The sequence below is a fragment of the Lethenteron reissneri genome, chromosome 26 (genome assembly GCF_015708825.2).
Source record: "Lethenteron reissneri isolate LAM-NWPU_2019-01 chromosome 26, ASM1570882v1, whole genome shotgun sequence".
Taxonomy (NCBI): Eukaryota; Metazoa; Chordata; class Hyperoartia; order Petromyzontiformes; family Petromyzontidae; genus Lethenteron; species Lethenteron reissneri.
Window position 1 is genome coordinate 8,306,749 of NC_083804.1, and position 131,833 is coordinate 8,438,581.

Genomic DNA, 131,833 nt, shown 5'->3' on the forward strand with positions numbered 1-131,833 from the left:
GTCGGCTTGGGGTATGGCTCGTACTATTTTTTTTTTGGTTTATTCGTTAGGGCTACGGCGAATACTTGCGGCTGGTTTGTACTCGCCGGTCAGGATTTAGGTGCTGCAGTTCGATTGGATTAAGTGCGGTTAGGGTTTTGGAATTAGTGAGAGGCCTGGTGCTGTATTGGCAGCTCGCCGTCGAGTGCGATGGGGTTTGAGCTCCTCAAGCTACGGTGCTCGGGGGCCGGTTGGGCTCGTCGCTTAAGGACTGACGGGCAAGGATGTGGCGAGTACTCGCACCCGATTGGCTCCCGCGTTGCGCACCCCAAAACTGCCCCTCCGCTCCCTCCTCTCCCTCCCCGGCGTGGCCTCGCCCGCCCGCCCCTCCGCTCGGCGAGCCGCGGTCACACCGTGGTCTCGTACTCGGCCAGCTCGTAGGCCGCGGCGTCGCCCTGGTAGCGCACGGCCACCACGCCCGGCGTGGCCCTCTCCAGCACGCGGATGCTGCGCCGCAGCCGGCGGTCCACGACGTGCGCGTCCCACGCCGGGTAGCGCCGCCGCGGCATGTCGATTCGGATCACCGGGCCGCTCCGGGAGGGCCCGCGGCCCCCGCCGTGCCCGGCCCGGCGCGAGGGCGTGTGGGGGCTCCCGCTGCCGCTGACGCCGCTGACGCTGACGCCGCCGCCGGCGCCCATGCCGACGCCGACGCCGCTCGCGCCGTGCAGCACCGGCCAGTAGGCGGAGGGCGGGCGAGACGCGGCGCGCACCTGGAAGATGGGGCCGGCGCTGCCGCACGTGTCCAGCAGCACCAGCAGCGTCTGCTCCGGCGCGGGACCCGACGCCGTCATCGTCGCTCCCGCCGCCCCGCCGGCCGGACCGGCGGGGCCGACGGCGGGCGGGGCACAGCCCGCCCGCGTCAGCACGGGCGTCGTGGTGGCGCCCGTGCCGGCTCGGGCCGACGCGTTGGACTGGGGAGTCTGCGGCGCGGCACGGGGGTTGGGCGCCCCCACGGCCGAGCCGTTCGCCGGTGCCGGCGAAGCGGACGACCCCGTCCGCGCCCCGGCACTGCCGCCGCTGTTGCAGCAGCACAAGCAGCAGTCGGTGCGCGCGGGTTCCCCGACGCCGCCGCCGCCGCCGTCGGCCGCCGCGGTGGCGCACTTCCCCTTCTCGCCGGCGTCACCGGCGCGCCCGGCGGCGCACGGCCGGCTCGGGTGGAGGCAGCCGTAGTAGGCGAGCATGCAGCCGAGGCCCGCGGCGAAGGAGCCGAAGACGATGGCGAGCGCCGGCGCGGCGTAGGCGTCGGTGAGCCGCCGGTCGCGGTAGAACCACCAGAGCAGCGCGAGCGCGGCGTTCTCGGCGAGCGCGAGCAGCGTGAAACGCGGCCAGGCGGCAGCGCGACGGGCCGCCCTTGACGCTGACCCAGCAGAAGGTGCCGGCGACGCCGGCGACGAGGTCGCAGAGGATCTCCTCCCACTTGGAGGCGCAGAACTCGGTGCCGGCGTGCACCACCCAGAAGGTGACGAGGCACCAGTGGAGGACGAGGAACACGCCGAAGTAGAGCTGGAACACGGAGGCGAAGAGCGCGAAGGCGAGGGCGCGCGACGCCGCCGTCAGCAGGTGCCAGAGCGCCACGGCGGCGGCGGCGCGGTAGCCCAGCGGGCGCTTGTCGTCGCGCGAGTCGCGCAGCGTCTTGTGGTAGGCGGCGACGCTCCACGCCAGTGAGGCCAGCGAGGAGCACACGCACACCCCTGCCGCGCCGGGGGAGGGGCGGGGGTCGGAAGGTTGGGGGCGAGGGTTCAACAGGGGAGGCCAGTTCACCACGGATGCTCAGTTCCCCATGGAAGTCCAGTTCAGCATGGAAGTCCAAGTTACCATGCAAGTACAGTTCACCATGGAAGTCTAGTTCACCATGGAAGTCCAAGTTACCATGCGAGTACAGTTCACCATGGAAGTCCAATTTACCAATTTACCATAGAAGTACAGTTCACCATGGAAGTCCAATTTACCATGGAAGTCCAGTTCACCATGGAAGTCCAATTTACCATGCAAGTACAGTTCACCATGGAAGTCCAATTTACCATAGAAGCCCAGTTCACCATGGAAGTCCAATTTACCATGCAAGTACAGTTCACCATGGAAGTCCAATTTACCATGGAAGTACAGTTTACCATAGAAGTCCAAACCTGTGAGCCGCGTGCAGCTCTTGGAGGACTGCTTCGTGACGTTGTCGATGGAGGACTCACCGCCGTCACGTGTTCACCACCACCACAACCACAATACATTGCGGCCCTTGAAATTGACTGTCCCCACCTTCGCCTTAGTGTGGTGGCCAATCATACACGAGTGTCCACCCCCCCCTACAGAACGAGTGCCCACCCCCCCATACACATATGGACGGCCCTGGCGGACTGTAGCGGTGCGTCTGGATGAGTGGGGTGCAGGGAGGGTGCGGGCTGGCGCGTCGGTGGTAATTATAGCGCGGACGTGTCAATTGGAATGATTTCGCTCGAGCGGCCAATTTGAAGGGGGGCCCCCGGCTAGCAGCGAGCCCCCCCCCCCCCCACCACCCAGCCACCCGCGGAGCGTCTCTGAGCCCCGACGCAGCCAGCGAGCGCCACGCTTTCTGCACAGGAGGCGTCCGTCTTTACCAGAGACACCACCACAATACCACCACCACCACCAGCACCACCAGAGGCACTACCACAATCCCACCACCAGCACCACCAGAGGCACCACCACAATCCCGCCACCACCACCAGCACCACCAGAGGCACCACCACAATCCCACCACCACCAGAGGCACCACAATAATCCTCACCTCACATCGTCTTTCACTCACCTCACCACCACTCACCTCAACTCACCACCACTCAACTCACCGCCACCGCAGAACCACTCACCTCACCGTCGCCTCACCACACCACCACTCACATCGCCTCCTCACTCACCACACGACCACTCACCACACGACTGATCACTCCACTCACCTCAACAATCCCTTACAACACCGCCACTCACCACACCGCCATTCACCTCGCAACTCTCCGCACAACCACTCACCGCACCACGGCTCACTCTCACCTCGTCGCTCCGCTCACCAGGGTCCACCTCGCCACTGACTGCACCACCCCTCAGCACAACGCCACTCACAACCACTCACGTCACTCACCTCACCACCACTCACCCCACCAGCAAAATCGCCTCACACAACCGCCCACCTCGCCATCCACCGCGCCACCACTCATTCCCCCGCCACTCACCACTCACCGAACCCACCTCCCCACTCACCTTCCCACCTCACCGCACCACCGCTCACTTCCCCACTCACCGCACCAACTCCCCGCTCACCGCACTACCGCTCACCAATCCCACTCACCTCCCCGCTCACCGCACCACCTCCGCACCTTCCCACTCAGCGCACCCACCTCTCCACTCACCTTCCCACCTCACCGCACGACCGCTCACCTCCCCGCTCACCGCACCAGCTCCGCACTCAACTCCCCGCTCACCGCACCACGGCTCACCTCCCCACTCACCTCCCCGCTCACCGCACCAGCTCCGCACTCAACTCCCCGCTCACCGCACCACCTCCCCACTCAACTCCCTGCTCACCGCACTACCGCTCACCAATCTCACTCAACTCCCAGCTCACCGCACCACGGCTCACCTCCCCGCTCACCTCCCCACTCACCTCCCCGCTCAGCGCACCGCCGCTCACGGAGGGCGATCGCGAGCCGTCGACGACATGGACGACTCACCGGGCACGAGGGTGGCGCGGCTGCGCTGCACCATGACGCACAGCTGCAGCACCAGCTGCGGCGCGCTCTGCAGGAATGCGAGCAGCAGGCGCAGCATGCTGGCGTCCGCGCTCGCGTACAGCAGCGCCCAGCGCAGGCGGCGGCGGCACGGGGCCTCCCCGCGGCTCCGCACGCCCAGGTAGGCGACGCTCACGTACCTGGCGAGGCGGCGGGGGGTGGTGAGACAAAGGCGAAACTAAAAATCCACCAACACCACCACAGCACCACCTGTACCAGTACTGTGTAGCATGTAACAGGCTGTGGGGGGCCCAAGTGCTGTTCGCGAGGAGCAACTTGTGAAGGCCGGCACGGAACGCGAGCCTGGGATAAGGTGGCCGACGCGTACCACGCCCCCCGGCCGTGTTGGTCTCCCCTTAGGCGATCGTTTTTACGCATCGCACCAGGTACTCATTTGAGGCCGAGTCGACCTAAGGGAGGCTCAAATGTAAGAAGCTGGTGCGGTGGTGTAAACTTCGCCGCGAGGGAGGCAAAGGCGCGCGCGCGCACGTGCACACGAATGGATACTGGTGCTCGCAGTGAACCCACGCGCGTCGTACCTGAGGGTGCGAACCGGGTGGCCGTGTTCGGGGTGTCTTCAAATTGATTTGTGCCCGGATCTTGGCAGTGGCACGCAAGTACAAATAACAACAAACAACAACACTCAGCACATTGTGCTATGAAGAAGGGCCATTGCCCGAAACATCGCGTGTTATGTTTCTTCTTAAGGCCGGCGTGGTGCTGACCACCCACCCCCTCGTGCGCCGTGCCGGCCTTCATAGAGTGCTCGCTAACAGCACTTGCCCCAACAGCCTGTTCAGGCTATACGGGGAATCTTTGTCTTAAGGCCACTCACGCGTGCAGTGTTATTGACGAACGCGCCGAGGATTTGTGGACCAAGATCCCGTGGTGGTGGTGGTGGTGAAGAGGCGGATCTAGAACATTCCCAGTCGCGAAATGTCAAGCGTTTTTAAAGATAGGGGCCCCGACATTAATCACGATAACATTAAAACATGTAACGTATTATGGCTGGTAAATATCAATAAAATATTAACGCTGGTAAATATGTAGTGACATAAGAAGGGAGGGGCTGCTGTAGGCTCTGGGTTCCCAGGTGGGTCCAGACGCGTAAGCCTCTGGGCGCCAGGCACTGGGTTCCCAGGGGGTCCAGACGCTTTTAAGCCTTTGGGCGCCAGGCGTTGGGTTCCCAGGCGCTTAAGCCTTTTTGGCGCCGCCAACGGGGGGGGGGGGGGGGCTGTGTGTGCTCTGTGGGATGTCTGGTGGCGCACACGGCCCCACCCCTCGTCGGACCAGGCATAAAAGGAGAGCTCCCTGGACGATCGGGGCCCAGTTGTAACTCAAGACCCAAGACCCACGACCAGCCATCTGAAGACCCTGGGATGCTGTGAGAGCCAGCGCTGGGACTCTGGAACTCCCGACTCTACGACCTTGTGAGGGCGAGCGTAGCCAGAGTAGAGTATCTAGAGTATCTAGGCTGTGTAGCTAGGCTGTGTACCTAGGCTGTAACAGAGTATCAGGACTGTTGGAGTGTTGTATTGTAATAAAGAAGTTACATCTACAAGTGTCTCGCTCGTGAGTGTTGTCAATGTGTGTGCGAAACTTTGCTTGTGATTGTTAACAATGTATGGTTTATATTGAGCTTTGTTCGTGATTGTTAATGTATAGCTTGTGCTGTCATTGTTAACTATGTATATACTGTATGGGGCATTTATCTTGAGATGGTGACATGCTGCCAAGGATTTGGAATTGTCATGCTGGCTCTCAAATATCTTGGGGTGCAGATCCTGACCAGGATGGCCCAGCGGGTGTTGCGTGTCTAACACGAGAGTTGTGGTCCCGTCATGCTATGGCTGACGGCTTGACCTGACAGCCCGGAGATAGAGACACTCCGTGGCATGTCTAGCCTAGTGGGCTGTGTGCTCACATGGCTTGGAGAGTGTGGTCCCGTCATGCTATGGCTGACGGCTTGACCTGACAGCCCGGAGATTGAAACACTCCGTGGCATGTCTGGCCTAGTGGGCTGTACGCTCACAGGGCTCGGAGAGTGTGGTCCCGTCATGGAATAGCTGACGGCTTGACCTGACGGCCCGGAGATTGAAACACTCCGAGGCGCGTTGAAACAGTGGGCTGGAGATTCGTGGTGTTCAGGTGTAGTTGTCCCGTTACGTTGGGACTGTATCCCTCAGTTGTTAGGGTGCATGTTGTGCAGGGAGTGAACAATGGGTCGTCTCAGATCGGTCGGTACAGCTATATGCTGCGATGCGAGTCTTGGAGAGAGGTTGGGTCTCAGATCGGTCGGTACAGCTATATGCTGCGATGCGAGTCTTGGAGAGAGGTTGGGTCTCAGATCGGTCGGTACAGCTATATACTGCGATGCGAGTCTTGGAGAGAGGTTGGGTCTCAGATCGGTCGGTACAGCTATATGCTGCGATGCGAGTCTTGGAGAGAGATTGGGTCTCAGATCGGTCAGGTACAGCTATATGCTGCGATGCGAGTCTTGGAGAGAGGTTGGGTCTCAGATCGGTCGGTACAGCTATATACTGCGATGCGAGTCTTGGAGAGAGGTTGGGTCTCAGATCGGTCGGTACAGCTATATGCTGCGATGCGAGTCTTGGAGAGAGACTGGGTTGAAGTCCCCCCCGATATGGCCGACGTGCGCAGGATTTAGGATGGAGACGCCACGTTGGAAACGCGGGGGGTGCAAACGGTTGACATGCAATGTCGGTGGTGGTCTTCATTGAAGGCTGCTGGGACGCAAGCACGGGATGCCTTGGAGATGCGGTTCGCGCGTGCGGCCACCATTTATGGACAGGAGCAGGCAGATTTATTTTGGTTGTGTCATGTAAATTTTATATATTTAAAAATGTAGATACTGGAGCAGCCCTGAAGTGCGACTTCTTTGCCCAGTACATGGGTCGGCCCTGAAGTACGACTTCTCGACCCGGGACGTAGACAGACGTCCGGATAAGTGTGTGTAGAGGGATGCTCGACATGTTGGTCTTCGCCTTCTCTCCACCTGACGGATGGGAGGCTGGCAGAGTGGTGTGGATCCCTGCCATCTATGCGGTGGTTGTGTGATTTCGGTTCGATTACCGGTGTTGGTTGTGCATCCAACGCGTCGGAATCTGTATATTTGTTGTTAATTCCCCGTTTTCTATGCGGATCCCGAGGAGGGCTAGGTGTGCCGCGGGTCGTTTGTTCACGTGTCATTGCTTCACCTTTTTGTTGATTGATGCTTGTATATAGTGTAGAGTTGTACAGGTTGGTTATGGTTTTTATGGTTGCTTTCTTGTTCTCTTTTCTTTTCCTGTTGAGGCTCGCATATTTTTTTCTCTCTCTCCCTTTCGTTAATTTAAACTTTCTAATTATTGACAGCCGGGACGGCTGGAGGCTACGTAGAGGGGGGTAATGTAGTGACATAAGAAGGGAGGGGCTGCTGTAGGCTCTGGGTTCCCAGGTGGGTCCAGACGCGTAAGCCTCTGGGCGCCAGGCACTGGGTTCCCAGGGGGTCCAGACGCTTTTAAGCCTTTGGGCGCCAGGCGTTGGGTTCCCAGGCGCTTAAGCCTTTTTGGCGCCGCCAACGGGGGGGGGGGGGGGGGGCTGTGTGTGCTCTGTGGGATGTCTGGTGGCGCACACGGCCCCACCCCTCGTCGGACCAGGCATAAAAGGAGAGCTCCCTGGACGATCGGGGCCCAGTTGTAACTCAAGACCCAAGACCCACGACCAGCCATCTGAAGACCCTGGGATGCTGTGAGAGCCAGCGCTGGGACTCTGGAACTCCCGACTCTACGACCTTGTGAGGGCGAGCGTAGCCAGAGTAGAGTATCTAGAGTATCTAGGCTGTGTAGCTAGGCTGTGTACCTAGGCTGTAACAGAGTATCAGGACTGTTGGAGTGTTGTATTGTAATAAAGAAGTTACATCTACAAGTGTCTCCGGAACCCGTTACAAATATAAATGTTTGCGATCTCCAGTGGGGGAGGGAGTCGAGGGGCGGGGGTCGATGGGGGGGGGTGTCACCCAGTGCCGCATTAAGCCAGTGCGGGGCCTGTAGCATATATTATAAAGGAGCCCTAAATAAAAAAACACACTTAAATATGCAAACACAAGTTTGTCACTTGTATAGTTAAGTCATTGTATTTTTGCATTTGCTATACAGCCAGATAATATGATAAATCGCTAACCTTAAACACCCAGTCGTTCGTAAAAGTCGAAGGCAGTATAGTACTATAGTAATAGAGCAAGTGCAGAATCACTGAACCGGAATTGATAGCTTGAACGCATTTAACGCGGGGCCCTTAAAAGTGCGGGGCCCGTAGCTACATATGTAGCTACTTGTGCTACTGGGATAATCCGACACAGGTGTCAGGCCCCATCATACCCCGAGATCTGGTGGTATTACGTTCAACTACATCACCGTGTTCTGATGGTCCTAGGCTGCCTGGGAAGATTTCCCATCTTGGTTTGGTCGACGGTTGAAATGGAGGGGGACTCGAGGAACGCCGCACGCCGCCGTCCGTTGGAATGACGCTCACGGTTCAAGTGGCCCCTCAGTGGACGGTTCAAGTGGCCCCCCAGTGGACGGTTCAAGTGGCCCCCCAGTGGACGGTTCAAGTGGCCCCCAGTGGACGGTGCAAGTGCCTCCCCCCCCAGTGGCAGGCACCGAGTGAACACACGACCTTGGGGCCCAACCTTTGGCTGGTACGTTGGGCCCAGAGTTCCGCGTTTACTCGGCAGGAGCTGTCGCAGCCTCGGAAGCGACTGGAGCGCGTCTTCTGAATGCGGCTCACAAAACGAGGTTTCAAAATCGAATTCCGAGCCCCACTGGTGGACCCCCCTTTGTCGGGAGAGCTTTTTGTTGTTGTTGCGAAAACATCCGTGTCACGATCCTCAATTTATACGCAACCTTAGCCAATCAGCAAGAGGCGAGTTCGGTGCATCGTCGCCAGATGGCAGAGAAAACTGACAACTCCAAAAGAAAAGTCAAATCCTAGAGATTCACCTCAATCTAAGATATTGTTTCAATAGTAATTGTTTGACAAGTTGTTCGCAGCGTCCGACAAGACCCCTCCCCCCTCCCCCCGCTGTAATCAATGCGAAATTACGATCGGCATCAATTAAATCCATCATTGGCAGAAGTTTCGCGCTTGTGCAGACGCCGGCAATTAACGTGAAGGGCCCCGCGGATATTCCTGCGGACGGCTCGTAAATTAAACGACTGTCAAGACCGCGTCGCTTGGCACGGGCCCGCTAATGAGATGATTGTCGCGATGTCATCGCTAATACCCAGCCAGCCCCCCACCCCCCCAACCGCCTCCTCGTTGGTTACCCGGCTCACGCTCGCAGGGGGGGGGGGGGTCGAGAGGGTGCGTGTGTGTGTGGGGGGGGGGGGTCGAGAGGGTGCGTGTGTGTGTGGGGGGGGGGGGGTCGAGAGGGTGCGTGTGCGTGGGGGGGGTCGAGAGGGTGCGTGTGTGGGGGGGGGGGGGTGTAAGCATCGCCACTAGGGAGACAAAGGCGGCAGGGCGTACTGCTGCCCACCGACCCCCTCGTGGTGCCGTGCAGGCCTTCACGAGTGCTACTCGCTCACAGCACTTGCCCATACAGTCCGTCGAGGCTACACGGGGGGGGGGATCTTCGTCTTTGTTTTGGTGGGGGGGGGGGGCTGTAGCGCAGTGGTTCGCGCGCTGCGTAACGGACCCGGCGACCCGAGTTCGATTCTCACGCTCACGGCCAATACAAGCGGCGGAAATATGCAACCGGCCCTGTGCCTCACCGAGCACCCGGGGCGATGTGCACACATCAGCACTAGAGGGAGACAAAGGCGGCCGCGCGTAGTTATTGACCACCCACCGACTCGAGTGCCGTGCCGGCCTTCATCGGTGATGCTCGCCAACAGCACTTGCCCCAACAGCCTGCTAAAGGCTTTACGGGGGGATCTGTAACTTTGTCTTTGTAGGGGGGCGGATGGGTATCGCTGCCCCCCCCCCTCCCTACTTGGCAAACTGGGGGACAGTGGTGGGGGCAGGGGTGGGAGAACAAGAAGCTGAAGGGAGCTCTTCTTACTACACTGAAAATCGCTGTGGACGAGGGTTAGGAACCAATTGACTTCATTTTAACAGCAAAATTAATTTACGCTTCCCCCCCACCCCACCCCACCACTCTCTCCTCTCTCTCCCTCCCTCCCTCTCTCCATTAAACGAGTAAAGAAAAAGCGCGGCGTGCGCATGGAGTCGTCGTGTGACGCCTCCCGGCAGGCGTTTGTCCTCGGCGCTGATTCCCGTAAACGAGAGCGACGGTCACGTGGCAAAAGAGCGATCCGGCGCGGCCGCGATGAGACCCACGGGGTCCCCGACAGAGAAACAAACCCCACACCACAACCCCCCCCCCCCCCCCCCCCAGCAAATTCAACTTCACACGAAAACTTGCTGTTGTCGCGGACCGGGGCCGGCAACCAAAATAAGAGAAATCCCATCGACATTTCACCGTACCGCAATAATGCCACGTCTCACGAAAGCAGTCCTTCAAGAGCCCGTTCCGGTTCCTGAAGTTTTTTTCCCTCCCCCCCCCAAACCCCCCCCCCCCCATTGGTGTCGCATCATCTCCTCCAGAGCTGCACGTGCGTCGCGCTGCGTTCCGTCGTCTCGTCGACGTCCCTCGTGTCACGACGCCACCTCGTCGGCGCTCTCCCGGGGACGCGACGTTTTTCCGTCGCCGATTAAAATACCTCCGCGGGAGAGCGCCGCGTGCTAGAATCCACGCGTCAGCGCAATTTGATTGTCTTTTCGTTTGCTCGTCCAGATGGAACCTCGACGCGCGATATGCTCAACCTGCGTAGCGCACCGCCGCGGGCCGCTCGCTCGCTCGCTCGCTCTCGACGAGAGTAGACGGATTAGAAAGCTGCGAGGAGGAACCACAGAAAGAAGCGGGAGGAGGGGGAAAAAAAGCGTCCAACGGCCACGCGGCGAGCCGGCGCCAACAATTGCCCAAGCTCTGCGATCCTCATTGCGTCGACGTAAATTAATGAGCCAATCAATGAGTGTCGATTTAATGAAGAGTCGCCCCCGCGCGTGCCGCACGGGCCAAACGACCGCGTGCAGAAGGGAGCAACAGAACGCGATCCCATTACAGGGGAGCCGGTCGCGGTGCTCCTCCACTCCACGTGGCCTCATTATTTCGCAGAAACCAAACCCCGAAAAAGCCCGCGACCTGCATTTACCTCCAGCGGAACGGCACAGGCCCGGTGAAGCAAATGTCTCACGCCCCGTTAATGAGCCACGGCTCCCGCTAGGACACGGGTGACACGCGGGGTCCTGTGACGTCACACTTCAGAGCACACATCGGTCTTGTTGTTCATATTGTTGTTGTTGTGATTACAGAGGCTCGGAGAGACAGGCTAAGGCACGCTTTACGATCGCGATCCCGACCCTGACGCCTGCTGTATATTTGGAGTTTGCGTGTTCTCTCTCTCTCTTTCCGCGTGGTCGCGTGGATTTTCCTCCGGGTCGTCTGGTTATTTCTCTCCACATTTAGAATCAACATCACGCGTTTAGAGTAGTTGGCTGCTGCTATACACTCCCACGTGATGATACGCCACTTGGTTGAGCTATCATTTGTGGACAGGTCGATTCTTTCAACAAAGATCAATCGCTCATTGGGCCTTACCTGGTAAAAAAAAAAAACCGGAGGACCAGGAGGAAAGTCCACGCGACTACAGGAGAACATGCAAACTCCAAATATACAGCAGGCGTCGTCGGGGTTGAGGTCGAACCCTACGACCTCCTGTCTACCAGGCGAGGCAGTTAACATCTCGCCATTGCGGCGCACCTGACGACGCATCGGTTCGCCGATTTGCGACGTAACTCTTTGACGCTTCACGATCAATTCTGCACGGAATTGTTCATGCGTGAGAGTGCATTGCTTACGACGTACGGGGCACTCGCTTGTATGCCGAGTGTTGTTGTTTTTTTTAATCGACGGATAACGACGCAGGTTTAAAAAAAAACACTGTACGAACGAGACGTCAAAAAAGTTGATGAAGGGAAATGCGATTTTTATTTTAGTTAACTTTTAAAGTCACGGGGCAGAGTCAAATCGAATGTCATGTTCTTGTTTTGCGTGCGGTCATCGGTCACCGGCCCGAGACCATCAAACTGACGGCGCTGCACAAACCCCGGTTTATCACGGGCAGCTGAAACCTGGACCCCTGAACCCTGGTCTAGGTGGCTCCAACCCCAGCGCTGTGACCTCTGAACCCACGCAGCCATCTCGCCTTGACGAGGTGACCCTCAGCACTTCCTGTCTGAAACCATCGGACGGTGGTGGAAACTCCGTATTATTGTGGTGGCAGTCACCCACAACACCACTATTGCACTCGAACAAAACTGGACTCGTGGCACGATACCAATACCGGCGGACTTGATCATGATAAGCATTGCGTCTAATCACCTGAGAATGGCTCACCGAGTCTGAGGACTCTTTTAAAGAGGGTCACGCTACGTTGGAATGCTTCGCCAATTTCCAGGAGTCACGAGACGTTGACATTCTGGGGGAGGAAACCCCGAGGACCTGGAGAAAACCCCGCCTCACATAGCGTAGGGGAGGGGAGGGAGGAAAAGGGCCGTGAAAACTCAAATCTCCACAGAGACGGATTCAATAACCCATCGATGTTCCGTCGTCTCCTGGCCCACCCCGCCGCAAATTTTTATTCTCCACCTTTGCTGACCGCATAATTCCAGAAAAAATGGGGAGAGGATTTTGTCGTGGGAGCCTTTGCTTCAATGCGGCTCCCGTTTGGCTCTGCCTTTGCTGCATGAAATCCCTGGTCAATTTATATAAAAAATGTATTTTGCCTTGGAACATTTCTCTTTCTTTACGAACTCTCAAACGCATCCTCCTGCCTCCCTCCCTCCTCCTCCTCCTCGTCCCCAGCGGGACCGCACCGTCACCGCAAAACGAGACGGATGGATTCCCGTGCTCCTCTTTCAATGTAAACACCCCGAGCGCGGGAGAATTGGGACAGAACGAATCGCCGTGCTGACACGGCGATGCGAGCGGTCGCGCGGTGCACACTCGCCAGGGGGAGCGGACGATCTGGCTGCCCCTCTCGCCTCTCTGTGTTTGTGTGTGTTTGTGTGTGTCCGCGTGTCCATCTGTCCGTCTGTTCGGGCGTCTGTGTGTCCATGTGACTGTGTGTCCATTTGTCTGTGTGACGGTGCGGTCCCGCTGGGGACGAGGAGGAGAGGCAGGGAGGCAGGAGGATGCGTTTGAGAGTTCGTAAAGAAAATGTTCCAAGGCAAAACACATTTGTCTGTGTGTCCGTGTGTCTGTCTGTCCATTTGTCCGTGTATCTGTGTGTCTGTCCGTGTGTTCTGTGTGTCTGTCCGTGTGTTCTGTATGTCTGTTCGTGTGTCTATCTATCCGTGTGTCTGTCCATCTCTACGTGTATCTATCTATCTGTCCGTGTTTCCTGTGTATCCAGACAGGTTCATTATCTCTCTCGGTAAAAATGAGTACCACTGTGTGGGGACGTCTGCAGTGCTCGTCCTCTTGAAAAACAACATTCTGATCCTCGTCATAGAAATGTGGAATTTCCATCACAGGCTGAGGACCAACAGTAAAGATTTGTGGAATTTCCGTGACAGGCTGAGGATCAACAGTAAAGATTTTGCTGTGTTCCACGATCATTTAAATATGAACAAACTGAGTTTGCGAAACTTTGTGTGCGTGTGATGCAGTCTATTCATAGTCTCAAGCCGCACCTTACCATAATAATAAAAAGTGTGCCGTTCCTGGCCCTTCCCCCCCCCCTCAACCATTATATATACGGAGTAGTATCTCTTGTAATCTCTCATTTACTTGATACAGCTGTCGGGCTGTGACGGTTCCACCTGAAGACGGAAGCTTGTGTTGCCTCCGAAACGTCATGATTTTTATTTTATTTTAATTTAAATTTTAATTTTTTACCTACGTGACTTTACCGAAAAAACCTAAGAATATGAATCTTTGCAGTCACGAAAGCTTCAAATCTAGAATAAATAGAACCGGTAACCAGCAGTGGAATTATTTCTGCTTTCTATCAGCTTTAGCATCACACTCCATGGGGGGCTGTGTGTGGGGGGGGGGGGGAACCACGTGGTTCACCAATGATGGGCGGTGGTGACGACGCGCGCCCTCCACGTAACCCGGCACCGTGCAGGCAGCAGCGAGGGCTGGTGCATCACCGCAACAGACGTCACGAGAAGCCAGCACGGCGAGTGGACTCATCGCCGCCTGTTTCCATCTGTGCGGGGATAGAGCGTTGTTTTTCGCCGGTTTTTCCGCCGACTTATAATAAACGACTCGTGAATTCTGCTGCAAAAAAATAATAAACGCCACATGTGGCCGGATCCTTCCTGGAGAACAAAAAAGAAACCCCCAACAAAACCAGTCCCGCAAAGCAAGTGCGGGACTTTCGGCTGACTCCTTGTCCCTCTCCTTGCATGAGTGAACTCGATTGGCCATCGCGGCACGCGGTCATTTTTCATTCGGGGCAACCCCGCGCCCCCCCCCCCCCCCCCCCAAAAAAGTTAATTATTGTCCGACGTTTCTCGTCGTAGGCGACGCGAAGTGATGTCTGCGGGCCTTGCCCAATCTGAGCATCTCGAAGCCCTTCGAGAACATCGCAAAGAAATTGCCACCAGCCGCTCGCTCGCTCGCTCGCAAGGCCACAGTCGCATCCATTATGCGCCGCATATGATGATTAGATACGCACTGGGTTTATTAAATTGCTTACACTCCATTGATCGGCGAGGATTACAGAACAATTGGTCGTTAATAAAGCATCGGTTTGAAGGGGTCGCGCTGCGGGGTGGGGACGAGGGTGGGCGCTCGCGACAGGGCGAACGACTCCCGAATCCTAATGAATGAAATCCATTCCCCTCCTCCTCCTCCTACTTCCTCCCCTGGGATGCTGCTGCTGCTACTGCTGCCCGTGGACGTAGCGGTTCCCTACGAACTAGACTTGGCGAGACGGCGCTCGGGGATTTCGATTGGATCTCCCGGTGCGGCAGGTCAACCGGAACATGGGGCAAGTTTCTTAAATCAACTTCGCCCATCCCGCCCGCCCGCCCGCCACCCCACCACAGCACCGCTACGCTTCCCCCTCCATCCCTCCTGCCGCCGCCTCTGTCCACCCGGCAGAATGAGCGTGCCCACCACAGTCTCTGTCGGAAGGTTGTCGCGTGTGATGGGGTACAGTGTGGGTACTCCAACCTTTCTTCTGGTCAGCGTGGTGGAAGAGGAGGCCAAATACTCCCCCCCCCCTCTACCTCTAGAGGAAGCCCCTTCCCGAGTGGTAGCTCTTCTGCCAGCAGGGACACGAACGAGCAATTGCAGGGCTGCCCCTTTTGCCACATTCAGCAAGGGATAATCAGCAGCCCCATCATCATCAGCGTCATCGGTCACGGTCAGTCAATCCACTGCTGGATGAATACCTCCCCAAGCCACCGCCTACGATCTCGCCATGCAACATATCCACCCGGCTCCTGGACACGTGCCGATTCCATCGCTCCGTCTCCCCAGGGTGGACGGCGCCGGGAACGTGTTGCATCCCCTGACCGCCGGTACCATTGGTTTCAAATGCAGCTGCGGTGCAGCGGACAAGGCGTCGTTGGTTCTACAGTTTCGCTGTCGGCATTACTGGACATGTGTGCGAAAAAAAAATCTTTATAGCTCATCGGAATTCTCCGGTATTAATACATATTCTGAAAGTGCATTACTCGCGAGGGGAGTTGATCGTGACCCCTTCACGAACCCCCCCCCCCGCTCCATTGACCGGCGCGGTGAAGTATGGTTAATCGAACCCTCACGACGGGCTCACCTGAAACACGGGCCCACAATTATCAGCAGCAATTCTGGATCTGGCTGCCCAACGGGGCCCTGATCCTGCGGTGGAAATTCCACAGTGCTATGACGGGACACCAGGCATGCTATACATTTGACAATCGCCGTTTTACAATGTGAGTGCGAGCGCATGTGATGGTGCTGATTTTTTTCACATATGGTCCAGTCTAGCGAGTCTTTATTTAATTAGTGTGAATTACATTTCCCGCAACTGTTAAACGTTTTAATTGCCTTCGCTTATAATGAAGCGCTTTGTTCGTAACAGTTTGCAACATCGCTGTTTTTTTTCTCTCACGCGCACTGACCCGTTGTACCTGTAAACAGCTATATATACACACATTAAATAAAGCCACAAACGTTGAGAATAACGGCGCCTCTTAGAGTCACACGGGAAATTCCTCGCTCGAGTCTCAAGGCTCCTTTTCAGGAGGTTCGCGCGACATCGGAGGATGTTTGGCGAGAGAATGAAACGCGGCACGCGCGATGATATTGATGGGCAAACTCGAGCAGCAAAATCATCGCAATTCCAGTGGCGCTCGGTTGACATTCGAAGTGAGGACCGCGACCCTCAAAGGAATCGCGGAGCCCCCCCGCCCCCGCCCCTTACCCCGCCCCTCCACCCGCCCCCCCCCCCCCCCCCCGTGATAGGTGGATCAAATAAATCACTCGAGACGCCGATGTACGGCAGCGAAGAGCAGTTTGGCGAATGCTGTAGGCAAGAAGAGGTCACGTGTTTGACGCGAGGGGTCCCTTCGCTGACGACGGCATGAAAGGAAATTGTAGAATTCCCGGAAAAAAGAAATAATTTTTACCCTTCCAATTCTGCGAATTCACACCACTATAGATTATTATTACTACTACCACGACATGGGCCGCAAGGGTAACACAATCGTTGATTCGTGACTCGATCCCCGCGAAGAATGATAACGATTCATGGAATCGTGAAAGAGATGGCTTTTTTTTATTGCTGCTTAATTTGCCAAATTACACGAAAATGTTTTACCCGCAAGCGATTTACTCCGTTGGAGTACTGCATACGCAACGGTCATCGCCCACGACTGAAATAGCTTTCGGCAGGACCCTCGTGAAAAGGCAGCCACGGGACTCTGTGAAGTTTTCCTGAGTAAACACGCAAAACAATAACGATGATAAATCATACCGAAGATTCCATCATCATCATCATTATTATTATTATTCGAGGACAATCGGCGGTCACACTTGCAATCATGGTCATCGTCGTCGTCACGATTGTCATCATCAACAGAGAGGTGCGTTTCCCACGACGCTCGCTCACGCACCGTAGCTGCGTTGTGCGCTTCACGGGGTTCACGCGGGCCGCGTCTGAGACGCTGAGCCCCGCACTGCTCACAGATTACGGAGCGTCCGGTTTCTCCCCCCCCCACCCACTACCACCCCCCTCCACATTTTGAATGAACGTTGCGTTTTGGAATTATTTGGCTGCGATACATTTGCACGTGACGATAAGCCGCTTCGTTTGAGCTATCATTTGTGGGCAGGTCGCTTCTCAAAAAAAGAAGTTAATAGCTCAGTGGCATTTACCTGGGAAAAAAAAAATTGTTTAGTTTTATTCGCATGTTTTTTTTTAGTGATTTGCTTACCTCTCTTATACTTGGCGCTGCTATCGTGCTGTTGTATCGTTTGTTGTCGTAACGTTATCACCCGCCCCTTGCTGGACATCTGTGAGAAAACGCTTTATAGCTCATCGGATTCCTCCAGTGTGAATAAACATTCCGATTCCGATTTCCGACTTTGAAGAGGCGCCGGTGATTAAACCGGGTTCAAGAACTCAGCGGTCACCCGTGACTGCCACAAAACCCTCCATCGTGGATAGTTTTGAAACGTCACCTTAAATTGGTAAAAACAAATTCCAGGTCTGACAATGAATCGATTTGTTGTTGTTGTTGTTGTTCCTGTTTGAGTGACGTCTGTGTCTCTAGCACCTGGGCGTGTTGAAGGAGCGTGCCTCGAGCATGCGCTCGAGGCTGTACGGAGGTTTTCCGCAAAGAGGCATTACAGCTCATTAAGCGGCGCTGCGCAGCATCGTGCGCGCAATAAAGAAATGCAACGTCATTTATCTCCGTCTCTTTAACGCGGAAAGTAAAACAAAAATCGAAGCATTAAAAAAATAAATCCCATTGTGCAAGCGGCCGACCCGACTCGTGTTACCCATCAAGCGGCGGTTTTTTTTGTTGTTTAAACAAAGCGAACTCTGGACCAGTTTCGGCCTTTCTCCATCTCATCGGCAGCGCGAGCGAGCGACGCTTCTCCGATGAAGTGCGTCTGCTGTATGCGACACCTCCCCCGTGGTCATCGCGCAGTCACGAGACGGTGAACTCCTCGCTGCGAACGCAGATGTCTTCATATCTCGTGAGATACGGTGAACAATAAAACAACAACATGACGATCTCTTTTTTTTGTTGTTGCCACAGTCGGAATTACATTTTACGAGAGATAAAATAAAGCGAATATACTTAACATTTTATTACTTAAAAAAAATAACAACAAACCGAATTTTTTAAAACGACAAACGGTGGCACGTCGCACGCGACCGCTTTTTTTGAGCTGCCATCAGCGACGGCGACGAGCGGGTGGCAAAGTATTTCGGAGCGAAATGTTTTGTTCAAACAAAGGTCACGGCGACCTCGAACAAACCCGGATTATTTTTTTGTCGTCAGCCGTGGGATTACATCAACTGCTACGACTACAACGACAAAGACTCCTCCTACTACTACTACTACTCATGATGATGATGAACACTCCAGAGCACGATGTTAGTCGCGAGGCGTGACCACGTTACAAAAATGCAGCGACGAGGCTAGCTGGAGGCTAACGGGGGGGGGGGGGGGGGGGGGGGGAGTGGTCATTAAAGACAAATAATGTAGCTTATCTCACCCGTTCCAAACAAAAAAAACATGTCGACTGCCCCTCTCGTGAGCTCGCGCGAACTGTTAACTTCGTCGCAAATTAACGGAAACGCGCTCGAGTGATTGTCTCTGGGGTTTTATTTTTATTTTTTTACATGCATATAATATTTTTTTTACATGTATATATAATAATAAGATTTTTTTTACATCTATATAATAAAAAAAAAATTGGAGAGTCTCCTAAATTGAAAGTCGCTCGTTTAAGCCGGCGGGATGGCATTGTATTTCTTCAGATTGTCCACAGGCAATTTGGCTTAGCGGATGCCTCCTGGATCGGCTTAGCTGGAGGAAGGAGGAACGATGGAAGACCGTAAGAGCGGGGGGGGGGGGATATGGCAGGCGGAGAAGTAGCGGAGGGGGTGGGTGGGGGGCACTTTAGAATATTGCCCAAGATGCCGCCTGATTCTATTGCGCGCGCGCGCGGGCGTTAATTAAATCGTCGTGACGCCGACTGACAGAGTTTGCCGTAGGAGAGCGGTCACGTGGGCTCGACGGACGCGAGCCCGGCAGATTCACGTGGGCGGCGACGTGGCCGAGCGGTGGCAGCCAGCGCGGTAGGTTCGCGGTTATAACCCCCGCGACCGCCCCGGTCAATGCTGCGGGTTACATTGACCGTCAAATACTCGGCGCCGCCTGCTTCGAAGCGCACGTTAAAGAACCCCCCCCCTCCACCCGGGACGTAATTGGAGGAGAAAGTGGGCCATTGCGTGCCGATGTCGTGGTCCAGATTTTGTCAAGTAGTCGTAATAACAACAGAAATTCGCCAAAAATTACTCAACCGCGAAATCACGTACAGCGATCGTGGCCTCCCGACTTCACAACGACTGCGGGCGATGTGTGAAACGTATCGCGCCTTCGTGGCAGCCTGCACCATGAGAATAGCGCGTGTACCAGACGGACAAGGGGCTTAATTTGATGTTTTTACAGGGAACGGTGAAACAGACTCTGCTGCGCATCGCGCGATCGCGTTGACGCCAACATTGCGATTAGAATGATGTGTTTTTTTCTAACGAATGTTATCCCAAAAAGTGCTGTCGGCACCGCGTTACGAGATGAAGAAGCGTCCTTTCTCAACTCTGGCAGTGATCAACGCATCAGCCTGCGTTAGAGAACGGCCCGCGGAAATAGACACCACGGAACTAATTCGTATTCATCATGGGGCCTCCCTGGCCAGTATTACAATATAAGAATATGTTTTGCCCTTTCTGATGTTTAAACACCCAACAGAAAGCTTTTGGTAAAACAGGTGTTAAGATTTCGATTTAAAGCTTTCGTGACTGCAGGGATTCATCTTCTTGGTTCTTTCGGTAAAGTCACGTAGAATGGAAATAATACAATAATAAAACATAATAAAATAATTCTCACGACGTTTCGGCCACAACGCAAACAGCCGTGCTCAGGTGGAGAACAGGTCTGTCGAGAAGACAGAGGACGGCTGCTTGCGTTGTGGCCGAAACGTCGTGAGAATTATTTTATTATGTTTTATTTTTATTATTTTATTATTTCCATTCTACGTGACTTTACCGAAAGAACCAAGAAGAGGTGTTAAGATGTTAAAACATCTTTTGGTGTTTCAACATCTTAGCACCTGTGTTATCGCCAGAAAGGTTAAAACCTATTATTATTATTATTCTAATTCGTATTGGCACGCGTCTCGCTGCAGGCGATGTCCGCCAAATTCCTCGCCGTGCGAGCACCGCCTCTCCGCAGCAGGGTTCGCGGGAAAATGCAGCAGTACCCCCCCCCCCCGCTCCCCCGCCTGGGTCGCCTCTCGACGGGACCTAAAAACTAACTCCTCGATACCCTTTTCCGCAGGGCCGCTTCCGAACGCAGGGTGATGCGCTGCGCCACTCCTGGCTCCCGATGAAAGTGGGCCTCTCCCTTGGTCAGCAGTCTGTCCGATGCCTGTCTCGCTCCTCCTCCCTCCTCCCTCTCCGGCTCAATTAATCGCCACTTTTTCATTAGCGGACTTCTATTAGCGCCGACCCGTACGGCGGTCCCGGGATGGGCCGCCGTGCTGGTGAGAGCTCGCGGCGCAAAAACCTCGCCGCTCATTGGCACTCCGCGCACGTCCTGCGGCTCTCTCTCTCTCTACCTCTCTCTCAGTGCGTTATTTTAATTTTAGATAATTTTCGAAGTCTACTTTTAGGGGGGGGGGGAGGAATAGGAGGAGGCGGGGGGGGGAGAGACATCTCTGCAATTATCGTACTGTGACCTTCAAAAAAAATAAATCACCAACCGCCATCAACAGCGGCTGTGAAATTTCCTGACAACTCAAATAATATTCATAGCCACTTCCTCGGTATCTCTCATCCATCAGCGCCGCGTCTCGCCGTGCTTCCACAACGTCCACAAGTGACTGCGGTGAGGTGGGGGGGGGTAGTGAGTGGGGGGCTCCACCATCATCATTCCGCCCGTCAATGCCACTCTCGCGCTCACTCGTCCGCCTTCTCATTCCTCCTCCTCGGCTCTCTCTCTCACTCTCTCCAGCTCCTCTCTCGATCACGAGTTACCAGTTCTACTCCCCCCCCCCACCGCCCCCCCCCCTCTCTCTCGAGCCCCCCCCCCCCTCTCTCTCAATCCAGATCCCCCTTTTCTCTCTCTCTCTCTTCAGCTCCACCCTCTCTCTCCCTCCCTGACCAGCTCCCCTATCTCTCTCACTAGCTCCACCCCCACACTCACAAACTCCCCCACCTATCTCTCTACAGCTCCACCCCCACTCTCACCAGCTCTCACTCCCTTTGTCTCTCCAGCTCCACCCCCACTCTCTCTCACCAGCTCTCTCTCCAGCTCCACCCCCACTCTCACCAGCTCTCTCCCCACTCTCTCCAGCTCCACCCCCACTCTCTCTCTTTTTTTACGATCAAAGGAAACAAGAAGATGTTCGGTGTAGTCGTCACTTTGCTTCGTTCATCATTTCGGTTTTTTTTAATTCTTTGCTTTATGTGCCCCCCCCCCCTTTTTAATGAAATATTTCACGAAACATTTCACGCTCTGCTCTCCTCCTTCTTGCCTCTTCCCTCTCTCTCTACCCCCTCTCTCTACCCCCCCTCTCTCTCTCTCTACCCCCTCTCTCTCTACTCTATGTATATGTTCTCCCTGTTTCTATGTCTTTTTTTAACTACGACAAGTGCTGCATCTGCACCCAGCCCTTCTCGCAGTCCTACGGCCTCCGACGGGTAGCTCATATCTGCATGTAGAGCTTTCCGTCATCTGCCACCGAGCACACGGCCTCCTCCAGCGCCCACTGCTCCTTGAAGGCCGGCACGGCGTGGGTCAGCCGCGCCACATGGCGGAACTCCAGCCCACACACCCTGGCTCCGACCAGAGCACAGAAGATGCCCAGGCTGCTGGCCGGACGTTTCCCCTCCACGGCCACCTTCCTCGCCCTGTGTATGGCGAGCTTGGCATAGCCGACAAGCACGTTGACCAGCCCCTAAAGATGTTGGGATCCGTCGCCCTTCGGGTATCCAAAGATGAGGACCGTCGGGGAGAAGTGGAGGCTGAACCTTAGGAGGATGTTTCTCAGGACTTTGAACAGCGAGTCCAGGCTCTTGCACTCCACGTATTGGTGCGCCACCGTCTCCACTTTACCGCAGAACCGGCACTCCGGGGACGTATCGGTACACCAGCTTTCTCCCTTCTCTCTCCAGCTCCAACCCCACTCTCACCAGCTCTCGCCTCTCCCTCCCTCCCTCTCTCACCAGCACTTCCCTCTCTCACCAGCTCACCCGGCAAAGCAATGCCCGGGCAAGGAAGCTCCATACTCCCCAAGTTGTGACGAGTCATCGTATCGATCCAAACCAGACGAGTCTCCCGGCTCACACGAGTGCGGGGCAGTGCTCTTCATTGGCTGGCAACCACGAGCCAGCAACGGAAATTCCACGTTCCTATTACGGGAAAATTTACGTATAATATCTATCAATTAGACATCCCACGAAGTGTAAGTCACGTATCAACTAAAGGGGAATGATTATGATTTGGTGGTGGTGGATGATGATAGTTATTGGGTTGCTGATGATAATGATAATTAATGGTGGTTGCATGATGATGACGATGTGTGGCTGCTGCTGCTGACGATCATCACATGATGATTGTATAACTGTGATCCCTATACCTGTGCCTAACCACACGCGCGACAACAACAATAACAACAACAAAGAACACACTTCTTTGTAATTTCAAACTTCGCTCCGGTGAAATCGTGCCCTGGCAGCGCTCCAAGCCGTTGGGGGATTAGGCCAGAAATCCAAGAGACAGAGTGAGAGAGAGAGAGAGGGGGGAAATAGAGAGAGACGGAGAGAGAAGGGAGGAAATACCTGCAAGATTTCAAGGAATTGTGAGTCGATGGGAGTCTGTGAGATTGAAACTGGCATCGTCCCAATCCACACACCGCGCGCACAACCTCCGATGGGCATGAATCCGTATAATAATAAGTACGATCATCTTCACCTCGTTGCTATTATTATAGTTTAAAATCTAGACTGAAAGCTCATTTCTTTAGAACTGCATTTTTGTGTTTAGTTTGATGTCCTTCCCCCGCTTCCAGCACTTCCGATTAGCACAGTTGGCTACGTACGGTGCGAAAGAAGTTCAACATACATACGACATACATGCCCCCCCCCCTCCCCACTCACGCCCCCCCCCCACAACTGCCCCCCCCCCCCGGAGCGACAGAGTTCACAGAGAGCGAGGCCACCAGGAGATCACCACCCGGCCCCACGTTTTGCTCACGGACGCGCCTCTCGCGGTGGTGTGGCGGGGAGAATGCTCTTGAGAATAGATTGGCCACTCCGTTTGAAGGGGGGGAGGGAGGGTTGGGGGTGGTGGAGGAGGAGGGAGAGGTTGGGGGTGGAGGGGGGGTGATGGAGGAGGGGGGGGGCGCCGTGGGGCTCAGACGGCGGCACCGATGAGGGGAGGGGGGGGGTAACCGGGGGCTTTCACCTCGGCCGTGTTGAGTGCAGTCACTGAGCACGCAGGGCGTGGGGGTGTGGGAGGGGGTAAGGGGGGTGTGGGGGGGTGTGGGGGGTAAGGGGGGCGTGGGGGTGTGGGGGGGTAAGGGGGGTGTGGGTGGGGGTGTGGGGGTGTGGGGGGTCTCCAGGTCACGGGTCGGCAACCTACGGCTCATAAAAAAAAACTGCCTTCGTGTCGTCACTTATTAAGGAACCACCGTCTTCGATTAATCGAGGGCATTGCGGATTTTGAAATATTGAGGGGTTTTATTTTTTTTGCTTTGGACCATTTTCGAAAACCAAAAAACATGATTTACTTGTTACTTTGGTTGCCCCCCCCCCCCGCTCCAGACACTCGGGTTCCTCCCCGCGACGCGGCAGCAGCAGCAGCTCCCGATCCGGTCCCGCATCGACTTCAAGATCGCACCCACAAATCATCTTCAAGATCCTCCATCAACTCGATCCCGCCTACCTCTCACCACAACCTCCACAGCTCCCCTCATCTGCTTTTTTTACGATCATTGGAAACAAGAAGATGCTCGGTGTATTCGGCACTTTGCTTCGTTCATCATTTCGTAATTTTTTTTTTAAACTTAGCTTTATGTAAAACCCCCACCTCTCGCTCACTCTCTCGCTCACTCTCTCGGTCACTCTCTCGCTCACTCTCTCGCTCACTCTCTCGGTCACTCTCTCGGTCACTCTCTCGGTCACTCACTCTCTCGCTCACTCTCTCGGTCACTCTCTCGCTCACTCTCTCGCTCGCTCACTCTCTCGCTCACTCTCTCTCCCTCTCACTCTTCGATTAGCACGGTTGGCTGCGCACGGCGCGAAAGAAGTTCAACACACATTGCGTGCAGACGCCGTGTGATTGCTGCACGGTACGCGCACGCTGTGGCACTGAGAGCGAAAGTCGCCAGAGAGACAAACCACCCCGAGTCCATCACCCACGCGCGTGTTCTCGCGTCGTGCGCATTCATCCGCTCGGGGCGCTCGTTTGCTCACGACGACGATGTAAGGGTTCGGGATGCACTCCTGTGACCAGCGTGGAACAAACTGGAACGCCTGTTCCTGGCTCGCTAATAGTGTCGGTGCTTGTGCAGAAACGGTGGGTGGTTCTCAATCAGAACCACGATCAAGACCCCCTTGGCCGTTCTTGTAAATCGGAACAATGTGGCTTGTTCCTCAGTTGATGAAACAAACAAGGCCACACCGACTGTTGTTGCTATCCGAACACCGTTGTTTTTTTAGGGGGGGATCGGTACAACGGCTCTTCATTCCTCGTTCAGGACAATGACAACTCCCAAAAGAGCAGAACGGAAGCTGGATCAGAGAAGCAGTGGCGTCCGTACATCAGCAGGCGGGCAAACGATGATGAAATCGGCGTTTATTTCAAGGCTGTAGTCATGGAGTCGACATTGGGGGGGACCAAATCTTCCAGGGTGTCTGGGGGTCCCAACCCAGAAAAAAGATCTAAATTTGAAAAGTCATTACCTGCCTACAATATTACAATATTATAAAACACATGGGATGAACTTTTTTCTACTTTTTTACCATTTATTGTTTCATTGTATGTAATGGCAGAGATTAGGGATTAATAAAGTACAACCATAACCACAATCATATAAAAATACATCTACGCATTGATTTATATGAAGACAAGTCCAGATATTGTGGCCAAGGTTTAGCAAATTGTTTTTTTTATTTCCATAGCATAGCAATTTTTTTATTGCAATATATTGGGGGGGGGGGCATTTTGAGCATATTTGAATATTGTGGAGGATGTGTGCAATTAAGCCATTTTAAACCGACGACGCGATTTCTTTTTTTCCCCAGCGCATTCACCGCGGAGGGTTGAGCAGGACGTGTGCCTGTGTGGGGGTCGCGAGATGACGAGCGAGAGAGAAAGAGAGAGACGGTCACAACACGTTCTGAACGTTCGCATCGTGGCGATGAAAAAAATGAAATCCCCGCCATCGTATCACGGCGAACCCAGTGCCTGTCAATTGTTTGGGACGAGACGCCTCTGCGACATGTTCTATAGGCTATCATAATGGCAGCGATAGCAGCAGCAGTAGCAGCAGTAGCACTATCTATGGGACCTTTTTTTGCCAGTGTCAGAAATGATGAAAAATAAGAATAGGTTTTTACCCTTTCTGGCGATAAAACAGGAGGTGTTAAGATGTTCAAACGCCAAGTGGATAGTTTAACACGTACGCTTTCGCGAACAATGTCATCCAAAATACAGGGTTTTTGGGTTAGATCGCGTCAATATATAGATGTGTCGTTAAACCCGCAATCACCAACAACACACCGGCGTGCTGTACTAGTAACGAATTGGCACGTTCTGTTTACGTGACAAGCCTTACTAATTGGCTGTGTCGGGTGGTGGCGGGTTAAACGGCACATTTATATATTTACGCGATCTAACCAAATAGATCATCAAGTCTGCATTAGCCACACGTACTTGTGGCAAAACATGCAAACAAACATGCTCTGATAACACTGGGTAGTAAGTGTTAGTTCCTAATTGCTTATGCCTCAAAAGTGCAGAAAATTGCTATTATTCCCCACAAACTTTGCTTTTGTGACCAGGACAGTGATATTTTGAAATGTATCTGCTTTCAATGATAAAACGTGGTGTGCATTTGTGTCTTTTGTTCACACTTACTACCCAGGGACAAAAATCGTGTAGCATAGTGTATTTATATATTTATTTCCGCATTGTTCTTAACACTGATTGGCCTAAACCAGACACAGCCTTCTTTATTATTGTCTCTGGCGTGACACTGGTCAGACAAGGCCTTTGTCTCCCAAGTGGCAATGTTTTTTTTTTTACACACAGCATTGAGTATTGATTTAAGGCTGAGTCGACCTAGGGGAGGCCCCGGACCGGTTCAGAGATAGTCATCGCCGGTGTTGGCCGTGAGTGGGAATCGAACTCGGGTGGCCGTAGCGCAGCGTGGCTGCTCCCCACCACACGCATACATGCACAAACACACACAGACACACTCACCTATACACACAAAGAGAAAAGATCAAAGATCCCCCGTTTAGCCTCTAACAGACTATTTGGGCAAGTGCTGTTACAGAGCTCCAATGAAGGCCAGAACGGCACACGAGGGGGTGGGTGGCAAGCACCACGCCCGCCCGCCTTTATCTCCCAATTGGCGATGTTTTTACACACCGCACCAGGTACTCATTTGAGGCTGAGTTGACCTAGGGGAGGCCCAGGGCCGGTTCAGATAATTGTCACTGATGTTGGCCGTGAGCGGGAATCGAACTCGGGTCGGCAGGTTCGTAGCGCAGCACGCTAACCGCTACACCACCGCTCCCCACACAGACACACACAGACACAGACACACAGACACACACAGCCACAGACACACAGCCACACACAGACACACACAGACAAACACACAGACATACACACAGACACACACAAACACACACACGCACACACACACAGACACACACAGCCACACAGACACACACAGCCACACACAGACACACACACACAGACACACAGCCACACACAGACACACACAGACACACACACACACACGCGCACCACAAGTCACGTGTCCGTCATTCAAACTCAGCCGGGCGGATCTCAGCCAAAACACTCGGGACTCGAGGGAGAACAGCGCTCGCAATCAGAACGTCTCCCCGAAGAGACGCGTCTGCGAGGCGCTGTCTCGGAATCAGGCAAGCGGGCGTGTGTGAGACCAAAACCTACACTGCACCACCGCTAAATAATGATGATGATAACGGTAAACATACGAGTTGATTTAAACAACAAGTCATGGGCCCACACTCAACAAGGTAATTTACAAACACAATCAAGCCATTGGCACGACACTAAATCATCGCGCGCGCACACACACAGAGACATAGACAGGGAGCTATCGACGCAGCAAAGACAAAGACCCCCCCCCCTCGTATAGCCTTAACAGACTGTTGGGGCAAGTGCTGTTAGCGACTCATTTGAAGGCCGCCTTTGTCTCCCTAGTGGTGATGTTTGCACATCGCACCAGGTACTTATTTGAGGCTGAGTCGACCTAGGGGAGGCCCAGGACTGGTTCAGACAATCGTCACTGGGTGTTGGCCGTGAGCGGGAATCTAACCCGGGTCGCCGGTTCATAGCGCAGCGCGCTAACCGCTACACCACCGCTCCCCACGTCAACACATACACACACACCACACAAATTTAGTGACAATCACACCGACTCATGGCCATGCAAAGCACGTCAATGGAAGACATACCAAATGATCGACACGCAGAAGACACAGACACAGACGGACGGACACGCGCACCGATGCAGCGACACGCAGAGCAAGGGCACACCGAGTCACTGACGTACGCCGACGCCCCATCGACGCATTTGGCACCGCGCTAAGTCCATCGCCGGTACCACAGCCAGTCCATCGACACACCCGGTGGGTCACTGTCTCACTCGCGTACATCAGCGCACGCGCGTGCACGCGCACACACAGGTAGAGAGAGAGAGAGTAACACTCACACACACACACACAGAGTAACACTCACACACACACACAGGTAGAGAGAGAGAGTAACACTCACACACACAAACAGGTAGAGAGAGAGAGAGAGTAACACTCACACACACAGAGAGAGAGAGAGAGTAACACTCACACACACACACAGAGAGAGAGTAACACTCACACACACAGAGAGTAACACTCACACACACAGAGAGAGATAGAGAGTAACACTCACACACAGAGAGAGAGAGAGAGTAACACTCACACACACACAGGCAGGCAGATGCAAGGCTCGGCGCGCTGCTCAATGCCACGGCGTGATGGTGACCCAAAAAACACCAAATCCATGGCTGGCGTCTCTCCCGCCGGCGCAACCCAACGGCACGGCCCCGTCGACGGAGTGCGGCAGGGGTTGGCGGATCACCACGAGACGGGTGTGCGAGACAGGCTCGTGCATGGACGAGGGTTATAAAGGTGCCGCCCTGCAATAGCATTGCCCACGGCAACGCTGGCGGAAGGCGTCTCCACTACGGGGAGTATCCTTTGACATATTCTTCCACGCCGGCCGGACACCGTGAGAGAAGTGGGAGTGGCGCACAACTTTACCCACACCGCATGCGACCTGCCGACGGACTAACTGCTGGGCGGGCAGGGAGGTGGTAGACGGGGAGTGGGGTGGAGGGGGGCAGATTCGATGAAACGCTGCCGCACGGATTTCCACCGCCGCACCGGAAGATGGCACCGCGTCGAACCGACGACATCCGTGGCTCGCGAAGTCAAATGCCGCTCAACGACCGCTAACACCGAGGCAGCAGCGTCCCCTTTGTGTGGGTGGAGATGCCCGGGTAGGAAAACGATTCAGCAAAAAGGGAGAAGGGAAAAAAGAACCCCTCCCTCCCCCTCCTCCCGCCCCAACCCCTCCACCAAAGAACCACAAATCGACCAAACAAGAGTGAAAACGAACCAATTATTCGGCAATTATCAGCGGAGATCGCCTTTGTGCCTTACGCACACGATCTTTGCTAAAAGGTGGCCTGGCACAAATCGGCGTGGCGTTCCCCCCTCTCCACCCCCATTGTGAGTGGACGTGCAGTGGGTGAGTGAGTGGGTGGGTGCTGGGGAGAGTTAGAGACGCGGCGTTCTGTTCCAGGCCCACGTTGATCGACGGCGAGACAAAGGGGGTGGCGAGAGCGATGCAGTTTCCACGCGCGCAACGCCAAAGCGCGGCGTGCCGATTGGCGCAAAGCGCAGGCTCGTCCACGCGTCTGCAGACGCCGTCGAGAAACGGCGGGCATGGTTGTTTCATCGAGGAACGTGGTGGTGGGGGGGTTATAGGCTTTGTGTGTCGGTCAATATGTCTATGGATGTGTATGCAAGTCTACGTAGGGTCTCGATGCGAGACTGATTCATTATGTCGGTCTCGATGCGAATGCATGGATCCTCTATGTGAGTACACAGGTCTCTGTGAGTCTGTTTAAGTCTTTCAGTCTCTATGCGAGTCTACGGGTCTCTATGCGAGTCTACGGGTCTCTATGCGAGTCTACGGGTCTCTGTGAGTCTGTTTAAGTATTTCAGTCTCTATGCGAGTCTACGGGTCTCTATGTGAAGGTACGGGTCTCTGTGCGAGTCTACGGGTCTCTGTGCGAGTCTACGGGTCTCTATGTGAAGGTACGGGTCTCTGTGCGAGTCTACGGGTCTCTGTGTGAGTCTACGGGTCTCTGTGCGAGTCTACGGGTCTCTGTGCGAGTCTACGGGTCTCTATGCGAGTCTACGGGTCTCTGTGCGAGAGTATGGGTCTCTGTAAGAGTCTACGGGTCTCTATGCGAGTCTACGGGTCTCTGTAAGAGTCTACGGGTCTCTATGCGAGTCTACGGGTCTCTGTGCGAGAGTATGGGTCTCTGTGCGAGTCTACAGGTCTCTGTCTGAGTCTACGGGTCTCTATGCGAGTCTACGGGTCTCTATGCGAGTCTACGGGTCTCTGTGTAAATCCGCGTGCGTCGACGACACCTCAACGCGTCTTCATCTCGCGTCATCAGCGTGGTCACGTGTCGCCAACACTGCACAGAAACAGTGGGGGGGGGGGGGGGGCTAGTGAGGGTGGAGGGGGGGGCTGGTGGGGGAGGGGGCTGGTGGGGAGGGCTGGTGAGGGTGGAGGGGGGGCTGGTGAGGGTGGAGGTGGGGGGGCTAGTGAGGGGGGTGGCTGGTGGGGGGCTAGTCAGGGTGGAGGGGGGGCTGGTGAGGGAGGGGGCTGGTGAGGGGGGTGGCTGGTGGAGGGGGGGATAGTGAGGGCGGAGGGGGGGGGCTGGTGAGGGAGGAGGCTGGTGAGGGGGGTGGTTGAGGGGGGGGCTGGTGAGAGTGGAGGGGGGGGGCTAGTGAGGGGGGTGGCTGGTGGAGGGGGAGCTGGTGAGGGAGGGGGCTGGTGAGGAGGGGGGGGGCTGGTGAGGGTGGGGGGGAGATGTCCCGGCTGCACCGCGCGATGTCAGGAGGGGTTTGTGAGTCGGCTTCGTGAAGCTGGCGGACGATCGATATCACGCAGTCGCCCGGCGGCGACTCGTTTCGGCGCCGTCCGTGCGTCTCGCGCGCTACGAAGCGGGCAGCTTTTACCGTGACGATTCATGTCGATGATCGTCATCTTCGTCGGCATCATCATCAATGGGGCGCCGTCGGGACGAGATGTTAACTACCTCGCCTGGCGTATAGGATGTGGACGAGATGTTAACTACCTCGCCTGGTGTACAGGATGTGGACGTGGGTTCGACCCCGACACTGACGCCTGCGCATTTGGAGTTTGCGTGTGTCTCCCCGTGGTCGCGTGGATTTGTATTTCCTCGTTGTTTTCCCCTACCACATTTAGAATCAACATCACGCGTTTGGAGTATTTGGCAACTGAACATTTCCACATCGCAAGCCACTTCGTTGGGCTATCATCTGCGACAGCCAGGACGCTTCTGAGAAAAGAGCGACACAGCGCCGCCAGCGGGCCTTGGATGATAAAATAAAAATATCGTTTCAATGTGCCATGGTTAAGCCGCTGCTGGATGAAGTTCGCCCCCCAGCCGCCGACACCTCTCACGATCCTGCGCCTCGTAATCGATCCACCCGCCAGGCAGCACGCGAGCTCCATGTCACAGCTCATAGTCTCCGCGGCGTGACGCCTTCTGGGGCGGGGGGTGGAGGGGGCGGTGGAGTGGTGGGTGGGGGTGGTGGAGGGAGAGTGGTGGGTGGGGGTGGTGGTGGAGGGGGCGGGGGGGTGGTGGTGGAGGGGGCGGGGGAGTGGTGGGTGGGGGTGGTGGAGGGAGAGTGGTGGGTGGGGGTGGTGGTGGAGGGGGCGGGGGGGTGGTGGTGGAGGGGGCGGGGGAGTGGTGGGTGGGGGTGGTGGTGGAGGGGGTGGGGGTTTGGTGGGTGGGGGTGGTGGTGGAGGGGGCGGGGGAGTGGGTGGGTGGGGGTGGTGGAGGGGGTGGGGGAGTGGGTGGGTGGGGGTGGTGGAGGGGGTGGGAGAGTGCGTGGGTGGGGGTGGTGGAGGGGGTGGGGGAGTGGGTGGGGGTGGGGGAGTGGTGGGTGGGGGGGTGGTGGAGGGGGTGGGGGAGTGGGTGGGTGGTGGAGTGGTGGGTGGGGTGGTGGTGAAGGTGGTGGGGGGGCGGGGGAGTGGGGGTGGTGGGGGTGGTGGGGGTGGTGGGGCGGCGCGTTCTGTTCCCTCGCTGCCGCTCCGTCGCTGGTCTAGACCGAGGGACGTCATCCCCCTTCTCGCGCGCCCGCGTCTCGCTGTCTCTGCGCGATGCCATTTGAAGCCGCGCGCGTCTGTCTGTTCCTCTCGTCGCCGTCTCGGAATGCAGATTGTTTTTTAAATAAACAGAAAAAAATCATCATCCATTCTGGGATAGAATCGCGGCGATTACTCGGATCGCTCGGGAGGTGAATCGTCATCATCCCGCGGCCCACCGCTGTCAATTTCCCCGCAAAGCGGTGCATAATTTTATCCACCCGAGGGTGGTGTTGGCGTGGGTTGACCCCCACTGCCACGCCCCCCTTTCCCTACTAACCGGAGTGTGACTCACCACCGTCAGCATCGTGGCGTTCTCATCATGATAAGAATACGGCCCTGGAAAGGTAGAGACGCGCGCGAAATCTGAATGAACTCGGCTGCTATGGATGCCTTCATTATCGCCTACGGAGCAATTACACGCGCGGATGTCGGACGAGCGATTCACTCCGCCACATCAGTTTTCGTTCAATTAAAAAGTCAAGAACCCAACAATGCTCGTTCCACGTCAAACTCCACTCCCCCCCAACGACAAAAACTCCACGCGCTCGTGGTCACGTGGGCACCGAGTCACCGAGCCCCCTCGACGAGTGAGGAGCAGTTCATGATTATTTATTCCCCCCCCCCATCCCTTCTTCTTTAAAAAATATATAAACATCTACACATTCAAATCCAGCGAACCAGGATTAACGTGGTGACGGACGATTTCAGAGTTCACTCCGTACGCACGAGGACTGCTCCTCCTCCTCCCATCTCGAGCCCAACTTGCGAGTGCGACGTTCCTCCAGCAACTAAAGAACGATGACGCTGGTCGTCATTACTGTCAAAACATCGTTACTCGAATTGTACATGGCGTGGGTTTACTCTCCAGCACACGGCCGGTGTGCTGGACTAGTAACGAATCGGCACGTTCTGTTTACGTGACAAATCTTACTAATTGGCTGTCGGGTGGTGGCGGGTTTAATGTATACGCGATCTTACCCCCCCCCCCCCAAATAAAAAAACCTCTATTATAGATAATATAAGAATAGGTTTCCCCCCTTTTTCTGGCAACAAAACAGTTGTGTTAAGATGTTAAAACACCAAACGGAAACCTTTTGCAAGGAATCATGTCGGCATTAACCACAGATACTTGTGGTGAAAATATAAAACAAAAATATTCTTTGACAGTATATGCATTGTCTTTGAAACCGATTGGTCCACACCAGAGGCATATTTCTATAGAGCCTAGTCTCAAACAGTCTAACACTCTTTTTTGCTTGTATTTTCGCCACAAGTATCTGTGGTTAATGCAGACATGATTCCTTGCAAAAGGTTTCAGTTTGATGTCTTAATATCTTAACACAACAGTTTTGTTGCCAGAAAAAAAGGGGGAAAACCGATTCTTATATTTTGACACTGGCAAAGGAGGTCCCATGATATAGACAATACTCCTGTTTTCTGGGGGGGGGGGGGGGTGGGGGGTGGGGTGTGTCTAGGGCATGGACGTGTAGGTTGCAGGATGGCGTGTCTGGCGGCCATCGGGAAGACCCGAGGTCACGTGGTGGGAGAGCGCGAGGTGCAAGCGGCCACGTGGGAGGTGTCCGCCCCGCCTTCCACCGGGCAGCAGCGGCCGCTACTGGATCCGGCCGTGGCGAGATGTTAACTCCCTCGCCCGGTATACAGGAGGTCGTGGGTTCGATCACGAGCCCCGACCCTGACGCCTGCTGTTTTTATTTGGAGTTTGCGGTGTCTTTCTCCCCGTGGTCGACGTGAGTATTTGCCTGCTAGAAATGTTCCACGCGATGATCAGCCACTTCGTTTGAGCTAGCATTTGTGATAGCCAGGTGGATTGTGACAAAAGAGCTATGTAGTAGCTCAGTGGGCCTTATTCGGTAAACAACAACAACAACACCAATGTTTAATTTGTAATAATGCTACATTAGCGGCTCATTCAACGCGACGCATCTGTTGAAGGATGAACCCCCCCACCACCACCCCCCTCTCAGTACGTGGAGTGGAGGGACACGGGGGGGGGGGCGGGCCCGGGAGGTTGGGATGACGATCCGGTCGGGATGGGGCGGCGTGGCCTTTGGCAGAACGCCCGGGGGGAGATTAAGCAAGGGGATCGTCGAGTCGACCGTCATTTGTAATTCCTTCCCATCCCCCCCCACACACACAACCCCTTTCCTCGTACTCTTTGGTTCTTTCGGTAAAGTCACGTATAAAGATAAAATAAGCAATTAAATAATAGCATACGACGTTTCGATTGCAACACAAGCAATCGTCATCAGGTATAAATGAAAGAGAAAACAAACCGAGTATACTTAGAAATACAATGCAATACAACACAGAGAGTCGGCTAGCATAACAGTCAACATCCTACCTGGTTGATTACCTTCTTCCAGAGATTGCAAAATGTATACCTGATGATGACTGCTTGTGTTGCAATCGAAACGTCGTATGCAATTATTTAATTTATTATTTCTTCTTTCCTCGTCCCTACGCTCACGCGAGTGAGCGCAGGGGTTTAATCGTGTTTTGTTGTTGTTGTTGCGTGCGCGTGTGTCTGTGTCGGCAAGAATCGCGCCGAGTCGCTATCGGCGGTATGACGCGCGACGGAAGACAAACGCGGTGACGTCAGCGCCGCGGAGATGGAAGCCCGCGAACAAAGAGGGGCGCCCGCGAACAAAGAGGGAGCCGCGTCTGAGCCGGAGGAGCGTGAGCGGCGGTGCCAGGGTGCCGGCGTGTGCCACGCGCGGATCATTTCGCCACCATCACCGACACCTCCCCCCCCCGCCGTCGCCGCCGCCCCCAAATCCCCCTATAGCAGCCAATACAACAAAGGCGAAAGATTCACCCGTATAGCCTTAAAATACCTTTTTGGGGGGGGGGGGGAAGGCAAGTGCTGTTCGCGAGTAGCCCCTACGAAGGTCACCACGGTACGACGAGGTGGGAGAGGGGGGGCCAACGCCACGCCCAGCCGCCCTTGTCTCGCGAGTGGCGATGTGTACTACACGATGCGCACTACACGATGTGTACTACACACACCGATGTGTACTACACACACCGCACCGGGCAACTCGTTCGAGGCCGAGTCGACCTAGGGGAGAGGCCCAGCACCGGTTCAGACAATCGTCACCGGTGTTGACCCGACTCGCGCTTGCCGGGGTTCGTGGCGCAACGCCGCACCCCGCCGTCAGTCAGCGTTGTACCACGATCACCGCCATGCCGCTCCCCGCACCACGTGATGGGAAGCCCCCTCCTCTCATCCAGCAGCGGATCGACACGAAAGGACCGTGGGTGTGAACTGCCCCCCCCCCCCCCCAAGGTCAGCCCGAGTCTCCCTGCCTCAAAACGAGCGTGGGGGTCGGCGCTCAATTCCAGGGAGCCCACGGTGGCAATTCCACATTGCCATGACGGGTGGATTATTTGTTCTGCATAGAACAGGGGTGGGGGACGTCCGGCTCGCGAGCCGTGTAAGGCCCACGACATCATTTGGTGTGGCCCTGCCAAGGCAACCGCAGGCGGGACTCTAAATTCAATAAATCTAGGAGCAAACCTGGAAAAGCAGTTGCTAGTAGCAGCAACATCATCAATACCAGCTAACATCACACGCCTCGCCAAAAAGAAACAGTTCCAGCCATCACATTAGGGGTGTGAGTTAATTAAATGTTTGACCAAATATAATTTTTGTATGGCCCACGAATGATGTAAAACATATCCAAATGGCCCTTGGCAGAAAAAATGTTCCCACCCCTGGCACAGAAAGACTGCTATCGCCAACTTCTCACAACGACGTGCTCGCTGACTTTGGTTACCCCAGCAAGGGACGATGGATGGGTTGTTTCAACCATCGAACCAGGAGCAGAACTCGCAACTTTACAACTCGAGAGCGCCGCCTGGCCTGTCAGAGAGTGGCTCCCCGCCAGAGACGTTCCGCATTTAAGGCTTTATGAATTTTAATCGTGGCCGTAATAGTAATTTTATAGGCCACAAAACTGCGGATAATGAAAGAGCTTAAATTAAAACGGTGTAAATAAAAACGATAAACACTTTGTTCAAATTATACACAGGTCCCGAGCGGAGCGGTGGCGCCACGGCGTGGGAGGGGAACCGCGCTCTGAATCCCCGAGTTCGACTCCCGTCCGCGGCTCACGTCAGCGGCGAGCGATACCCGAACCGGCCGCACGTCACGAACCCGTGCCGACCACTCGAGGGGAAGTATGGTCAAGCAACCTCCTGTGAGCCGTCACGGCTCGGGGCGGGCCTCATCCAGCGCAGTGGGCTGGCACAGAGGGCCGTGACTGCGTGGAGACTGCGAGCAAACGGTGGCCCAGGCGAACGTTCAGATTGCACGGGGAGGCACGCTGTGGTCTGTGGGGGGGGGGGGGGGGGCACGCTGTGGTCTGTGGGGGGGGGGCACGCTGTGGTCTGTGGGGGGGGGCACGCTGTGGTCTGTGGGGGGGGGGGTACGCTGTGGTCTGTGGGGGGGGGCACGCTGTGGTCTGTAGGGGGGGGGCACGCTGTGGTCTGTGGCACGCTGCTGTGGGGGTGGGGGGGGCACGCGGCACGCTGTGGTCTGTGGGGGGGGGGTACGCTGTGGTCTGTGGGGGGGGGCACGCTGTGGTCTGTAGGGGGGGGGGGCACGCTGTGGTCTGTGGCACGCTGCTGTGGGGGTGGGGGGGGGCACGCGGCACGATGTGGTGTGGGGGGGGGGACACGGGGTGGTGTGGGGGGGGGGGGACACGCTGTGCTGTGGGGGGGGGGGGACACGATGTGGTGTGTGGGGGGGGTACACGCTGTGCTGTGGGGGGGGGGGGGGAACACGCGGCACGCGGTGGTATGGGGGAGGAGCACGCGACACGCTGCACATCGTCGTCGTCGTAGCGGCTGCGGGCAAATGAAAAAAATAAACCCATAAAATTGAAATACAACGAACCTCGCTTCGTTCCCGCTAATGCGGTTTTACTGCCTGCAACATTCACGCTGCGTTTTAGGCGAATTACTATTTATTAACTCGGCGTGCGCTTTAAACGGGGGGGGGGGGGGGTGGGGGGGTTGGGGGATACACCGGCTCGGGGTGTTCGCGCAACCCCAGCCCGTCCGAGACCATCGACCCCCGCCGCTCCTGAGAGAAGTCGCTCTCCTCCGCGAGCCGGATCCACACGCCTCCTGTGGGTCTCTGTGCGATTCCACGGGACCCCTTTTTGTGAGTCGATGGATCTCTGTTGCAGGTCATCGTCGACTGGGCTTCGAGAGACCATCACAGTCGCCGCACCCGAGAGTCTGGTTGTCACCGCTCCGCTGGAGGGAGGAGCCCCAGGCTGCTCGGAGGCTAGAGACGCTGAGCCGGTATCGCTGGGAACGTGGGTCTTTGAATGTGGGTCTCAGCGGCCCTTCGCGATTAATCAAGTCCCGCGGATTGATGGTCGCAGCCCAGTCAGTCATAGGTGGTCTCACACAGAGACCCATAGACTCACACAGAGATCCATTAACTCACACAGAGACCGATATAATTATATAGGGACCACCTATAGTCAGATAAAGCAGAGACCCACAGATATGGCCGTCCATAGGGGGTGGGGCCAGGGGGAAATCCCACCGTGTGCCCCCCCCCCCCCAACGACTTTTGAAACCGTGACGTCGAAGCGCGGGGCCCCCCAAAGCGCGGGGCTCGGAACAGTCGCCCAGATTCCCCATACCCTCGGGACGGCTCCGCCCACGGACTCACATGCATTGAGTGGCAATTAAAGCGCGTTCTCAAGTGCCGCACATTGATGGTTCTCAGTCATGAAGAGCAACAGAGAGAGAGAGAGAGTGAGAGAGAAACTGAGAGAGAGAGAATAGGGACAGAGAGACAGAGATACACACACACACAAAGAGAGCGAGATTAGAGAGAGTAAGAGAGAAACTTAGAGAGAGACTAGAGACAGAGAGAGAGAGAGAGAGGAGAAACAGGTACAGAGAGAGACATAGATAAAGAGAATAAAGAACAAATAGATACTGAAAGAGAGAACACGTACAGAGATACTGTAGAGAGAATAGAGACAGATAGATACTCAGGGAGAGGTCGACCAGGTAACAGGGAGAGCGAGAAAGAATAGAGGCAGACAGATACACACAGACAGAGAGAAAGTGAGCGAGAACAGGGACAGAGATCAAGCATCAGCTCTTAAAATCTTCCACGTGGGAATCTCTGGGCGGAGAAGGGGGGGGGGGGCGTGGCTCTCGCGGCGCCCCCCCCTCTCCCCTACGCGGCTCCGCAGTGACCCCAAGTGAAGGTCACCGCCAGGACGATCCCACGGAGTGTGGGGCAGCATCTCAAGTCGCGGGCCCGGAGCGCGCGCGTGGCGGTGGCGGTGGTGGTGGAGCGGTGGTGGTGGTGCTGGAGCGGTGGTGGTGGTGCTGGAGCGGTGGTGGTGGTGGAGCGGTGGCGGTGGTGATGGTGGTGGTGGTGGCGGTGGCGGTGGTGGCGGTGGCGGTGGCGGCGGTGGTGGTGGTGGCGGTGGTGGCGGTGGTGGTGGCGGTGGTGGTGGTGGCGGCGGGTGGTGGTGGTGGTGGTGGCGGTGGTGGTGGTGGTGGCGGTGGTGGTGGTGGAGCGGTGCAGTGGGAGCGGAAGAGCGCGGCGCTTCGAAACCTGGTGAACCCAGTTCGATTCACGCTCAGGTGCCACCAGCGCAGGTTGGCGATTATCCAAACCGGTCCTGTGCCTCTCCCTAGGTCGACTCAGTCTCAAATGAGTGCCCGTGTAAAAACATCGTCACCGGGGAGACAAAGGCGGTCGGGCATGGTGTTGGCCGCCCAGCGCCTCGTGTACCGTGGCAGCATTCATAGGTGCTGCTCGCTAACAGCACTTGCCCCAACAGTCTGTTAAGGCTACACGGGGGATCTTTGTCTTTGTGCGCGCGAGCGAGGATGTGCGAGGAATGGAAAGGCTCGCTGTCAATTTACCTGCGTCGCTTACAGTTCGCAGTGCGATTACAATGCCTCGTGGATTTGCGTTGCGTCCGAATGCGAACGCTTCTCAACACGTTGGACGGAAACGCTGGGCATATAAATATGTACTTGTGTTGAACTTTTTTCGCACCGTACGTTGCCAACCGTGCTGATCGGACGTGCGAAAATGTAGCGTCTAGAGAGAGGCGGTCAGTCATAGGATCTCTGTGTGTGAGTCCATGGGCCTCTGTGTGTGTGTGCCTGTCGAAGTATGTGGGTGTCTATGTGAGGCTACGGATCCCTGTGCGAGTCTAGATGTAAAAACTAGATTCGAAGCTTTCGTGAGTGCAGGAATTACTCTTTGGTTATTTCGGTAAAGTCACTTTATGTAAACCTGTACGGATCTATATACATAGTACACTTTTGATTTACATAGCGCGTACATGCAATCTCGGGACGCCGTACAGAAACAGTGGGCATATCAATTTCGATTTAAAGCTTTCGTGACTGCAGGGATTCATCTTCTTGGTTCTTTCGGTAAAGTCACGTAGAAGGGAAATAATAAAATAATGAAAAGAAAACATAATAAAATAATATAATAATAAAAAAAATCTACCATTATAAAATACAATTCTCACGACGTTTCGGCCACAACATAAGCAGCCGTCCTCAGGCGCTGTCTTTCCGACAGACCTGTTCTTCACCTGAGGACGGCTGCTTGCGTTGTGGCCGAAACATCGTGAGAATTGTATTTTATTATGTTGTATTTTTATTATTATTTTATTATTTCCCTTCTACGTGACTTTACCGAAAGAACCAAGAAGAATGGGCATATATATATACAGAGATACGGTCGCAAGAGGACGGAATTGGCGTCGGAGTTCGTTTGGCAGGAATTGGTTTTGTACTTTGGAGAGCTCTGGCGTCGGGCATTGCTGCGTTGAACTTCGTTGCAGCGCCTCTTCACGGTTTCGACGATACACGTAACAGGCTAACAGCGAGATATGTTCGCGTTAAGTCTGCGAAGAAGGTGGCATTTCTAGGTCACGGCATCTCTCGCCACGACCGCTATGAACCTCGTGCAGAGAAAGAAACCAGCAGTCGTGAAGCGAGGATCTCTGCAGCGCTGGCCTGAGTCTCTCGAATGGCGCACATCGTGAGCCCCTGAGAAAGTGTGTCTCGGTTCAACTCCCCTAACGTGAACAATCACGGGCTAACAAGGGGGGGGGGGGGGTTCAGGGCCTCGTGTCTCTCCGGGGTCTCCCACGGAACGAGCGCCTCATTCGAGAGGGGGGTGGGGGGTGAACACTCCGTCTCCTCGTCATCTGGCAGCGGCGTTCGGCTCACCGATGTCGGTACCCAGATCGTCGGCGTCGTCGTGATCGTCGTTGGGCAAGGTTGGCGACGGAATATACCCGCGAGGTTGGATTTTTTTTTCTGCGCGCAAACATCGGCGGCGCTCGCACGCGCCCACCCACGCGAGCGTTAGAACGCGAGTGATGATGGCTGTGGTGCTGGGCAGGACGTGAGTGGTGATGGTTGTGGTGCTGGGCAGGACGTGAGTGGTGATGGTTGTGGTGCTGGGCAGGACGTGAGTGGTGATGGTTGTGGTGCTGGGTAGGACGTGAGTGGTGATGGTTGTGGTGCTGGGCAGGACGTGAGTGGTGATGGTTGTGGTGCTGGGTAGGACGTGAGTGGTGATGGCTGTGGTGCTGAGCAGGACGTGAGTGGTGATGGTTGTGGTGCTGGGCAGGACGTGAATGGTGATGGTTGTGGTGCTGGGCAGGACGTGAATCGTGATGGTTGTGGTGCTGGGCAGGACGTGAGTGGTGATGGTTGTGGTGCTGGGCAGGACGTGAGTGGTGATGGCTGTGGTGCTGAGCAGGACGTGAGTGGTGATGGTTGTGGTGCTGGGCAGGACGTGAGTGGTGATGGTTGTGGTGCTGGGCAGGACGTGAGTGGTGATGGCTGTGGTGCTGGGCAGGACGTGAATGGTGATGGTTGTGGTGCTGGGCAGGACGCGAGTGATGATGGCTGTGGTGCTGAGCAGGACGTGAGTGGTGATGGTTGTGGTGCTGAGTAGGACGTGAGTGGTGATGGTTGTGGTGCTGGGTGATGGTTGTGGTGCTGGGCAGGACGTGAATGTTGATGGTTGTGGTGCTGGGCAGCGTTCACCGGCGCCTTGCTCCGGTGTCAGCGCGCAATTGTCGCGCGGACGTTCGAGCGTCGGAGGTGTCAAGGCGCCCAATTAGCACGTGGAGGGTACGGCGCTTGGGAGCCAGGGCGCTGGAACGTTGTGGGCGCTGGAGCGTTGTGGGCGTTCGGAGTGCGCGGGAGGTGGAGCACGCGAGCGTTGGAGCGCACGGGCTGGAGCGGGTGGGAGTTACTGCGCCGCGGGGAGTTCGGTGCGCGCTGCGCTTTAACGCGAGCCCCCCCTCCCCCCCCGTGAGTTGCTGCGTTGCGAGTTTCCCTGCTTAGCGGGCGAGTCGCCGAGCGGCGAAGCCACGGAGCGAGAGAGGAGCGGCGGGAGGAGGAGCAGGAGGTGGACCGGGAGGCTCCGTCAGCGGACCGGCTTGCCCGCTCACCACCGGTTCGCACCAAAATATTCTACAAACGTCTCCCGCCGTGCGCTCCGATTGTTTGTGCTCATGCGCCGTCCTACTGACTTCGCTGCGGACCCTCCACTTGAACCCGGACACGTCTCATCTAAAGCGGGATCTCGCACCTGCTTGCGAATGAAGTTATCGACCCGTAGATATTGAGCCAAAGATAACGAAGAATCGCGACTAACCACCACCGTCTAGCTCAGCGCGGCAGGGGACGGGGTGGAGGAGGGAGGGAGGTACCGTGGTCAGTCGCCTGCGTTTAACCAGGAGAGAGAGAGAGAGAGCCCGTTGACACAAATGGGATTAAACTCATGTGTCTGTGGAAAAATCACTGTCCGCCAGCATTTGGTGAGTAGGCAACGAATGATATCGCTGTGATGAATGTTGCTGAATTGTCAGGGGGTTGTTTGTCCCCCCCCACTCCCCACCCACGGCAATTTTAAACTGCTGATTTTTTTGTTACAACCAAGCGCACCAAATCGGGGCCGCGAGCATCGCTTCGTGAAGGGAAGCGCTGCGCAACGATCGTGAACACACAAAATATTTTTTTTAAATAGATGCAGCGAATGGGCAAAATGGTGTCGACAGAATTCTGTTGCAATTTTTTCTGCGAAGTACAAACTCGTGCCAACCCAGAGACGAGCCCCCCCCCCCCCCCCAGCACATCCGTGATTACAACCCGCGGTGGCTGCCAACGTCCACTAATGAAGGGGCCTAGGCCCGTGCCTTTGCAGAAGCCACTATCTGCGACAACAACAACATCATAGCTAAAAGTTAACTTCCTCTGCCTTCTGCAAGATGCCGCACCCATACCCCCCGTAAAATTTGGCGTAAAAGTGTATTTTCTGTCTTCTTGGTTCTTTCGGTAAAGTCACGTAGAATGGAAATAAAAAAATAAAAAAAATAAAACATAATTAAATAATTCTCACGACGTTTCGGCCACAACGCAAGCAGCCGAAAGAACCAAGAAGATGAATCCCTGCAGTCACGAAAGCTTTAAATCGTGTATTTTCTGGTCAATACATATCAGAATCAGAATATATTTCCATACTAGAGCAATCCGATGAGCTATAATGCTTATTTTTTCCACAGATATCCAGTAGATAAATCGACCCACGAAATATCACGGTTACTGCGTACAGAATTGTGCCATGTTGAAACATTTACATTTAGGAAAATACCCCATTCATAACATAATAATGAATAAAATGTACAGCACTTTGCCAATCCCTAGCTGGATAATGGACTTCCCCTGTAGGCTTAGGCTTTGTTGGTCATAGGGGTGGGGGTGGGGGTTCGGTGGGTGGTTGGTTGGTGTAGCTCAGGAGCATCTCCACTCACTCCTCGTTTATCCGTGGGCCTCGAATCGAACCCGGGGGCTTCGCTGGACCTCGGGGCCGCAATGCCACCAACCGCTGCGCCTTCCTCTCACGTGGCCACCAGATGAGAGCCGATCGAGACGGACCTGGATTTTTGTTGTTGTTGTTGTTGCGAGGGAGACCTGGGAGGGTGATTCGTTCGTGGGAAGTGAACGCAGAGCGCGGCTGTGAAGCGGGACACTGCGCGCAAAACGGTCGCAATTTCAGCACCGTCTCAGTGGCGAGGCCACCTCAGCCAATCGGTTGCCACACAGGGATCGACCACTGCTTGCTCGACACTCCTGCCTGGTACCACAACCATCAACCACTACCACCACTACTACAACAACAATCTTGCATGGCATCACAACCATCAACCACTACCACCACTACTACAACAACAATCTTGCCTGGCACCACAACCATCACCACTCCCACCACTACTACAACAATCTTGCCTGGCACCACAACCATCAACCACTACCACCACTACTACAACAACAATCTTGCCTGGCACCACAACCATCACCACTCCCACCACTACTACAACAATCTTGCCTGGTACCACAACCATCACCACGACCCCCACTGATACAACAACAATCTTGCCTGGCACCACAACCATCAACCACGACCACCACTACTACAACAACAATCTTGCCTGGCACCACAACCATCATCCACGACCACCACTACTACAACAACAATCTTGCCTGGCACCACAACCATCACCACTACCACCACTACTACAACAACAATCTTGCATAGCACCACAAGCATCACCACTACCACCACTACTACAACAACAATCTTGCCTGGCACCACAACCATCAACCACTACCACCACTACTACAACAACAATCCTGCTTGGCACGACAACCATCAACCACTACCACCACTACTACAACAACAATCTTGCATGGCACCACAACCATCAACCACTACCACCACTACTACAACAACAATCTTGCCTGACATCACAACCATCAACCACTACCACCACTACTACAACAACAATCTTGCCTGGCACCACAGACATCAACCACTACCACCTCTACTACAACAACAATCCTGCCTGGCACCACAACCATCACCACTACCACCACTACTACAACAACAATCTTGCATGGCACCACAACCATCACCACGACCACCACTACTACAACAACAATCCTGCCTGGCACCACAACCATCACCACTACCACCACTACTACAACAACAATCTTGCCTGGCATCACAACCATCAACCACTACCACCACTACTACAACAACAATCCTGCCTGGCACCACTACCAAAGACAAAGATTCCCCGTATAGCCTTAACGGACTATAGGGGCAAGTGCTATTAGCGAAACCTATAAAGGCCGCCTTTGTCTCCCTAGTAGCGATGTTTACACATCGCACCAGCTTTCTCATTTGATGCCGAGTCGACCTAGAGGAGGCCCATGACCGGTTCAGATAATCGTCACTGGTGGTGTTGGCCGTGAGCGAGAATCGAATTCGGGTCGCCGAGTTCGTGGGGCAGCTCACGAACCGCGACACCACCGCCGTCCTCCCTGCTAAACGACACCTCACAGTACCACCACCACCACAACCACCACGAGAACAAATCTAACTACAGCCACTATAACAAGCACCACTACAATGACCTTGACAGCAATTACTAGAACAACAACAACAATCACTACACTACAACAGACGTGCTTGACACTGCAACAACTATCACCGTAACGAACATTTCTATAGCAACAATCACTACAACAACCATCACTATAGCAACAATCACTACAACAACCATCACTATAGCAACAATCACTACAACAACCATCACTATAGCAACAATCGCTATAGCAACAATCCTGCTTGGCACTGCAGGTTGGAGCACGCCCATCACGGTGGTGATGATGATGATGTCATTTCTGCCTTAAATTCTCAATGAAATCTCACGTCTCCTTTTTGAATAGGGCACTGCTTCATTATGGCGATGTTTGGCCAATAATATAAAAAAAGGAATGTCAGTAAGTTTTTTATTGCAGGAAACCGGAGAACCCTGGGGGACCCCCACCCAGGCATACGAGAGGGCAACACACACACAGCTCCGCACAGACAGATTCAATAATCCACTGTTGTCCTTTCATCTGGCCGCATCGCAGCCGAGGCCTGGAACAGCAGTCACTCACGCAAGCACTCACCAGGCTCAAAATCCTGCCGCTGATCTTCCCAGATCTGATGAGATTTGGGCTGATTTACTAGAAATGACAAAACAAAGCAGCATTCCATCGGCCAGGGCAACGCCCACCCTGAAGACTGTGAGGCCACACTTCGAATCACCTCTGCTCAAGGTCAGCGGTCTGATGTGCCCTGTGACCCAATGACTTTGCCACCACCCCCCCCCCCCCTCTCACACCGCTCCCCCCCAAAACTCTCGCCCCCTTTCTCCATAGCCCAGAGTCCTGCCGGGGGGCTTTGGACCCCAGTAGCAGTTGCAGCGCCTTCACACGCGACATCTACCCACATACACGAGGACACGCAGGAGACCACGCGTGGGCCGACTGCTGGAGTGGCTCGGGGGGGGGGGGGGGGGGAGGCCACGTGCGTTAAATGGAACTCGTCACCACGGCCTGTGGTGCGAGACGCCGCGGAGACGCGATGAGGATGCGGGCTCAGTGAAGTGGCCAGAAATGAGAAGATCGGCTGCTTCGAGTGGTACTCGACTTCACCAACCCGTCGTTGTTGTTGCTGCTGCTGCTGCTGTTGTTGTTGTTAAATGAGGGCTAAAGCGAGCTACTGCGTTTCTCAAAGCGTTGCACAGAAATGCGACTCGTGCCCGTCTGAATGAGAGAGGTTTTTAAAAGAGATATCTTTCTGTTCATCTTTTTTTCTTTTTCTTCTCCGGTTGTGCTATCGGTGTCATGGCACGAGACGAATAACGGTGGGACCGTGTCCTGCGTTCGGAGAAAATGCCCGCGGAAGGCGATGTCACAGAAACACGACCGATCTCCCCTGCTAGACGACATCTCGCGCACACAAGGGGGCGCCGCGCTCTCCAATGCGCCCTGCGATGGAGCAGACCGATGGATCGATATTCCTTCCGTGGAAGACGAACCGAATGGTAACTGCTTTATTCTATGAAGTAAACAAAAAACAAACAACCCGAATGTGTGATTAGTTGTTCGCGGTCATGGCTGGCCGGACACGGGACCGTCTCAAACTCGCTCGACTTGAACAATTCGGTTTAATCCGGGGGCGACTGAGATTCGGGATTCGAGCCGAGGATCTCAGCGGCTCAGCGGTCTTTCGAACAGCCAGAGCCACCTCAGAGTTGATGCTTTGTGTTGTTGTTGTTAAATAAGTCAACGAAAATGGCACAACAAGAACCGCGCAACATCGTTCCGTGTGAAAGAACCACAACGCGATCTGTTCGTAGCAAAGCAAAGCAATTTCTTTTTTAAATTAACACAATCACCACCGCTTCTTCACAACAAAGAAACAGCAACAATAACAAACACAACAGCCCGACGTTTCTCGGGCGATGGCCCATTTTCAGAGGAGACATGAGGAAGAGAGACACCGCAGCAAGTTTGAATGACTTGTGTGCACTGTACGTTGTATGCACGGGGGTGCGGTGCAGAGGGCGTGGGGTGGTGTTAGACAACAACCTAAACACACAACAACAACACACACGAAGGGCCATACCCAAACGCACACCTCGCGCAATCCCTCGCTGCACTCAAACAGCGGCGCTCACCTCCACGCGAGTCCCAGCTGCAGCAGATGCACCACGCTCTGGAACACCCACACCAGGCCTCGGTAGCACCGCTCCCCCGCGCTCGCCGTTCCAGCCGACCCCGCCGACCCCGCCGCCGCCGTGGTTAGCGGCGGCGGGGGTGGCGGCGCCGCTGTTCCCACCGCCTCCCCGCCACCGGCCGCCACCGCCACCGCCGGCCCGGCCGCTGCCCCGTCCGCGCCGGGCACCGCTCCGCACCGACCGACGGCGGTCGCGCTGCCGGTCGCCCCGAGGCGAAAGTCCTGGGCGAACCATCGCAAGCTGAACGCCTGCACCACCAGCGAGGGAGCCAGGGCGAAGAAGAGCGTGAGGCCGAACCACCAGTACTGCCGGCTCGCCAGGTACTCGGCCGAGAGCCACGCGTCCGTGCCCGAGTCGAGCAGCAGAGTGAGCAGGCCGCAGAGGCCCCACGCCAGGTCGGCCGCCGAGTAGGGCACGGGGCTGGGCGGCAGCCCCGAGCGCGGGGCGCAGCAGCCGCAGCAGCCGGCCGGGCCGGCCCCGTGAGCCCCGTGAGCTCCGCCCTCCGCCTTGTCGGAGCGCGCGGGTCCCGCGGGTCCCACGGCGGCGGCTTCGGCAGCCGCGGGGTCCGCGGGCAGCACCACGGACAGCGCCAGCGCGCCGGGGTCCGCGTTGGGAGGGCACGGCCCGGAGAGCCCGTCCGACTTGGCGGCCATGGTCAAGGGCAGGTGGTCTATCATCGGCGCTGGGCGGGCTGCTGGGCAAGGCGGCGGTGGCGGCGGATTACTACTTTTGGGTCGTGAGAAGCCGTGGAGGATTCCGATGGCGTCGATGGCGGTGATTTCTTGGTTGGCGCCGTGAGATTCTATCTAGGAGGCTAGTGGGAGGGAGGGTGGTGGTTGGCGGCGGTGGTGGCGGTGTGGACTCGTGGGTGGGTGGGGGGTGGAGGGGGAACCTGGAACCCGTCGCGGCTCCCTGCCTCTGCAGTCCAACACCCCCTGGCGCTACCGCACGCGCTGCTGCTGCTGCTGCGCCGCCCGCCCTGTGTGGACGCCCGCCGCGTCGGTCCTGCGGCCGCCGGCGGCGATGGGCATGGCGGGTCGGGCGGGCAGAGGCGGGCGGTGGCAAAGACAGAGGCGGACGAAGAAGGCAAAACCACCCCCACGAGCGCCGTCAATAGGAAGGAGGGAGCACGCGGGTCCCAGGAGTCGCAGCGAGAGCCGTTACCCAGCGGCGCCGGCGGCGTTGCCAGCAGATGGGGCAGCCTCAACGCACCAGCAGCGGCGGCAGTGCCAGCACCAGCAGCATGACGGTCGGAGTCACAGCTCACACACCCCACCAGTAAACCAGTAAACCGGCACCAGCAGACTAGGCAGGAGCAGCTAAACCAACACTAGCAGCAGAGGCGGCAGCAGCGGATCACGATGTTACACGCGCGGTCGGTGAGATTGTCAGGAGGAGCCGGATGCAGAGGATGGAGTGGCCGATCGAGGAGCCGGAGCAGATGAGGTCCCCGTAGCTCAGTCGAGGGACGTCATCAAGTCCTCTGTGGGCCTGACCAAGAGGTCCCACAGACCCCTCAGCCTCATCCCCTCCATCACTTCGTGTCCCACGCGGGTCTCCATGCGCAGCCCAAAGCCAGAGAGAGAGAGAGAGGCTCGGAGCGAAGGGAACCAATGAGTGGATGAATAAGTGAACACGGGCTCGGAGCTAGGCGCCCGCTGGCAAACAAAGAGTATATTTCAAATCAGCAGGGTCATTGCTCGCTGGATATCTCGCCGGCTCCGCAGTGGAGGTGACAATGGGGCGATGACGATGATGTCGGTGGTGGTGGTGGTGATGATGATGATGATGGGTCGGGGGTCTTGGTTGAGGGTGCAGCGAGCGACTGGGTTGGCGCTGTGAACCGAGGTCGCCGAATTCTGGGCGAGGATTGGTGAGCGCAGAGATCATGCATGGAGCCAGAGGTCTCTACGGGGGGCATACAAAGCCCATTGCATTCACTGGCAAATAAGCAAAATCATCATCATGATAATAATAACAACAACGGTGAAGGTAATTACAATGCACGTGCATGCACAGGCACAAATATTTATATAAAAATGAGGACGATTGAAAAACTAATCATCTTACTGAAATGATAATAATCTTAAAACCGACGCTGTGGATTTAATACATGTAGCATTATTAAATATTTAATACGGCAGCGTTATTAAATATATATTGATATTTCTACCACTGCATATGACCCATAAAACACGTTACAAATTAACGGCAAAAAAACCCAGATGAATGCAAAGAATGAATAATTGCATGAATTGATTGAAGAATGAATGACACCACCGGGATCTGTTTCGTCTCGTTCCTTCGCTTCGGTCCTTCCGTCGCTTTTCACCGCCAGCTCTGGGCGCTTTGCTCGTCCGTGTCGGCCCGACCTCCCTCTCCGCCCGATCTCCCTTTCAGCCCGATCTCCCTCTCAGCCCGATCTCCCTCTCAGTCTGATCTCTCTCTCTCCGCTCGATCTCCGTCTGCGGGTATCAGGCAGGGTGTGGCCTTGACGCCGCCGAGAGGAGCGAACCCGCGTTACGAATCGAAGGGCGCTCTCTCCTTCCTCCCCCCTCTCTCTCTCTCTCCCTCTCACTGTGCCTACCTCCTCGCCACCTCTCTTATATGTCGCTCTCCGTTCCCTGAATCTCGTCGTGCTCCCTGTATCTCCCTCCAATCACTCTCCAATCGCTTCCCCAACCACCCCCAACCCACCCACCCACCCCCCTCTCTCTCTCCAACCTCTCTCCTCCTCGATCCTCCGTTCCGCTCTCTCCCCTCCCTCCGAATGTCGTCTCTCTCCTCTTCCTTCTGCTGCTCCTTCCGCTGCCGCTACCGCTATGCCGCCGTCTCTCTCTCTCTGTGTCTCCTCCTCTTTCTGTTCGCTCTTCCTTTCTCTCCCCTCTCTCGACTGCTGCTCGCACGCACGCACGGCTCGCTCGCTCAGCCGAGGGAAGTGCATGCCCAACCGGTCAGAAAATATATTGCAGACGAAATCACGAATCCCCTCCCCACCCACCACCACCCAACACCACCACGTCAGGATCTCTCCTCTCTGCGTGTGTGCAACACGCGCAGGGGTTAATTCGCAAAGTTGTGGTGGGCACTGATAATTTGCTCACGCGGGGAAGAGACACAGACACAGGCCTAGATGAAGACAGAGTCAGAGATACAGACAAAGAGAAAGACAAAGACTCCCCCCCCCGTATAGCCTTAACAGACTGTTGGGGCAAGTGCTGTTAGCGAGTAGCACCGATGAAGGCCGGCACGGCGCACGAGGGGGTGGGTGGCCAGCAACACACCCGGTCGCCTTTGTATCCCTCGTGGCGATGATTACACACCGCGCCAGGTACTAATGTGAGGCTGAGTCGACCTCGGGGAAGGCCCAGGACCGGTTCAGATAATCGTCACCGGTGTTGGCCGTGAGTGGGAATCGAACCCGGGTGGCCACAGCATGGTAACCGCTACACTACCGCTCCTCACCGGATAAAGATAGACACAGAGATACAGACAAAGCGAAATACAGACACAGACAAACACACCCGTGCAGAGAGAGAGAGAGACGAAGGGAACAAACAAAAAAACCCACACAGTGTAATTGGCATTGGCCAAGCATCGCAATGCTGCAACATTCCCTGCAAGTGACTCAATCAGCAGCAGCAACAACATCGCGCCCCTACTGCGAGAACTTGGCAGGGTCCTCCTGAACACGAGTCTTGAGACTCAGGCGAGGCTTTTCTGGGCAAACGAACGTAAAACAAAAAATGGTGTTAATAGACAGACAGACGCAGTGAAACACGGAGATGCATAGAGAGAGAGAGAAAGATCGATAGACGTAGTGCAATATCATCATACGAAGAGAGACAGGCACAGATACGACGAGAGATAAAGAGAGAGACAAAGAGAGACCCGCACGGAGTAACACAGACATGCAAAGAGAGATAGACACAAATCAACATCGAGAGAGAGAGAAATCAAGGGAGAGTTAGAGAGACATCGAGTGAAGCAGAGTCAGAGAGACGTGCACAGTGATCCGAAGCCAAACGTGGCATTTCCAGATGACTGTGGCAGGAGCCAGGATGTTTACAGGACGACCGCTGTTGACGTCGTGAAATCGTGAGATTCGTCTCAACGATGACGACGATGACGACGGCCCCGAAGTCACGAATTTTAAAGAGTCGACGCCCAATAAATAAACGCACCACTCATTATCAGCCATGCTCTACCCGCTGCTAGATGGAGGCCTCCCCAATCCACCGATAGCCCCTGCACGTGAGATGATGTCATCGCTCTCTCTCTCTCTCCACAGATACATCAAGAGAAGGCGAGAGAGACAACGAGAGAGACACACACACACAGAGAGAGACGTGCCAAAGAGAGACAGACAGAGAAACGAAGAGTGAGCGAGACACGGACAAGAACAGAGCCAAATTTGAGACGGAGAAGGGAGCAACATGGACACAGACCCACAGTCATCACTCCTTGCACCAGCCTCCCCCACCCCCCGCGTTGGTAAATCCTTCCCTGGAGCATTGGGTCGCATTGTCAATGTGCGGGAGCAATTAAGAATTCATCCAAAAAAACCCCACACCGCTGTGCTGCAGAGCGCTTCGTTACGGCCTGTAGCCCAGAGACAATGTACTACGAACTACTGCTACTTGAGGGAACGGCATTGTAATTACAAAAGTGACATCACCACTTCGTTAGCACTTGAAGCCACCGCGGCCACTGTTGGGATTTCGACTGCGAACGGCGAGCGTTGATGGTGTTGTTGTGGTCGTCATCATCATCGTCATCGTCAGCCATGATCGATTCTCTGCTGGATGAAGGATTCCCTATTCCGTCGCCATCTCTCGCCGTCTCGTGATGCAACGACTTCCCACCACCACCACCAACAACAACAACAACAACCACCACCACCACCAACAACAACAACAGCAACCTCACCGCAAGCGCAACCGTCACCACCACGGGTATCACCTCCACACCACATTTCGCCTTTTCACGTATCTCACTTCGTCACCTCTCTCTCTCTCTCTTCCTCTCCCACAATCTGTCACCCCCCACCCACCCTCCACCCTCCCTCCTATTACCCCCAATCCATCCCCGTGTCTCTTGTCGGGTAACTCCAATCATCACGCCGCTCGCAACAATTAAGAATTAACAAGCGGCTCCCAAAGGTTCCCCGGGCCCCCCCAACCCCCACCAACGCCTCCGCGCGCCACCCCGTGGGCTAACCCATGAAAATAAATAAATAAACAACGGAACATTGTGAAGTGAGAAGAGACTACAGGGCCCCGGCTCAGCGGTTCTAGCGTTGGTCGATTCGCGATTGGGCGGTTCCAAGTACCTGCTTCGATGGGGTGTCGATACAACCCATCAGCCCGGTAGGGGCCGATAAGACGGGTATCGCTTCGTGGGGGAGATAGTCACACTGACATGAGTTTGCCCTTTTTGGTATGACTGCCAGACGCGTCATATGAATGTGGAATTTCAGCCAATGGCTCAATGCCAGCTCACCGTCGCTTATCACCGCGAGAGCGATTGACGAGCCCGAGGGGACGTCCCCTGTGGAGATGGAGCGATGGACGCAGCCTGTGCGTACAGCTGCCCGTGGGTGGATCGCTTAACAGAGCTGGAATCTATCGCAGGAGATGGCAGCAGTTTCGGGGAAGGGAGGAAGGGCTTCATCCAGCAGTGGATTGGCCATGGCTGGGGATGATGAAGGTTATCAACATAATACGATAGACAATACGACTAAGTACTATGTTTATACAGAAGCTACCAAGCCACAAATGAACGAAGTGGCCTATTACGCGGAAATGTCTAGCAACCAAATACTCTAAACGCATGCCGATTCTTAACGTGGAGGGGGAAAAAAACCAGGAGGACCCGGATAAAAATCCACGGGACCGCGTGGAGAGAGAGAGAGAGGGACATGCCAACTCCTACCATACAGCAGGCGTCAGGGATCGAACCCACGGCTCTCCTAGTATCCCAGGCGAGGGAGAGTTACCACCTTGCCACCCGGGGCCCCGAAGGTGAGCGAGAACGTGTGCCTTGTTGCAGTGTCTCTGGGAGCGGGGGGTCTGAGTGTAACTTGAGTGTACCCCGTTGCGCCGCGTGTCGCCACGTGATTTCATCGGCCCTGATGAAATTTTGAACAATTAATAACGTGGATGAGGGGAAGGAAGGGTGGGGCAGAAAACATCCCTCAATTAATTTAGCTCCATCCCTTGAGACTGCTAATTAACACCATCATTCTAACAAAGTATTCAGAGATGCATTTAAGTTGCGCGCGTTTCCTTTGCACCGCAAGCCGGGTTTTTAAAATGTAGTTTTTTTTACCACCGCGCGGGTCACAGCACCACAATCACGGTTCCTCTCTGATCCCTCTCGCCTCCCCCCCCACCACTCGTCGGGGGTCTGAGTGTGTCGTCAGGTGAGTGGTCTGTGAGTGATGTCAGCTGAGGGGTGAGTGGTCTGTGGTGCTATCCAACAACAACAACAACAAAGATCCCCCGTATCGCCTGTAACAGACGGTTGGGGTAAGTGCTGTTAGCGAGCATCAGCGAAGGCCGGCACGGCACACGAGGGGGTGGGTGACCAGAGCAACGCTCGGCCGCCTTTGTCTCCCCAGTGGTGACATTTACATACCACAGCAGGTACCCATTTGAGGGCTGAGTCGACCTAGGGGAGGCCCATGACCGGTTCAGATAATCGTCGCTGGTGTTGTTGGCCTCGAGCGGGAATCGAACTCGGGTGGCCGGGTTTCGTAGCGCAGCGCAGCGCTGCCCGCGTGCCCGCGTGTCCCCCACAGGTGCTCGCTACGTGGGGTGATGGCTTCGTATTGTTGGTGGGGAGGAGGCGGCGAGGGCGGCGAGAGGCGCGGGGGCCACGGTGGAGGAGTGAGATCTGTGGAGAGAGTCGGGGGGGGGGGGGCGGGGGGGTCACCGGGGAAATGCCCCTCGCCTTCGTCTGGCCGCATCTGTTGGTCCGTGATGTGTGGCCGTCACCATGCGAGACGCGCTCCCGCAGGATGCGGCACTGCTCGCCGCCAGCCTCCCCGATGATGATCAATGAAACCGTCCGGGGATTGGTGGATGAGCGGCGGCACCCCCCTGCCCCCCCCCCCTGCCCCCCCCTGCCCCCCCGAGGGGCCCGCCGATCGTCGCTTGGCCGTCGCTGCGGGGGTGCGAGGCGTTCCACGTGGGGGTGGGGGGGAAGCCACGCCCATCGAGGAGATGGAGCGATGGAATCGCTAAGGTGGACTGCTGCATCTCGCGCCCAATGGATTGTTTTTTTTTTGCATCAGCAGGATCGCTTCGACAATGGGAGGCGTCCCAGAGGGCGCTTCCTCACGAGGAGATGGAGCGATGGAATCGATAGAATTGGCCCGTGCGAATGTGCTGCGTGGATTGTTGGATCACGCGGGGGGGGGGGGGGGTGAGAGACGGCGATGCCCGTGGCTTGATTTTGCCCGCTGATGACGAAGATGATGACGACGATGATGACGATGATGATGACGACGATGATGATGACGACGATGAGTAATAATTACCCACTTTCCTCGTCCTGTGGATGTACCATATACATCGACACTGGGAATGTGGAATTTCTACGGCTGGCCTGAGGGCCGTCAAGTGGAGCTGAGTGCCGGCTCGACGTTGATTAGAGCAGGGAGAACAATGCGATTTAGCCGTGACATTAGACTCCTATTTCTTAAAGAGTCTAAAGACTCCATTTCGGGAGGGTCCTGAGATATCATTGGGATGTTTGGACAATGGTTTTTGTATGCGAGAAGAAGAAGAAGAGGAAGAGGAGGAAGAAGAATCGGAAAATGTATTTGTACTGGAAGAATCCGATGAGCTGTGAAGCGCTTCTTCACAAATCGACAGTCGGGGCGAGTCGGGGCGTTACAACAACACATAGCATAGCACAGCTTTAATTCTAGATTTGAAGCTTTCGTGACTGCAAGGATTCATATTCTTATGTTTTTTTTCGGTAAAGTCACGTAGGTAAAAAAAAATTACAATTAATGAAAGTTAAATAAAATAATAATTAAATAAAAATCACGACGTTTCGGAGGCAACACAAGCTTCCGTCTTCAGGTGGAACCGTCACAGCACGCTTGCTGTATCAAGTAAATGAGAGATTCCAAGAGATACTACCCCGTATATATACTGGTTGAGGGGGGGGATGGGCTAGGACAGGCCGCCTTTTTAAATCCTTATATTAAGTTCGCTTGCTTGCTTGCTTGCGTGCTTGCGTGCTTGCTTGCTTACGACCGTGCAAATCTTTCGGTCGTTTTTTAACCCACTTCCCGTGATCCAATCGAGCTGACATTTTTTAACCCACTTCCCGTGATCCAATCGAGCTGACATTTTCCACACAGACTCGTTGTGCGTGACAATTAATGTTCGTGAAAAAATCTTTCCAAAATTTTACACTTTTTAGGACAAAAAAATAATATTTAATTACCAATTGCTTAATGCTGCCATGCAATCATCTGACCCATAGGTGGCAGCCATCTCAAGCCAGAGGACGAGAGGACTCTAGCCGCCACGCATATAAAGGATTTATAGTGAAAAACTTTGTTTTTACGGGTTATACTTGTTATTGTTATGGTAAGGTGCGGCACAGCACTAGCCGGTGTGTTGTCGAGCAAAGCCACGACATTTACAATCTGAGCACGACGTTTCGCCAGCAATTACAAACCAGCTTCAGAAATCCTCCTGTTTCGTTCCTTAAATAGAGGGGTCGATGTGATGACTAAGTTCACTTTAGCCGCGTGTGGTTATTGCCTTTGAATCTCTGCATCTTATGAGGAATGCCGGGGCAGATAACGGCCTTCATGCGCTACCTCTGGTAGCGATAGCTACCAAATGTTTACCTTGAAACTTTGTGTGTGTGTCTAGGTAAAAAATACATGTGCACGACGGCCTCCGCGTTCATCGATAAAACCGTGGCCTTCATATGAACACAAACAATTATAACATAGGCGACGTTTCAAACAATTGCCCGAAAAAGAGATCTTTCCCGAAACGTTGCTTGTGCTCGATACGTGTCCTATTTAGGTCACGGTGAGTTATTCTCTTTGTTTTTTGTGACTCTGCGCCAATGCCAACGCAGTATCAGCAGCAGGAGCAGCATCACCGAGTAAAGCATCTGATCGCGAGGTCACGGTGGGAGGAGCTGTTTATTAGAAGAGGCTCATTGAGGGAGGGGAACGTGGTATTGGTGACGTCGAGCATGTGACGGACTATAAACATGAAGATTGAGTGTGTCCATGAAACACGTGGTCTCTACGCTCAGCTTCATGCCCATGGGTTAGACACTACCCATGGTGGACACTCTCCGTGGTGGACACTACCCATGGTGGACACTGCAAGTGGTGGACACTCCCTGTGGTGGACACTGTCTATGGAGGACACTGCAAGTGGTGGACACTGCAAGTGGTGGACACTCCCCGTGGTGGACACTGCATGTGGTGGACACTGCCCGTGGTGGACACTGTCTATGGAGGACACTGCAAGTGGTGGACACTACCCATGGTGGACACTGCAAGTGGTGGACACTGCAAGTGGTGGACACTCCCCGTGGTGGACACTGCAAGTGGTGGACACTGCAAGTGGTGGACACTCCCCGTGGTCGACACTGCCCATGGTGGACACCTGTGACATTTACCACCGATAGGTGGTGCCGACCAACCCCTTGGCTCCTGAGCTGTGCGGGCACCGGGGTGCTCATCACACCGACTCACACAGGGGTCAAGGAGGGATCTGTGGAGCCAGTTGAGTCAACGTGGCTACGAGACGCGTGGAGCAGCAACTGCTGTGTGGAGCGGTCTCACCGGGACGGGTAAATGGCACCGCGGGTCGCGCTCCCGCCATCGCGCGCGCCCTCCGCTTGAATTGTTTGTTTAAAAAAAAAAAACCGCGACGATTGATGGAAAATAATCGGTGACTGATTACATCACCGCAAGTTTAGCTCGCGCATGAACAGGTAAGGGCGCAGCCCTGCAATCGCCTGCTCACGCCACTGCTGGCGGATAGGGGGAGAGGGGGGAGAGGGGGGGGGGGGCTCCTCACACGGTAAGCTCTGCGCGGAGTGCTCGTCTCGTCAACCGTGAGGAGCACTCCGACCCTTCTCTTCCACGCTGGCCTTCACTCGTCTCGGAAGAGGTGTGAGTTACCCACACTGTACCCCACCCAGCGGCGAACACGACCGATCAACCGACCGATCGACTGACAGCTGCAGCTGCTGCATGCGCTCCTGATAACACTGGTCAACACACTTTTTTTGGCATAAGGTATTCCAACGGTGTCAAGGTAATTTTGGGGTGCTGATTCCCAAATCTGGCAACAGTTTTTGTCTATCACATCAGGTTTTTGAGATATCACACATTGCATTTTCAATAAAAACTGCAAAAGAAAAATATTAAATAGATGTGGATATCTACATAAAATGATATTATAAACACACTATCCTAAAAATACAGCACCATATTTTAACACTAAAGTAGTCACTGACTCGCAACAACTTGCAATCATAAGTGACAGAGTTAATTTCGGGTAAAATCAATGAAAATGGGGTATGCCGATAGCATAATAATGAGATGTGATAGAGCAAATCTGAGATCAGATTTGGAATCAGCACCCTGAAATTAGTCTAAAACAGCTGCAAAAGTCCAAGCAAAAGTCCAGGCCAAATTTTTTTTTGTTGACCAGTGTAATCAGAGGCGAGAGGGGGAGAGAGAATTGGGATGGGGGGGGGGATGTGATTACAGAAACTTCCTCGTTGTTTCAACTGCCACGCCAGGAGATCGAATCTAACCGGTGACCTCTATTACGCCACGGTGGCTTCGCTCGGCTCGCACGCTCACGCGGATTTGTGAAATGTAAGAATATTTATACACACACACACAAAAATAATTCGTGCACATAGCAACACACGCCCGAGTCGTCGCGGCTCTGAGCAGAGAGCGAAGACTCCCCAATCAGGAGTGCAGAGTGACATTGAAATGCTGCGGACAGGGGAATCGACTGAGCCCATCATCCCCTGAGGGTGGATAAATTAATAACTTGCGGGAAGCCAGCAGTTGTCATGATATGACGGGAGCAGTCATCCTATATTCATTCCTCACTCGGAATCGAATGGCCACTGCTATTGATCTTTTTTTGATTTATGGCTCCCATGCTAGTCTATGGCTCCTATGTTGGTCTATGGGTCCTATGGTGGTCTATGGGTCTTATTCAAAGCTATCGGTCATATGATAGTCCACCGAACTTATCTTAGTCTAGGGAGTCTATGTTAGTCTACGGGTCGTATGTTAAACTTTGTTCACACCGTACGTAGCCAACCGCGCTTACCGGAGGTGCGGGTATTGGTCGTCTTTGGGTTCTGTGTGAGTTCATAGAGCGTTCGTCAATGGCTCCTATGGTAGCATGTGAGTCCTATGATAGTATATGGGTCCGACATTGATCTATGCGTCCTAATCAAGCCTACAGTCTATGTTAGTCTATGGGTCCCGTGTTTGTCTATGTCGTATGCAAGTCTGTGCAGTACGGATCTTGTGTTAGTCTGTGGGTCCTTTGTTAATCTGTGGGCCCCAAATGCATTCGCATTGAAATCCATGCGACATACAACGACAACGACACACAGACACACGTGCGGCGGTGTGTATGTACGTTGTATTTTGTGCGGACGTGTGTGCGTGTGTGATGCGCGTATAAATGATGTAATGTGTTGCGTACGTATGATAAATATGTATGCAATGATGCATTGGACGTGTGTGTGTGCGCGCGTGTGTGTGTGTACATACAGATAACGTGTGTGTGTGTATATATATGATGATGTAACGCGGTGTGTCAATTCGTGTGTCAAATGCATTAACTAGGAGTGACCCCCCTCTCTCTCTCTCCTATCCTCACTCTCTCCTCCGCGACCCTCCACCAAGGACGAGGCTCGCCTTGCTGTCGCGAAGGGGTTAATGAAAACGAGGCGGGGAGAAAGGAGGAGGGAGAGGAGGGGGAGGAGGAGGGGAGGGCGCGGTGTGTTTCTGGTGCTGGCTAGGGACGGTGGAGATGTGGCGTTGCCATGGCGACTGGCTGGGTACCGGTTGCCCTGGCAACGCGGTGGTTCGTTCTGCCGTGACACACGCCGGGTTCCAGACGCGCGCGCACACGCACGCGCACGCACGCGCACACACACGCAATGGCGCGCGCACACACACGTGCGCACGCACGCGCGCGAGTATTTCTTACACATACACGCATTTATAGATACACACATACACTTCAACTTACATACACATGCAAACGTGCCTACTTACATACGCGTGTATGCATACTTACACACGCGTGTCTATTTATGCACACACGCATGTCCACATACATAGACATTCGCGCGTGTATGTTGACATACACACACGCGGATATTAACACCCACGTAAACTTACATACAGATTTGGTGCGTACTTACACACACTTATACATGTGCACTCGCATACGCACACACGTCTACCACTTGCATACACGTGCACGTACGTATGCATTGACCAAAACGTCGGACGTCGCGCGGAGCATCACGTGGTACAACCTGAACGCGCATTTGTATTGCATGCTGTACGGCACAACCTCCACAAGTAACGTCGCAGTTACGTATGCACAGTATTTATGTGTCTGTGTGTGTTTGTGCGTAGCTTAGGGGGAGCGGTGGTGTGGCGGTTAGCGCTACGCTGCTGCGAATGAACCTGGCGAGCCGAGTTCGATTCCTGCTCACGGCCAACACCGGTGACGAAAAACCTAAATCTGAACTCGTCCTGGGCCTTTCCCCTAGGTCAACTCAGCCTCAAATGAGTACCTGGAGCAGTGTGTAAAACAAACATCGCCACTGGGGAGACAAAGGCGGCCGGGCGTGGTGCTGGCCACCCAACCCCCCTCGTGCGCCGTGCCGGTCTTCATAGGGTGCTATTCGCTAGCAGCACTTGCCCCAACAGTCTGTTAGAGGCTACACGGGGAGGGGGGGGGGTCTTTTATCTTTGTATCCAAAAAGCGGCTCGCGTGAGTGCCACCCGGCTCGACTCAACTTCTTACCATCGTCATTGACACGCAAGACACGCAAATCATTTAAAACTATACATTATTTATTCTGCCCGGTAAAGCCCACTTGAGCTTGCATAGCTCTTTCTTTCAGAAGCGACCTGGTCACAAATGCTAGTTCAAAGAAGTCGCTTATCGGCACGTGGACATTGTATGGCAGCCGAATAACTCCGAACGCGTGACGACGTTGTTGGTTCTAAATGTCGAGGGGAAAACCGGAGGACCCGGAGAAAAATCCACGCGACCACGGGGAGAGCACGCGCACTCCAAAGATACAGGCGTCAGGGTCGGGATCGAACCCACGACCTCCTGCATCTACTCTTGTGTAGCAGGCGAGGGAGTTAACATCTCGATCACCGCGGCTCACCCAAGACAAGGAAGCCTGCTACAGCCATACGGACTGCTGAGGCAAGTGCTGATAAAGACACAGCCCCCCCCCCCCCCCGCGCCACGTGCGTATAGCCTGTAACGGACTGTCGGGGCAAGTGCTGTTAGCGAGTGGCACCTATGAAGGCCGGCACGGCACACGAGATGGAGGGAGGGTGGCCAGCACCACCCTCGGCCGCCTTTGTCTTCCCAGTAGTGATTTTACTACACACCGCACCATATACTCATTTGAGGCTGAGTCGACCTAGGGGAGGCCCACGACTGGTTCAGATAATCGTCACCGGCGTTGGTGGCCGTGAGCGGGAATCGAACTCGGTTCGCCGGGTTCGTAGCGCAGCGTAGTGCGAACCGCTGCGCCACCGCTCCCCGGGCAAGTGCTGACACGCACACAGACAAACACAGACACACACAGACACACACTCACACGCTGCACCAGCCCATTCCCCTGTGCCTCCAACTCTCCTGGGTCACTTAGCAGCGATATCCACTACCCCCCCTCCCCCATCACCCCACCCCCCTATCCCACCACCCCCCCTATCCCATCACCCCATCCCCCTATCCCCATCACCCCACCCCCCTATCCCCATCACCCCACCCCCCTATCCCCATCACCCCACCCCCCTATCCCCATCACCCCACCCCCCTAACCCATCGCCCCAATCCCCCTATCCCCCCACCCCACCCCCTGTCCCCTCGCAGCGCCCACGCGCTCCAACCTCCCAGCCGAGCGCCCGGCGTGTCGTGCCGGCTCCATTCGAGGGCGCCCGACGCGACTTTACACGCCGCGCCCGGCCATCGTTCATCTTTGAGTCGTCAGCGCCGACACGCCAATGAAGCCCTTCGTGTCATCAGCTGCCGGAGTGAAAGCGTTCACACGCCGTGTCGACAATGGGGGGGGGGGGGGGGTGCTGGTGAGTGCGGGTTCGTGAAATGACATTGTGGGGGGAGGAGGGGGGTGGGGAAGACCCAGATCGGATGGAGATATCCATCGCCCGCCACTGGTGTAAGCAGAGGGGGGTCCTGCCCAGTGCCGGATTATCCTCGTAGCAAAAGTAGCTACATATGTAGCTACACAAGTAGGCGTACACCGCCTTCAGCTTTTACGAACGACTGAGTGTTTAAGGTTAGCGATTTGTCGTATTATCTAGCTGTATAGCAAATGCAAAAATACAATTACTACGCAAGTTCAAACATTTGTGTTTCAATATTTAAGTGTTTTTTTTATTTTATTTAGGGCCCCTTTATAACATATGCTACAGGCCCCGCACTAGCTTAATCCGGCACTGGTCCTGCCACAGTTGGGATGTTTGTTTGGCCAGTGCCATTCACGAGTGGCTTCGAGTGGAATGGGCCGCTTGGAATACGATACAATCGTACACCCAACGAAATCACCCATCAGAGATCTCCCCCCCCCTCCCCCCATATATGGAAGTGGGCGTGGTTTGAGGCCGAAGGGGCGTGGCCGTCACCCATATATGGTTATTGCGGATCATGAGTCGATCCGTATCACTGCCAGTCGATCCATGGATCGAGTAAAGATGTGACACGCCCCCATCATTTGATTGGCCAATATCAGCAAGATTGGTGATTTCGTCACAGTCCCCTTTTGCTGTACCACAGTGGTTCGGAGATGTTACCTCCCTCGACTGGTATGCAGGAGGTCGTCGGTTCGATCCCCACCGTGACCGCTGTTTTTTCCAGGTTTGCATGTTTTGTCTCGCCGTGGTCGCGTGGATTTTTCTCCGGGTCCTCCGGTTTTTCCCTGCACATTTGGAATCATGTCTGCCTTTTGGCGACCTCTGGTCTAACACCGTTAGAGACGAGGCTCAAAAGAAAACTGTCTCTGGTGTGGAACAATCAGTTTCAAGGACAATGCATGTATTATTATGTTTTTTGTTTGCATTCTGACCACAAGTATTGTGGTTAATGCAGACATGATTCCTTGTAAAAAGGTTTCAGTTTAGTTGCCAGAAAAAAGGGGAAAAACCTATTCTTATATTTTGGTACTGGCAAAGGAGGTCCCATAATGCGTTTAGTTTATTTGGCTGCTCTGAATATGCACACGATGTGCCACTTCGTTGGGCTATCATTTGTGGCCAGGTCGCTTCTGAAGAAAAGAGCTAAATAGCTCAGTGGGCTTTAGCCTGTTGTACTTCCACCTCCCGGGCTCCTTGCAGCCTCGTGTGTTTGGGAGTTTCACAAATCTGTGCGTGGTCCGCCAACCCTTGGCTTCAGAGCGCCGGGTCACGGGCGTGCATTGCCACCACGGGAGTTGTTACTGTTGTTGGGGTCTATGGTTTGAGCTAATTGTGGAAGTGAGCTTCTTGTAATGAAGGTTTCGCCCGGCCGCTTTTGTCTTTCCAAATCGGTGGCTTCTGAATGGCTGTTGGTGGCAACTATTGCATTCGCTCGCAACGATCATCGCTATCACCACCACCAACTACCACAGCCGTAAACACAAGGCACCATCATCATCACAATAACTACCACCACCACCATCATCATCGAAATAACCATCACCGCCACCGCAGTCACAAACACAAACCAGTACCATCATCACAATAACTACCATAATCAAAATAACCATCACCACTAACCACAACCATAAACACAAACCACCACCACCATCGTAATCATCCCGATAACCAGCAGCAGCAGTTTTATTCAATAGTGCACACATAAAAAAATGCGTGGCATCGCAGTATTATTATTACCACCACCATCAACACCACCTCCCCTCCTCCCACACGCTCTTCCCTGCACTTTGACCCACCCATCTCCCACCCGGTCCCTCCCCCGCTCCCCCCCCCCACTCCCGCCCACCAACAACCTCTGTTTCTAAAACTAAAATCGGAAACATTTACATGAAATCCCCATCAGCACGCGCGCGATCGCGTGTGTCATTCGGATTGATCGCCTCGCGCCGTTACCATTAGGGTGGACATTTTTTGAAAATCATCACCGCCTTCGGACCCCGAGAACGCATCACTCACCAGGGGGTCGGGGACAGACGACGGGGGAGGTGGAATTTGGGGTGGGGTGGGGGTGCGGAATATTCGATGCGGGCGGCACCAGGATGGATGGACACACAGATAGACGGACGGATGAGTAGACACACGGAGTGATAGACAAGCATACGTACAGATGGATGGATGGATGAACAGACTGACAAATGGATAGACACAAAACCAACACAAAGATCAACCAGTATTGGTTTACAGACTGTTGGGGCGAGTGCTGTTAGCGAACACCTATGAAGACCGGAACGGCACACGAGGGTGTGGGTGACCAGCACCACGCCCGACCGCCTTTGTCTCCCCAGTAGCGATGATTTTACACACCGCACCAGGTACTCATTTGAAGCTGAGTCTACCTACGGGAGTCACAGGACCGGGACAGATAATTCGCCACTGGTGGTGTTGGGCGTGAGCGGCAATGGAACTCGGTCGCCAGCACCACCACCACCAACACCAACAGCAGCACCACCACCACCAACACCACCACCAACAGCTCCACCACCAACAGCACCACCACCACCACCAACACCACCACCAACAGCACCACCACCAACAGCAGCACCACCACCACCAACACCACCACCAACAGCACCACCACCAACAGCAGCACCACCACCACCAACACCACCACCAACAGCAGCACCACCACCACCAACACCAACAGCAGCACCACCACCACCAACACCACCACCAACAGCTCCACCACCAACAGCACCACCAACAGCTCCACCACCAACAGCAGCACCACCACCAACAGCTCCACCACCAACCACCACCACCAACACCACCACCAACAGCTCCACCACCAACAGCCACCACCACCAACACCACCACCAACAGCTCCACCACCACCAACACCACCACCAACAGCTCCACCACCAACAGCACCACCACCAACAGCACCACCACCAACAGCACCACCACCAACAGCAGCACCACCACCACCAACACCACCACCAACAGCACCACCACCAACAGCACCACCACCAACAGCACCACCACCAACAGCACCACCAACACCACCAACAGCACCACCACCAACAGCACCACCAACACCACCACCACCAATAGCACCACCACCACCAACAGCAGCACCACCACCAACACCACCACCAACAGCACCACCAACACCAACAGCACCACCACCAACACCACCACCAACAGTACCACCACCAACAGCACCACCAACACCATCACCAACAGCACCACCACCACCAACAGCACCACCACCAACAGCACCACCAACACCACCACCACCAATAGCACCACCACCACCAACAGCAGCACCACCACCAACACCACCACCAACAGCACCACCAACACCAACAGCACCACCACCAACACCACCACCAACACCATCACCAACAGCACCACCACCACCAACAGCACCACCACCAACAGCACCACCACCAACAGCACCACCACCACCAACACCACCACCACCAACAGCACCACCACCAACAGCAGCACCACCAACAGCACCACCACCACCACCAACAGCACCACCACCACCAACAGCACCATCACCAACAGCACCATCACCAACAGCACCATCACCAACAGCACCACCAACACCACCACCACCAACAGCACCAACAGCACCAACAGCACCACCACCAACAGCACCACCACCAGAACAATCCGCCGTTTTGGCGGGCAGAGGGTTGGCGGATCACGCAGAGTCGAGAATTGTCAAACTAAACTCCCATTCCCTCTGTGCCGCGATATGAGTAGGACATGGCACGAAAACCGCTAACCGAAAACCGTTAATTGGACACCAATAACCGCGAACCAAAAAGCAATAGCCGCGAATCGAAAACCGACACCCGATAACTGTAAACCAGTAACGGAAAACGGTTAACCAATCACAAAACCGAAAACCAGTAAGCATTAAACGAAATGTTCCATAGAGCCTTACAGCCGAGTAGCGGGTGGGGTGTGCGGGGCAGGCAGGGAGACACGACGCAGTGGACTGGTCAACGTGAGAAAGTGCGAGGCCACGGTGGGCGGGCCGAGAGGACGCAGTGGGCGGGGCTATGTATAGAGTGGGCGGGCCACGTACAAAAATGGGTGGGGCTAAGGGACCCAGTGGGTGGGGCTAGGGGACCCAGTGGGCCTGGCTAAGGTCCGAGTGGGCGGAGAAATTAACATAATGGGAGGGGCTGTGTATATAGTGGGCGAGGCTAGTGACCCAGTGGGCGGGGCTAATTGCACAGTGGGCGGGGCTATGTATAGAGTGGGCGGGTAAATTAACATAATGGGAGGGGCTGTGTATATAGTGGGCGAGGCTAGTGACCGAGTGGGCGGGGCTAATGGCACAGTGGGCGGGGCTAGTGACCCAGTGGGTGGGGCTAGTGACTCAGTGGGCGGGGCTAGTGACCCAGTGGGCGGGGCTAGTGACCCAGTGGGCGGGGCTAGTGACCCAGTGGGCGGGGCTAGTGACCCAGTGGGCGGGGCTAGTGACCCAGTGGGCGGGGCTAGTGACCCAGTGGGCGGGGCTAATTGCACAGTGGGCGGGGCTAGTGACCCAGTGAGCGGGGCTAGTGACCCAGTGGGCGGGGCTAATGGCACAGTGGGCGGGGCTATGCACGGAGTGGGCGGGGTTGACGGAGAGCAGCAGACAGCTCACCACGTGCTCTGGTTGTGCCCTCCAGACACGTTGCTGCATTTGTGTGTTTTGTGTGCTTCCACTTTAGAGTGCTCTCCTTTTGTTAAATGTGCCGCTGACAGTAAGAGTCGGGAAACCAGGCTCTCGGGCTACAGAAAGCTTGCTTGTTACTCCATCGCGGCCAATCGGGAGCAGGCGTTAGATTGCTATTGCTGATCGTATCACCATGTCGCACCTCCGATTGGCACGGTTGGGCTATGTACGGTGCGAAAGAAGTTGAACATACGTGTACCGTACATGCAAACAGTGATACTCATTGAGTACAGAAGGAAGTTCTCCTTAACTACTATCACCAGTCTCTGCGTTTACACAGCAAAGCATTGAAGTGAGCCTCAAGATTTAATTTTAAGAGGATCCTGCCTTTAGATGTTTGGCCAGTTTCCTCTTGAGAAGCACCTCCGATTAGCACGGGTGGCTACGTACGATGCGAAAGAAGTCCAACATGCATCTTATTGCTGGGTGTGAGTAGAGTCTGGAGAAACCCGATGCGCACAGAATCAGAATATGTATCAGAATCAGAATATTAATACTGGAGTAAACATACACACGCGCGCGCGCGACGCACGCCTATACCTCGCAGGGATTGGTGGCATCTTGCGGTGCGATGTGCACCTAGCCTGGCACGGGCGCGCCACCCCGGGGCCGCGGTCGCCGAAGACGTCATGGATTCTGCTGGCGAGGGTGTTTTGTGATCGCCGTCTGCTGGACGAGGGGCAGGTTTGTCGCGTGACACGCACCTGCTGGCTGGAGGTTAATGACAATTGATTAATTGACCGACACGCTTTGACTCCGGCGGGGGAGTTCCCCCCATTGAGATTCGTCATTATCGTGCTTGTTTAGCTCAGCCAGGGGAAGCGGTGAAGAGTGCCGATGATTCTAACATTTTTTTATAATGAAAAAATAATGTTTACATTTTTACATTAATTCTAAATTTTAAAAAATATAGACACAAACATTTTTATGAGATTTTTTTTATTGTAAACATTTTAAAAGAATGTTTGAAATATATATATATTTTTTAAAATCTATGTATACAAAAACATTTACATTGAAAAAGTATTTGAAATTTGTATTAAATAATTTCATTCTTAGATTTTTTTTATTTTGTATGATTAAATGTAAAAATATATTTTATAAAAGGTATGTGAAGCACACACCGGCCCTTTGTCAATGCACTGCTGGATGAAGGCCTCACTTGCGCCGTGTTTGTTATGATGGGGGGCAAGGGTGGGGGTCGACCATACTTCACCACACTGAAATATTTATCGTGCCTTAATGAATGCGTGTGTGTTGATCTTTGTGTCGGTTTAAGAGGCCGCGCGTTGATGATGAGACCGAATGAAATGGAAACCTGTCCACGGGTTTGCCACGTTTGATAGGCGAACGACATTGCGGTCAACAAGAGCTGGTCTGATCCCTGGTGGAGAGACAAGGTCATTAAAGGGGGCGGCCTCTCGCGTAGCCCAATCAGTTTCAAAGACAATGCACACATTATTATCAAAGCACGTTTGTTTGCATGTTTCACCACAAGCGTCCGTGGTTGATGCAGACTTGATGCCTGTTTGGTGTTTGAACATCTTAACGCCTCCTACATTGTTGCCGGAAAGGGTAAATCATATTTTTTTCTTTCTTCATCAAGAGTCCATTCAATTGGGCGCCGCAGTGGCGATATGTTAAATCCCTCACCTGATTTGCGGGAGGTCGTGGGTTCAATCCCGACCCTGATGCCTATATATTAGGAATTTGCGTGTCTCTCTCCCCGTGGTCGCGTGTTTTTTTTTCTCCGGGTCCTCCGGGGTTTCCCTCCACATTTAGAAACGTGAGCTCAGAGCGTTTGGCTGTTAAACATTTCCACGTGTTAAGCCACTTCGTTGAGCGATCATTTGTGGCCAGGTCGCTTCTAAAAAAAGAGCTACATAGCTTAAATGGGTCTTACCTGCTAAAATAAAAATAAGTAGAATACGACGTTTCGATTGCAACACAAGCAATCGTCATCAGGTAGAACTAAATGTGAGAGACAAAACACAGACACGGAGACACACAGACAGACAATCAGAGAGAGACAACACAAAAACACAGAGAGAGACACACAACATCGACACACAGAGACGACTATATTGTCTCTCTGTGTCTCTGTGTTGTCTCTCTCTGCTTGTGTGTCTGTCCGTGTGTCTCCGTGTCTGTGTTTTGTCTCTCTCTCACATTTAGTTCTACCTGATGACGATTGCTTGTGTTGCAATCGAAACGTCGTATTCTATTATTTAATTTATTTTATTTCTACGTTACTTGACCGAAAGAACCACAGAGTAATTCCTGCAGTCACGAAAGTTTAAAAAAAAATAGTTTAATTAACGGATGAAAGCGAACGCGATACTGCTTATTTACGTACTTATACACTGCACTCTGGGAGGGCCGTCAGCGGGAGCGCAACGATTGTGGGGGGCAGGGTGTGCCTTGCCCCCCCCCCTTCCCCACACCCCAGAGGCCAAGGCTACGAGTTAGGGCCCCCTTGACAATCACCGTGAGATGTTTTCAACAAGTGTAAAAAAGAACAAGAACTCATTCAAAACGCGGTTACATTTTTTTGTAATGAAAATGCTGACACTTATTTCCTTGGGTCTTTCGGTGAAATCACGTAGATAGGGTCAAAGAAAATAACAAAAAAATTACAAAAAAAACTACGACGTTTCGATCGCAACACAAGCGGTCGTCTTACACTTAGCAGTGGCTACAGCGTTAAATGTTCGACACCGTGAGTGTTAATGCTGTGATTAGGCAAGAGGAGCCACTGACGATGTACTTACAATGCCGCCGGCCGTCAGTAATCGCTCTTGTTCATTAGTCCCGGCGCGTAAAAACTCCCGTGCGGAGTGTGTGGACTCACCGCTGCTTGCAGCTGGGAGGTCGCGTTAAGATTCCTCCACCCCCCTCCTCCTCTCTCATTATTGACAATTACTCGATCAATTTGTATCGATTAACCCATTAAGGACAGGCGTTTTCCTGTGAGAGATGGAATTGGAAATTGCCATCTCGTGGCATCTGCTCGGGTCTTCTTACCAACTGGGCGTCGCGGTGGTTTGGAGATGTTAACTCTCTCGCCTCGTATGCAGGAGGTCGTGGGTTCGATCCCGACCCTGAAGCCTGCGTATTTGGAGTTTGCATATCTTTCTTCCCGTGATCGCGTGGATTTTTCTCCGGGTCCTCCCATTCCCCCCCCCCCTCCACATTTATAATCAACGTGCGTCTAACGAGTATTCGGCCTGTGTACATTTCCACACGATACGCCACGAGGTTGAGCTATCAATTTTTACCAGATAACTTCTCAAAAATAGTTATATGGCTCAGTGGTGGTCCTAACCTGGTAAAATAAAAAATATAGTTTTACTTTCCTTTAGACTTGACACTTGCAGCTGCGTTCTTCTCGACATCAACCCACAACACCCACACCCAGGGTGCGACCGTGGTGCATTGGTTATTAGCGCGCTGTGTCTGCACTCCAAAGGGCACCGCTTCGATCATCATGGCGTGGCAGTTGAAGCAATGGGCACGTAGTTGATAACACGTCAGTATTCAGGAGGCGGGTAAACCACAATGTGGTGATCGGTCGGTGGGTCAGTCGCGTGCGGTGGGGTAAAGTGTGGGTGCGCCCGCCTCTCTTCCAAGACGTCTCAACAGCGTGGAAGGGGAGGCCAACGTGCCCTCAACGTCTCGGGGGGGGATCTCTCTCTGGCTACCCCGTAGGGAAGACCCTTCCAGAATCATAAATATGTATTCATACTGGAGGAATCCGATGAGCTATAAAGCTCCATTAGGGGCACGGGGTCAGAGCGTGATAATCACCGACACTAATAACCGTGACACTGACAATAAAACCTGACACTAAAACGTAACCGCAGCGCTGCCACTGACCATAAACACTCAATGATGAAAAGAGACCTACTTGCTGTACCTCCTCCTGACCACGCCGAGGTGGGCATTGTCCCCGACTGTCCACCTGGGGGCGTCTCGGTCCCACGATGATCAAGGCCGTCCTCCCCCACCCACCCCCGAAATCTCACCTCGTACGGAGATCCAGTCTCGCAGCGAGCCCCACACAGTCTTACAGTGAGACTCGCAGAGACCCACAGTCTTACAGAGACCCACAGACTCGCACAGAGACCCACAGCCTTACAGAGAGACTACCAGACTCGCAGAGACCCACAGACTCGCACAGAGACCCACAGACTCGCACAAAGACCCAGTCTTACGGTCTCAGACTCGCAGAGATTATACCGACCCTCATAGAGACCAAGGCTTACACAGACTCATAGACTCGCATAGAGATCCAGATACAATGTGTTCCATGAGTGTGCACCGTCATTGTCCAACCCATGTGTTTTTTTTTGCAGTGCACTCGACCCGAGTGTTTTTTTTGCTTGACGCGTGATGATGCCCGACTAAGTTCCCCAAAAAGCTTCCAGCACGTGCAGCGAAACGTCGGACATCATTCCGAACGCGCGGTAACAAATCCTAACTACCACAGGATGTTTTTTTTTGCATCTTCATCACAAGCATATGTGGTTAATGCAGACGTGATTCCTTGCAAAAGGTTTCAGTTTGGTATTTGAACATCTTAGCACTTGTTTTATTACCAGAATGGGTTAAAACCCATTTTTCAAAATCGTTACCTACCTAGCGTTTAACTTAGTACAGGATATCTCCAGCTTTGTATTGTAAAAAAAAAACACGAACACCTGGTGAGTCTGGAGACATAAATCTATCTTGCAAGGGAGGACATTGGATACAGGAATGACACAGCAGGAAACAACTCGGTTCAAATGAAACAAAAAAACACGATGCAGTTTGGCCGTTTTTCTGCCAACCCTCAAGCAGCGGCTGCGCGTCTACGACACTTTGAAATAGGTGCTGCGTCCCCCCCCCGCCTCTCCTCATTCATCTCTGGCTGACAAGTCACTTTGGCTTTGTCTCCGCGTGTCTTGCCGTCTCACCGCGCGCCTCTCCATCCGTCTCGTGTCCGTAACCATCTGCGTATCCGTCTCAACCCGCGTCGCCCTTCATCACCGCACGCCCGCATTGTTCTCGCGGTCCTGTGTCTCGGTGTCGTCTTCATCCGTCTCTTCGTGCGTCTCCCGATGCTCTCTCTCCCCGCGATCACCGCGGGTGCATCCATCTTCATTGTACGGTGCTTTTTCTGTCTTTTCTTGGATTTTCTGTTTGCACATAGTCACTTTAAGATGTTTTCTTGTTCATGTTTTTGTTTTCTGTTTGTTGCGGTTGCACCCGATTCAAGAGCCGAATGGCTCACAGGGCTATACCTAATAAATGAACTTGAACCTCTCTCTCTGAAACTCGGTTTCTCCCTCCTCCATTCACACGCTTTGCTTTGCTGCTGGGCATACAGACCGCACGGCGGCGCGTCAACGCGATTCTACCCCCCCCCGTCCCCTTCCTTGCAGTGCTCGTGTCATCTCGTCACGCGACGCTCGCATTCATTCTGGCACAGCTGTCCCGACAGCGCCAATCCCCGGCAGCACTCGCTAAACTCCAAGTGCTCGAATAATAAATAAATAAAACTGCTGGCGGCTCGCGAACAGGGTGGAGGTCGTTCCGAGAAAGGCACGGTCAGGCGACGTGAAAAAGTGGACAACTGGTGGGACGTGTGTCCATCTGACAAATTAATGTGAAGGCATCTGGGAAAGTCGTTTATGGTTGAGTCAACCAAGCTTAGCACGCCTACAGAGATACGTACCCACAAAGACCCCCAATATAGCCTTGACAAGACTCATCTTCTTGGTTCTTTCGGTAAAGTCACGTAGAAGGGAAATAATAGAAATAAAACATTATTTTTATTATTTTATTATTTCCCTTCTACGTGACTTTACCGAAAGAACCAAGAAGATGAATCCCTGCAGTCACGAAAGCTTTAAATCGAAACTTGACAAGACTGTTGGGGCAAGTTCTGTTAGCTAGCACCTATGCAGGCCGGCACTGTGGCACACGAGGGGGTGGGTGGCCAGCACCACACCCAGCTACCTTTATCTACCCAGTGGCGATATTTACACACCGCAACTAGGGACTCATTTGAGGCCGAGCCGACCTAGGGGAGGGCCAGAATCGATTCAGATAATCGTCACTGGTGTTGGTCGTGAGCGGGAATCGAACTCGGGTCGCCGGGTTCGTAGCGCAGTGCGCTAACCATCGCACTACCTCTCCCCAGATACACGCTTACAGATATACAGACACATGCATGTGTAGTGGTGGTGTTGACGTGCGCCGACAGTGATGGATCACGGGGCGCGGGGTTGGGCACGCGATGTGGGCGTGGTATGAACGCGCGCGCCGGTGGTGAGGCGCGCTGACACAAGCTGGGAAAAGAGGATCGTAGCCAGCACGCAGTGATTGGTCAAATAAGATGGGTGCTCTCAGCGACGTCCGCAGGAGGTGCATAAGGGAGACGCGCGAGAGCACTCGGGGTCAGTGTTAACCAGTTGAAGACCGAAGACGGAGTGGAGGAGGTAGTGGCCCGAGACCCCTAGTCCCGCCGTCCTTGTCAGGACCGGGGCCCTGTGTGGCTCGGAGCCGAGACTGGGGAACCCGTAGTCCGACGCCCGCGTGGGTCGGGACGGTGGTACCCAGAGCCGAGACGGACACCCCAGCCGGGTGTGTTCCGGAAGGCTACGGGGCGTAAGAGCCCGTGTCAGTATAGCTGAGTGGGTGTTAGTCACCCGAGTAGCTAAGTGGGTGTTAGTCACCCGTGTAGCTGAGTGGGTGTTAGTCACCCGAGTAGCTGAGTGGGTGTTAGTCACCCGAGTAGCTAAGTGGGTGTTAGTCACCCGTGTAGCTGAGTGGGTGTTAGTCACCCGAGTAACTAAGTGAGTGTTAGTCACCCGTGTAACAGTTTGGTGTTAAATAAAAGAGTGTGCTACCCGTGAAGTCGTCTCCCGCCGAGTTACTACTTTACAACTGGCGTCAGAAGAAAACCTGTCTTCAAGAAGAATGGACACAAGGAAGACTTCTCGTACCCACGTGCAAGATCGGGGAGACGACGGCGTACCGGAGACACCAACCTCGGGAGGAGAGGACGAGGAGTTGCCGCCAATGCAGCACTTCGCGGAAATGGCCGATGCTCCGCTTGCCTCCGACACCAGCCTGCAGGACGCACACTCCCGCCTGGCGGAGTTGCTGCTCGCCGCCGCTGCGATTTTGGCGGAAATCTCCGTTCCAGCGGGCGGAGGGACGGCTGCGGGGTTGGAGGAGGCGGCGCGGCTGGAGGGATCCCGCCAGAAGGCGCTTCGCGCCAAAAGTTTTGAAGTTGGCGCCATTTTTGAGGGTCCGCCACCGGTTGGCGGGAAACGCGGACACCACGTGGCCAGAGATCTCCACACAACGCAGCCCACGTCATCGGCGCGCGCCGGAGCTCTCCATTATGCGCCTGCAGACGGAGCCGACATTTTCTGCAACCACAGCGGCGCGCGGGAAAATCGTTCCGACGACGACGACGATCGAGTCCTCCAGCAACGATTGCCCGCGCTGTCGGTGTTCAAGGCAGACGGGGGCGACTGGGGAGCCTTCCAGCGAAGGTTCCTCGCACATCAAGAAATGTCGGGGTGGTCCGATACCACTGCCCTACGCGCGCTGCCAGCGATGCTCGACGACGACGCGCTTGCAGCCTTCACATCTGCCCCGAGGTCGTCCCGCTCAACGCTCCAGGCCGCGCTACACCTGATGGCTAAGGTGTTCGGGCCACCCTCGACCTGTCGCCACCAGTTCTACGATCGGCGGAAGGTGGTTGGAGAAACAACGCTCGCCTATCGCACGGCGCTGCTCGCCCTGGCGGACTCAGTTTTTCCCCGCATGGACAAGGAGGGGAAGGACGCCATGGTGACGGAGCAGCTGCTGGCGTTGGCTCACGGATTGGGAGTTCCCATTAATACGGCGGACGAAATGGACATCTGCTCCCTGGGGATTGCCACAAGTATTCACGCTTACGAAGTCCTAAAGCGGAAGCCGACGGTCGTCTGCGCATCGGTGGGGGACGGAGCACCGGCCGCCACGATCATCGGACCTCAGCCTGCTGTGCCTCGGGAGGAGGCCTTCGCTGCTTCAAGACCGGGGGAGTGGAGAACGGGAGGTCGTTCGCCCACACGTTCATCCCGCAAGCTGGAGCAACCGAAACCTACGACGTCCCTCGTCGTCTGCTAGAACTGCGGCCTTCAGGGCCACGTCGCGTCCGGGTGCCGGGCCCCGCGTCAGCGCACCGCGGGACCACGTCCGGACGACGACCAGGGCCTCAAGACATCCCAGCTGAACCCGGCAAGTCGCGGCACCTCACACGTTCGGTCCACATGCACGGCACGTTCGGGTCGCCGCTTAGCGGTGGGGGGACCGCGTATGGGCACCGGGGGTTCGGTTCGGCGAGAGGGGTCCGTATACGGCCCGAAAGCAGTCGAATGGTCCGAATTGGCCCACAGGATAGTGGCTGCGTCGGCCGGGTCGTCCGTGGTAACGGGGTACATTGACGGGGTTGAGGTCCGGGTGCTTGTGGACACGGGTGCGTCGGCCACTATCATTTCGGACCTTATTTATAACATTCTTCCCGTCCAATGTCGACCCCTTCTGCCGGTGGACGTACCATTTTACGCGGCGAACGGGGGATCTTTGGGAATCATCGGCCAGATTTGGGCGACTATTTGTATTGGCGATATTAAATTGGCGGGTCCTATTTTTGTATCATCATCGTTGGCCGTTCCTTGTTTACTAGGCACGGACTTTCTGTCTAAAATGCCCATCAAAATTCTCATAGACCAGGCCTGCATTGAGCTTCCGTCGGGACGGCGGGTTGAGTTTTTGAAGAGTCCTACTAAGATACGCACGGTTTGTGTGACGGTGCAGGCGCTGGCAACCCGGACTGTACGGGTGCCCCCGGGATCGCAAATGTTGGTACCCCTTCGGTTGAGAAAACCACTCGGGGTAGATGCGGGGGCACAGGGAGTTCTGTTGGGGCCGTCTAACAGAGCTAAAGCGGGCCTCGACTTAGCGGTGGCCCAGACCATGGTGAGGGGGGACAGTGAGCCGTTCGTTATGGTCCTGAATACGGGGTCGCGGCCGGCCGTGATTACGCAGGGAACGGTGCTGGCTCACGCCGCGCCGCTACCCGTCGAGGAACAGCTCGTTGCTCACGCCGATTCGAGTGCCGATACGCATCCTCAAAGTGAGGAGGGGACGGAGTGGTTGGACTTGTTGTGTGCCGGGTCCAGTAACTTGTCCAGTGTGCAGTTGGGTGCATTGAGGGGCTTGCTACTCGAGTTCGCTGACGTGTTTAGCAGGCACAAGTACGATATTGGCTGCACGGACCTGTTGCGCCACCACATAGCTACTGGGGACGCGGCCCCTATTCGACAGAATCCCTTCCGGCTCAGTCCAGCCGAGAAGGAGCATGTGCAGTCGGCGATTAATGACATGTTGGCGGCCGACATCATTGCGCCCTCTTCCAGTCCGTGGGGTGCTCCTATCGTCTTGGTTAAGAAACAGGATGGGTCCTTGCGGTTCTGTGTCGATTTCCGCCGCCTAAACAAAATCTCAATGGCCGATGCGTATCCGCTCCCCAGGATGGATGAGTCGCTGGATGCCTTGGCGGGAGCACAGTTTTTTTCGACGCTCGATTTGCTTTCGGGATTTTGGCAATTGCCCCTCGATGACGAATCGAAACCAAAAACCGCTTTCCGGACACCGGGAGGCCTATTTGAATTCAACCGATTGCCCATGGGTTTACATTCCGCTCCTGCCACGTTCCAGAGGCTCATGGAATTGGTTTTGTCAGGCCTCCAATGGGACACCTGTTTGATTTACCTCGATGATATCATCGTTTTCAGCCGGACTTTTGAGGAGCACCTCCAGCGACTAAGAGCGGTGTTCCTCAGGATGCGTTCCGCTAAGCTTAAATTTAAACCGGCTAAATGTTTTCTGCTTCGGGAATCGGTCAGGTATTTGGGCCATATCGTTAGCCGTTCAGGGATCTCGACGGACCCTGCTAAGACGCAATGCGTCAGCTCATGGCCAACGCCGACCTCTGTCACTGAAGTCCGCAGCTTCATAGGATTCGCCTCCTATTACCGTCGTTTTGTCAAGCAGTTTGCCACCATAGCCAGGCCCCTGCACGCTTTGACGGCTAAAGGGGTGCGGTTTCACTGGGGGCCGGAAGAGGAGGCCGCGTTCTGCTCCCTTCGTGACGCCTTGGTGCAGGCTCCCCCCTTGTGTTACCCCGATTTCACGCAACCGTTTGTGCTCGACACGGATGCCAGTAACACGGGTATCGGGGGAGTGCTCTCACAGGTGGTCGGGGGGGTCGAACGGGTGGTCGCCTACGGTAGCAGGGTTCTGTCCCCCGCGGAACAACGCTACTGCGTGACACGTCGTGAATTGCTGGCGATTGTGTTTTTTACACAGCAGTTCAGGCCGTATCTTTATGGCCGTCATTTTACGGTTCGCACGGACCATGCGGCTCTCCAATACGCTATGCGGGTGGCGCAGCCATCCGGCCAATTGTCCCGATGGTTGGAGGTCCTTCAGGACTACCAATTCACGACGATTTACCGCAAGGGTTTGCGCCACTCGAACGCGGATGCATTGTCGCGGTTGCCGCCGCGTACGGAATGCGCATGTCTGTTAGGATCGGCGCGGTGTAAACCCTCTGTCGCTGTCCCCGCGGAAGTTGTGCTCGCTGCCACGGATACTACGGGGGTCGACGCTCCCACGGGGAGGGACTCGCTGTTAGCGTTGCCTCTCATCGAGTGGGGCCGTCTGCAAATGGCCGACAGCTCCCTACTCACGCTACGTCGGAAGGTTGACGATCCCGAGGGAGGGGAAACGCGGGTCGGTTCCTGGGTGTGCAGACAGGGCCTCTTGATGAGGTGGGACAACATGTCCCGGCGTCACGTGCTCGTGGTGCCGTTTGCTATGCGGGGTAGGGTCGTCCTGGCTGCCCATGAACGACTCATGCATCTGGGGTTTCACAAAACGCTCGCCCTCATTCAGCGAGACTACTATTGGCCGGGGATGGGCAACGACGTGGCGAACATTCTTAAGGGATGTGTAGGGTGCGCCCAAAGAAAACCGCCACCAATAGCGGCTAATCCACCGCTGCAATCCATTCAGGTTTCGCGCACGAACGAGTTGGTCGCGCTAGACATCTTGGGGCCCTTTCCCGTTACGCCTCGGGGACATAAGTTTCTGCTGGTTGGCGTAGAGTACTTCACCCGCTGGCCCATGGCATGGCCACTCGCCAACCAGTCGGCTGCGGCAGTGGCGGACGCCTTTGTCCAAGGTTATGTTTTGGACAAAGGCGCCCCCGAACGCTTGCTGACGGATCAAGGAAGACATTTTTCGAGCGTTTTGTTGCGCGAGGTGTGCGACCTGTTGGGTACAAAGAAAGTACGTACCTCCCCGTACCACCCGCAGACTGATGGTATGGTTGAACGTCTGAACAGGACGATTACGTCTATGCTGTGCCAACAGGTATGCGACGACCAGGTGGATTGGGACTTACAGGTACCGGGGGTACTAGCGGCCTATCGATTGGCCCCTCATGCGGCGACGGGGTTTTCTCCATTTTTTCTGATGTATGGGCGGGAGGCCGATCCGGCCATGGACGTCCAACTGGGGATTTCCCAGCCACGTGCAAAATCTAAATTGGCAGACCATATCAAGTTTAATATCGCCAGATTGGCTGAAGCGCGAGAGGCTGCGAGATTGAATTCGCGGTCTCGGCAGATCGCGAACGAGCGATTGCATGGACGGAAGGTGCATACGCACGATTGGGAACCGGGCGATAAGGCCTGGCTGCATTGTCCACACGCACCGTTGGCTACGTCCCCCAAACTGTTGAGACCATGGAGGGGACCAGTGGAAATTGTGCGGGTTGCACGACCCCAGAGTATACAGATTAAATGGGGAAGACGCCGTTGGTACGTGCACCCCTCCCGACTGAAACCCTACGCGGCGCCGCGTGACCCCGTTTCGTGCCGTGACGACCGAGCGTGTGATGTGACCGTCGACTCGGGGAGGGATGTGTCGCAGGCTGATCCTCACGTGTCTCCACCTGACCCACCCCCAGGTGTCTCGGACCTGACGGCTGTTGACCGTCGGGAACCGGAACCCCGCGGCTCGCGCAGAGCCCCGATGCCTGGCCCATGCCCTCCTGAACTGCCGGCGTCACCGGATGGCCAACCGCGTCTGGTGCCGTACGACGGACCGGCAAGGCGGACTCGGGCTAGGACGCAACACTTTTCATGAAAAAAAAAAAAATTCTTTTTTTGGTTAAAACCCGACCTCGCCGCCGTGTTCCCCCTCTGCCGGGGTAATGTCCCGTTCAAGGGACGCTCGGACAGATTGGGACGCTGCACGAGTCAGTGAAGAAAAGAAGAGAAATATAATAAAGAAATTTTTTTATTACTCTTTCTGCATACACATTATCGTTGACACTCGCCGGATTGTTCATATCGTTCTTGCTGTGGGTGTGGCGGTTGCTGGTTTTTGCAGATTGCGGTGTTCATGTTGTGTTGTTATGGTTTTGTTGTTATGTTACGGGGCACACATAGGGGGGAGGGGGTGTTGTATATTTTGTTAGCAGCCGGGTCGGCTGCGAGCTATGTGGTAGGGGGTGATGTAGTGGTGGTGTTGACGTGCGCCGACAGTGATGGATCACGGGGCGCGGGGTTGGGCACGCGATGTGGGCGTGGTATGAACGCGCGCGCCGGTGGTGAGGCGCGCTGACACAAGCTGGGAAAAGAGGATCGTAGCCAGCGCGCAGTGATTGGTCAAATAAGATGGGTGCTCTCAGCGACGTCCGCAGGAGGTGCATAAAGGGAGACGCGCGAGAGCACTCGGGGTCAGTGTTAACCAGTTGAAGACCGAAGACGGAGTGGAGGAGGTAGTGGCCCGAGACCCCTAGTCCCGCCGTCCTTGTCAGGACCGGGGCCCTGTGTGGCTCGGAGCCGAGACTGGGGAACCCGTAGTCCGACGCCCGCGTGGGTCGGGACGGTGGTACCCAGAGCCGAGACGGACACCCCAGCCGGGTGTGTTCCGGAAGGCTACGGGGCGTAAGAGCCCGTGTCAGTATAGCTGAGTGGGTGTTAGTCACCCGAGTAGCTAAGTGGGTGTTAGTCACCCGTGTAGCTGAGTGGGTGTTAGTCACCCGAGTAGCTGAGTGGGTGTTAGTCACCCGAGTAGCTAAGTGGGTGTTAGTCACCCGTGTAGCTGAGTGGGTGTTAGTCACCCGAGTAACTAAGTGAGTGTTAGTCACCCGTGTAACAGTTTGGTGTTAAATAAAAGAGTGTGCTACCCGTGAAGTCGTCTCCCGCCGAGTTACTACTTTACACATGCACAGATATTCAAAGACCCACACACAAGACATTCACAAAGCAAAAGATGCTCCGTGCAACCATACAGGCTGTTGGACCAAGTGCGGTTAAGCGAGTGCCTCCGAGGGCTGGAACGGCGCACGAGGGGGTGGTTTGGCCAGCACCAAACAGACACCATGCGCGCACACACAGAAGTTATCCTATTTGTTAAGGTAAGCATGTCGGGTACACGCATGACATTCAATGCTTCGAAACCAGGGTTGGTGGATCAGAGACCATGAATACAAATTCTAATGCACTCACATTCCAAATCACCACACACACATTTAAGCACTCTTACAAAACCAACTCATCATTCACCATCAAGAAACCCATACAACTCGTATGTACACAAACACGCACACGCTTTCATGGTCCTCACTCCTTCTATGTTGTTTTCATTTTTTATTACATTTTTTCCACACGGTACCCACACCACACGTGAACCCTGGCCACATCCAGCCTGAAGACACGCGGGGTCGCACTCGAGCAAGCAAGCCAGCGAGCCAGTGAGCCAGCGAGCGTCCCAACTGACGACGCAGCCAGCGAGCCAGACGTCCACGACGCTCCGCACCACGCCAACCTCACCGACCCCGTGCGGCTCTCTCTGTACTCTCCACATGCGGCCGTCCTAGTGCTCAAACTCGAAGTCGAAGTACTGCGAGTCGAAGTAGTGGATGCGTACGTAGCCGTCCTCTCCACCGCTGCTGTAGCTGCGGGGGCACAGGGAGAGCGGGCGGCAGGAGTTGGCAAAGGGAGAGATGCACGTACGCCGCTCGCACGGCAATCCGTTTATACATCGACATCTAAAACTAAACTGTTTTTCCTTCACCAGATAAGGCTCACCCAGAGCTATACAGCTCTTTTTCAGAAGCGACCTGGCCACAAATGATAGTTGAACGAAGTGGCTTATTACGTGGAAATGTGTCGCGGCCAAATACTCTAAACGCACGTTGCTCCTAAATGTGGAGAGAAAAACCGGAGGACAGAGGAAAAATCCGCGAGAACACGCAAACTCAAAATATACAGGTGTCAGGATCGAGATCGAGCCCGCGACCTCCTGCATACCAGGCGAGGGAGTTAACATCATTATCATCATCATCATAGCCATCACCGGTCACGATCAATACACTGCTGGATGAAGACCTCCCCAAGCCATGGCCGCCTCTTGCAATCATGCGACTTGGCACCTGCACACGAGCGGATTCCATTGCTCAGACTCGTTGGTTGGAATCCTCTTGGACGCGTTCCATCCGCTGGCTGCTACATACTCATTAGTCTTGGCCAAATGTTCCCCAAAAAAACACCCAATTAACACCATTTCCCACTGCGCGTGAGCTTCAGCACTGGCAAGGCAAAGGCAGCGTGCGTGGTTCTGCCCACAGCAGCCCTTCGTGCACCCAGCCTCAATAGGTGCTCGCCGACAGCACCTGCGGTACGTTTATCTCACACGGACCCCTTGGGAGAGAGAGGCACACACAGATTGAGGGCTCTGGACCTCGAACCCAGGACAATTAGCAGCTAGTGGTGGGTGGCTCAGGAGTCTCTCGATGAACCCTCAATCCCGGCTCACCTCTTCCCGTCGGGGTGGAACGCCACGCTGTTGATGGGCCCGAAGTGGCCCTTGACACGGCCAAACTCTTCCTCGAACACCAGGTGGAAGAACCTGCACGCAGGGTGAATGAAACATATGAAATGACATAGTAATCCTTGATATAATAATAATAATGGGCAGGTGCGTTTGAGAGTGTAGAACCATTCCTGCAGAAAGCACCTTGCAATGAGGCCTACACATTATCGCTATCGTCAGCCACGATCAATCCCACTGCTTGGGTGAAAGGCCTCTCTATGCATCGTATCACTCGTGGTTTGACCATACTTCACCGCGCTGGTGAACGCCGACTGGCCCACGACCGGCCAAGAATCGAACTCGGCTCACCTGCTTCACAGCGTCGGCCGCTGACAAGGGCGCCACCGCTCGGTCGCTTGTGTTGTGAGCACTCGGCTCAATTATAAGCAAAACTATTTCGGCATTAATATAAGGGAAACGTTGTTTTTGTTTTGCATTCAAACAGTCGAAGTGCTGATTGCAAATAATAACACAAAGAATGGCTGATCCCCCCCGCCAACCACCGCCTCGTCTCCCCCGACCCCCCCTCCCACCTCAGCCAGCCCCGCCCCTACCTCCTCCTGCTTGCCCCGGCTCCAATGCGGGCTAATGTTGCGCGTCTAAGAGGGAGCGATCGGGACTCATTCACTCGCTCCATCGGCACTCTGCCCATTACCGCCACTCTGCACGAGCACGTGCGGCTGTACGGCTCATTGGGTAATGGTGTGCATTAATTAGGAGCGTGTGTGCATGTGCGCACGTGTCTGTGTTGATGAGCATGTGTAAGTGAATATCTGTACATGCGAGTGCGGCAGTCTCTGTGTTGACGTACACGTGCAGGTGTGTATGCCCGTGTGGGGGTGTGTCTGCAGGCTCACAACAATGAGCGGAGCTCCGGGCGGCTGACACACAGCGAGTTAGCAAAGTGTGCAGCACAGGGGTGGCCTCTGCCAGCCATCACATTCAGTGAACCCATAAACACCTGGACCTGTTCCGTGACATCCTACACACTTTGCACAGCAACAAAGTGCACATAGCCTGGCACAAGCGCCATTGGTGATGTTACCGTCACATGGTGCAGTTGTTGTATACGCATATGTGTGTGTCTGTATCTGAATGTGTGCGTGTGTATGGAGAGTGGTAGTCTAGCGGTTAGTACACTTCACAATGAACCTGGCAACTAGAGTTTGATTCCCATTCACGGACAAAACCAGTGACAATTATCCGAACCACTCCTGGGCCTTCCCGAGGTTGACTCGTCCTAAAATAAGTATCCGGTGTGGTGTATAAACATCACAACTGGGGAGACAAAGGCAGTCGCGTGTGGCGCTGGCCACGCACCCCCTCGTGTGCCGTGCCGGCCTTCATAGGTGCCCGCTAACAGCACTTGCCTCAAAAGTATGGTAAGGCTATACGGGGGATCTTTACCTTTGTCTTGTGTATACATGCGTGCTGGAAAAGTGCATGTATGTACGTATGTTGAACTTATTTCGCACCGTTATGTAGCCAACCGTACTACTAATCGGAGGTGCGCGGGAATCGGAGGTACGGGGGAAGCCCCACTGACCTGGCCTCGAACTTGCCGATCCTGGTGGACGTGGTGGTGACGTCCATGGCCTCCTGTCCACCTCCCAGCACCACCTGTGAAGGGGGCGAGAGTGGATGCCGGGCGTGAGCGGCCGCACACCTCGCGGCTGAAGATACCGAGCTCAGGGAAACCAGAGGAGTGAGGCCGGGAGAGACACTGAGCCGGCAATTCAGAATAGCTGGGTTTGGATCAGAGTTCTCAAGCGTAGCAAGCTAACTAAACTATTTTTTCCATTTCACTAGGTAAGGCCCTCTGAGCAATGGTAGCTCTTTTGGGGCCATCCATTTAGCACGTACGCATGGAGGGAGGTTAACCCAAATGCGTACGCTTGCGTACGGGGGGGGGGGGGGGGGTCTACTGACAATGTACGTAGGCATAGGAAACGGGGGGGGGGGGGGGGTGAAGCCTCGATAATAATTTGTTCTAAATTGGCCTTCAAATTAGTTAGATAGTCCGGCAGTGGACTATCTGTTTGCTTAAACACGTTAATATTATTAATCCTTGATCGTTTATGCGTGGATTAAATATCGGCCGTTCTATAGGATTCGGGGGGGTGCGTCAGGCTGTACGTACGCAGGTGGGAGGGGGGTGTAAAAAGTACGCGTGCGTACAGGGAAGGGGGGAGGGGTCAAGTTATGACAGATTTTTGCGTACCTACTCAAAGGATGGCCGCTTTTCAATTGCAACCTGGCCACAAATGATCGCTCGACAAAGTGGCTTATGTAGGAAATGTTATATTGCAGCCAAATACTCTAAATGCCTGTTTCTAAATATGGAGGGAAAGACGAGAGGACCCGGAGACAATGCCGATGGGTCTCAGTCACCAATGATTGTACAAAATACCCCATCACATTCAATTGTGTTTTGGCAAAAATTCTGAAAATAATAATAATTTATTTACTGTGGAAGGGAACGTGAAAAAGAATGTCCCCTGGGGTGTGAATATAAAATCACTAAGTGCCAACCCAAGCTGCTGATACCATCACTTCACACTATTTAATTGTTTTTGGAATCAGTTTTTAAGGTTTACAAGCGAACATAATCGTAAAAATGTATCCACCTGTGCATGGTCATCCGATTTCACATTCCAATAAAGTGCTTGCACAAAGGATAGTAACATCTCATGCTGTGTTCTTTGGAATCAAAAGGATTGGAAAAGTCTCTGCCATTAGTAATGGCATTAGAGTTACACATTAAGTATTAACCATTGCTATCCAACACCGAACCGCTTAATCACGTGTCTGCACAGCTGTATGTGAGATAGACCACAGAAAATATTACGGGCCGCAGGCCATTGAAGTCTCGACTCAGTGGGTCATCCACGTAGTCTGCAGAATTGGTTTAGGCAGTGTCGGCTCTCTCCAGTGAACACCCGACGGCACGACTGGGATTTAATTTGTAAAACAACGAAAAAAATCGGGCAAACGTTTGAACGCGGAACACGAACAGACGTTGCTCTCCAACAAAGCACCAACTCCCGACGCGACACGCTCGCCGGGCCCATTCCCCAACAGCGGAACGCTCTCCTCCGACAGTGACAGGATTAACATCTGCGGCGACAACGCTGCTGCGCAGGGGTCATCAATTACAAAGCGAAAGAGGGAAACATTTGTGGGGCGGAGAAGGAAACAACCTCTTCTCTTCGCCGCTGCCTAAGTCTCCACCCACCCATTCACCACTGCCGCCACTCCGCTGCCGCCCCCCCCCCCGCCTCCTTCACCCCACACCCCCGGGCTGGACTCACACAGGGCGACACTGGGCGACACTCCATGCTCATTTGCCCGTGACAGTCGTGCATAATTAAGGCACAAAAATCTCGCTCTCCCGGCAAAGGCGATGGCAATTATTGCGATAATGCACGCGCGTGCACACGTCCATGCGCGCGCACGCACGCGCGCACGCACGCGTGCACGCACGCGTGCTCCCGGATCGACGCTCGTTAATCATGGTGGGTGATTGCGGGGGTGGAAGGGCTGAGGGGTAGTGGCTCCCCCCCACCCGATAACGCCAATGCAACCGCGCGTGAAATAGAGTAATACATCCTCCAGGACGTACACACGGACACACGCATACACGCGCGCCCGTGAGCCTCTCTTCCAGTGGATGAGATCCCCAGTATCGAGCGTCGATTCCCTGGGGAGGTTAAAGCCTGTGTAACCAGGGCATTACAGTACAAAAATAATGATGCTGATGACACGGCGATTATAACGAGCGGTGGCACTGCAGGATAGCGTTGAAGAGCTTAACAAAGGAGGCTGAAGAGTCAGGGTACAGATAAATATGCGCAGCGTCGTAGCCGTGTCCAGTACATGTACCGAACAAAAGGCGATAACTGTTCCAGCGTTCGAGCGACGCAAATGACAAACACAACTGTTTGTTAATCCAGGCCAATTATTGAAGACGGACCGATGCAAGAATTTGTGATTTTACCATCTCATTGTTTCTCATTTGTCGTCTCGTGAACACAGATTTGTGAGCTCCATTAGCCCCGAGTGTTCTCCGATACAGAATGTTCTGCTCACTCGATACGGATCCCTCATTTTAATCAGGCAAAGAACCCTAGTCTCATCCGATACAGAACCCTCTTTCTCATACGATACAGAACCCTGTTCTCATCCAATACGAAGCCCTCATGCCATTTGATACAGAACCCTCAGCTCATCCTATACAGAGCCCTCATCTCATCCCATACAGAAACCTCGTCTCGTCCGACACAGAACCCTTATCTCATCTAATACAGAACCCCCGCCTCACCCAATAGGCTGTGCGAGACGAGGGTCGCCACGACATTAAAACCCCACCACCACAGCCATCACGATCGCCGTCCCAATCACCACCACAGCCATCACGATCGCCGTCCCAATCACCACCACGATCGCCGTCCCAATCACCACCACAGCCATCACGATCGCCGTCCCAATCACCACCACAGCCAGCACGATCGCCGTCCCAATCACCACCACGATCGCCGTCCCAATCACCACCACAGCCATCACGATCGCCGTCCCAATCACCACCACAGCCATCACGATCGCCGTCCCATTCACCACCACGATCGCCGTCCCAATCACCACCACAGCCATCACGATCGCCGTCCCAATCACCACCACAGCCAGCACGATCGCCGTCCCAATCACCACCACAGCCATCACGATCGCCGTCCCAATCACCACCACGATCGCCGTCCCAATCACCACCACAGTCATCACGAATGGATCCTCGCTGTCCTCTCCGTGACCCGTAACACCCCCACGTGGGGCAGCAGCACCAACACCAGCGGAGGCAGGGGGGGGCGGGGTTGAGGTCCCCCCCCCCCTTCCCCCCTGCCTCCCCCAACGTTACTGCGTTTGCATCACAGCCGCTAGGAGCCCCCCCTTACGTAACCTGGATTTACGAGCCACGCTCGCGCACCCCACTCGCCCCACCACCTGCCGCCAACCCCACCTTAACCCGCCCGCTCGCCCAGCTTTAGGCATGCAGACTCACGGCGACAAAGTGCACATAGCCTGACAAGCGCCGGTGGTGATGTCACCGTCACATAGCACAGTTGTTGTATACGCCTGTGTGTGTGTCTGTATCTGCGGGTGTGCGTTCGTACACAGAGCGTTAGTGTAGCGGTTAGCGCACTCCTCTACAAACCCGGCGATCCGAGTTCGACACCGGTGACGATTATCTGAACCGGTCCCGAGCCTCCCCTAGGTCAACTCGTCCTGAAAGGAGTTGCTGGCATGGTGAGTAAACATCACCACCGGGGAGATAAAGGCTGATCCCCAATAAAACCTTGACAGCACTTGCCCCAATAGCCGGTACGCAAGGACAATATTAATCTAAAGTTACAGCCCCATGTCAATCCACTGATGGATGAAACCTTGGCTGAATGTTCGGGTCTGGGGTAGTTTTATGGACTGGGTTGGCTTGAGTGGCTAGGGCTACTGCTCGGTAGGCCAAATAGTGAGAGCAAGGGGCAGGGCGAGTGTCCATGCGGTTACAGTTTAATGGTAGGGGTAATATTCGTTTGATGAATATGGATGGGGGGGAGGGGCGGCTAAGGGTAGGGGCTAGGGATATGGTCAGGTCAGCTCGTGTGGTTAGGGGCATAGATACTTATCTCTGGTTGGCTATAGCAGTCGATCTTTGTAGTGCCACGGATTGGCTGGCTAGAGACTGTGCTCCGTCCCCTCGTCCCTCATCGCCATGCACAGCTCTATTCACTTCCTATTCACTTTCCGTTCTCTGCTCACCTACATCATTGAGGACCGCCCTCCGGCTGGACGAAATCGGGGAGCGGGGAGAGTGATACGGGGGTACAATTTTACAAGGAGCCCAAGATCAGGGGGCTGCCCCCCCCCCCCCGCGCCAACATTTCTCATGATAGGCCCGATGGTCCATTATGTAACGGCGGCCCAAAGTTTGACTCGAAAGGCCTGATGGCCCCACTCACGTGATCGTGTGTGGGCGAGATGGCGGCCGAGTTGATGGGCCGGTCCGTCTTGTAAGTCTTGAGAAGCTCCAGGGAGTCGGCGTCGTACAGCTGCAGCAGAGAGGGCGCATGACCATGCACGATCAGAGGGGGGGCGACGCGGTCCTGCCTGGGAGTGAATATATTACACCCCCCCCCCCCGGCCCCTTCATGTCCCGCTGCCCCCACTTGCACGCCAGCGTTACTAATGTGCACACTTGCACACACGTGCGTTTATTTGTGTTGAATTCATGCGCCTGTAACAACAAACTATTCAGTACAGCAGTCGTGTAATAACAGACAAAAAAATTAATCTATATTTTCGCTGACCATGCATGCATCAAGTTGCGCGTCTGAGCACTGATAGATTGTACGCGTTTACATCCTTTTACAAAAACATTCGAAAGAACAAACAAGGCAGAACAAGGGCCTTTTGAGAGAACTTCAGATGTAGTTCTGTGGAAAAATCGAGCGGGGCCGTTCACTGACTTAGGGCAGTGCACTGCTCACCGCGATAGCTCCAAAGACGTTAATCGCTTGTAGCAGGATGGCAACGCAATGGGCGTGAATGCGACTGGAATATAACTGCAGGTAAACAAATACAAACACCCTAACGAGGTTAATTTTTTTATGACGGTTTCAGCTCTGAGTGTGTGTGCGCGCGCGCGTGGCTCGCGTACCTTGGCGGTGGTGTCTTTGGAGGCCGAGATGACCATGGTGAGATCCAGCGAGGTCTGGATGTCGTGGATCTGCTTCGTGTGCTCCTTGGTGCGTGACAGCACCTCCCCGGTCTGCAGTCACGCACACAAAGACTGCTGTTGACGAGCACCGACGTACGGTGCACCAGCGGCTGATGTGACCAGAACGATGTCCGAACTTCTGTCTCCCCAGTGCTGAGGTTTACACACCGTACACCGTACTAATTGTAAGGGTAAGTCAACCTCGGGGAGGCCCAGGACTAGTTATGGGTTCGATATCTCTCCTCATTGCACTAACTGCTAATATCTTAACCAGTGCTGTCCTCTTCCACCTTCACGCATGCGCACACACCAGCGTGGCGAAGTATGTTCAAACAAGCAACTTAGACCGAAACTGCATGGGGAAGCGTTCATTCAGCAGGGGATAGACGTGGACGCTACTGGACATCTGCGAAAAAGAGCTTCATAGTTCATTGGATTCTTCCTGTCTAAATAAATATTCTGATAAACATTCTAAAGACCCTGATTGGATTCTGAACAGGATGACTATTAAATCCCACCGTACACTCATCCACGCGCCCTCCCGACACAGCCTCACCGCACACCGAACTCTTGCCACACTCGCCGCCCTCGCCACTCGCTCATCGTATGCTAACCTTGCGGCAGAATTGGCAGAGCTCGCCGTTCTCCATGCCGGCGATGATGTACTCCCCGAGCGAACCCCAGATGGCGCTCGTCACCTTCGACTCCTTGCACGGGATCTTCATGAATGGCTCATTGTCGGCTGGGGACGCACGCGGAGCAGGCGGCACGGTTAATACCGGCTGTCTTATTTCTGTAACTTTAACAGGCAAGCTAACCGGCTTCTCCCCATCTCGACGATGCTTAACTCCACGTAACCGTGTTATGGACTAAGCATGCCTGGGAGCTGCGGCTACGTACGTACGTCCTCGCCAGCGGCGCTTGCCCCTCCAATTCGGACAGTTGGCTACATACGGTGCGAAAGAAGTTCAAAATACATACCTCCTCCACGTGGGGGATTTAACAAGTGGCAATGGAAAACTGAGGATATTTGACGCACTGCCCCTCTGCTGACAATCAAGCCCTCGGGGGGGTCAATGAATGGTGGTCACTCATACGAGCAACTATCCAAGCGGAAACCTGCTTAGCTTCCACTATCTGAAAAAAATGAGATAATTCTGAGTGATTTGGCTATCGGTCCGGTCCCCGACAACTGCTGATACATCACCCCCCCCCCCACATCTACCCTCAATGATGCTAAAGCTGGATAAAGCAGTGTATGTATAGTCGCCACTTGATTCAATGGGCTCAGACAAGATACATTCGATTATCAGGCCACTAACGATTCACCCTCAACCCAACCCCCCTCCTACCTGGCCGGATGAAGCAATCAATACCAATTGTTTGCAGTCAGGATTAGATTTAAGAATATTATTTGTGTCTCATATGTACTGCCTTTTGTATTACCTACTTCATAGGTCCTGTCTTGTTCATTTCAATGGGTCTAAAGGCATCATTGATCTATCTTCCTAATCAGCCACAATCACCAAACTGTTGGGTGACAGCATCTCTAACGCTCCTATGATGTAGCATTCAACTGAGGATTTAAATATAATTTGGAGTAAGCATGAAACACTATTTAGATGCACGTATCGTGCGCGCAACAATGGATTTTAATCAACAATTCAACAAAATATGACGGGGCTACTACGGATGACCTCCTTCGCTGTGACCGTGATGGGAGCGCTTCTGGGTGCAGTGGTGATACAAGAGCTCCACCTAGCGACCGGCAGCAAGCTCGCGTCGGTCATCCGAAGGAAGATACTGGACCCTGCCATGCTAAAGTGGAATTTCCAGTGCCGGCACGGGACTGCCAACGGAGAGAAGCTACGCCCCATGCTTGTTTTAGCAGAAGGAGTGTATTGATTCATTAGTTAAAATCTATCCTTATTCTCAGATCACATATCTAATTATTCATGAATGATACAAATTATATGCTCTTACCTGAAGAGAACAAGACAGACTATGACAACATACAACACAGTACCAACAAGACCGTATAAACGAACCAAATTTTTTTTATTGTTGAATTGAACCCTGCCCCTCAATCACGACTCCAAATTGTGAACCCCCCCCAAATCATGACAATTTATTGAATCGCAACGGCATGAATCACTGCACGCTTAATCGCCTGATCCTAGCCGCCGAGACTCAAGACGAAAGGTGTCAAAAACTGCGAGCCGCCGGTCCTCCGACCTCCAGCCTACGACCTCTGCAGTCCCACGCCACTCACTGATCTGGCTGGGGTCCCGCAGGTCGAAGAGGTGGATGAAGCAGTCGTAGCCCATCTGCTTGTCTGTGGTGAACATGACGATGTTTCCGCTGAAGTCGAAGCCGCACGTCCTCACCGCCGACTTGGTCTCGACCAAGCTGATCTGCTTCCCTGCACCGCGGGACGCACGGCAGCATTTCAACAGCTTCATTCGGCAAGCTAAGGAGGGGTCATATCGCTCATAAGCAGGGCGTACTGGCATACGCGCCTGTGAACCAGAGTTTTGGGGACATGGGTGGGTGGATCACGCAGGGATTTGTGAAACTCCCAAATCCACTGGGCTGTGTACAAAGTGGGCAGGAGTCAGCAGCCCAGCAAAAAGAGACTTTAATCTGCATGTCCTGCTAATCTGGGGGCAAGTTGAACTATGGGAGGCCTAGGACTGCTCTCCACACACAGACAAATACACAAAGATCCCCCTGCATAGCCTTAACAGACTGTTGAGGCAAGTGCTGCTAGCGAGCACCCATGAAGGCTGAGACATATACACACTCACTCGCACACATACGCACTCACACACAGACTCAAACACTTGCACGCCCAGATGTGCACACAAGACTCAAATACATCAAGGCACTCGTTGCTCAGCCTTACCCGTATGACAGTCCCACAGGCGACACGTGTTGTCGGCTGCTCCGGTCAGTACGTTCTTCGTGTCCCCTGCATCGTCACCACCAGGTCAAGGGCTACTCTGCTGCAACACAGACTCCTCCGGTGCTTCTCAACACGGCGTCTTCAGATGCGGTCACGCTCAGGCCCCGAATCACCGATGACCAGATCACCCGGAATGCACCCTATCTCGTTACGATCTCAGAAGCTAAAAGCAGGAGTTTGAAGCCTGGACAATGCTTGGGATGGGCGACCATCATGCTATGCTGCCTCCATACACCACAACTTCCTTCCCCGGCCTTCCATGCTGACTACTCCCTGCCCCTGTTTGAGTCCAGGCTCAAGACATTCCTTGCTTTCCTCTGCCTATAACTGTCTGTCTGCAAAATGAAAAAAAACATAATTTCTGAACCAGGTCCAAATATGAGATCACATTTCACGTCCACACAGACGCTTTATAAATCTAAATAATATTGTACAATGTGGCAAAGCATTGTGGAGTAGCATGGCATGTTGTGGCTCGCGGGACACACGGCTGTCGTGAGGATACAGTCCACGTCCACGCACCACACGGCTCCCTGGTGTCCATTGTAGGTGCCCAGGCGCTCGCCATTCACCGAGTACCAGACATTCACAATCTGCTCGCACACAAATGTAAAGACACATACACACACCACACAGGTAAGTTACAATGTGTCTCCATGCTCGAAAGAGCTATGGTGCAATGCTTGTCTGCACTGTTTCTGCACTGGTGGCTCTGATGAAGTGGTGCAGATTCCATTCTCAAGAAGGGAGGCCACACACACTCCCACGCAGGAATAAAAAATAAAACACCCGTGTTTTTGACCTGCCACTCTCCATTGTTTTGAGAGGCACAATGGGAATGCACACAAGCTGTCCAAGTTGGTCCATTAAGGATGCTTCCAATTTTGAAATAACTTGATGGACCAATATTTGCGCACATGCAAGGAAACTCACAAATGCACGGATACATGCACTCGACAACACCGATACACGAGCGCGTTCTAATGCACGTGGGCTATTCACACTGTTAGGCAGCACGCCGAAGTTCGAAAAATGTAATAAAACCTTTTAGCAAGTATTTACATGACAATCACCAAAGGAATTTCAGATTTGAGCACTGGCATTGGTGACCTGTGCAGTGGAGTTTAAATCAATTTGTTTATAGGTTTCATAGTTTTTATTTCGAGTTTTTGTTTTCAAACGGCCGGACGGACAGACACAGGAACAGACAAAATATTTCCTGCAATCAGATCTCTCCTCAAAAACAATGCCAGACCTGGTCCTTGGCAGAGGAGAAGAGCAGGTCTCCCTCTCGGTTGTATTTGATCTGTGTGATGGAACGCTCATGTCCCTGCAGCAGGATGGGTTTCTGCAATGAACCACGTGGAACAGAAAAAGTACAGCCACAGGTCACACAAGGAGTCATGCGCGGGTCGACCACGAGTGAGAACGGGGTCAGGCATTCAGCCAAGTGGAGGGGACACAGTCGTCAGGTTCTCGGCCTTCCCAGCAGATATGTGGTGAGATGTTAACTACCTCGCCTGGTATACAGGTCTTGGGTTCAATCTCGACCCCGACGCCTGCTGTATATTTGGAGTTTGTGTTCTCCGCCATGGTCGCATGGATTTTTCTCCGGGTCCTCCGGTTTTTCCCTCCACATTTAGAAACCTCCGTTTACAGTATTTTGTTGCTGTACATTTTCATGATGATAAGCCACTTCGTTGAGCTACCATTTGTAGCCAGGTTGCTTCTAAAAAAGAGCTACACAGCGCAGTGGGCCTTGCCGGGTAAAATACAAAGTTTTTAGATGCAATCCAAGTTCAGAGGTCCTTATATTAATTCTAGATTTTAAGTTTTCGTGACTGCAAGGGTCCATACTCTGGCTTTTTCGGTAAAGTCACGTAGGTAATACATAAAATAAGAATACATTAAATCACGACGTTTCGGAGGCAACACAAGCTTCCGTCTTTAGGCGGCTCCGTCACAGCACAATTACGAGTTCAAGTGATTTTTACTGTATCAATTACTTATATCCGAAGTGTGCTTGCGTCAGAAATTGTCCGTTTCCTTCCAATCAAATAGTGTCATGCAAGAACGCGTTGCTTATATCAGAAGGGGACTAATACAAGATTTGTTTGTATCGAGCTTATATTGCAATGACGCACATTGGCTATGATTGACAGCGATTTCTCGGCCACGTACAATCGTTGCAAAACTGAATTAACGGTTTTGCAGTGCAACAGCCCAACGAATTAGGCAACCACACTGAACATTTCAACATCGTCCGAATAATAATGTTCAAGCGGGGTGTCATTTTGCAGGTGATTATGTGCCGTTTTAGACTTTTTGGCTTATTTGTCGAACAGGGTCAATTGAATGATACATATAGTATACTCAACCGAATACACACCATCGTCATCCCAGCATGGATGAATGGATTAATGTAAGTTCGTCTGAGCACGTCAAGCCACACGAACAGATTAATTAACATCCATTGCTGTGCAAATTGATTTGACACATTACGCCCAAGTACAAAAAAGCCAATTCGCAATTATGCAAAGTATTACCAACATCTTGAAATCGTCGGAAATCTTGGAACTGCCCAGTATGTAACGTGTAAAATTTTGTTGGCAAAAGTCAGTGACGTTTCTTGACAGTAAATCTATATCTAACCTAAGATTAGAGACTAGGAGCACACTATTTCTCACGCATTATAATTATCAACGTACAAATCAAACATTGATGGTCCAGCAACAGATTCACTCCGGTGACGTCGTCCCGGCGCTTGTGCCAGGCTAGGTGCACTCCGAGGCCCCAGGTATAATATGAGTTAACTACCCGAGATGACTGACCCGTCACCTGTGCTTCCTGCTAGTCACTCGCTCACCGACGATCAGTCCCCGCCTCCGTACCACTCTTCTTTCGCTACTACCGTACAATGGTTAATGTCAACGTACTGTGAATGTTGAACTTCTTTCGCACCGTACGTAGCCAATCGGTTGGCGACGTATCGACTCCTATCAATCGGTTTCGTCTCATCCATCGCACCGACCGACTTTGGAAATTCCCTCACCACTGTCTCTTAACCCCCAAAGTTACAATACTAACAATCATCTCGGCTCAACTCAAGAACCGCGCCTGGCACTGGGCTAAGGCGTCTTACACAGTCCAGCGCGGTGTGCTGTGCGGCCTCTCCCCTTCGGCGAGCGCGACTTACGAACAAAAAGACATTGACAGCAACAACAACAACAACTTCTCCCAAGTCTACAGAAGACGGTAACGATTCGCCTTCGAGACTCGAGGGGTGGTGGAGGAAGAGGAGGAGGAGGGGAGCCGGCGAAACAGAACCGGGGCAGTCAAATCCGCGGGGCCTTCTCACGTGCGGAGCCGCAAGAAACCTAAGAATCGCGCGCACGCAGCGCGGCTCCCACACCCAACGCGCCCGTCTCTCTCCCCCCCATCCCCCACCCCCCCGTACCATGGCGAGGCGCTGGGTGATCTCGGCTCCAGACGGGCCGAGGCGGTGGCGGCGGCGGAAGGTGCGGGCTCGGGGATATTTCAGCGACCGGCTGGCTACGTTCACGGGCCGCTGCGACGCGCTCGGCTGCCCTCGGCCTTGTTCGAAGAGAGACGGACGTGACGACAGAGCGCGCACAAAAGTGGGGGCCGGTGGAGCACATGACGTCACGCGCAAGAGACGGATGTGATGACGTCACGCGCAAGAGATGGCGGTGATGACGTCACGCTCAAGGGCGGCGGTGATGAGGTCATACTCAAGAGCCGGCTATGATGACGTCACGCTCAAGGGCGGCGGTGATGAGGTCACGTTCAAGAGCGGCGATGATGAGGTCACGTTCAAGAGCGGTGGTGAGACGTCACGATTAAGAGCGGTGGTGATGACGTCACGGTTAAGAACGGTGGTGATGACGTCACGGTTAAGAACGGTGGTGATGACATCACGCCAAGAGCGGTGGTGATGAGGTCGCGAACAAGAGCTGTGGTGATGACGTCACGCTGAATCGCAAGAGCAGCGGTGATGACATCACGCTCAAGAACGGCGACGATGACGTCACACTGAGATGCGGGAACCTTGGTCGGGTATGTAGATAGCTCCGTTACGTCATCGCCACCGTGACAAGCGATTACGTCAGTGCGTACTTGCGTGTATGGATGTAGAACTTCTTTCGCACCGTACGTAGCCAATCGTGCTGATCGGAGGTGGGGGGGGGGACAGCAAACTAAACGCACACAAAAAGCACTTTTAAAAAAATGGGTTCGTCAATCCTGGTGATTTAAAAGTGCAAAACTCCCAGTGGCTTCCTGAATATGGTGAGGAAGAGCGTTCCAGACGGCCGTGGCTGAGACAAAAGCCTCCGCCGCTGCTGCTCGCGAGGATGATGCCCGGGGTGCGTGCGTAAGGCACTGGGGATGGAAACGATGACCACCGACAAAGAAAGTCAAATAAGGACCTCGTCTTTATATAAATCGCGGTTGCTGAGCACAAGGCACCAACAGGAGCGAAACGTGAAGCGGCCAGAAACAAACAGCACGATTACAACTGCACATTACTCAGTGATGCTGCTGCTGCGTTGACAGTGGTGCACTGGCACAATTTACAACAAGCAGAAACTCAACACGTTGTCCACAGCAGAGAACGAAGGGCCATTGTCCGAAACGTCGCCTATTTAATTTTTTTAGGCGGGTTCTCTTCTATTCTGGCGCCCCGTGGTACCCCAACGCGTTCCCGAGTAGAATGCCAATGTCGATGTCTGCCAGCCACGAGAGGGCTCCAGGAGAACGGACTTCGTGTCGTGAAGCCTCCTCCTATTCCTCTGCCTCCTCCTCTGCCTCCTCCTATTCCTCCTCCTCCTATTCCTCCTCTTCCTTCCTCCTATTCCTCGGCCTCCTCCTATTCCTTCTATTCCTCTGCCTCATATTCCTCCTCCTATTCCTCCTCCTATTCCTCTGCCTCCTCCTATTCCTTCTATTCCTCTGCCTCATATTCCTCCTCCTATTCCTCGGCCTCCTCCTCCTCTGTTGAAGGGGCACAGAACCACCGCAGTGGTTTAACTGCATGGTCCCATAGTTTTGACTGCATGGCCACAATTGCACTACCGTGGCTGGGCTTTTCAAGGCAATTGCTGACGAAATATGGTGCATTGGTATACTCCACTTCAAAATCTCTATTTATACTGGAGGAATCAGATGAGCCACAAAGCGCTTTATCACAGAGGTCGTAAATATAATTTTAATCGGATTAAAACGTTTTATAATGTCCAGAAATCTTGTTAATTGAGATCGGCTGTCATCACACACGGGGCACGGGAGTGGACGAGGAGGACCTGAACAATCAACACGCAGGAGGCGTTCGCCAGCAATATTATCCATAATACAGGTTTATGTTTTCGTGGTGGTAGATCGCGTAAATATAAATGTGTCGTCAAACCCGCCACCACCACCGCCGCCGCCGACTCTGCCAACATTTGACAGAAACATGCCCCACAGCGTTCGCAATCTTCTCCGTGTTCTAATCCAAGGCCGTAGCCATGAAATTAACATTGGTGGGGACCAAATCTTTCAGGGGGTCTGGGGGTCCCCCTCCCAGAAAAAAAAATCTAAATTTGAAAACGAATTTCCTGCCTAAAATATTAAAAAAATTCACTAACACATAGGATAGACTTTTTATTTATGTTTTAACAATAATGTCTAATAGTGTATTGTATTACATTGCTCTCTTTTTTCTTTTTCACCTTTTCTTGTTTCACTGTATGCAATGGCAGAGATTAGGGATTTATAAAGTACAACCATAACCACAATCATATAAACAGAAATATTTTTATACCAATATATTGGGTGGGGGGGAGGGGGACATTCTGAGCATATTTGAATATTGGGTGGGGATGTGCCCCCAATATATAATATTACAATTAGCGCCTGCTCTTCACCTGAGGATGGCTGCTTGCGTTGTGGCCGAAACGCCGTGAGAATTATTTTATCACGTTTTATTTTTATTATTTTATTATTTCCCTTCTACGTGGCTTTACCGAAAGAACCAAGAAGATGAATCCCTGCAGTCACGAAAGCTTTAAATCGAAAAATTAGCGTCTTGTTATAATCCATCGCTATGTGAACAATGCACCTCTCCACGTGGTCTCACACACAGAGGGAGGGTGGGGGGCGTGGCCACGAGGCCGGCTGAGCGTCGTGGGGGTGGGAGGAGGAGTTAAAGGGCGGAATGGCAGCAGGGTGAGCGCAGACCGGAATGAGACGTGCGTCGACTGAGCACTCATGCCTGCGAAAGGTGAGGATTTGAACGTCGGCGGTGGGGTTGTTGTTGCGGGGGGGGGGGGGGGTGTTAAAGCCCCCAGTCGAAAATGTTACACCACGTGTACTGTCGTGTGTGTTGTGTGGTTAGCGCTACGAAACCGACGGTCACCCGGGTTCGATTCCCACCCCCTCGTGTGCCGTGCCGGCCTTCATAGGTGCTCGCTAACAGCACTTGCCCCAACAGACTGGTAAGGCTATACGGGAGATCATCTCTGTATAGCTATATGTATATATCTATATGTATACAGTGTATCTATATGTATATAGTGTATCTATATAGATGTAGGAGAGCGGTATTCGCAGTGGTTAGCGCCGTCTCGTAGGCGACACCGCGTGCGTCTTCTTTTGTGTCTGTGTATGTCTGTGTGTGTGTGTCTGTGTGTGTGTGTCTGTTTGTGTGTCTATGTGTGTCTGTGTGTGTGTCTGTTTGTGTGTCTATGTGTGTCTGTGTGTGTGTCTGTTTGTGTGTCTATGTGTGTCTGTGTGTCTCTATGTGTGTCTGTCTGTATGTCGATGTGTGTGTGTGTATGTGTCTGTGTGTCTGTATGTGTGTGTGTATGTGTCTGTGTGTCTCTATGTGTGTGTCTGTATGTGTCTGTGTATGTATGTGTGGGGAGCGGTAGTGTAGCGGTTAGCGCGCTGCGCTATGAACCTGGCGACTCGGGTTCGATTCCCGCTCACGGCTAACACCAGTGACGATTATCTGAACCGGTCCTGGGCCTCCCCTAGGTCGACTCAGCCTTAAATGAGTACCTGGTGCGGTGCGTAAACATCGCCACTGGGGAGACAAAGGCGGTCGGGCGTGGTGCTGGCCACCCACCCCCTCGTGTACCGTTCCGGCCTTCATAGGTGCTCGCTAACAGCACTTGCCCCTACAGTCTGTTACAGGCTATACGGGGGATCTTTGTCTTTGTGTATGTATGTGTCTTGCGTATGTGTTTGCGTGTCTCTGTGTGTCTTTATGTGTCTCTATGTGTGTGTCTGTGTGTGTCTGTGTATGTCTCTGTCTCTATGTGTATGTCTGTGTGTCTCTATGTGTGTGTCTGTATGTCTCTGTCTCTATGTGTGTGTCTGTGTATCTCTACGTGTGTCTGTGCGCCTCTGTCTCTATGTGTGTGTCTGTCTGTGTATGTGTCTGTGTGTGGCTTGTGTCTGTGTCTGTGTCTCTGTGTATGTCTCTGTGTATGTCTCTGTGTGTCTGTGTGTCTCTGTGTGTGTGTCTGTGTGTCTCTATGTGTGTGTGTGTCTGTGTGTCTCTATGTGTGTGTGTGTCTGTGTGTCTCTATGTGTCTGTGTGTCTCTATGTGTATGTGTGTGTCTGTGTGTCTCTATGTGTGTGTGTGTGTCTGTGTGTCTCTATGTGTGTGTGTGTGTGTCTGTGTGTGTGTATGTGTGTGTCATTGTGTCTGTGTGTCTCTATGTTTGTGTCTGTGTATGTATGTGTGTATGTGTCTCTGTGTGTGTGCAGCGATTAGCGCGTTGTGCTGCGAACCCGGCGTTCCCGAGTTCGATTCCCGCTCACGACCAACACCAGTGACGATTATCTGAACCGGTCCTGGGCCTCCCCTAGGTCGACTCAGCCTGAAATGAGTTTCTGGTGCGGTGTGTAAAAACATCGTCTCTAGGGAGACAAATCTCGGCCGGGCGTCGTGCTGGCCACCCATCCCATCGTGTAACATTCCAATCTTCAAAGGTGCTCGTTCACAGCACTTGCCCCATCGTTCTGTTAAGGCTATACCGGGGATATTTGTTGTTGTCTTTGTATATAGCCCGTCGTAAATCTACTGGTGGATGAGAGCCCTGCTCCCCCACACTGTGTGTGTGTATGTGGCTCTGTAGGGTTTTTGTTGACCATACTTCACCACGCTGGTCCAGAGCGAGGTTGGGTGAAGGCGGGTTTTTGCGAAGACTCTGCTCGCAGCGAAGTAGAGAGCAACATTTGTATTTAGCTGCACCACTGCATCTGCTGGGAATGTAGCCTGGCATCGTCCCACTACGACCATTCTATTCTTGAGTGCGTGGCAGGCAGGTAGAATGTTCAGGAATTAAATTTCGCCCAATGTCAGCCACGACGAGAGAGGGCTTCGGGGAGAACCAGAGGTCGCAACCGGGTACCCGATACCCGTACCCTACCCGATACCCGGCTACCCGTACCCGGCCGGGTATGGGTACGGGTAGCCGTTTGCGACCCTGGTGCGGCCGGGTACGGGTAAGGAATCAAAACCCGTTTGCGACCTCTGGGGAGAAGGGAGTTCGGTGTCGTTTTGCTACTGCTCCACCACCACCATTCAAGGAGCGCGAGACTCATTCGGTTTTTTCTGATGACCCAGTTTCTAAATTGGCATATGAATAGTTTAAACGGCCATATGAATCGTAGCTATTTGGGCACATAGACAAACAAACCCGTTACTACAAAAAAAACATTCAATTACTAAATCAAGTTATTTATATTAGAAGAAAATTTATATGAAAAATATTTATCCAAAGCTGTTTACTCTGGGCTGTTAGATAACACTGTTGTGCAATGATGATCGTTAATCGGAGCTCGACTACCGAAGCTTGCCGAGATGGAATGAGACCGGACGCATTAACGGGTGATTTTGTCTTCGGCGACCGCTACGATTGCTGAAGTTACAGGAATTGTGTTCGAAAAATGTCACACCGTGGCCTTAAAAGGACATTTTTTTAATGCGCGACGTTTCGGGAAAGGGCCCTTCTTAAGCACAAGAGAGCCCATCGGTTAAGACGCTGGATTAAACGAGTTGGAGACGAGCAGTTTGACCACCAGAGGGCCTGATTCCGATTAAATGACAAATGTTTCTTGACGAACCTTTTTTAAAAATTTCATATGAACGGTCAAATATAGATGTAGTCATACAATTTTGATTATTAAAGGCTTTGTTAAAGTGCAGTCTCCCAACGTGTATCTACTCTATTTCTTACGTGCCTCAACTTTATACGGAGAACCACAGGATTGCCCAAAACATCAACCATTATATGTTTCCTTGTAAAATGTTTCAGTTTGGTGTTCTCACATCTTAACACCTGTTTTGTTGCCAGAAAAAAGGGGAAAACATTATCATATTTTGGTACTGGCAAAGGAGGTCCCATGATGTAGCTGCTCACCCCGAGCTCTCATTACTCTGATAGTGGCATCGTATTTGGGCTGTACGCATTTTGGCGTCCTCTGGTCTAACAGCGTTTTGAGACTATTCTTTAAAGAAAGCTGTCTCTGGTGTGGACCAATCAGTTTCAAAGACAATGCATTTATTATCAGAGTATGTTTTTTGTTTGCATTCTGACCACAAGTATTGTGGTTAATGTAGACATGATTCCTTATAAAAGGCTTCAGTTTGGTGTTCTAACATCTTAACACCTGTTTTGTTGCCAGAAAAAAGGGGAAAACGTATTCTCATATTTTGGTACTGGCAAAGGAGGTCCCATGATATTATATATGTTATTCCCTTTTAAGGCGACAGTATTATTGACGAATGTGAGTTTTTATTTAACATATCTGCCCCAATGCCAACGCAGCATCGCCAAATCGTTATCGAGATTAAGTGTGTTCTGTCAGATCTGTTTCACTCAGACCTCGCAACGCCTGTACTATTTACAACTAGCGGTTGAAATATTTTCTAAGTACAGCAATTTATGGATTTTACAAGTAACAGTAATTTCCTGAGCCGTGCCTTTAAGATGTGTTGCGCATTTAATATGCCGCTTATTACCCAATGACGCGCCCCCCCCCAATAACCCACCTTCCGATAGCACGGTTGGCTATGTACGGCGCGAAAGAAGTTTAACATACATACATGACCAGCGTGGTGAAGTATGTTCAAATAACGCGCACAGGTGTGGGGGAGGCCCCTCATCCTGCACTGTTATTGCATATGGCAATACGTTCAGGAGCTAAATTCTCAATTGTCCGGGTCTACTAGCCACGAAGGGGCTCCTGACAGCTACAGAAGGACCGTCTGTATTTTGTATAAACATTTTATGCCCCAGGCGTGGAAAGCCACCGTTGCTAGGTGGTTGCCAATGGAATGAATATCCCCTGCCATGGGAAAGTGGGATTTCTACCACTGGTACTGTGGCAGAGCGCTGTAATAAAAACAAAAATGAGAAATATTGGCAGTAAAAATTTGTTATCTTATGATTTGTATTTATAGAGCGTCTTTGCTCAAGGTGCTTGACATGGTTTACAAAACAACATCATAAAATAATTATTTAGATGGCAAGGGTGTGCCACGGTTGAGGAATTGTTGACCGCGATAGAGGGTACTTGGGGGACATGAACGGGTAGGGGAGGGACGAGAAGAACTGGAGCGGCGAGGGAAGAGAAAGGGAATGTGCAATAGAGAAGAGGTGAGGATTTAAGAGAGGAACAGAAAAAGGTTAAGCAGGGGAAAAGAGAGGCAACCTAATGTAGGGGCAAGGCCATGGAGAGACTTGAAGGCTACCGTCAGGTTTTTTTTAAACAAGACAGTGGTCGTATTTATAGGCTCGTTGAGCTCATAATCCCACCAGAGTCTATAAAATTGGTACCAACTCTGGGGAAGTCTGGTCATGTCATGAAAATGTAGAATTTTCGTGTCCAGCTCAGAGCTACGGAGGGAAACTCATCGTGAAGTCAGGCAGGGATGTCGGCACAGGGATTACAGTCATGATCTGGTTACAAGTTGTAATCCCAAGCAAAGTGAACTTGGGCATTATTATTATCATCATCATCATCTCTATAATGATTACGGTCATGATTGTAACAATGATGATTATGGTAGTCATTATGTAAATGATACATTTTTATTGAGATGACCTTATCGATAATGGGCATTACAGGGATGAGTCGTGTATGGCCCTTTGGCAATTGATCGCTGGATGAAGGCCTGCCCACACTTTGTTGTTCATAAGGAGTTGTTTGTCCATACTTCACAATTCTGTTCCGCGCAGGTCGGTGAAGGGGGATGGAGAGCCATGACCGGTTCGGATATCGGCCACTACTTAGGTTAGCCGTGGCTGCCAATCAAAATTCATGTCGCCGGATTCGGAGCAGAGTACTGAACCGCTCTATAAATGTGTTATTTACAAAGTGCGTCACGTGTAACCTCGCATTTTTTTTATTACAGCACATGATACTTTGTCAATTATGACACTTCCACATTGTTTGCGTTGCGTTACGGTTTTATTCGTATGCAAATAAATGCACGCTGCAATAAACCATGAACCTTCCGTAATTCACAGCAGTGTTTTGCAACAGGTTTGCGCGTGCCAATTCGCAGACGTGCAGCGGTATTTTCGAAATCGTAGTTTAGGGCCATATTAAGTTTCATTGGAACCCAAGGTTGTTATACTTTTATGGGGGTGGGCTCTCTCTCTACTCCTCTTGGCTGGTTTGCCGCCACCCATGCCCGATGCTAACCACTCCGTAGTGTGTGTATATATATGTTTTACCTTGGTTATTTCAACTCTGGTTTAAAAAAATGCGACGTACGACTTGCAGAGCTGTTTTTGAACCGTACAGCTAAAAACTCTCGTCATCGGCCACTATCAATCTATTGCTCGACGAAGGCCTCCCCAAAGCCTCTCTCGTGGTTCCGAAGTGCAACAACATCTGCACACAATTGTATTTTGTCATTGCAATCTTACCGTTGAACATCCTCTCGAGCATGTTGCTTCCGATGGCCGCCACTCCGTTGATGTTTTTTCGACCACCAGACAATTTTCTTCACCTTTTCGTTGTTATTAAATCTGAACAGTTAAAGCTTTGCGATTGTAAAAAAAAGGGCAGCTGGATAAGTGGGTGGGGCTATACTTATCAGATTGATTTGGCAGTTTTAAACCAAGGTCTGCCTGCGAAACTTGGACGTCAAAAAGACTGCCAGAGATAAGATTGGTACTCGAAATGCAATACTTTAGAAGGATCCAGTATCCAACGTAGAAGTGAGAAAAAAAGTAGCACATACAAGAAGACCTGATGTTGCAGGCAGTGATGAGAAGGAAACCGGAACTATTTGAACACACATGTCGGACCGAGAACAACAGGAAAATTGAAAGTGTGTTGTTCGGAAAAATGGAAAGAACCGGAAATAGAGGAAGACCTAACAGAGAATGGCTTGACAACATAAGCTATTGGTGTCATAAAGATGTGGCACTAACACCATTGGTACCTCATTTGCCAGTAAAAAATATGATAATTGTTTTTTTACCCTTTTATCTGGCAACAAAACTGACACCTTTTTTACGAGGAGTCATTTTTGCATAGACCACAATACCTGCAGCCATAATGCAAACAGATAGAAGGGTAAAAAACCAATTATCATATTTTTTACTGGCAAATGAGGTTCCAATGGTGTAAATGCTTACCCTGAGCTCTCATACTCTGATGGTGCATTGTCTTTGAGTTGTGCGCCTTTTGGTGTCATCTGGTCCAATCCATGTGAGACTAGGCTTTAAGGAAAGCTGTCTCGGGTGTGGACCAATCAACTTCAAGGATAGTGCATACATTATTAGAGTTATGTTTTTTCATAATCAACGATTTTTGGGTTTAGATCGCGTTTATTTATAAATGTGTCGTAACCCTCCACCACCCGACACGGCCAATCAGTAAAAAATGTGTCACGTTGACAAAGACAAATAGTTCACTGCTTTAGCCCACCGGTGTGTTGAAGCAACAACATTCACAATTTGAGTACGACGTTTCGCTGGTAATTACAACCAGCATCATCGGGCAATTCGCCAGAATGGTGAGGCTCTCCTGTGTCTCCCGTTCTTATATAGAGCAGCAGCAGGATGACGTCATCATTAACTCATTAACTCATCAGGTGCAAAGATTCAAGGGGGGAGTGATTGTAATTATATACTAGATTAGTAATCAGGCTATTGTTTGCATTATGACTGCAGGTATTGTGGTCTATGCAAATATGACTTCTCGTAAAAAAGGTGTCAGTTTTGTTGCCAGATAAAAGGGTAAAGAACCAATTATCGATGTGGCACTACTTGAGCATATTGGCACAAGACAGAGAGGAAAATTGAATCGAATGACGCAATGTGCAGTGGATACCTGCGGGCTATCTGCCGATGGATCATGATGATGATGATGAAGTCGAGGTCCAGGGAGCTAAGCTAATGTTGATACCACCACACGGGGACCAGACAGGGGCCAGGGCGAGGCGTGGGTGATGAAGTTTTGTGTTTATACGTTGCATCAATTTCGCCCAATTTTTTGTTGTTCACTGCACAAGTGAGCCATGAGCCCCAACGCGTTCGTTGCACGTGATGGTGGCAGCTGGACAGCTCGGGGAGTGAGGAAAGAAAACATCTCTCGCGTCTTCTGAGCCCTGCTGGGCTGGCTTGGTTGTGGTTGTGCAGTGCAGAAGAGGTGCAAGTCTTTTTGTTTGGATTGCAAATTGAGCTGTGTACAGAACTATCCACCCATATCCCTCTTTCTCCTTGATGTGTTCTGTGTCTACATGGAAAGCACAGTGTGTAATTAGGGAGTTGGGGGGGGGGGATTTCAAACGAATGAAGACTAAAATATCCATGCTGTTATCAAAAAAATCTCACTTGCTAAACCTGAGCTATGTGCCTCAACCTGCTGAGTGTTTTTATAGCCCTGCTCATACCTCGTGTAGAATGTGTAGAAAGATACGTGTAAACAAAACTGTCATCAGACTTGTTGAAGTGGCCATTCCTGCTTTTTATGTTTGTATGTTGATTTTTTTACATTTTAAATAAATCACAAATCACGGCAGATGCTAATACCGAATGCACCGGTGGAAAATAAAAGACGACCCCCCGTGGCTATGAACACCAAACCGAGATTTACAGAGTTTAGCATTGCCCCAAATATACCGTTTACAGGCGGTGTATTTGCAATGCACCCGCTGTCAGACACGTGAATGGCTATATAAAAATTCTATATTCTATAATGAGCCTGGATAAAACAGGTCAAGCAGGAAAAGGTGCAATCTGGACGCAGTTCAGTTCCCTTCAACCGTGCAAGAGCTCGCCATGATTACATCGACACTTTTAGCAAGTGAGACCTGAAATGAAATATTGTGCAACGAGTTTGGTTCGGAGACGCCAATTGACCGTTTCATTGGTTATCTTTCCGCCGTACACCACGTGCTTTGGGTGCAATCGCCACGTGCGGTGCAGCGTGTTGGCACCTCGTACGCCATATAGTTGGCGTCGGCGAGGAGAAGGGTACACGTGATGCAGGAGTAACTCGGAGGTTTGAACCCTAAACCGCACGTGCGCGTCAGGCCATGCCCAGACAGCAGTTTGCAAAAAGCCATGGTCGACGTTCTTCTTGAGATCTATACAAGCTGCTACGGTTACACACGCTCAATCGTAGGCAACTGGCTGTACGTTAAATTTATATTACTATTACTACTTGATCATTTTCTTTTGGTCTTTCGGTAAAGTCAGGTTCAAAGAAAATAACAAAGAAAGTAACAAAATTACAATTTTCTTTGAACCTATCAACGTAACTTTACCAAAAGACCAAAAGAATATGAATTCCTGCAGTCACGAAAGCTTCAAATCAAGATTTACGTATTCATTTATTCGTTGGACTTAAAGAAAGCTTAATTAATCCAACTAATTGGCTAATGGGAATAATGATATGTATGGTTACATTTGATATTGAAGTTGATGTTAATAATTGAATGCACAAAATAGTGGTGGCAATTATATGAGTGAAACGCTTGCACGCTCCATTTCCATCAGCAAGGGGATTGGAGGAGTGGTGTGATGTTTTGTGTGGTTTGGTCTGATGCCGTGGTCATTCATTGCAGAGGTACAAACGCTGCCTGTCAGAGCGCTTCAGACACGTAAAGTGTTGCCATCACAGTGAACCGCTCGTGTCACCGCTACGTGAATTCGTCATTCGGCCGTCTCGATCGGGTAGCCGCGTGATGGGGAAAGGGGACATGAACGTGGCCGCAGTGTGACCTCGTGACCGTCCCGCGAAGGCGTTTCTTAGCTGGCCCGTTCTCCTTTATGAGTAGTTTTCGATCGCGCGAGGAAATGGACGGGGTTTGGCAGACAACGCCGCGCAGGGATTTGGAATGTGCTCGTAATAGACTGCAGTGGAATGTGGACACTGGACACTGGTTGGCACAAGGGGAACTTCCTCGCTCCGCTTTGCTGATGATAATGACGACGTAATAGCGCTGTGAACCTGGCGAGATTTGGTTTGCTTTTCAGCAACGGCTAACATTGGGAGTGGTGTGTGGTTCTGTCCCGCATAGACAAGTTGCTCATCTCATAAATAATATATCGGAGCCACGTAGGGCAAGTAACTTAAGTCCCACTGAATAATGGATACGTCCGTGTGCGTCCGAGGGTTAATATTACCTGCTGTGACATGTGGATCCGAAACATGGACTGTGGCGAAGACAATGAAACAAAAGCTGAAAATAGCACCAAGAAGCGGTGAGAGGAGCAAACGCACGTTGGAGAGTTGACGTTTACTTTGCAAAAAGTGAGTGGCGCAGTACACATCCAGAGAATGGATAGTGACTGGTGGTTGAGACGAACGATCGATTGGCAGCCAAAGAAGGGCACACGCCCGAGACGGGCCGCCGTAGAGATAAAGGGACGACATCGGCACACGTGCAGGAGTTGTGTGGATCATTGCATAACGAGACCGTGAGAGTTGGTGACAGCTTGAGCAAGGTCTTCATTCAGCAGTCGATCAAAGTCAAGATGTCGGCATGGCCAAATCCATTGATGCCACCACAGCTCGGCCAATGCTTTCTACCCTCCCACAGATTCTGCAGCTGCTGTGCAGTAGATCCGCGACCTCTTAAGATCCGCCCTGACAGTATGATCCCACCATCTGGTCTTAGGTCTGCCCATTGGTCATCGGACTCGTGGAGATCATTTCAACGTCTGTTTCGGTAACCGGCCCCTCTCCCGTCCTGCACCGCAGGCAGACAGATCATAGCCATTGATCTGGACATCTGTGAAAGCTACTGGGACACATCCGTGAAAAAGAGCTTCATAGCTCATGGAATTTCTCCCAGGATAAATAAAAATTCTGATTCTGATGGGTATGCATGTGTGCGTGCGTGCGCGTGTGTGTGTGTGTGTGTGGTCGTGGTGCTAGCGGGTGTGCTGTGGCTCACGGCCGTTGCGCTGCTGTGGGGCGGCACCAATCCGCTGCTGAAGCGCGGAGCCAAGGGCGTGGAGACGGTACGCGGACGCGGACGCCTTCGCCAGCTCTTCGCCGAGCTCTGCTTCCTCGTCTCCAACCCCCGCGTGAGCACGGAACACGGGAGGACACGTGAGGACACGGGGTGCTGACGCATCTGTCTGGCAAACGCGACACCGCCAGCGCAAAGCAAACGGGCCACTGAAGGCCATTGCTGCCATGGGTGGGGCGGCGGGCAGCATTGTCACGTGATTAACTGCCACCGCTGTCTCCTCTGCACAGGAATAGTTTGAAATAATGTGAAGATTTAAACAAATTTGCAAACGTCTCTCGATACTTCAAAGAAGTTTCATCGGAGCTAATTGAAGTTGTTCTGAACATCCGTGAAAGGAGGGCTTTATAGGTCATCGGGTTCCTCCGGTATGAATACAGATCTGATTCTGGTAAAAAAAGATTGCAAATTGTTTATGACCAAGGTTAAAGAAGTGTGTACGCTCTTTTAGGTACAGAGATACGTATACATATTCTATATGACACACACTTGGTCTGTTGAGATCTTTCGCTCTCTTGCTTAAATGCTATTTTCAAATCCAGCACCTGGCGGTGATCCATGTTCAAACTTTTCCTGTCCAGTGGAACTCCTAAGCCTCTCAACGTATACACTAAACTGGAACAATCTCGGGTTATCATTGTTTATTTTTCCTAACGACGATGATGATAACCTTCACTACCTCATTTCTATCAATGGGACCTTTTTCCCAGATCCAAGATGATCTAATAATAATAGTAATAGGTTTTACCCTTTCTGGCAATAAAACGGGTGTTAAGATGTTCAAACACCAAATACCGATGGTGTGCATTGTTTATTCTTAGGCGCTTATCACGAACACTTACAGCAATGCAAGACTTCACTCTGACCCTGCTCTGTGTAAATTCATTCAACCTGTGGGTCGTAATTTTGGGACCCCCAAATGTAAAACAATTGGCTTTTTTTGTCCTCCCAGTTGTGAGCTTAGACTTGAATTACAGAAAAAATTTGCCAAATTTGAGCATTTCTAGGCTTTCTGGAATTACATATTTGACGTGAGGTGGTCAAGCCACGTTCAGCCCTCCGTTTAAAACCCACCACCAATAGTCGTCGTTTCCAAGCACCCACCTTGTAGGTGGCAACATTGTCGAGCGGATAACGCCCCCTGCAAAGGCCGCCCTAACATTCTGAAAAATAGCGCAAGCCGCACCTCGGTTGCGTTCTCCGAGTGGCCATTGTGTAAAAAAATGGTGACGGGCAAACGCTTAAAACGAGTGAGTCACACAGCTGTAAAGTGTTTTTTTTACTCTCAGATTGCTCGGGTGATTTATTTACAGTTTCCTTGAGTGACGGGCAGACCCCCACAATTAACCGTCTGTGTCTTGGAGACGATTTCCCATTGGCAGCTGCTGCAATGAGTATGCGAGCACGTGGCGGCCTTTCCAAAGGTCTCCGCTCAAATGGGCAAAATCGGTTGGGCAAACCTCTCCTTTGGTGGGGTCTGAGCTATCGGTGACCATTGCACTCAACACCGTGTCAAACGAGGACATCCGTGAAAAATAAATTCTGATTCGTACAAACGCAACGACGACTTGACACACTTCTCTTGAGATGACAATTTATTGAAGACACGTTCACCTGACATCAGGCGGAGACCCCCCACTGCAACAGCCCCGAGTCTCCCGCGCATCTCCCCCTTTTATACCAACCCAGGCCACGACGCCCTTCCCGAACCTTTTCACTGACTCTGGACGTTCGCTCCAACCCGCAGACTCCACCGTCCTCTTCCGTCAACTTCTACTCTCACTTCTCGATCATTGCCGTCGCTACCAATTCCTTCGAACTCACAACTGATACCCCTGTCATTACCTTGGCTACAGCATGCATGCATGCATACCTGTCACTGTTTTGCACCCTTTTTTTGGATCGAATAATTATCGAGGCATTTCATTGCCGTGTGAACATTCAGCAAAATGCGTTTACGTTAGTTTCGTTCCAACAACTCATTCCGCGTCCACGCTATCTTGTGGGCAATACAATCCGTTTTTGGGAGCTCCTCTCTTCTCTCGTGCTGCGAAGGGTGCAAGGGTGCCGTGCATTTGCTTGCGGTCCCTGCGATACGCCAACTCGCAGTTGTGCATATTGCTCTTCAGATTGTTTTTAATCCAGGCAGCCACTTTGTGCTTTAACCGGATTTTCCAGTGGAGCGAGGCTAATGGTCTCGGCTGCAGGTCAGCAATGAACTGTACAAACAAACACACACACGCATACAAAAAGGTCACATATACATTTTGTACTGAGCTTAATTTTGTTCAATTGTAGCTCTGAGAATTCCAAAAAAAAAATTTCGATTCACCCTGTCGTGGCGATGACAAACGTTGCCGTCGGTGGCAGAGCAGGTGGGAAAGGGCACCCCGTGCCGGCCCTCGAGCGTGGAGTATATCTTTTTGGATATATCCATGTCTGTAGGCGATTTAATTTTCAAACAAGGGGAGGGGAGGGAGGGGTAAGAGGATAAGAGGGGAGAGGGTGGGGGGAGGAAATTGTGCTGCACTACGAGAGTTATGAATAAATTCTTCACATCGTGATGCTGATGCCGATAGCACAAACCACAAACAATGTGGGAGGGGGGAGACTAACAAAAAAAATAGCGATGTAAAAATAAAGAACTCGTATCACTATCTGTGGTTGTGATTTGTATGCATTGTTTGTAATGCGCTTACGTGAACCCTGCAGCCAATCGAGTGGGCCACTACTTTAATCAAAATGCGCATCTATACATTTGGAATTTAAACACGGAACAGTTCATCGACTTGTCGAGGTGGTGAATTGTTGTGCATCGTAATAAGCTTTTCGACCGTTTCAGGTCAACTCCCATAGTGGCGAGGATGAGCTGTCGGGCGCAGACACAGAATCTGGGGTCGAACTCACGAGATTATACACCCATAATAGAGGTTTTTTTGGGTTAGATCGTGTAAATATATAACTGTGTCGTTAAACCCGCCACCACCCGACACAGCCAACTAGTAAGGTTTGTCGCGTAAACAGAACGTGGCCAATTCGTCACTCGTACAGCACACCGGTGTGTTGGAGAGCCAAGCCACAACATTTACAATCGGAGTAATTACAACCAGCTTCATCAGGCGACAGCCATATTTGTGGAGAAGTCCACCTGTCTCGTTCCTTAAATAGAGGCATAGATGCGATGACAACGCTTGTGTGCTCCTCTTGCGCGCAAAAAACCTGTATTATGGATGACATTGGTCGCGAACGCCTACGTGTTAAACTGAGATTACACACGCACGCTACGCATCTACCAAGCGAACGTGGGACGGGTATCGACTTGTGGATGATGACCGATGAAGCGAATGGACGATATCATCCCAATGTTACGGACGAAGCGAGACGGAAGCACATTCGGAGTGACGAAGTTGAACTGACCAAAAAGATTTGGACCGAAGTGAGAGTGCAGCCACCGTACAGGGTAACTTGAGGGTAGTGTAAATGGGGGTGCAGCCAGGCAAAGTTAAGGACAGGCTAAGCATGTGTGCAAACACATTTTTTTTTAAACAGACTGGTAGAGCAAATGTGCAAACACCCAATACAGACAGTCCGCGACGTACGAACACCAGCACTTACGAACCAGCTTCCGTAAATTTTTTTTTTAAACATTGATTTGAAACGCGAACTCGAAATTGCAAACCGATTCGCGGAACTGTTTTGTTCAGCGCAGCGATCCGCCACGAGATGCAATAAGTCGGCCTCACGCGGGGTGCGAGTCTTTGCGCGCGCATCAAAGGCTGAAGAGTGTAAAACATTTACCCATAAAGGCCAGTAACCCATCTGCAGGCACACCTGTTAAAATAAGATGTCTCGTGTGTGGCCACGTGGCCTTTCCTGGTTAATATTTTCAGTAAACAAATGAAATTTCGGTTACTCAAAGCAAACGCCATAACTGCTGCTGCTGCTACAGCCATGTTGACCGACGTGCCCGAATGTGTTGAACCCATTCGAACAAAACGAACGGTTAAGTAAATATGTCGAAACATTTCCTTCCTCCCGCGCTCCCTAGCCGGTGCTAAAACACAGAAGCAGATCCGTGGGCGCGGGCAGGTGGCAGTTAAAATGCCACCGAACGCGTTGCACAACTCCTGTGCGGGAATTGTGAGATCTGGCAAAAAATAGGAAATTCTTGCTTGAAGGTTACTTCAAATCCACCAAGTTAAATGGTCACATGACAGTAAGTGGTCAGCTGCAAAATTGCTAGGGGGCTAAAGCCACACCTCCCATAAACACGGTCGGCTTCGTACGGGACAGAGTTTGCCGCCCGATGTTTATACGTGGCTGCCGAATTCGATTCGGCCATTCTTCTACTCTCTTGCATAACGCCATCGCGATGTGCCACCACAGTTTCTGCAAGATTTCGCCACCGTTATCGTCATCAGTCAGCCATGACGTATCCATCGATAGATACGGGCGGCGGTGGCTACGCACGCGGCCTATAATCCAGCACTGTGAAGGCAGCAGCGAGGGGTCGGTGGATCATCGCACCAGATGTTGTGAAACTCTCTTGCTGTCGGCGTCGTGCCCTACCAAGGCTTGCTAGAAGGTGGTGCAGTAATTGGACTAATTACCATCTGTTTCCATCTGTACGGTGATTGAGCGTTTCCCCCTCGCGCACGTGGGTTATCTCCGGGTACTTTTGTTTCCTCCCGCTTATAAACTCATAATTTGGCTGAAAACCCCTTGAAATTAAAAACCCAATACAGGATCCTGCTGAAAGTAAGTCCTGTGACTTTATGTGGGTTTCCTGGATAAATAAGTAAATGATACTATTATCATAGATGAAGGCCTCCCAAAGCTTGTCACTGTCCCTCAGTCTTGCGGTGCTGCAGTCCACGAAGGATGCCAGGACAATTGCATCCTTCCTGTCAGATATTCCCAACGTACTTACTTACAAGTGCAATTCTAGCGTAAACGCGATAGGATAATGGAGGAAAATTTGACTGCTGGATTTTACCGGATCTAATTTGATTCGACTGCCCCACCATCGAGTATTTCACTTGGTACATTCACAATCGTTTGCTTTGACTAGCACACTTTACATTTAGAATGTTTTTATCTGGGTTCTACTGTTAATTATGTTTGCACCTCCTTTTGCGGTTCTTCACTTCTTTCAAATATCTGGTTCAGAGCCCCCCCTAACATCTGTCGCAGATATGAGAGCTTGATAGATCTGTATCGATGAATGTGTGATGCTGGCGGCGGCGATGATGGTGATGATGGTGTAGATGCTGACCTCAGTGGTGGATGTTGTGTATTGCATCTCTCAACAGTACATGGTCCCGTTTGTCCTGAACCAGAGTGGCTCCTTGCTGTATTACTTCACCCTCGGCTCAGCGGGTGAGTCGCGCCTGGACATCGCTTTAGCCGGGGCGGAGCAAGTTGTTATTAAAGGAAGGCCGGACCTGAAGAGAAAAAAATATAAATATGATGTATCATTTCGATTTAAAGCTTTCGTGACTGCAGGGATTCATCTTCTTGGTTCTTTCGGTAAAGTCACGGAGAATGGAAATAATAAAATAATAAAAATAAAAATATAATAAGAAACGTCGTGAGAATTATTTTATTATGTATTATTATTTTATTATTTCCATTCTATGTGACTTTACCGAAAGAACCAAGAAGATGATATATCATTTTTTTTTTTACATAACTGATGCTACCATGCGGATTAAAAGTCACGCTCACCTGCTTAAACAAGTAGAAACTCACAACGGTACAGCACGTACGCGTATTAACGTGTACGAATTTTGGAACACGGTTTGCCGTATATAAATTGGCGGCTGCCCCGTGGTTGCTTTGCCTTGATGGGCCACCTCCCCACAGACCTGTCCGTGGCCGTGCCCTTGACCAACTCGCTGACGTTCGTCTTCACGCTCATTACGGGCAAGCTCCTGGGAGAAAACATCGGAGGGACGCGTGAGTGCACTCCACTGCGCAACTGCCTGACGGGGCGTCACTGAATTCACACGACCTCCGGAGGAGGCGGTGGAGGAGGCGGTGGAGGCGGTGGAGGGAACCCAGTAATAACAACTTTGGTGACGCCACATTTGTCGTTTTAAAAAAAATATATAAAGGGTTTTAACATCGGTTAATTTAGATTTTGTCTCGTAAGTGATATCCACGAATCGCACAATGAATCGCAATCACAATGCGTTGTGCGTTTCACGGAATGCATTGCACCATCCCCCCCCCCCCATCTGCCTATGGGAGACGTAAAAATAATTGACGATTTTTTTTTATTACTCAAATCCACAAAAAACGCACGCACCACAGTTATTTTCGGGTGAGATAAAAAAAAAGGTTGCAACCAAAAGCAGCCGCTCTTCTTTTGTGAATGCTACCGAATTTACCAGACTGCTCGCCCACTGCCGTATAAACGAGAGCCCATCGTCGCCCCAACGCTCTGCGCTCGCTCCGCTGGCTTCCAATCCCATCTCGGATCACTTCAACGTGGCACTCGTGGTCTTTAAGATCCTCCACGGACTTGCCCCGCGACCTACCGCTCCCCTCTCCTCTCACTCTGATCCACTCCACGCGCCCTCCAAAATCTCCCCACTCGTCTCACTCTGCTCCTGTCCGCGCACTCTCCACTCCAACCATCAAGGCGCCTGTTGAAGCCGTACGTCGGTGGACCTTTAACTCGGTGAGAGGTCGCTCGTTCTCCTCTCGCTACCCAAATTGTCTGAAACTCTCCACACCCCCGGCCATTCACGCCGTGAATTCCCTAGCCCTTGTTTCAAGTCCAAGCTCAAGACCTTCCTAATTTTTACTACGGCCCTATGACCCACTGCCTGCCTGCCTCCTTTCTAAAAACAAATAGGACACACACTGCCGGGACGCCGTCACATTCGGACGCTATATAATTCCAAATGTATTTGCACTGGTGGTGTGGCGTGCTGTGGCGTGATGTGCCGTGGCATGGCGTTTGGATCCCCCCCCCCCTCGCCCACAGGGGCTCTGCTGGGGATGCTGCTGATGGGGGTCGGGCTCACGCTGTGCGTGGCGAGCAACGCGTGGCGCGAGGAGACGACCGCACGCGCCTCCGACGACGACAACGCCGCCGCCTGCCGCCGCTGCCGCCGTCGACCCCGAGTGAGGTCGTCGGCTCCCAGAGGAGGCTGGCGCCTTCCCGAACGCCGCTCCTCCGTCCGGTCGACGCCGCTTGCACATCGGTGGCGACGCTCGGAGGGGGCGTGGGGGGAAACGTCGTCGGAAGAGTTTGCGTGGAAGCAGCGATGATGCAAAATGATCGCTCGCGATTGGTTGGCTGACGTGGGGGGGGTGGGGGGTGGGGTAACCCGCACATTCCAAGGGGCTGGATCCAGCCCACGACTTGATTTCTGTACGGCCCCAGTGGCCACACGACTGTTAAGTCAAACGAAATGTTTTCGACCTGGCAATGGTGCGTTTGATTTTCAATGCTCAGTCATTTGTCCCCTGCACAAGAGGCCTCTTGCGGCAGAGTGGCTGAGAGGGGGGGGGGGTGTTTGTGTGTGTTTGCGCGTGTTCCTTCACGCGTTGTTGGTCTCCAAAGTTATTTGAGGGTCCTATTTGACTGGCAGAAAGAAAAAGGTTACCCCACACCACTTGACGTGGGTGATCAATGGCCGTGTGTAGTCCGAATGGGGACTGTGTTAAACAGTGTTGTAGACCATGTGCAACTGAAAAAGAAAGGAATGTTGATTTAGTTAATCGGTGTAAATATGCTGTATAATATAAAACTTGTTGTTACACTTGGATTTATGATGTGTTTTCGGAGCTGTGCCACAACACTAATGAATGTCTATGTTAAACTGTTCACAGAGCAGTGCATCGCCCTGTGCCAGGAGAGAATGGCTCTGAATGATGCCTTCAGAATTACTCTTGAGATCACTACAACGCAAATCGTATTCGCCGTGGGTGGCACACTCTTACGCCCTACGAAGAGCTATCGTCGTGCGATGAAGAATACTTTTAATTCTGAAAGTTGAGAGATTTCAGATCTGTCGAAACGTGGACTCAAACCCAGGTCCTCTGTGGTGTGCAGGGCTCTGCGTCACTGATATGGCCACAGCAAACCTTTATCCGGGTGGCCGTCCAACCACCTGGATGAGGTTGGCCGCATGGGATCCGTCTTTCGCAGCGAACAAACTTCCTGAACAAGGCAACCTTCTTGATGGGTGCCGAGGCACGTGAAGCCCGTTCGATGCGTGTTCAAGTCGTAACGCCGCGGGTTGGCGTTTGGCACGGGTTGCCGTTCGCGCTCGCATTACAGGTCACGTCGTCACGATAACGTTGCGAACTTGGTACGAACGGGGAGCGGTGGATGGAGAGGTGGGGGCGGTGCAACGTTTTACAAAAGGGAACGTACGATTGCACAAGAGGGTCATTACTGAAAGAGCCGCCGTTGGCTGCAGTTGTACTTTTACCAAACTTGGCACGATTTATTTTTGTTGTTTGTTGCAATGCTGCTAACTGTACACGGCCTGTGCGACGTTCACCTGTTGACCTCAATTTTCGGAAGTACCCCCCCCCACCGCCACCCCTCCGAATAACGCCTCCGGGGGCTGCACGGCCAGAAATAGGTGCGGCGCTTGACAAAAAAAGCAACCGGCGAGGCTCACGTGTGTACCGCGTTTACCAAAACCGGAGCGATTGTGCAATTATGAGCCCCCATCCCCCTTTCGTGCGAGGGTGCTCGTTCCGCTCTTTAAGTTGTGATCGTGACGCATGGATAACGAGTTGCATAGTTTCACGGATCGTTGTGGTTCAAGAATGAAAACCACGTGATAATTCTTGCCCGTATCAACGGGCAACCCAGCAGCATTCGTTTTTAATGGGACCCCCAGCCACCAACCTTGAATTCTGGAACTCTGAATGTCAAACGTGGCCCAAGATGTTACGCCTGCTCCGTCGCAATGCTGCCCGGAACATTGTTTTTTGTCCAGAAGGACCCTTCGTCTCGTCGATCTCTAGATTGAATGAGATTTGCTTAGCAGGAGTCTATCACCGTGTTTTATTTGTTTTCAGTAGGAGTGTGCGTGTGTGGTTTTTTTTTTCTTCTTAAAAAAATGTTACGAAATTTATCTTTTGTAAAGTGACTCGGACACCCTTGCAAATCTGGCGTGAAAACAAACACCATTCCACGCCTCATTCTCATAACTTTGACTACAATGCTTGTGCATGTGTATTTACGTGTGGGTATGTGTGTGCGTGTGCACACGGAGTTTAAGGCAGGTTAAGTAACCAGGGCCTGTTTCATATGTTTGAGGGGGAGATGGGGCAAAAAAAACAGTGCCAATATTCAGCAGAAGATTAGCATCATCTTACAAAAACAGCGCACGGGGTTTAGCCGGGCTCTCCGATGCGTGTGCCCCGCGTCTTGTTCTCAGCGTGGTGGTGCTTCGGCAACGTTTTAGCCCCCAAAGTGCTGGGGGAGCGACGTTCAGTTCCCGGAGAAGCTCGCTGGCACGTGTAGCAAAACGCACCCCTCCCCCCTCGCCCGGACGTCTTGCCGGGATGACCAGGAAACGCATCGGAGAGCTGTACCGCATGGAGACCTGTGCAGTAGTGATGCAATGTTCAAGATTGGCAACAACAAAAAAGACACCGAAGAGTTTTCTTGCACATCGGTGGCATTTTAACCTTCGTAGCGTTATCAACCGCGAGAACCTACACGCTCGTAGACGTTTGTCTCTTATCTGCCAAAAATCAGAAATAAGCGGTCCTTTCCGCCAATTTGTGAACCTTTGCCCGTCGATGATTTGGCGAAGGAAATATTTAATGTCGCCCGTGTGGGTTCCTCGGCCCAGAAACTTTGGTCGAGGGGCAACACTCAAGTTTGCTGGGGCGGTCGGTCTTTGCAAGGCTTATGATGTCGATGTAGAGCAACAGCAATAGTTTCACATCGAGGCAGTAGCGTAGCTCGTACGGGGGCAGGCAGGGGGTACTGTGACCCCCTTGTGGCCAATGCTATGAGTTGGGGGGGGGGGGCCGGGGGGCCTTGACAGCCACCATGAGATGTTTTCAACAACGGTGCAAAAGAACAACACGTTTATTTAAAACGCGGTTTAAATATATATATTTTTCAATGAAAATGCTGTCATTTACGGTACACGTTTTATTTTAATAAAATTAGCTCGGTAACGTTTGGCGACTGCGGGACGAATCAAAATATTGGGGCCCCCCCCGACCGATTGCCGCACCCCCCCCCTCCCCCAGCTGCCAATGTCCTTACTACGCCACTGCGATTGCGATGGTTGAGCCAAGTGATTGTGTCAGGAGTCGGGGAGTTGGTTGCATCGCTGCGACGATGCCTCCCCTTTGGTATTTGTGAACCGAGCGTCGAGTTGTTGTTTATACGCTCAGTGGTCGCTCCGGGTGACCCCGGTCATGCGGCGGAAAGCTCGGAACGTTCCATTTGTGCGTCAAGTTGTCTGCATCTTGCCGGTTGGTTGAGTCCCAGCAATGTGCGGTAGGTAAATGTTGAGAAACTCACGATGAATTTTTTTTTCCATTTAAAGCTTTCGTGACTGCAGGGATTCATCTTCTTGGTTCTTTCGGTAAAGTCACGTAGAAGGGGATAAAAAAAGAAATTTTTATTTTTTTTATTTCCCTTCTACGCGACTTTACCGAAAGAACCAAGAAAGATGAAACTCACGATGACGATTTGTTTTGAACTCTCGATATGGTTGGTCTGAAACGTGGCCGCGTGCGCGTTATCCGCGCCGCGCGGCGGTGATGCCGCGTGACATGCAAGGCGTCGTGCGAGGATCGAGCCTAGAGGTCAAGATGACAGCCTTTTTCGTCTCGTAATCGCCTTTGGCATGTATTATCATTCTTACAGTGGAGGAGACCGTTCCAGAGTTTCGCGAATCGCAGACATTCGTCAGCTTCAAAAGAATCTTCCAAATCCACCTCCCATCTTAAAGCCCCCTGGTCTTAATTCTAGATTTGAAGCTTTCGTGACTGCAAGGATTCATATTCTTAGGTTTTTTCGGTAAAGTCACGTAGGTAAAAAAATTATGCCAGGGTACTAGGTGGCGGAGACCGCGTCTTACGCCAAAGTGTGGATGGCTTGAGAGGCTTGAAAAGGCGAAATCTCTGATGAAGTTGACGATGCAGGTCGGCGACCTCGGGGTTTTTTTGTGATCGGCGCAAATGACACGGATGTTGTCGTCATAGCAACGTGTTTCGCCTTCTCTGAAGGAGCTAGGCCTCGATACGCTACGAGTCGCTTTTGGTCAATGTTCCAACGAATGCTTGTTTTGAACCGAGACCAACGCACTTTCTACAAAGCTTTTCGCTCTGAGATATATAAATGCATCTATATGTATCGTATTCACCAGATTATAAGATGCTCCAGAGTGTAAAACGCACCCAAAAATGTGTGCTGTGTCAATAAAGTAAAAGAATAAAGTAAAAAAAAGTGAAGAAAAAACTGATAAGAACGCCTACCAGATGATAAGACGCAAGCCTAACTTCTGCTTGAGGATGCAGGGAATGTAAGTGCATTTTATACTACGGGAGACTACGATACATCTCGCATTTGCAAAATATGTACATACACCGAGAGTGGTAGATGTGCATCCCTGCAATCACTTGCTGACTCCACTGCTGGCTGAGGAGAGGGAACTCTGGAGAGGCCCTCCAGGTGGCTGATGGGGAAGTGGTTCTCAACCTTTTGTTGGCTACTTGTGTTGTACCCCGTTGTTGAATTTTAGTTTTCAACCGAGTAACCCCCCCCGCCCAGCCCTAACATGGTTCTGAGAAATTAAATGTATGAATAATGAACGGCAATATTTGAACCGATTGTCCCATTTTTGTGAGATAATCCTAAGTTAACACGTAGGCTTTCGCGACCAATATCATCCATAAAGAGTTTTTTTTTTTGGGGGGGGGGGTTAAATCGCGTAAATATATAAATGCGGCGGCATTAATGACACACATTTACGCGATCTGACCCCAAAAAAAACCTCTCAAGAACAAAAATCAACGGACGCTCTGCGTATGCGCTGCCCATGATGGGTTGACGCTCGCTGGCGACTCTTGGAACCCCGCGTTGTTTGCGATCAATGAGTTTTATAAAAGTCGTTTTACATCGTTCGAGGTTACCCATATGGATTTGAAATGTATCGTAGTAACTTTAAATGGGCACATTCGTCGCGTTATTACACTAACAAAACATTCTTTTTTTTGTTTCTGGGTAGTAAGTGCTATTTCCTAATGGCTTATGCCTCAAAAGTACAGAAAATGGCTATTCCCACAAGCTTTGTTTTTGTGACCAGGACAGTGATATTTTGAAATGTACCTATTTTCAATGAGAAAACGTGGTGTGCATTTGGATCATTCCTTCACGTAAAGTCCTGGTCACAAAAGCAAAGTTTGTGGGGAATAATAGCCATTTCTATACTTTTGAGGCATGAGCAATTTAAAAAATAACACTTAATACCCAGGAACAAAAATTGTGTTACGTAGTGAATTATTCACCGACGACTCTCGCACATGGTATAATTTCGCACGTTTTACTTTTTAATAAATCACTTCGCGTACCCCGATGGGACATTGCCATGCCCCGCCCCAGGGGTCACCGTGTACCCCCTCCCGGTTGAGATCCTCTGACCCCTAGGGTGGGATGTCTTCGGCCTTGTTTCTTGCACGATGAAGTGCGGCGAGAAGACGTTTCAAACGCAACGTCTGGGTTCCTTGGAGAGAGCCACTTTACGCTGAAATTCTCGGCACGGCATCGTCGGGATTTATTTCCACGCATGATGGCTACTAAAATGGACCGTCGCAAATGTTCTGGAAACGAATCGAGGCTCGACGGCTCTCGCTCTACGAATAACGAATTGCTGGTAAAACCGTGTTTTTTTTAAAGTGCAAAGTCTTATCGGGTGCACAAAACTCGCTTTGTCAAAGAGCCTTTGTCTGGCTTGCGAGCTCTCCTCACCGGTTTATACGAGTAAAGAACAAAAATAACTCAACCAAGAGCCGATTCGCTTACATGTTTAAGTAGCAACAGCATTGCCCAAGCGGTTCGTGCGTCAACCCGGCCACGGCTTAACATCAGTGGCGAGCGATTATTTATTAAAACTAAGCATTTTTTCAATTGTATGTTACCAGGTAAGGCCCACTGAGCTACGCGGCACTCTTTCAGAAGCAACCTGGCCACGCGCAATGATAGGTCAACGAAGTGGCTTATCGCGTGGAAATGTATCGCAGCCAAATACTCTGAACGCGCGTTTCTAAATCTGAAGCGGGTCCTGCCCTCGCCTCCTAGCTTCAAAACCAATTTCTTTCGAACCGCTTTTTTTTTGTCTTCGTTTGTCGTCGTTCACCCCCGATGACCACGTTTTGGCCACGTAAGGTGCGAAAGAAGTTTAACGTGCAGTACCACCACATATGATAATTGTTTTTTTACCCTTCTATCTGGCAACAAAACTGACACTTTTTTACAAGGAGTCATGTTTGCATAGACCACAATACCTGCAGTCATAATGCAAACAAAAAACATAACTGATAATGTATGCACTGTCATCTGGTCCAACCCATGTGAGACTAGGCTCTAAGGAAAGCTGTCTCGGGTTGGACCAATCAACTTCAAGGACAGTGCACATTATCAGAGTTGTGTTTTTTGTTTGCATTATGACTGCAGGTATTGTGGTCTATGCAAACATGACTCCTTGTAAAAAGGTGTCAGTTTTGTTGCCAGATAGAAGGGTAAAAAACCAATTATCATAGTTTTACTGGCAAATGAGGTTCCAATGGTACCACCACATACATTCACCTCTTTCAACAACCGGCATGAAGTATTGTTAAGTTGCCCCCGTGACCGACAATGGTGGGAGGGAGGTCCTCCAGCCCGCTGTGGGTTGAGCTCACGTGGAAGTTACGTTTCAATAACATTTTTATTGTCATTTTCTCCGAATTTTCGTTAATATTTTAAAAGGCCGGCAGTCTCGAGGTCTTCTTGTTGAGTTTTCCCGCTCCTCAGGAAGGTGCCCGCGTTTGGAATGTTTTACCGAATTCCTTCGTCGCCTGATAGTGCAGTAGAGTACCTGGGGGAAATAGACAGAGGATTTATTTGAGTGATTTGGTTACATTTCCTAGACTTTGCACTCCTAATCGTTTTTTTTGTATTGCTTGTTGTTGTTGTTGTAACATTCTGACCAGCTCCTACTGGACATTTGTGAAAACGAGCTTTGTAGCTCGTCGGGTTCCTCCGGTATAAATAAGGATGTGGAGCACCCAGAGAGGATATCCACACACGTGTCGTGCACGGGAATGGGTGTCCTCGTGATTGGTACTGTCAAAGGGTTTAACGCTGCACGACTTAACCGTTGTTTTGTTCTCAACTTTTAAGCCAAGATGGAATTTCGGAGTTAACTTGTATACATTGTTAACTGTATCGAGAGAAAAAAGAACATGATTAAAGTTGTAAAAATTTATTTTTAACACTCGGTGTGATTAAACAAACGTTGAGACGTTTAAGAAGTGTAAGCTAAAAAAGTGTAACTTGCAATATTTAAGAACTGTTTTTTTCTCAAAATGTGTGATAATGTTGGTTTGGTTGTTATGTTTTCCGTATCATTAAAGACAACGTGCTCGTTTCCGTGACTTCCCGCCTCTCGATCACTGCGCCTTATTCCAATCTATTGATGGGACCTTTTTGGCAATATCAGAAATGATGAGAAATAAGAATAGGTTTTACCTTTTACGGCAATAAAACAGCTGTGTTTAGAGGTTCAAACACCAAAGAGAAGCAGTTCCAGCCATCACATTAGGGGTGAGTTAATTAAATGTGTGACCAAATATAACAGGCTAATTTTAAGTTGATTATTTTGTATGTCCCGCGAATGATGTTATAAATATCCAAGTGGCCCTTGGCAGAAAAAAAGGTTCCCCACCCCTCTGCTAGAGCCTCGTCTCAAACAGTGTTAGACCAGAGGACGACAGTACAAGTGTCAAAATATAAGAATAGGTGTTACCGTTTTGGCAATAAAACAGTTGTGTTAAGAGGTTCAAACACCAACCTTTTGCAAGGCATCAAGTCTGCATTAACCGCTTGTGGCAAAACAAACTGATAATTATATTTGCGTTGTACTTGACACTGATTGGCCGGCACGAGAGACGTCCTTAGTGGTCTTGTCTCACTGCCAGTGTTATTCCAATCTCATCATAGGACCTCCCTTGCCAGTATCAAAATATAAGAATAGGTTTCACCCTTTCTGCCAATGAAAGTTATGTTGCGATGTTAAAACACCAAACTGAAACCTTTTTCAAGAAATCACGTCTGCATTAACCACAGATACTTGTGGTGAACATTCAAACAAAACAAACATGCTCTGGTAGTGTATGATGATGCATTGTCTTTGAAGCTGATTGGTCCACACCCGCTGACAGCTTTCTTTCGGGCCTAGTCTCAAACAGTGTTAGACCAGAGGACGCCAAAAGGCGAACAGCACAAGGGCAATGTCACTGTCAGGTTTCTAGATTTGAAGCTTTCGTGACTGCAAGGATTCAAACTCTTAGGTTTTTTCGGTAAAGTCACGAGTATGAATCCACTGCCAGAACATTTCGATTTAAAGCTTTCGTGACTGCAGGGATTCATCTTCTTGGTTCTTTCGGTAAAGCCACGTAGAAGGGAAGTAATAAAATAATACAAATTAAAACATAATAAAATAATTCTCACGACGTTTCGGCCACAACGCAAGCAGCCGTCCTCAGGTGAAGAAGCTTGGTGGTGTTTCATTCTTCACCTGAGGACGGCTGCTTGCGTTGTGGCCGAAACGTCGTGAGAATTGTTTTATTATGTTTTATTTTTATTATTTTATTTCTTCCCTTCTACGTGACTTTACCGAAAAAACCAAGAAGACTGTCCAGTGCACTTGGCACTGTCTTTTCAGAAGGGCATCGTCATTGGGGGAGGTGAACATTCTTCACGTGTCACCAACGCGTCCACCCCCATTTGTTGACCCCATTTGTTGACCCCTTTCTCTTCATGCCCACGTCGTTTCTGTATTCATTCAAACATCCTCTTCCTCTTGTGAGTACTGTGTGTACGGCGAACTTTTTTCGCACCGTACCTATGTAGCCAACCGCGCTCCTCGGATGTGCGCGAGAGGGACAACAAACGAAAACACACAGAAAAAAAAACAGTCCTAAAGAAATTAGTTTTCAACAAGAACTCACTTGACGAAGAACAGACAAATTTACCATTCCCTAATACCCAAGTCACGCTACTGTAGCATGGTGCAACATGCCTGTTTACGTTGTTAATTTTATAAGATTGATATAATATTTTTCGATTTAAAGCTTTCGTGACTGCAGGGATTCATCTTCTTGGTTCTTTCGGTAAAGTCACGTAGAAGGGAAATAATAAAATAATAAAAATAAAACATAATAAAATAATTCTCACGACGTTTCGGCCACAACACAAGCAGCCGTCCTCAGGTGAAGACCAGATCTGTCAGGGAGAAACACCACCACGCTTGGAGTGTATATTTAAGCTGGGTTGGAGGTGGAAGAGCGCCGTGACAAAATAATTTGCATATCAATATGAATTTAGCATATTTATGGGAAATGCAGATATGTGATTAGTACTATTTCACAAGTAGTACTAATAACATATCTGCATTTCCCATAAATATGCCAAATCCCTCTTAAAAATCTCTGGCAGCGGGGTGACTGCCAGCTGTGAGTTATTGCACGTATTACATGTGCTCGCGTGCAAACACATGAAGGTCGCTGCGTTTAACGTCGGATGGCAACAATGCTCGCGTGACATTACAATCCATAGTGAATATGCACTACACTCTTCCACGTCGCATTCGTACCGAGGGCGTGTGCCCGCAGAGGGGTCGATGTGAGTCGCACTGACAGTTGCCCCCCCCCACCCCCCCATGATCTCACGCGACTCGTTCCTCGGAGGAGCAGCTGAAGAGTCAAACCACACCCCTCGTCACCAATTCTAAACTCTTACAGCCGATACTTTACCGAAAGAACCAAAGCGTATGGACTCCCGCAGTCACGAAAGCTTCAAATCAAGATCTTACAGTCGAGTCAACCCCTCCGCGATTGCTGCGTGCAACCCAAGTCGGTGATATTCTAAACAAAGCACGCTTCACACCGGCGACCGCGAAGCAGAGGTCGCAACCGGGTACCCGATACCCGTACCCTACCCGATACCCGGCCGGGTACGGGTAGCAAACGGCCGTTTGTAACTCATTTCGGGTAGGGTACGGGTACGGGTAGGGAACGGGCACCCGTACCCAGCAGGGTACGGGTACCCATTTTCGACCCTGGTGCGGCCGGGTACGGGTACGGGTAAGGAATCAAAACCCGTTTGCGACCTCTGCCGCGGAGCTGATGGGTGCGTCACGAGCTTGCCTCCTCGTAACTACCGTCCGTCGTTCGTACGGCCGACGTCGACGGCAGACCGACGACGACCTCCAGTGTCACATTCAGGTGGCCGAGCCACACCAGAGGTCGCAAACGGGTTTTGATTCCTTACCCGTACCCGTACCCGGCCGCACCAGGGTCGAAAATAAGTACCCGTACCCGGCCAGTTACGGGTTCCCGTTCCCTACCCGTACCCTACCCGAAATGAGTGACAAACGGTTACTCACCAGTGACTCACGGCCTACCCGTACCCGTACCCGGCCACACCAGGGTCGCAAACGGCTACCCGTACCCGCCCGGGTACGGTTAGCCAGGTAACGGGTAGGGTACGGGTATCGGGTACCCGGTTGCGACCTCTGAGCCACACCACCGCATCGGGAGCCGGCGGAGTCGTGCATCGATCGCTGTGATGTCTCCTGCGTGATTGTGGATCGGGGCCATTGCGTGGTGGCACGTTGCGCGGCCCTCTTCTGGATGACTGCAGTCGCGCACAGGAGAGCTGTTTGAGTGACTGATGTATTTTCCATCCGTGCATCAGGTGTCCGCAGCTGCCATGGTTTGTGCAGTGGATGCGGTTTAGGGTGGACCGTGAGCTTCGTGGATGATGAAAACCAGGGGTCTGCACACGCGCACACACAGGGCGTTAGATCGCCCGGAGCAGATCGCGTCTTGAGCTCATTATGTTGGGCGTTTAACATGTAATACTTCATGTTGTGCCGTGTCCCTCCCCACCACCCCACCGCCCGTGTGTCGCTCCACCCACCCCCTAAACGAGAGCCCCCTCTCTAAATGTAAACAACGTGACGCTCCAACAAGGCTGAATGCACCCCACAAGTAAAATAAAGCACAACGCATTCGGTGCGTGTGTGTGTGTGGCCTGAAAATAAAATATATTTCGGCGACGTTTTGTGGAAATGGCTCCTCTTCATAGCGCGTTGATAGAGAGGCTAGAGAGAGAGAGAGTTGGTGGATACGGGTTGGAGAAAGTGTTACTGTTCGATTCTTGCGTGCGGCAGGCAATATGCTCAGGAGCGAAATGCCAACCAATGTCAAGGTCTGCCAGCCACGACGAGGGCTTCAGGCGAAGAGAGTTCGTGTTGTTTTGCTGCTCCCCCCCCCTTACGTAACAAAGATTCTGATAACCAGTTTTAAACGAGCATATGAAGTTATACTAATAGTAGCTATTTGGTAACAAACAACCCCTTCAAAACAATAAAAACGGTGTTACTTAATCAATGTATATTATCAGTAAACATGTTCCTAACGATGTTAAAGCAATAATGGGATGGACTTTGAGCCTGCCACAAACATCAATGCAAGGACAAATTATCCAGCAAGATTGAAATGAAACATTCGTTTTTTATATTATGAATATTTTCAGCCAATCAGAATTGATGTAAGTGGTAGGCCCTGTCTGAGTAAATGAGTCCTGTGCAGTAGAATCAGCGTGTCCGGAAAAGTGTTTCACCTTTATTATTGTTATTGCGGGTTACTGTTGAAAATTACAAGCGCGTTAGAATGACACTGGGAGGCTGAATAGAGAGATGGGAACGTGATGACACTTGAGGGGCGGAGAGAGAAAAGAAGGAAGAGGTTTTGTCGAAGTCGTGAAAATTAGAGACTTAATTTTTACTCTTTAAAAACACTTTTTTTATTTTACCAGGTAAGGCCCACTAGCTCTTTTTCAGGAAGAGACCTGGCCACCAATGATATCTCAACGACGTGACTCATCACGTGAAGTTTTACAGCAGCGAAATACTCTAAACGCGTGATGTTGATTCCACATGTGGAGGGAGAAAACCGGCGGAGCAGGAGACAAATCCACGCGACCACGGGGAGAGAGACGCCGCAAACTCCAAATACACAGCAGCAGGCGTCAGGGTCGGGATCGAAACACGACCTCCTGCATAGCAGGCGAGGTAGCTAACATCTCCTAGCCACCGTGGTGCAGCCGCGTTAGATTTTCGACGGCTCGGAGAGGGAAGGGGGGGTGAGGGCTTTCACTCGGCAGTGGATTGACCTTGGCTGGTGGATGATTCATACACAGCACTGGGAAGCGAGTAAAGTGTGTTTGTCTTCCATATCGTTGGGCATCCATAACCCCCCTCTCGCGATGTACGACCATGCTTGATGCCAAACTACACACCCCATACGGCAAGCTACATACAAATAATAGTCGTGTATTAAACTCACCGTGGGAGATAGTCCATAGGGTACATGAAGTCTTGGCCCAATATACAGGGTATCTTGTGACTCCTATTTATCTATCTAAAACGTAGCATTTTTGAAGTAAGGTTCATTTAAACCAGACATGAATATGCAAAGGTGAACAGAAATGTTAGGGGCCTATTAATTGGGGGGGGGGGGGGGGGGTGTCACAAGACATCTGGACGACACTGTAGAGTTCGCCGCCACTTTCGGAAGGTTCTTCGTTACGAGCCGCGTGTTTGACGTTTTAACTCCACCAGGTTCACATTGTTTGGTGGTGGTGATGCTGCTGCTGCTGCTGCTGCAATTAACAACAACAACAATCAACACCCTCGTCAACAACAACACATATCGGTGACGTTTCGGGCAGTGGGCCTTCTATCAAGGCACATGTGGCGAGTGTGCTGTCGCGTCGCTGCCGTCGTTCGGGTGAAAAAAAAAACGCCGCCGCGCCGTCTCCAGAGCGGCGTGTGCTGGAGCGGAATGAACATCAGCGAAGCTCCCTCCCCCCCACCTCTCTCTTGTCTCTCTCTCAGACACGTCGCCTTACCAACCAGCAGCCATCGTCAAACCAGTCGGGCGACCATCATCGGCTCTCTGATAAAAACACATTTGCATTTTCTGGCAAGCAATCATGTTTGCTGCTGCTGCTGCCCTTGAAGCTGATGGAAGAGATATATTTTATTTTCTTGAGACGGACCAAATTACCGAACGCTATAAATGTTGTGGAAACTGCCCGTGGATGTCTACACAACGCAGTCACAGCACATTGGCTGATCGCCATCTGTTTCCATCTGTACGGAGAAGGAGAGCGTTGCGTGTGGGGGGGGGGGGGGTTCTTCTGGTGCTTACAATTGCCTCCAACTCGTACAATAAACACTGTCAGCTTCAGAGCAGCAGCGGAAAAGTTTTTTAAAATTTACTTTCCGGAAAATGCAATTGTTGTTGATCAGAGGCCGAACACGGCCATCGAACGCATTTGACGATGGCGGCCGGGTTGTTAATGCAGCTTGAGAGAGAGAGAAGAGAAGGGAGGGAGCTTTGCCGATGTTGATTCAGCTCCAAGTTCCGGGCACGCCGCTCTGTACAATACTCAGTGGCAAGGTGGACAACCCCTTTGTATTTCACCCGAACCACGACGGTGAGTATGCTAGAACACACTCGTCAGTCAGTGCGCCTTGGAGAAGGCCCACTGCCTGAAACGTCGCCCGATTGTTTATTTTTTTCCCTTTTAAAGTCCGCAGTGGTGTTGGCGTCGACGGGCGTGTTGATTGTTGTTGTTGTTAATTGTACATGTGCGCCACTGCCAACGCAGCAGCAATCGCAGCAATCACAAAAAAAAATTAACCCGTAAAAACAAAGTTTTTCACTCTAAATCCTTTATATGCGTGGCGGCTAGAGTCCTCTCGTCCTCTGGCTTGAGATAGCTGCCACCTATGGGTCAGATGATTGTCTGCCAGCATTAAGCAATTGGTAATTAAATATTTTAAAAAAATTCCCTAAACAGTGTAAAATTTGCGAAAAAATTTTTCACGAACATTAATTGTCACGCACAACGAGTCTGTGTGGAAAATGTCAGCTCGATTGGATCACGGGAAGTGGGTTAAAAAACGACCGAAAGATTTGCACGGTCGTAAGCAAGCATGCAAGCACGCAAGCAAGCAAGCGAACTTAATATAAAGGATTTAATAACGCGATCAGCGCTCAGCGTGAGTGGCCAAAGTGTCTGAACGGGAGAGCTCCTCGTAGAAGGCGGCGGCACACCGGGGCGCACAGGTGTTGGGTCGCAACGTCTGAAGACATTCAAATAAAATTAATTCGCTTTTTGGCAAAATGTGATACGGTGGAGTGTTTCCGTAACTCATTAACGAATCCTTGCTGCTGTTCTTCATCCGCACCTACGATTAGCACGGCTGGCTACATTGTCGACGCGAACAGAAGTTCAACATACAGAGTACACAACAACCATCTTCACGGCTCGCACAATGCCCCAGCCGAGTGGTGCACAGCAGGCCAAGCGTGGTGGTGGTGGTGGTGCCATGCCTTGCTGGCTGCTGCTGCTTGTGCGGGTCCTTCCCGCTTGCGTGGGCGCTCGCTTGGTTCTGCCACGCGGTGTCACGGTTGAGAGGGTTCAGGGGGGTTTGGTATTTTTCGACAAATACAGGTGGCAGAGAGAGAGGTGGCGTGGGTGGCAGGGTTGATGCAGGAGGGTTGCAAAAGGCGACCTGGAGCTGCAATGAGTTATTCACGTTGTACAAACAAACTCACAATGTATCCAGGACATTAGTCAAGAGAGATAGGCACGGGGTTGACAGATTGGTGCCAGCGCGATGTGGCACTGCTTGGTGAGTACATTGGGACGAGACGCGAGGAAAGTGGAAACAAATGACGAAATGTGCAGTGGACGATCCGTGTGCGCGATCTGTCCACGTGGATCGTGATGATGATGATGACTGTTACGGGTACACGGGGGGTGGATCGTTGTCTAATTGAGTTGTAGATAGTGAAATAGAGAGGGAGGGGGGGTGGCGGCCCACGTTGTTAATTATCGGTGAAGAATACGTGACTTTACCGAAAGAACCACAGAGTATGGATTCCTGCAGTCACGAAAGCTTCAAATCAAGATTGAAAAATAAAAGACTTAAAAAAAGAACGATGGGTCTTTCGGTAAAGTCACGTAGATAGGTTCAAATAAAATAACAAAAAATAACAAAAAACTACGACGTTTCGATCGCAACACAAGCGATCGAAACGTCGTAGTTTTTTGTCAAAAAAATTCAACCTATCTACGTGACTTTCCCGAAAGACCCAAGAATCTGGAAAGGAACGATGTTTCAGGCACGCCGCTGTAGCGCCCTCTGGCGGCGACGTCGCGGACGTTTTCTTGGTTCTTTCGGTAAAGTCACGTAGAAGGGAAATAATAAAATAATAAAAATAAAACATAATAAAATAATTCTCACGACGTTTCGGCCACAACGCAAGCAGCCGTCCTGAGGTGAAGACCAGGTCTGTCGGTAAGACAGCGTCTGAATGAAACACCCCAGGCTTGGAGCGTATATTTAAGCTGGGTTGGAGGGGGAAGAGCGCCTTGACAAAAGAATGTGCATATCAAGGCGCTCTTCCCCCTCCACATGTAGAGGGAGAAGCACTTTTTCCTCCCCTTCTCATCATTAAAAAGCTTCGGATTGGTGTCGGACAGCTCAGGACGAAACGTCCCGCGGTTGTAGCTGTTACAGCTCCCTGATGGGTTCTTGGGTTCTACCCGATTGGGGGCGCGATGTTTGACGTTTCTCACCCCCCAACCTCCCCGCTGCGTGCTGGGGTCTTCTTCAGAAACTGAATTCACGCGTCAGCAATGACCCGTTTGAGTTGTATTTGTTTTGGCACGCGGGTCATCCCGTTTAGCCGGTTGGCCGGATAATTATTTTCACAGGAGATCCGTGCTGATGAGTCAACACAGCAGCAGCAACTTTTTACAATAATCGATGCCATGTAGAAATAAATCAGTACCTCCTGGTCAGGGCGACCAACCTCGAGGTTTCTATACAGACACATCGGCCAACATTGGGGATCTCTGGCGTGTGCACACACACACACTGCACAAAAGACAAAGATCCCCCGTATAGCCTTAACATACCTTAGAGGCAAGTGCTGTTAGCGAGCACCTATGAAGGCCGGCACGGCACGCGAGACGGAGGGTGGCCAACACCACGCCCGGTCCCCTTTGTCTCCCCAGTGCTGATGTTTACACAGCACACCAGGTACTCACTTGTGGCCGAGTCGACCTAGGGGAGGCCCATGACCGGTTCAAATAATCGTCACTGGTCTTGGCCGTGTTCGTAGCGCAGTGCGCTCACCGCTTTTGGAACGCATGTTAAAGCCAAACACACAGACACCGACCACTCTCACCTTTATTCTGCAGCCCGATTCGCGCTCACCTGCCGATTACAGCCCTGAGCCAGGGGTGGAAATTCCACATTGCTATTGCGGGGAGTGAGCGGGCGAGCGCACCTCCAATTCGCACGGTTGGCTACGTACGGCGCGAAAGAAGTTCGACATGCACACACACAGGACAACGTGTGTTGACTTAAACAGGTGGCACTCGCATTGACACTGTGACTTCAAAAGCCACTTATCCTCATCGTAATGCAAGCGATAAGTTAAAGTGGGTTATGATGCCACCCACCCCCCTGCAGAGAAGACAAACAACTCGTATCTTGGTCGCTGCACACCGAGGTCGGTTTACCGCGCAGGGTTGGAGCTTCGTTACTGAGAAAATTAAATAATAACATTACCACAAAGAGACACGGCCATGAAAACCATTCGAGAATAATCACACATCTTGGGCAGCCCACTGCTGGCCTGTAGGCTCTCCCCCACTCCCATATTGTGTCGTGTGGCTTGTTTGACCATACTTCACCGCGCTGGTCAGTGTGGGGTTGGTGAATGTAGGGGGATCCCCAGTGCCGGTTCAGAAACAGCTATAGGGCTCAGTGGGCCTTACCTGGTAAAATAAAAAGGTTTAAGGTACCGTACGTATCCAGCCGTGCTGACCAGACTGGTGTGATTGACGAATGCACCACGTGCGCTACTCACTGTGCCAAGCCGCTGGATGTTAATTGCCCACCAGCGAGCACGTGTGGATTCCGATCGGCGAATTTTACGTCGTGATGTGACCTCCTTTAAGCGTGGCCCCGTCCGAATGGTGGCCACCACCACCACGACCACTACGATCACCACGACCACCACCACCATCACCACGACCACCACGACGGCGGCCGTGGCCACGGCGAGTTCGTCGCGCGGTGTGTGGGTGGTGAGTCGATCTCTCGTTCCGCCACTTGAACATTTCAGCACAGCCGAGTGAGGGGGTGATCAAATCCACCACCATCACCACCACCACGACCACCATCACCACGACCACCACCACAATCACCACGGCTCCGGCTGGAGCATGCGTACCACACACGTCGGTGATGTGCACGTCTTCTTCTAACGCTGGGGAGCCGGAAAAGCCCCCTTTGTACCAGCGTGGACGGCACCCTCGTGGTGTTCACCTCCCGATGTTATATTGCTCTAATCCGCTCCCTCGTGTAACCTTAATTAGAACTCACCGCGGTGTCGGGACTTTCACGCTAAATTACAACCGCGTGTTCATTTCACCCACACTCGCAACGCAAACAAAACGGTCTGTTTTTACGTCCGAGTAAATACAAATCAATATTTAGCCAAATGGCTTTTTTAAGTCAA

The 131,833-nt window shown here is 52.3% G+C and overlaps 3 protein-coding genes across 3 annotated transcripts; 1 reads left to right on the plus strand and 2 right to left on the minus strand.

Annotated features, from left to right (window-relative positions):
* Positions 1-386: 386 nt before the first annotated feature.
* On the minus strand, positions 387-49,196 carry LOC133347951 (XK-related protein 7-like). Its single transcript, XM_061560716.1, is given in 4 exon segments — positions 387-1,352; positions 1,354-1,730; positions 3,741-3,937; positions 46,466-49,196. Coding segments are annotated over 4 exon segments (2,277 nt in total). The 5' UTR covers positions 47,203-49,196.
* Positions 49,197-79,454: 30,258 nt separating this feature from the next.
* EIF3I (eukaryotic translation initiation factor 3 subunit I) lies at positions 79,455-94,093 on the minus strand. The gene is made up of 11 exons (XM_061560023.1): positions 93,898-94,093; positions 91,696-91,788; positions 90,946-91,033; positions 90,381-90,446; positions 89,748-89,897; positions 88,090-88,217; positions 87,416-87,526; positions 86,718-86,807; positions 82,256-82,329; positions 80,653-80,745; positions 79,455-79,792 (listed from the first exon to the last, which is right to left on the minus strand). Exons 1-11 carry the CDS (start codon positions 93,898-93,900, stop codon positions 79,711-79,713), a joined length of 978 nt encoding a protein of 325 aa, XP_061416007.1. The 5' UTR covers positions 93,901-94,093; the 3' UTR covers positions 79,455-79,710.
* A 2,536-nt stretch (positions 94,094-96,629) lies between these two features.
* TMEM234 (transmembrane protein 234) lies at positions 96,630-114,258 on the plus strand. Its single transcript, XM_061560033.1, has 5 exons — positions 96,630-96,720; positions 106,858-107,009; positions 112,267-112,333; positions 112,820-112,912; positions 113,949-114,258. The coding sequence occupies exons 1-5, from the start codon at positions 96,708-96,710 to the stop codon at positions 114,233-114,235; spliced, it is 612 nt and encodes a 203-aa protein (XP_061416017.1). The 5' UTR covers positions 96,630-96,707; the 3' UTR covers positions 114,236-114,258.
* Positions 114,259-131,833: the final 17,575 nt, after the last annotated feature.

Coding starts and splice junctions, on each gene's coding strand:
- EIF3I (XM_061560023.1), bottom strand. Junction 89,898..90,380: donor CCTGTGGGACTGTCATACGG/GTAAGGCTGAGC, acceptor CCCGCGGTGCAG/GGAAGCAGATCAGCTTGGTC. Junction 82,330..86,717: donor TCTCGCCCACACACGATCAC/GTGAGTGGGGCC, acceptor CCCCCTTCACAG/GTGGTGCTGGGAGGTGGACA.
- TMEM234 (XM_061560033.1), top strand. Junction 112,334..112,819: donor CTTCACCCTCGGCTCAGCGG/GTGAGTCGCGCC, acceptor ACCTCCCCACAG/ACCTGTCCGTGGCCGTGCCC. Junction 112,913..113,948: donor AGAAAACATCGGAGGGACGC/GTGAGTGCACTC, acceptor CCTCGCCCACAG/GGGCTCTGCTGGGGATGCTG.